The sequence below is a fragment of the Lepidochelys kempii genome, chromosome 9 (genome assembly GCF_965140265.1).
Source record: "Lepidochelys kempii isolate rLepKem1 chromosome 9, rLepKem1.hap2, whole genome shotgun sequence".
In the NCBI taxonomy this organism is placed as follows: Eukaryota; Metazoa; Chordata; order Testudines; family Cheloniidae; genus Lepidochelys; species Lepidochelys kempii.
This window is the reverse complement of record NC_133264.1, coordinates 28,071,012-28,192,907: the sequence shown is the minus strand read 5'-3', so window position 1 is coordinate 28,192,907 and position 121,896 is coordinate 28,071,012. Positions and strand designations below refer to the sequence as shown.

Here is a 121,896-nt window from a genome sequence, read left to right as displayed (position 1 = left end):
TCAGATAATATGCCCAAGCACTATGGTGATAAACACCTTAGAAATACATTAAATACTATATAATTATTCATAGAAGAAACAATAAAGAATAGTTAGATAAATACCATTTATGCTACAGCCAGTTCTGAAATAAAACAGACATTGCTGATGCTTCAATAATTTCATAAGAAATATGAGGTCCAGTCTTGCACCTCAAAAAACATACCACTGAAGTCACTGAGTGTTTTGCCTGAATAAAAGCTTTTTGTTTTAAGGTAACATTTGCTATCAAAATCCTTAACTTACATTACTCTAAACACAAAAAAAAATACTTTTCTACCAACTATTCTGTGTTCTCTTTTTCATCCTGTGTTATCTCCCTAATCTGGGGCAAAATCTGTTTTGGGGTACTTATTCATATGCACAATTGACCATTTAGAAACCTAACTGACCAATTGTCTGTGCAAACATGTTTTCCTGCACAATCATGGCAAATGCTTGTTTCAAATCTCTGTGCATGAAACCAATCATAGCTTTTGTTCTTTTTTGTTTCTGAAAATTTGGCTCTTAAAACCCACATGAAACAGACAGCATTTTTGTTTGCTCAGATAGCTTGCTTGACTCACCTACAAAAGAGTAAAGTGCATCCTCTAACCTATGAAGGTGGAGCAGAGTCTAACAAGATTTAAGCCTATGGTTCTAATGAATATAGGTACACTATTCAAACCATGATGCTTAGATCACTAAGCTCTTCTCTCCACAACCCAGATTTTCAGTGAAAAGTGAGTTATACAGGGTAAGATAAGGATCATCAGACTTCAGGTTGAAGGATGATGGCTGAAATTGCAGAATTTCTCTTGCAACATCAAATTTAGTCAAAGGGCACAACTGGATAACATGGAATTCTATTGAGTCAGAAGCTAGCTGGGAAGTATTATTTAGGTCAATCTTTGTTGCAAAAGAGGTAAACACAAAGGGACAAATTCAGAAGTGATCTAAATTACACATTGAATGGTGGGAGTAATTTACAAGCCACTGGAGCCTTACCAGGAGAAAGAGGAGTCATCCCTAACATAGCAATTAGCAGTAGAATGTAGGGTAAAGTAAATCTCTTTGTCCTATTTTATCTTACATTTGCCTTTCCTGCTGTCATGGGTGTGTAGGTTACAACCGCTCTCTGAATTTGTCTCAAAATATTTATAATGCATAATCACCTCTAAAAGCATACCTTATACCTAACTCATTATCAAGCATTAGTACCTTTCATTCTAAATGTTTGGTAATTTATTCCAGGGGCTTTCAAACTGTGGTCTGGGTCCACAGACAATGACTAATGGGTCCACAAAAGGTTGCTATTACCACAGAACAATGGTTTTCAATCTGTGGTCCACGAACCATTGAGGGTCTGCAACCTAGGTCTAATATTTCCAAAGGGGTCCACACCTCCATTTGAAAATGTGTAGGCATCTGCAAATGAAAAAAGGGGTTCTATTACAAGGGTACCACCTCTTTTGTAAGAAGGCTGATTATATATTACTGGCCTCTTCTACAGCTCTCTCCCTCAGAGGAAATCTTTGTGTGGTAGAAAGAAAAGGAATACGTGTGGCACCTTAGAGACTAACCAATTTATTTGGTTCGTCTCTAAGGTGCCACAAGTCCTCCTTTTCTTTTTGCGAATACAGACTAACAGGGCTGCTACTCTGAAACCTTTCTACTGTTGTGCTTTTAAATGGGGTGGGGGGGGCACTTTCAAGGTTGGGAGGTCAAACCCGTGGCCTCCCAGCCATGCTGCCCATGCCCGCGCTGTGCTCTCCGGGCGCGGGCAAGGACGCCGCTCTCGGAGCGTTGTGCGCCGCGTGCTAGGCATTTCCACTGGCCGCCCACTCACAAGGCTGGAACTGCCCAGCCACGGCCCTGGGAGCCCGGGCCCCGCGCACAGGCGGGCGCGGCCCCCGTCCCAAGCAGAGGAGAGGGCTGGGCAGACACGACGTGGGTGAGGGTCCCGGCCCGCGAGGTGACGTCACTGCCATCAGGCCAACGAACCAAACGGCCGTCAGATCGCACCTGGGTGGACCTGGTGGTCGTTCCACTTCCCCGCGCCTGCGTCCCCCTCCGCCCCCTCCCCACGCCAACCTCCCTCCCTCCGCTATCTCGCTCGTCTCCTCAGCGGCCTCTGCCCGCTCCCGCGGCCCCAGCAGCCGCCCTCCGCCTGCAGCTCCCTCCTCTCCTCGCCCGGCCCCAGCATCACGTGTAGGCGGGCTACGTGCGGCCCAACTGGGGCGGATCGGCCGGTGAGTGACGAGCCGGGCGAGCAATTCCTGGCGCCTGGGCTGGCCTCTCAGCCTATGCGGGGGCCCGGGGCGGGATTTCCGCCGCGCTCTGGCTGCGCGTCTCTCAGCTGACGGGACAAACCCATTTGTCGTGGAGTCGCTGTAGGCTGGTCCCGGCGCTCGGCCCCCAGGTAAGAGCTGCCTTTGCGGCGGGGATGGGGGCGGGCTCCGCTCGGGCCTCCCGGCCAGCTCCGCCTGGGTCGCTGCTGTCACGCTGCCGCCCCCAGGGCTTGTGGGAGGCTAATGGATCAGTCGCCCCGGCGAGCCGAGCTGCACCGGCTTGGGGGGGCCAAGACTGTGAGCTGGTTTTGCGCATTGAGGCCGAACTAAGTCTCCCCCGGAGCAGAGTCGCTAGCAGCCCAAACGCTGGAGCTGTTACCAACTTTCACTGCAGCTGAGTCTGGCATTTCCCTTCCCTCCCCCAGCCTGCAGCGAGCTCAGGGTAAGCAGAAGAGAGAAGAACGAGTGAGAAGAACAAAATGCTGACAAAGCACCACCGATTACAGCTACAGCCCGGGCTGGGGTTTCACTTCTGTATTTCTTGTGTGTGGTTTTTCTCCAGAGCTCTCTGGCCGGGGATGCTGACCATATTTATGAGGTAGTGATTATCTGTGCTCTCCCTGGCGACGTTTGGCAGCTGTGTAAGGGGGAAGCAGGTACTGGCTGGAGAGTGCAGCCTAATGCCGCCACAATTATTAATAAAGAGGTACAAACAAACTGTTTGGGATGTATAGACTCTGTTTACTGTCTAGCGCAATCCATGCTTTGGTTAACAAAATCCTGAGATAGTGAGAATACAGTGCCATCTGCCATTCTTCATAGCTATTCACCAGTAATGCCCCTGGTGCTTTTTAGTTTTCACTCTCTGCGCAGGTACCCGTCCTAGCCCAGCCCCAGAGGTAAGGCCATCCTGGTATGATACAGATTCAGAGCTGGTGTGGTCTGATGAAACTCAATGCACGGAAATGCTGGGGGGAGTATCAACAGAATATTATTAACATTAAGCAGCTAAGGGGGGGGTTGTCCTCTAATTGTGAAACTAACAAACCTCCCCTGCACCACCTGGAACTTTTTAAAGAGAAATTAGAATGTAAATGAAATGAGTGATCCAGATATTAATATTTCTAAGTGTTTTCTTTGCCAATGATGAATAGCAGCAGAGTTTACCAAAATGCAAACTGAATTACAAAACTATAGGCAATGGAACAAATTCAAGCCTCGCATAAGGCTTCTTCAGTTGAATTATATCAGGGATGAATTTGGTCAGATATTAGCCAGTTCACATGACGATTTCACATGATGTGTGTACATGTAAGTATCCTTGCCACTGGAAGATGGATAATCTGAGGTAATAGGGCAAGGACTACCATTTGGATGGGGACTTTTTATTCTGTGGCCCACACTTTTAACAGTTAGTCTCATGGTCCAATCTCTCCTCTCCCCAGACAATTATTCAGCACCATCTCCCCTCCCATTGGTGCCTGTGCAGACTTTCCCTCCTGTCTTCAGCCACATAAGTTCCTGTTGCACCTACAGCAATTGCTTACATGGAAAATTCATATTAGGAAGATATTTAATATTTTGTAATAATCTATAATGTAATTTAGTAGGTTTGAATAAGAAAACCAGATAGCTCTCTGCAAGCCACAGTATGCTGTCTGTGGAGCACCAGTGGCCTATGGACACTGATTTATATGAATATTCCCTGATAACAGGGAACAGCCAATATACAATTATGCCTTCCATAAATGCTGCAGTATTCTATGTTCGGTAAAGGGTGATTGGTCCGAAGTTCCATTCACCATAGGGGCAAGCGGTTTGCCTAACTTCACTTTGTTTTCTATCCCACCACGAAGTTTCTTGGTTATAGGGAGCACTGACAGCAACAGCTGGAGTTAGTCTAACATTTTCCCCCATAAGACCCAATTTTCAGTAGCTTTGTATCTTTCCCAAACTAACTGTTCACATTAAAAAAAAAAAAACTGATACAAGATCTCTGCCTCAGACTGATTTTTTTTTTTTTAAGAAGGTTACAGCAAAAGTGGCTTAGCCATTTCTGAGAACAAGATTGGCAAAACAACCTATTTTTTTCTCTAATGCTAAATTTGTAGCACAATAAAAGAAATGGTTGTATCTCCATGCAGTGGAGCAGGACTTGACATTTGACAGGGGGTTGCTTGGAGGAAGGGAGGTGCTTTTTACTCTTTATCAAAATATATAGTGAAGAATAGCTCTGTGTAGCTCAAAAGCATGTCTTTTTCACCAACAGAAGTTGGTCCAGTTGGAGAGATTCTCAGCCCAAGTTTTTATGTGCATTCTGCATTGAGCATTCTCTAGCTCTAGGGAATTCCTACATGTAAACTGCACTGATCATAGTCTCAGGACCACTCAGCTTCCTGCTTGGCAGGCACAGAGCTAGAGTTTCAGACAGGATATAGACACTGTAGCAACAATGCCCTCACTTCTGACCTCAGGGGAGGCCCGCTGGGAAGGGAGCGCAGGAGGATGCTTTCTGCTGACTGATGGTGTTAATTATGTGTACTTCATAGTCTTCATTAAAGTTTCACACTCCTAAATCAAGGAACAGCCAAGTAGTAATCCTCCCATTCTATAGTTGGGGTAACAGACGTTTCAGATAGTTGCTTCTGGCAGAGTTGAGAACAGAACCCTATCTCTAGTATGAGAGACCTGTATTATTCATTCAGTCACACTTAACGCTTTCTGTGTAAAGAACAATCTACATGCTTATCTGTGCTGTGTCTACAGTCACAGTCCACTCCAGAGCTAGAAATAGAAACCAGATATCCTATTCCCAAAGTTTCGCAGATATCTAGCAAATTATATAAGCCACTTGCAAATTGTGTGTTGTATTCCCCTCTTGCAGTTGGAAAACTGAATTATACTATACTCTTGCTAACAGTTGCTCCTTTTTAAAGTGGTAGAGATCTGTGCTTTGAATCTAGAACCCTGCAGATGATCCCTTTGGGGGTGAATAGGGTTCCAACATGATGGAATCCATTTGCTTCTTTAAAAAAAGCACCCCAAAACACACCACTACCACTTAGGAAATTACATAAAAAGAACCTTTAAGGAATAAAGTTTGAAGTCCAGGAAATGCCAGAATTGGCATTGCTTGTGTAACCTTAATTCAGCCCCTTTGTGTATATATAGTATGATGCAGTCTTTTGTTATGTGATCGTATACTATGTGTTCTGCAACTCCCCAGCCTTATTCAAATGAGTAGGGATCGACAATGAATGAGGCACAGAATTTTGAGAATTAAAGAGATATTCTTTTGTATTTGAGGCACTGTACTGGGACCCATGAGAACTGGGCTCTGATCGTTGCTCTGCCACAGATTTGCTGCATAATTTTAGGTAAGACAATTGTAATATGTATGCACAGTGGGGCTGAATTAAGGTTGTCTGTACAACCTTAATTCTAGTATTTCTTAACTTAGGGTGCTTGACTTTTCAACCTTAATGTTGTTTTATCATTATTTGTATAACTGCAGTAGACGTAATGTTTGCATATTCACAAATTTTCCTCCCTTATGAAGAGCTAGTTTTCTTCAGGTGGATAGTCATAGCCCCTGCATTTTCTGTACTTCAAACTATAGCTGACAAATTGTGATGAGGGAACTAATAAAATTATGGCAAGAGAAACTAAACAGTAACAATTCTATGTATTTATATAAAAAATAAAAATTCATGGATTACAAAAGGGTTTTTTTTTTTTAGAGACAGATTTGAGAGACTTCAATTTCCTCTATTGCTCTGTCAGTCAACAGTATTACAAAGCTTCATGGGTCTAAATTGCTATGCCAGAGTCACAAAATTACTTGCTTCTAAAATGTCAGCTCTTCCTTAACTCCCATTAATAATGAATTAGAAGTACTCTCTCATTTAAGCCAAATATATCCAGAGAGGACTCGCCTTTCAATGTTCACTAAAATGCAGATGGAAACCTCAAAAAAATGTGGGAAAACACCTGCTCCACTGAACATGCAACTTTTGAAGCTTATTCAGGCAAAACTCCCCGTGATTTTGATGCAGGACTGCAGGTTATGTAAAAATATACACATTAGTGCAATTCTACAGCTAGTCAGTTAAAATTAAAATCAAGAAATGCAATGTTAAAGTTTCAAAAGCATCATTAACTCAGTCCCCTCGTACATGCTAGATGGTATATGGATTTACATTTTACAATCTTTTTAGCAGGCCTGATTGTAATTTGAAAAGAGGCTTCCAATAAGGAAGAAGCTAGTATAATGTTTAGAGGATAGAACTGTGAGTCAGGAGTTTTGTACTCTGCTCTGGTACTGACTGTAGTAGTCTTGTCTGTGACTCTTGGTCAAGTCATCAAGGTCGCAATTTTCAATCCTGGGTGCCTAAAATTAGGCGCACAAATCCTTGTGAAGTCACATGAACAAGACTACTTATTCAGAGGAGTTGAGTACCCACATCTCAGTGGAGTGCCTCTTTAACAGAATTTTACAGATTGATAACATGCCTGTGAGATAGTAAAGTATTATGAGGTTTAACTCAGTTTTTACTAAGTGCTTTGAGATCCTCTGAAAATAAGTGCAAATTATTAACAGTAAAATGAGGCACTCAAGTAAAAAAAAAAAATCACTTGTCTGATTTTTTTAACCTATTGTTGTAACACCCAACACTAGTGTAAATGAAAGAGTTTGGGAGGAAATTATGCTATATTATTCCATTTTATATATAACTAGTTTCACTGCTTCCCCTATATAGTCAGTAAGTTTTCCCTCTGCTGTTTGTGCAAGCAATTGTAAAACCAGGGACATTGCTAGAGAGTCAGAGGCAGGTGTGGAACCTGCAACTCACTTTAACTCAAATTGACTAGATATGTTGGTTGTGTCCCATTAGCTACCCCACAGGTAGGTTGTAAGGTTCAGTTCATGGTTCATAAAACACCTCAAGATCCTCTTGTAGAAGGTGTTCTAGAAATACAATGTATCAAACCATAATATTAGCCTAACACACAACTAGAAATGACAGTAAATACATGTTCAGTGTTATCTAGTAATGCTGCAGTTGGGATCTTAACTTTTGGAATTCCTGACGTGTTTATATTCAGGCTTAGAAGAATTTGATTTTTAATTGATAAATGTTAGTAAACATCAATTTCACTGTACTCAAACAGGAAAACATATTTCCATTGGTAATCAAAATTTACAGACAGCAAAGAAGGAAAAATGCTGCTTGAGAACTTAGTGTTTGATTTAAGACTATTTATTTTGTCAGCATCACACGTTGAAATATACAATTTATGGTTTCAACAGTTAAAGCTTTCACTTTTTGAATCCCAATGTTTGTCATTAAATAATTCTCTCCCCTTCCTTCTCTGCCTCCGTAATTTCAGCTGTGAAAATGTAAAATTAAAGTTTTAAAGTGCTTTAAAAAGACACTATGTCAAAATTATAAAAAATTGAATTTTGCCAAGCCTATTTATATTTAATTCTACTTACTTATTGCATTAATGTAGTTTCTTCTTCATTTAATGTCCTTGTATTTTAAAAGGAAAGCATCAAAGATTATCTGTGCTTAATATTGGTATTGATGTAAACTGGGCTTTGAAGTTCATGTCTTAATGAAGTAAATGGGGCGGGTTACCCTTTGGTTAGAGGCAATTTTCTTAAAACTGAAGACAAGTTGCAACAGGGACACATTTAAATTGTGTTGGGTGGGCCTTTATTAAAAGAGAGGTCTAGATCCTGGGCTTCAGCCAAGGACCTTTTACTGTAGCTCAGGGTAGAAGGTGCAAAGATGGCTTTAAATTGTGAGCTGAGCTAGACTGCTGATACAAATTAGATTGGAGTAAGGGCTACTCTAATTTATGGTGGCTATCAGCACCTTCTGGGGCTATTCCAGGAGCCAGAGATCCTCTGGGAATTAGTGACATTCTGGCTACACCTCTTTCTGGTCATGTCCTTAAACTGGCTACTGGGAAAGGGTTGCTATGGGAGCAGCATCCTCCAGCTCCAGCTGGAGGAATGGCAGAATTTGCCCAATGCTGTTATGTGATTATTATCTGCCATCCCAGCCTTGAAGGGATTTTTGTCTGTCATATTCAAGAATGATCTTGTGTTTGATCATATGGTCTTGTCTAATGAAAAACAAGCAAGCACTTGTCTTAAGTATTAACGTATTTTCACACATGTGGTAATTTAGTCTGGAATAAAGTTTCTCCACAAAGGATAATTCTTTACTCTTGTTATAGACTTGACCACGTATAAAACCAATTCACTGCTCAATCTAACCAATCTATTAGCTGCTGAAATTAAAAAAAAAAAAAAGTAAGTCTAGGATCCAACTGAGTGTAAGTAAACCACACTTGGTATCCTTAAAAACAATGAGGAGTGCTTTTGTGGCCCATTCATGATCTCTTTGACTAACTGAGAGCAGGAGCAGGCGGATTAACTGATCTGTAAATCAAACGTTAGCGGTATGGCATAGTTTATTGTCCTTTAAAAGTTTTATGGAGTAGAAGGAGGAACTTTAGAGTGACATCAACGGGAGTAGTCAGGGTAAAAATATTATGTAAATACCCAAAAAGTGTCTTCGGTTAAAGACACTGATAAATTAAAATTAGATGTTATTTTTGTGGAACATACAATGTTAATATGGGGCTATATCACATCACCCTTTCTGAAGCAGAACTCCCTCTGATTTCAGTGGAGAATTCTGTTTAAAAAGATATCCTTAATACAAGGAGTCATGGAGAGCGACTCTAAATTAAATAAGTTTTCTTTCAAGTCCATCATGAATAATCCAGAAGGGAAGGGATTCTAGATTTACATAAACAGAACAGACTGTGAACACTTCCTGTTTTATTTGGGTCCTCTAGAAGACATTCCATAATTACTACTTGTTTTCAACTCCTCTTCCCCTACCACCTCTGTTCTCATTTTTGTATTTTCCTCTTTTCTTCAGTCTTTACTTTCCATTTAGTTTTGTTTTTATTTATCTTGTTATTCAGTGGGATTGACATGCATATATTCTGTGTTTAAATAAATCATAGGTAAGTAAAAGGGTACAGAACCTAATATTTTTTGTATACCGACAGCCCATCCCTTATTCTGGGGGCAGACATGGGGCAGTGCCCCCCACATCTAGTAGGGGGAGGAGAGTCAGGCCAGGCTCCCTGATCATTCCTTGGGTCCAGCCTTTGGCCCATTCCTCATCTCACCCCTTGCAGACAGAGCAGACTTCCATAGCTCAAGTGGTAGGTTCAGTGTTCAAACCATGGTGATTATACATGATTGGGGATTGTTACAGTTGCATATAATGAAATTTATTCATACTTTTTAAAAAAAATTAATGTAGTTTGAGGGTTGTTAAAAGTCAAACATTCAGAAGTTAGGAAATGTTAGATTTATGGTTACCTGTCCACTTTTAATTTGGCCTCCTTATGTGTATGCATTATGGTAGGTTTTTAATTACATGCCATTCCCCCCCCCCCCCCCCAAACACACACAAGATACTCCCTATTAAATGCAGAGGGAAACAGATTTAATGTTTCATGGGCAACATAAATTTAGCATTTCCTGAGTTTACAACCTAAATTCTTTTTATGTATGCACTTATTCAGTATTTGTATAACAGTAGCAACTCGAGGCCCCAACTCAGATTAGGACCACATTGTATTAGGTACTGTACCAGCATTTAGTAAGAAATTATGTTTGCCCTGAAGAGTTTACAGACTAAACAGGTAAGTCAGACAGAGGTTGAGAGAAAGGAAAGTAATACAAAGAGTTACTAGAGAGATGTTTGGCAAATGTCATGTTAGTTCCATTTAAAAAAAGAAAAAAAATTTAACCAGAACTGATCATACATACTATGCAAGTACATAAAATTTTCCATCTCTATTACAGTCATTAAAGACATGTTAAATGAGTTTATGAAAGCCATAAATCTCATAACAGGTTTTAAACAGGTGGGTTAGTTTCTTTTCAAAGCCCCACTGGATTTATTGGAGAGGGGGGGAAAGTGTGACTATCTATGCAAGTAAGGATTATTATTCATGTGAGTGAGGCTTGCAGGCCCCTACCTTGTATTCTGAACATTTCTGAGAAGGAATTCCTAAAAACAATTGACTAGCAAACCAAAAAAGCCCCCCAAAACAATGAATCAGGAATTTTAAAGGACAGTTACTCTTTGAAAAGTGATTCAGCAGAGCAGACTTGCTCCCTCTGGTTATTCAAAGACAAAGTTGTTAATTTTAGTGGTTTAAATCTGGTTTTTAATCTTGTAGAATTAACACAACTATGGAAGAGGGAGCTGAGATCTATTCCTTCTTGCACATCTACAGAATTGTTTAGGAAGGGCCAGATTCACAGCTTGTGTAAATTGGTGTAGCTCCATTAAAGACAATTATCTATGTATGTTTACACCGCTGAGGATCTAGGTCAAGTGTTACAAGTAATAGGTCCAATCAGTTACACTTGTGCAAACCTGAAGACAATAGGGCTGCACAGATATAGCACAGCAATATGAATAATTATGCCCTATTACTTATTATTTATATTATAGTGGAACAAGCCCAGTCATGGAACAAGGCACCATTGTACAAACACATCACAAAGACAGTCCCTGCTCCAAAGAGCTTACAGTGTGTGAGGGTAAAGATTTTCAGGAGTGACTAGATGTTTTGGGTGCACAACTTGACACCTTAAGGAGATCAGATTTTTATAGGACAGCTGCCCAGCACATTCTGAAAATCAAGTTCATGTAAGGCAGTGGTTCTCAAACTAGGGCCGCTGCTTGTTCAGGGAAAGCCCCTGGCGGGCCAGGCTGGTTTGTTTACCTGCAGTGTCCGCAGGTTCGGCCGATCGCGGCTCCCACTGGCCGTGGTTCGCCACTTCAAGCCAATGGGGGCTGTGGGAAGCGGCACGGGCTGAGGGATGTGCAGGCTGCCTTTCCTGGAGCCCCCATTGGCCTTGAACAGCGAACTGCGGCCATTGGGAACCGCAATCGGCTGAACCTGCAGACGTGGCAGGTAAACAAACCAGCCCGGCCCGCCAAGGGCTTTCCCTGAACAAGCGGTGGCCCTAGTTTGAGAACCACTGAATTAGAGAACATGCTCGTTTAAAGTTGAGCAATGCTCCCGTATAACATTGTTTGTCCACTGCTTGCAGAAAGAGCAGCCAGTTGGAGCTAACTGGTGGGGGCTTGGAACCAGGGTTGGCTGGCAGCCCCCCCATCAGCTCCCCTAAGTTCCCTGTGCAGCAGCTGCCCAGCAGGCTATCAATTGCTGGGCAGTCCAGCTTTCCCTCCCTCAACTGCCAGATGCTGCTCCTGCCCTCCACCTTGGAGCCTCATGCTTGCTGTGCAAGTGGGGTGGAGGAAAGAGGCATGCTAATGTAAGGGTGTCCCCCTCTCCCCTGCTCCTGCCCCGCACTCCTTTACCCTTCTCCACAGAGTGGGAGGACACACGACAGGGCTCAGGACGGAGGGAGCTTGCTGGCAGTAGGTACTGTCTCAACTTGCTGATCTACTTAAAAAGGCAGTGTACTTAGAGTGGGGTCAGCGTACTTAAAGGGGCAATGTGCATTTCTCTCTCACGCACGCTGTGTGTGTCTCTCTCTCTCTACCATGCTGTCTTCCCTCCCTCCATTCATGTTGCCTTGTAGAGTGTGAGGCTACATTAACAACGTGTTAACCCTTGAGGGCTCAGCGGAGTGCTAGTTCATCATTTAGTAGTAAGGCATTCCCTGGGAAATATCCCACCCTCTTCCACCCTCTGACTTCACCACCTCAACCAAGCTTCACAATCATCATTGCTGTGTACAGTATTAAATTGTTTGTTTAAAACTTATAGTGTGTGTGTGTGTATTATATATAAAAATAAAACAGTCTTTTGTCTGGTAAAAAAAAAAAAATTTCCCTGGAATCTAACCCCCCCCCATTTACATTAATTCTTATGGGGCAACTGGATTCACTTAACATCATTTCACTTAAAGTAGCATTTTTCAGGAACATAACTACAATGTTAAGCAAGGAGTTACTGTAAAAATATGCATGTCCACTGCTTAATGCCAACAGTTAGTTGCTTGGATAGCTGCATATTGTCTGTGTAAAATATTTTCATTGTTCCTGTCAGCTGAATATCTAACCATTCTAGTGATCTAGACATCAAATGCCATGGAAGCTACGTTCTTTGGGAAAACTGTACCTAATTGTGAAATAATATCAAATAAAGGTTTCTTATCAATTAAGAATAACCATAAAATCTCTTAAAATATTCTTTTGAAAGACAACTTTTTAGCTAATCTAAATAGCTATTGATTAGTTTGCTCTGATCAATAGGAGACTAACCAATAAGGAAAAAATATCTGCTACATAACATGATTTATTTTATTTTGTTTTATTTACAGATATTTAATTTAAAATGCTGTTGTCAATAGGAATGTTAATGTTGTCTGCCACTCAGATCTACACCATCCTGACAGTTCAACTGTTTGCTTTCCTAAACCTTTTGCCTGTGGAGGCAGACATTTTAGCGGTAAGTGTAATAAATGTGTTTACATGCAAATGAATGGGAATTTCTTTCAGATTTTCCTACTTATAAATCATCATGCGATACATTTTGAAACATTATCAGTGCAAAGTTAATAGGACCTATATATTTTACCAATTACGTGAAGCCTATTCAAAAATAAAGGGTAGGCTTTTCAGAGAAAGTTAGGGTTAGAGTTTAGTGCTGGAATCTCTTTGAAATTCAGTGTGAGTAAGGCATTTAACTCCCTTAGGATCTCCTGAAAGTCCCAGCCAAAATATGTAGGACCATCTCATGCCATAGAACTTTAAAAAGAACTCCCCGCTGATTTAATTTAATAGTAAAAATAAGTAGAGAGCAGACAATAATACTTTCTATGGACTTTTAAAAACTCCAGTACTTCTGTTTGCATGTGAGAATTCTGTCCAGAGTAATTTACAATATGCTCATGGGCAGTGAGAAGAAGATTGTCCCCTCAGATCCTCATTTATTTACATTGAATTCTGTAGTCATGAAGATATGGCATAACATATTAGAAAGGGTTGAATACCATTTGGATATAGCAAGTTGTGTTCCACCCAATTGTGATTAATAGAGAAACTAGTGGGAAGTTCTTTTTAAAGATCTGTGGCGTGATATGGTCTTCTATTTTCCGGCTGAAATTTTCAAGGGACCCTAAGGGAGTTAGGTGCTCTACTCACACTGACTGGTGTTAGTATGAACAGTAATGGATACAGACTGAGTTTTTATTGGTATATTAGAAAACAGAATAAGGCCCTGATTCTGCAAACACACACATGTATGCTTAACTTACGTACATGAGCAGGCCCACTGATTGCAACTTCATATAGGTGGGTAGTCCCATTAAACATGTGTTTAAGTACTTGGACAATTGGGACCTGATTTGGGAGTAGAAAAAGCAAGCTGTTATCCCTAAGTGTTGTCAACATATACACACTCACATATATGCACACACCCCATCCCCAGCAGAATTAAATGTTAAGTAGGTATCATCTCAGATGATCTCATGGTTGGGTACTGTATAATGTTAGAAAAGGGGTTCACCACTTATTACTCTATTTATGCATAACAGTTATATGAAGGAGTTACATTTTTTCTGTTTGGGACAGGTGTTCAAGCCACTGAAAAAATTTCATAGCTCTAATCAACTATTGTGTTACCCAAGGAAATTATTATTAAGATAAACTGAGGAGAGAGAGAGAGGCTCAAACAGGATGATGAAGTAATCAAATGAAAATGCATAAAGTTACAAGTTCCACAAGTTTGTGGTAATACAAGGTTGCCAAATATAGAATTGTGTTATTTTGTACTTAGGATGGTTTTACTAGGTCACTTATCACTTTTCAGTATCTCTTTTTAGCTGGATATTTTAGAAAAAAAATGGATAGATATGAACTGCTTTATTATGGAACAGCTAGGTGTGAAACTGGCTTTCCATTAAAAGCCTTATTTCCCCCCCCCATCCCCCCCAATCCTCCTATCGCCCTTTCCCAGAAGGAAGAGAATCTTTCTGCATGCCATTTTTCATGCTAGGATAATTTTTTGTGTGTGGGGGGGGGAAGTTTTGGTAAAATTCAGAAATGAATTTTTTTTAAAGTTAGTGTTTTGAAAAATTACTTGAAATGTACTTTTGAAGTTTTGTGGGTTTTTTGGCAGGGTGACAGAGGGGTGTCATTGTATCACCAAAGGCCTTTTTGTGAAGTGTCTTGTAATATTTTAGGAGGATTAGTGGGGGAATTACAAAGTATTCTATTTAAAACAAAACAAAAAACCCTTGCAATACCTCATGCTAAATTAAGGAGTGATGGGATTAGCAAGGGTCTCATTAAAGCAGCGTTATACAAAGGAACCAGTGGAATGAGAGTTAGGGGCCATCAGTGGGAAAGGAATGCTTCCCCAGCCACACCATGCAGAACTGGAAAATTGAAACTCTGTAGATAGCTTGAGAGATTTTGTAAATTAAGGATTGTTTGTTTTTTTCCCCTCAGGGCTGAAGAATGTTTAAGATCCCCTATGCACGGGGCTGGGGTGGGGAAGTGCTTTGCATAGAGGAGTGTGTGCTTTAAAGTGGCAGGATATAGAGTGGGTGTGTAGGGATGTGTGTTGCAGATGCCACAGGTAAAGTCTGTATGCAACAGCCCGGGCTATTTTTCTAGAAAACATCTTCAAACTTCTTTTAAGAGTTTATAAATATAAGTGGACTTGCTACTGACACCTTGAATAGTTTGGAGGGTGGGTAGGTGATGTGGGGGAAAATGGTGTGGGAATTGTCCATGAGGGGCATAGTGGTGGGGCAGTTGTTTGTAGGGGATGTGGGCTGGGGAGTAGGAGACTGGTTGGCACAGAGCTGTGCTACCTGGTCTTAATACTGGGAGCCTGGGGAGGGCAGGAGAAAAGGATGCTTGGCGTGATGCAATGAACTGTGGAGGGCAGCAGGGATGAGGGTATGTAGAGAAGATCAGGGAGAGACAGAGGTTCTTATTCATATAGCGCTTAACATTTTTATATCTAGACATTTAAGTGCTTAAAGTTTTAAAGTATGGATAAAAGCTTCCCCTCCCCCCTTAAATTTAACTCCATTCTCACTCACCATCAGTCCTACTGATCTCTTGTGTAAAGTACTACTGATGAAGAGTGCTATATAAGAGCAAGGAATTATTAAAGCTGCAGAAGGGGAGCCCTGCTTTGATGGGCCCCAAAAGATCCTTCAGAGTAAACTTAGATATTTGCAAGCAAAAATTTCTATTTAACAAGTTAAGTTCAGAAGTGTGTCTTGACAGTCAGTGGGATTTCTTGTATTAGGTACATTGGTGTTAGTCCTAGAACTACAATTTGAGAGCTCCTCTGTCTCAGACTTTTGCTCTGATGATGTCTCTTCCTTATGCAGTAAATATAACCATATCTTAACATTTGAACTACATTTGGCAATCCAGGGGTGTAGGCAGCATGAATAAAGCTTTTTAAACTATTTAAATTCTTTAGAAACAATAAGGAGTCTGGTGGCACCTTAAAGACTAACATTTATTTGGGTATAAGGTTTCGTGGGTAAAAAAACCCCTTCTTCAGATGCATGGACCAGTGGGTTTTTTACCCACAAAAGCTTATGCCCAAATAAATATATTAGTCTTTAAGGTGCCACCAGACTCCTTGTTTTTTTTTTGTGGATACGGACTATCATGGCTACACCCTGATACTTAAATTCCTCAATTATTTTTAAATTTTAAAATCGTTCTTGCTACAATAAAGAACTTTTACAAGTTTGGGGTTTTCTGCAGAAAACTGAAAATCTGCCAAGATCTGTTTTTGCCCTGTTTATTAGAGACTTGTATGGTACTCACCCACTACCTGTGGCCTAGGGCAATAGAAAAAAAGAGTCACAGGGAATAGAAAAATGTGGCTTATGCAGTTTTAGAGCCATTATGCAATGTTGTGTATGAGCTTCCATAAAAAAAAACATTTTAGAACTTAACTGTTTAAACTGAGTATCTTTACTCACTTCCCTAAAATCTTTGTAGGGTGTTAAGGATTGCCTCCTGGGGACATTTTAAAAAGCTGGTTAATTTCAAAGTGAAGAAAATCCACTCTTCAGAAGCATATTCATGAGGCACAGCAAGATGTACCCTTTGCTCAAAGTGCGCTTTGGCTACAGCCAGTTTTTTGCAAACGTTAGTGCTTGAATTGAAGGAGAGGTTTTCCCAACATTTAGTGGAATTCATGTTACTTTCTTGTTGTTGTTAAATCATTCCAAATAAAGGAAGACTCTCTAGAGAACTTTGAGTTTATTACATGGAATAAAGCTCTTCCATCTGACATACTAAAGCAGATTGGGTTGGGCAATATGTGGATGAAACACCACCAGAAAACCCGGAGGGACTGGAAGCAGCAGTGTTTATGATTCATTAGTATAGTGTTAGGAGGCACTATGTATAGTACATTTTTGCCCTAAAGAATGAGGTTTTTCTTGTGTTTTCAATTTGATACATGTTATAGATCTGATTTTCTTTTATATTTATGTTTAGTATAACTTTGAAAATGTAACTCAGACATTTGATGATCTACCAGCAAGGTTTGGCTACAGACTGCCAACTGAAGGCTTGAAGGTAAGAAGCAGCATCTCTGAATAAACAAAGTATAAGCTAAAAGAAAATTCTTAGAATGTATTTTGTGTGCTATGTAAATATGTTGAAAATAACTTTGTCAACACTAGCTTAAAGATAGATTTATAATTTTCACAGATATACTTTAATATGGGACTAAAAGAGGATGTATGATGATGTACTATCCTCAAGCACACCTCCTTGTGTCCGTGCAGGAACACAGCCCTCAGCTCCCTGTTGGTGCTTGCAATCATTTAATCTGACCCAGATACTGAGAACAAGTCCTTTGGGGGGGGGTTCAATTTATTAACTTCTTTTCTAGAGTACAAAGGATCCTCCTTTTAGCCCCTCAAGTCCAACTCTTCTTCTCACTCTAGGGCTAATGACAACAAGAATCCCAGGAGTCCTCCAGCCCTCCTCCAGGGGCCTGTGTACTTACCTTCCTTGCATCCAGCGGTTCCACAGCTGTCCTCCTGGGCCTGTGTTCATTCAGAGCTTCTAGCCCTGCATTAGGCAGCCCTTATCTCTAGGCACTCCATGTCCTGGGAGCCTTCTTTCTCTGGGAGCACATCCTTCAACTGAGCCCTGGTAGCCTTTTCAGGTCCAGGTGCTCATTACTCAGTAAGCTGTCCACCAGCTAACTAGGCAGTTAATTGCTTACAGGTGGGTTTATTCTCCTTAAAGAAGCCCATCATGCGTAGACTGGGCCATGACTCCCCTTAAAGGGGCCAGCCATCCCATGACAGGATGCATCTGTTAGTCTTGTTTATATAGGAAAAATATGGTATGGTGGTCTACCATATAGCAAAGTCCTACAATTCACACTGATTTTTTTGGATATAGTATGGACCCCATCTTGCAAGTTATTGAACTCAACTACTATCCTGGCCTATAGAAAACGTGGTTGTCAGAAAAAACAGCCTGAGTGGCTACATTGTACTAAGTTACTTTGTTTTTGTGATAAAGCCTTTCATGTTTATTTTAGTGATAAGTAAGTTTCTTGTAGTCAAACATTCATTGCACTGGTCCCTATCTGAGGTACATATTAAAGGATGTCTGCAACAGATGTGCACTGACTAAAGTGTATGAGCTTTACAGACACGACTCTAGCATCCTTGTATTTCTGTACTACACTATGCTATCACTGAATGCTTATTATAACTGAATTTAGCTGGGCAGGAAAAAGGTTGCTGCTACATAGCTCTGCATTAAATTATCTTTATAGGTTATGAAGGCTGAAATTATGGAGCTGAGTTCACAAACAGACTCTGACAACCCACTTCCTTAAAGAGACAGAATATCTTCAGAGAGACAGTTCTTTCTAGATGAGTTCAGGCAGACTCTTCTAAACCTTGATGATGAACTTAGCAGATGGGTTATTGTAGGAGTGCACCTGCAACTAAACCTGAAGAAAAATACATTTGACAGACACTTTACCTTCTACAAAAGTGTAATTTGGGAGCAACCACACCTGATGATGGAAGATTGAATACAGGATGCAGAGGGGTTGGCCATAAGGCTATGAACTAGCATGTCTTCTGAGTGCATGCATTCCATAATCTGAATATATGAAGAGCATATTGCTAAATACATACAGGCTCCATGAAGAGTCTGGCTTTTCATGTCCTCCACCTGGCATATCATAGAATCCTAGAACTGGAAGGGACCTTGAGGGGTCATCTAGTCCAGTCCCCTGCACTCAAGGCAGGACTAAGTATTATCTATACCATTCCTGACGTGTTCGTCCAACCTGCTCTTAAAAATCTCCAGTGATGGAGATTCCACAACCTCCCTAGGCAATTTATTCCAGTGCTTAACCGCTGACTGTTAGGAAGTTTTTCCTAACGTCCAACCTAAACCACCCTTGCTGCAATTTAAGCCAATTGCTTCTTGTCGTATCCTCAGAGGTTAAGAACAACAATTTTTCTCCCTCCTCCTTGTAAAAACCTTTTAGGTACTTGAAAACTGTTATGTCCCCTCTGTCTTCTCTTCTCCAGACTAAACAAACCCATTTTTTTCAATCTTCCCTCATAGACCGTGCTTCCAGACTTTTAATCATTTTTGTTGCTCTTCTCTGGACTTTCTCCAAATTTGTCCACATCTTTCCAGAATTGTGGCACCCAGAACTGGGCACAATACTTCAGATGAGGCCTAATCAGCACAGAGTAGAGCGGAAGAATTACTTCTCGTGTCTTGCTTACAATACTCCTGCTAATACATCCCAGAATGATGTTTGCTTTTTTTGCAACAGCGTTACACTGTTGACTCATATTTAGCTTGTGATCCACTATGAGCCCCAGATCCCTTTCCGCAGTACTCCTTCCTAGGCAATAATTTCCCATTTTGTATGTGTGCAATTGACTGAGGAGAAAGGGGAAGTGATCTCACCAGAAGTATTCAAAGTATGGGTCCTACTAATAAAGTCACTTAGTGTTGCAGATTATAGGGCAGAATGCACTTGGTCCCTGGGCAGGTATGCAACCAGAGTGGAGGCAAGAGGACACAATGAAGAAAGGAGGGGAGGGAAAGAAGAGGGTAAAGGGAACCTCCACATAGTACCTGGATACAATGAAAGTCTTGATGCTCAGAACTGCAGGAGGAAGCATATATGGCAATGTTAATACTCCCTCAGAAGGGACTGGGCCTGCATCACCCATGTGCCCATCTTTATTCTGCTTCTGCTGGGGGAGTGCATACTGTTCCCTGTAATAATGTGGCATAATGGCTGCTCTTCATCTGCATTCTCCAGAGTTCCTGGAGGCATTATGCCAGTATGATGGCCACCACCTTGACTGACACCAGGCGTTGAACTGGGGATCTCTAGAGTCAAAAGTATGAGTCTCTACAGCTTGAGCTAAACAGCCAGGTTGTTACACTGACAGTTGTAATAGCTTTGCCTCCTCTATGGATTGAACACAGAAGGGAATATTACACCAGCTTGAGGCACAGCATGTCTTGGAGCTCCTTCTGAGTAAACACAGAGCTCTCTCCACTGACCCCAACACCAGGTTTCACCTTAAAGGCACAACTGAGACCTGAGATGCTGATAAAAATGTGGATCAAAGATCACACCTCTCATAGTATCAAATAATTTGTATTGTTAAATCTTTATTGCCTTTTTGCGGTGTCTTCACACTGTGGTATTTACATTTTGAAGATTCATCCCAAAATGAACAGTTTTCAGGCCATACCCATACAGATTCTGGATCCTGTAAACACAGACCTTTTCATCATCTTTTGGCTTTAACGTGGTACAACAACTTAACTTAGTGTTGGGTAACTCTGGGTTAATGGTCAAAGCCCAACACCAAAATCCAAACTAGTACTGAGATATGAATACAAATATAAACAAACACCTTTGGTGAAACTCCAGTGATTTTAGAGAAATTGGCCCCTTTACGGACAAGAACATATAAGTCCCTACCTGAGCAAAGGCCAAATCTACAGCCCCTTGAAGTCAATGGGAATCTTTCCATTTACTTCAGTGGCTTTGCATTAGGTAGAGAATTAGCAATGTACTACTTAATTTATAAATTAACTGTCCAAAAGCCATCTCAAAGGCACAGCTTTTTGTCTGTGCCTGAGGTCATGCTAAGCTGTACCTGATTTCTTTTTCTTTCCTTTTTTGGGTGCTATAGTCACAGCTGGTAAAGCGCAGAAGAGAGGCTTAATGGGCAGTCACAATCACTGCAAAAAGCAAATTTTGGTGACCTTTTTTGCAGAAGAATTCTTTGTGTGTGCTGTAATCATGAAATGCGAATACAATTTAATATTTCCTGAGATTCCTGAATCTTTTGAGTCTGAATCCTACTATTGGATTGCAGCATGTCTTCCTGTTAGCTATTTTCCAGTTTCTTTTAACATAAATTAGCATTAATGAAACAAACATATATATAACTCATAGCTGTAGCTTCTTCAACAATGTTATGTTAGGGCCATAAATGTATTCGGTCCTTCACTTAAAAGGGCTCTAGATTTCTTTGTAGTAAGTTTCTTTATGATGATGATAGAAAGGATTTGTTTTTGCCAGTCTGTAAGAGAATAGGATGCAATGAACACCTAGAGAAATTGTGCTGAGGAAAATCTTGCAGGTCTGCATGAATAACCTAATGCAATCAAGTACAGTATGCAGACTGTGCTTCAATATGCAGCAGCTAACATATTGCTAGATTTTTCCTTAGTGACAAATTATACCCCGTAGTTCTAGAGTGCAAACGAAAGCAAGCCCTCTCTATGCTAAACACCCATTGATTTTAATGGGATGTTTGACTGAAGGACTTGCAGATTTGGATCAAGATTTTTAGTATGATGTTCTAATGTATTACTAAAAGAAAAGGAGTACTTGTAAAAGGAGTACTTATAAAAGGAGTACTTAGAGACTAACCAATTTATTTGAGCATAAGCTTTCGTGAGCTACAGCTCACTTCATCGTAGCTCACGAAAGCTTATGCTCAAATAAATTGGTTAGTCTCTAAGGTGCCACAAGTACTCCTTTTCTTTTTGCGAATACAGACTAACACGGCTGTTACTCTGAAACCTAATGTATTACTATACTACTATTATACATAATATCCTTCACAAGTCCAAAGGCACAATATGAAATAATCCTAAAAGCAAGAATAAGCATTAGTACACTGGACTTCTTTAACCTTAACTTAAAATCTGACCCTGAATTATTAACAGGGAGCTGTTGCCACAGCCTAGAAGCACAGTTACAGAAAACTGTAGTTCCTTGTGTTTCAATGTCGGATTTAGAGCACACTGCTTATTCAGACCAATGTGATGCTAGGGATGCTGTGGTGTGAATGATAACTCAGTAAAATATCCAGGACCATGGCCACTAAGAGCTTCTTATAGAAGTTTAAAAACCGATATGATTTTTGAGAAGCTAATGTAACGATATTAATTTAGGACTAATATTCTGAGATAATCCACTGCTCATGCAAATTTGAGCTGCAGCATCTGATAGGAGTTACAACCTGTGAACAGCAGAGAGGAAGCCCTACAAAAAGAGAATTATAGTAATCTGATCTTGTGGTGGGTGGGGAAGGGAAATCACTAATTTCCATACCAAGATGAGGCCCTCAGGCCAAAAAGTTTGCCCACCCCGATCTAGGATAATCAAGCCAGGAGCAATAGCACCACAGGGTATAAGAAATAAATCTTAGGGTCCATTCCTGCTCCCCTGATGTCAGTGACAAACATCCCATGGATTTAAATAGATACAGGATTGGGCCCGGTGTTAGACAAACTTATCGTAGAACTGGAAGGGACCTCGAGAGGTCATCTAGACCTGTCCCCTGCACTCATGGTAGGGCTAAGTATTATCTAGACCAATGCTTCTCAAGCCATCTGATGTGGGGGACTGGCATTTTTTTCTTCCAATGTGCGCGCAGACCGGCAGCTGATGGTTTGTGGACCAGCACCGGTCTGCAGACCACCACTTCAAGTAGCACTGATCTAGACCATCCCTGACAGGTGTTTGTCTATCCTGCTCTTAAAAATCTCCAATGATGGAGATTCCACAACCTCCCTAGGCAATTTATTCCAATGCTTACCCACCCTGACAGGAAGTTTTTCCTGATGTCCAACCTAAACCTCCCTTGCTGCATTTTAAGCCCATTGCTTCTTAACCACTGAGGACAGTACAAGAACAGAAATTTTTCTCCCTCCTCCTTGTAACAACCTTTTATGTACTTGAAAACTATTATGTCCCCTCTGAGTCTTCTCTTTCCCAGACTAAACAAACCCAATTTTTTCAATCTTCCCTCACAGGTCATGTTTTCTAGACCTTTAATCATTTTTGTTGCTCTTCTCTGGACTCTCTCCAGTTGAGGCCTAATCAGCATGAAGTAGAGCAGCAGAATTACTTCTTGTATCTTGCTTACAGTACTCCTGCTAAAACATCCCAGAATGATGTTTGCTTTTTTTGCAACAGCATTACACTGTTGACTCATTTAGTTTGTGGTCCACTATAAGCCCCAGATCCCTTTCCGCAGTACTCTTTCCTAGGCAGTCATTTCCCATTTTGTATGCGTGCAACTGATTGTTCCTTCTTAAGTGGAGTACTTTGCATTTGTCAATTTCATCCTATTTACTTCAGACCATTTCTCCAGATCATTTTGAATTATAATCCTATCCTCCAAAGTACTTGCAATCCCTCCCAGCTTGGTATTGTTTGCAGACTTTATAAGTGTACTCTTTATGCCATTGTCTAAATCACTGATGAAGATATTGAACAGAACCGGACCCAGAACTGATCCCTGAGGGACCCTGCTTGTTATGCCCTTCCAGCATGACTGTGAAACACTGATGATTACTCTCTGGGGAAGGTTTTCCAACCAGTTATGCACCCACCTGACAGTAGCTCAATCTAGGTTGCATTTCCCTAGTTTGTTTATGGGAAGGTCATGTGAGACAGTATCAAAAGATTTACTAAAGTCAAGATATACTATGTCTTCTGCTTCCCCCCCATCCACAAGGCTTGTTACCCTGTCAAAGAAAGCGATCAGGTTGGTTTGACACAATTCGTTCTTGACAAATCCATCCTGACTGTTACTTATCACCTTATTTTCTAGATGTTAGCAAATTGATTGCTTAATTATTTGCTCCATTATCTTTCTGGGTACACGCTTGATTACATTAAGAAAAACCCCAATCTCCTAATTACTGTAGTCCAGAATGTGGCTAGCCTTTACAGAGCTATACAGTGTGGGAAGGTGCTACTAGGCAGTAAAGAACTTCCTCCATCACATGGATCTGCTCTGCCCCATCCCTACACTGCATTGAAACTAAATATCACAGTTCAGCCTATAGTCAATGGGTGAAAAAAAAGCAGTAGGTATGTGTGATATAGATTTTAGTAAGTCATCTGATACAATGCCTATAAAACTCACACTCCAAATTACTTCATGTTCACTTGAATAGGAATGGCTTGAAAACTGGCAGAAGTCTCAGGGCACTAATAAAGGGCAACATGCCACATTTCTGGGAGGTACGTAATGGGGTCCAGCAGGAACTAATGCTTGCTCCCATCTTATTTAATAAGTTAAAATGAAAGAGCAAGGTAATGAAATATATATGAGATACTAAATTGGGAAATGCTGTAAATACTGGAGATGACAGAAATACAAAGGGGTCCAGAGAGGTTACTAACAAGGACAGAAAATGGAAATCAGCTTGGAATAATGCAAGATAATACCTCTGGGGAAAATACATTAAATATCTGTTTCAAATTAAGGAAGCAAGAATCACGACTGCAGGTTTGTGCTATGTATTCAGGGGAACAGAGAGAGTAATCCTTTTCTCTGAGGCTACAGTATGACAATACCTGGAATGTAGGCAAAACATACAGACAGAAGAGAAACAAAATGGATTCCAGAGGAGGTGGGAAAAGGGTGATGGAGGAGGGGTGGATTTATGAATAAAAAGATTAGAGAGTGTCAAATAAGCATGTCTCAAGCATCTAATTTCCAGGTAGACAAACAGGTTATACTTTTAATGTCAGCATCACAATTAAGCAGCCCCTTAACCCAAGCCCTGCAAGCCTGAGTCAGCAGGTATGGGCCAGCTGCAGGTGTCTAACTGCAGTGTAGACATACCTTGTCAAGCTCCTGTACAGGAGTGGGAGGGAAGTCTCTGTAGCATGTACTGCAACAGAAATAGGAGGTGTTGTGTAGTGGACAGGCCAGGGAACCAATGGTTCGAAACAGGGAAGGAATTGTTTTTTCTCTCACCATCCCCCTGGAGCTCAAGGAGGAAATGTGATACAGTCAGACCATTTAAGCAAGGTCTCAGACCATGTGTACACTACTAAACTCACAGCTGTACTGGTACAGCTGTGCCATTGTAAGGTCTCCCATTTAGCCACTCTTTGCTAGCAGGAGAGAGCTCTTCTGCCGGCATAATTAAACCACCTCCCAATGAGCAGCGTTCGCTATGCCCGCAGGAGAGCCTCTCCTGCAGACATAGCTCTGTCCACACCAGCACTTTTGTCGTTGAAACTTGTCAGTGAGAAGGGTGGCTTTTCTCATACCCCTCACCGATAAATGCTTTACCAACGAAAGTGGTAGTATAGACACCTGCCAGTTGCAAAAGCCATGTCTGCGTTGCTTCTCAGGAGCCTTTATGCCGGGGTGTGGAAACAAAACCAAAAACTGACATGGAGGCACAGGGCTTGACTTCTCATTGATTCCCGGGTATCCGTGCAAATTCCAAGGGATCTCTAGAGTGGGTGAGTTATCTTCCTTGTGGGGAAACATCCCTGTCTCAACGGAACAACTGTAGAGAAATATTACAAAAGGAACCTTTTATAAATTCACACACCCCGCCCCATATTTTCTTTTAGGAAGGTGTGACCAGGACTAGTTGTGTTTAAACTAAGATTATGTCTATACATAGCGCTTCAGTGTAGACAATCACTATAGCAACAGGAGGAGTTCTTCCATTGCTGTAGCTAATCTACCTCCCCAAGAGGTGATAGCTAGGTCAATAGAAAAATTCTTCCATCAACCTTCCGCTGTCTACACCAGGGTTAGGCTGGCATAGCTACATCTCTGTGTTGTGGATTTTACATCCCTCTGAGATATAGGTATTCTGATGCAAGTTCAGTATAGACCAGCCCGGAGATACAGAGAAATTAATTTGCCCAAGGATGTACAATGAGCCGGTGGCAGAGATGAAAAAGAAATAAGGATTATTAACTTTTGATCCTTTAACCATTAGACAGACTGCTCCTCTTGATTTATTTAAGCCAGTTGCAGATGAGTGATAGGTGTAAACTCTCCTGATCCTTTATTCCTGAAAGTAGTACTGAAACAGTTTCATTTTTCTGTTAAGATTATTAAAAAATGCTGTTATAGCTGCTGCAGTAGATTCAAAATGGTGGTAATTATTATTTGATGCTTATGATCAGGCTTTGTCAGTTGATTTACCGCTTGTAAATATAATTATCAGCTACTGAAATAGCTGGTTCCGAAAAGAGTATAACAAAAGTAGGAAATTCATCTTTCGCTTACAATGGTCCATTCATATGGAATCCTCTCTGGCTGAGAGCCCTTGTATAACAGCTCCTTCATTAAACATACATACCCTTCAATTTCTATATTTGCATGTACTTAACTTTAGCAGCTATTTTTCTGTAATGTAGCCTGGTATGACTTGCCTAAAGCTTCTCTCTAAAAGGAGATTAAAGACACAGATTTATTACTCTAGTTAAAATAAAGTGAATATTTTATAAGCAATTACCTAACAATAATACTTGCTGTATGAGTCAGTACCTTTCCATCCACTGCAGTAAACTTGGGGGAACCCAACCTTGGCTCCTTGCACAATGATGCAGAATTTGTAGTGGATATTGCTGATAATAGTTCCAGACAGTGCAATGTGTCTGTCACCACAAACTCAGCAAAGCCCCGATTGCTTAAAGGGACACTAATTTTAAAGATCATATATTTTTCAAAACAAAATATCTTATCTCTAATTAGGATTAAATCTAAAGAATTTTAAAAATCAAATTTATTTTTCATTTCATTATTTCATTATTTTTTATTTATTTTATATTTTATTTTATAAAATATATTTTATATTTTATTATTTATTCATTATTTTTCATTTCATTATTATTTCATTTTCATTTCATTATTTACATTTTCCTTGGACAATGAAAAAAATTTTGCTTTGGTTTACAGTCTGTTTTGCTTAGTGGAGCGCCTACATTAAAACAGTGCTGCAATATTTGGGTTGTAGTACTCTAAAATAATGACACGTTAATGAATGTAGACTTAAAATGGAATTTCTGGAGAATTACTTTTGAAATCTGCATTGTATTAAATGAGTTCTTGATAAGTTAAATAAACAATCAGTAACAGTAGTTGTTGATTAGACAATTACTTTGAAGAGTTACTTACTATACTTTTTAATTTTAGCCACAAACAATACAGTCCCTTTCTGGAGAGGGACAGAGTTCTGTGAAAATTGAGAGAAGTCCAAGGAACATGTATGAATGATGCTAATAACCTAATAACCTGTAAAAATACAATTTGACCATTGTAACTTCAATTTTCTGACCCACAACAGCACAGCTTCCTATAATTTTCATGTACATGAGAAAAAGAGTAAATGCTTTTATTCTTTTCCTGTTTCTCCTCTTCCCTTCCTACTCTCTTAGGCCTTGTCTACTCTACAAAGTTATGTTGGCAAAAGTTATGCCGCTTTAATTAAAACCACTCTTGCATGTCCACATTAGTTCCTTGTGTCAGAGTGCATCCACCTAACAGCTCTTGTATGGACACAGAGAGCAGTGCACTGTGGTAGCTATCCCACTGCACAACTGGCCACAGGGTGCTTTGGGAAGGGTTTGCAATGCCTTATGGGGCTGGTACAATGTCACATGATGCAGGTTTCTCAATCCCATGGTTCCAGGAGCATCCTAGATTCATAGATAGTAAGGTCAGAAGGGACCATTATGATCATCTAATCTGACCTCCTGCACAACGCAGGCCACAGAATCTTACCCACCCATTCCTGCAAAAAACCTCTCACCTATGTCTGAGTAACTATTGAAGTCCTCAAATCGTGGCTTAAAGACTTCAAGGAGCAGAGAATCCTCCAGCAAGTGACCAGTGCCCCATGCTACAGAGGAAGGCGAAAAACCTCCAGGGCCTCTTCCAATCTGCCCTAGAGGAAAATTCCTTCCCTACCCCAAATATGGCGATCAGCTAAACCCTGAGCATATGGGCAAGATTCACCAGCCAGATACTACAGAAAATTCTTTCCTGGGTAACTCAGATCCCACCCCATTTACCATGAATATTTAAAGATCAATTAATTACCAATCATGTTATCCCATCATACCATCTCCTCCATAAACTTATGGAGTTTAATCTTAAAGCCAGATAGATCTTTTGCCCCCACTGCTTCCCTTGGAAGGCTATTCCAAAACTTCACTCCTCTGATGGTTAGAAACCTTCTTCTAATTTCAAGTCTAAACTTCCTGGTGGCCAGTTTATATCCATTTGTTCTTGTGTCCACACTGGTACTGAGCTTAAATAATTCCTCTCCCTCTCCGGTATTTATCCCTCTGATATATTTATAGAGAGCAATCATATCTCCCCTCAACCTTCTTTTAGTTAGGCTAAACAAGCCAAGCTCCTTGAGTCTCCATTCCTAAGACAAGTTTTCCATTCCTCGGATCATCCCAGTAGCCCTTCTCTGTACCTGTTCCAGTTTGAATTCATCCTTCTTAAACATGGGAGACCAGAACTGCGTATAGTATTCCAGGTGAGATCTCACCAGTGTCTTGTATAACGGTACTAAAACCTCCTTATCTCTACTGGAAATACCTCTCCTGATGCATCCCAAGACCGCATTAGCTTTTATCACAGCCATATCACATTGGTGGCTCATAGTCATCCTATGATTGACCAATACTTGAAGGTCCGTCTCCTCCTCCGTTACTTCTAATTGATGTGTCCGCAGCTTATAACTAAAATTCTTGTTATTAATCCCTAAATGCATAACCTTACACTTCTCACTATTAAATTTCATCCTATTACTCCAGTTTACAAGGTCATCCAGATCCTCCTGTATGTTATCCTGGTCCTTCTCTAAATTGGCAATACCTCCCAGCTTTGTATCATCCACAAACTTTATTAGCACACTCCCACTTTTTGTGCTGAAGTCAGTAATAAAAAAGATTAAATAGGATTGGTCCCAAAACTGATCCTTGAGGAACTCCACTGGTAACCTCCCTCCAGCCTGACAGTTCATTTTTCAGTAGGACCCATTGTAGTCTCCCCTTTAACCAATTCCTTATCCACTTTTCAATTTTCATATTGATCTCCATCTTTTCCAATTTAACTAATAATTCCCCATGTGGCACAGTATCAAATGCCTTACTGAAATCTAGGTAAATTAGATCCACTGTGTTTCCTTTATCTAAAAAATCTGTTTCTTACTCAAAAAAGGAGATCAGGTTGGTTTGGCACGATCTGCGTTTTGTAAAACCATGTTGTATTTTTTCCCATTTACCATTGACTTCAATGTCCTTAACTACTTTCTCCTTCAAAATTTTTTCCAAGACCTTGCATACTACAGATGTCAAACTAACAGGCCTGTAGTTACCTGGATCACTTTTTTCCCCTTTCTTAAAAATAGGAACTATGTTAGCAATTCTCCAATCATATAGTACAACCCCTGAGTTTACAGATTCATTAAAAATCCTTGCTAATGGGCTTGCAATTTTGGGTGCCGATTCCTTTAATAATCCTACTTGATTGTTTGTCTGTCTGTCTCTGTCTGTGTCGCTTTTCAACTGAAGTGGAGGGGGGCAGGGAGAGGAGAATGGTGTGTCTGGGGCAGGAGAGAGAGCACAGGCTGACCGACCTATCCTGGGGGAAGGGGACCCCCCCAACACACACATCGGCCTCCTGCTCGGCTCTGCTCCGCACAGCAGTCTCTCCCTAAGCAGCCGACTCCGCCTGCCTACCTACCTATGGTTCTGAGATTCCCTCCAAGTTCTCCCACAGCCTCCTTAACTGCCTGGATTGGCATCCTGAGCAACTGTGTAAGCTCTCCGTGCTGACGAATGTCAAAGCAGCACAGCAGTCTCTACCCCCCCCTCAGCCCCCCCCTCGACCTCCCGTACCCCAGCAGTAATCTGCCTGTGGCTGTGTTCCTGGTGCAGGGCAGAACAGGAGCATTCCATGTAAATGATTTGCTCTTTGTTCCCCAAATGGAGCAGGACACTCAGCTGTCAGATAGTTCCTGGAGCTTGGAAAGGGGAGGGATGCATGCCTGCAGGGCAGCAGAGGTCAAAACCGTGAGCAGAGCAGTCACTGCAGGCATTGTGGGATAGTAGTGGAAGCCAGTTATGTTGACAAAACTAACAGCAGTGTCTACACTGAGGCTTTGTCACTTTAACTTTGTTGCAAAAAGCTTTACGCCTCTCATTGAGGTAGTTTTATTTTGTCGGCTAAACAGCAGAGGTTTGCCGCCAAAAGTAGTTTTGTGGTGTGTACACCTCTCCTGTTTTGTTGGCGAAAGGCAGCTTACTTTCCCCCTTAGAAACAGAAGGCCTGCAGCTATGGAAAGTTACAAAATGAAAGTAAAGTAGAACCTTTTAATGTCCTTATATTAACATTCAAGATCTCCACTATGCTAAAAAGGCGTTAGCATGGCTGACTGTCTGGTATTGCTCTACTATTGATTGCCTAGTGTTACCCTTCTTCTGCCTTGTCCAACAGGCAAACAACATTTTATACTGCTTTAATGATCTTGTACATATCATATGGTGAAGCATTATTAATTAAAACCAATTAAAAAAAATTGTCAGACTGGCTTGCCCAGTAAGGTGTAGTCTTGACAATTCATGGATTGAATAACAAAAAAAAAAAAATCCACTCAGTACGTTCAAATTATTCATGTTTCAAACAATTCCAGGCACTTTCATTATGTCTTGCTAAGCTTCAGGCTTAAACTTCCTTGTTACCATTAGGAGACATTCAACCTTTATATTTAGGATATAAGGCTGCAAAAAGACAATTTTTAAAAAATTGATTTTTGACATCTGATATAAAAATTATCTTACAATAGTTTTTTTTTAAATTTTGGACAACATATTCAAGCCTGCATGTCTAAAATTAGGTGCCTAAATCTGTATTAAGGCAGCAAAATAAGCAACCTGCTTCCTCAGAGGTACAAAGTACTTGCAACTCCTAGTGATGTCGAGAAGCAGTAAATACTAAGCACTTCTGAAAATCAATCCTGAAGCATTTCAAATTCAACACCCAACAATAATTCTGGATTATTTAACACATTTGAAAAATGTTGATTATGATTCTGAACCTGACACTTCCCCTATAAGGAAATCAAATTAAGATACAGCTCCAATTAGATAGAGCTCAGATGGCATCAGTGCCACTGACTTTTTCTACCACCCTTTCAAATACCAGAAGTTCAGGAATGCCAAAATATTGTATTGTATAATGAAAAAAAATCTGTTAGGGCCCAGTTGTTTTCTCTGCTTGATAAGTTCAGGGGACCTAAAGTGGATGAAAATGGTGTATGGGTCACACAAATGAGCTGAAGCAGTTCTGAGGTATATTCCCACTTCCACTGATACTTGGGAAGACCCTCTTCAGATACTCCATGGGATCAAATCTCCGTGTTAAGAGTAAAGTGCCAGAGATAGGGTTAAGGTTGCTCTCCAGAACATCTTCCACCTTTGACTGACTTGCAGTGTGAGGTATGCATAGCATTTCTTTCACCATTATCTTATGTTTCTTCCCTGTCAGCATTGTGAAACCTTCTCATGAAGTAATAGTCTCTGGGTAGCAGCCAACATGGAACCATGGCAGCTCAAAGAGGGATTAGGGAGTAGTGCCAGGACATTCAACCACTATAAACATGTCTCTGTCCTTGCCAAGGTCCTAAAAACTTCAGGATTTTTCAGTGGATCTTAGAGCATCTGCAGATTAAGAGGGTCACACCCAATCTATGTCCCATGGTGGTGTGCAAACCCAACCTTATGGTGGGACAATCGAAAAAATGCCCCAGGAGTCAACGTTCATGGAATTTCCTGGTCCTTTTATGATTTTTCCCTCTTGTGGGGATGTTATGGCCCTTATCAGAAGTTAAGTGTGCATGCATCACTGCAAACCTTGTAAAAACCTTGCACGTGTAAATGCAAATCTAGTAAGTACTGTCACAAATATAGAGATGTTCCTCGCCTTCCCTCTTTGGTAGTGCTTGTTGGCTTAGTGTGCCTGTGGTTCTGTTAATTACAGTGAGCGGCCTTAAAAAATTCATCTTGATAATGTTACTGTGCGATGTGCAGTGTTTCCCATACTGAACTATAGATACACTAGAAATACTGAAAATTCTGAAGTGACATTAGTAACTAGTGTAAGCCAACAGGAAAATTAAGGGCAACTAATGTATATATTCAGTTTGACTTTGTGTTTTCTCTGTAACCCCAAGCAGCACTTTGATATTAAAGATCCTATGTAAATAAATAAAATATGATATACAATGTAAAATTCACAGTGATACAAGATTGAGCTCCAGGAATTTGCTTGGCTTTCTTTTGAAAGTATGATTTTTCCCTAGCACTTGTGTTGTGTCACATAGAGCTAGAACTGATAGTATGCTGTCACTTTGTTTCAGGGCTTCCTAATAAATTCAAAACCAGAGAATGCATGTGAACCCATAGCACCTCCACCACTAGAAGACAACTTCTCTCATGCTTTCATTGTGTTAATCAGAAGACTTGACTGCAACTTCGATGTTAAGGTAGGCCTCTTTCATTTTAAAGGTTTGTAAAATTTAAAGCTGCTGGTATTTCTGAATGATGGCCATAGTTAATGTCAAAAAGGGCTCTCCCTGACACATGAAATGAAAGAGTCGCATAATCTAGAGGCAGGCTACAGTAATCATAGATGTTGGTTAATTTGTGGCTTTTCACTTATAATATTAAACTTCATGTTATTTTATGCACCGTTTGTTCAGGAAGTAACATCTATAGCCAGTAAGGATTGACGAATCTAAAGTGAAAGGCTCTCCATTTGTGAGGTTGGAAAGTTAGAGACTAGAATTATTTGTTTTGGTGAATATCTAGCTTTGATATTTATTACTTTGAAAGAGTGAAAATGGGCCCACTATATGGGGCAACAAGGACATGCTAGCCTCTTGGGCCTTCTCGGCCCTACCAAAAATGGTTCATGTAATTTGCCACTGATTTTCATAGGATAAAACAGGGTTCAGGCATTTTTACCACCGTGTGGTTTGTTCAGAGCATGGTTCTGTGATACAGTAGTTGAAACTCCTGAACTCTGTCCACAGTATAGTTTCCACTGTTGCTAGTGCTGGCAATGAATTGTGGTCCTATATTTACTAGTATAGAGGCAGGCTTTCTGTCTTGCAACCTGGCTCTGTACCAGACTGAGACTTCCACAAGAACTTCACAGGTTTAATATAAAATCTTTCCCCCTTCTGTGTATATGTTGTAGTAGGGGCAGAAGGTAGATATAGCCACTTCCTTCTCATCCCTATGCAGCTTCAGGACAAGATTACAAGAACATTATATTGGGGGAACAAGCTACTGCTTTTACTAGTATGTTACAACCTCAAGGGGATGTGATCTGCTAGCTTGGGGAAGGCAGGCCCCAGGTTCCTGGATGCATGTGGCAGTATGCAGTACTAGCTGCTTATGTGTTCTTCTCCTTTTTGGAGCAGCAGCAAGGACACTCAAGAACATATTTTTCCCCCTGGCCACCCTGAGTGATCCTGCCCTGAGCTGAAGAGAAGATTCTAGTGCTGAATGTATCATCAGACCCACCATGCCATTTGCCTTTACATCACTCCTAGGAGTTAGAGCAGAATTTAGTCCTTAATACCTGCATTGTTACATGCTGTAAGAATTGGTGAAAAATTAAGCAACTGGTTAAAGTTTGGTGTAAGACAAAGGGGCATCATGATGTTCTTAAATTGGACCTTAAGAATGGCAAACAAGTTGGAGAAAAATGGTGGGGGCTGGAGCACCCACTGGCAGTCCCCCTACCAGCAGCCCCATCACCCCCCACCACCTGCCCGCCGCAATCAGCTCTTTTGTGGCGTACAAAAGGATAATGGGGAGAGGAGCAAGGATGTGGCGCGCTCGGGGGTGGGGGCTGAACAGGGCGGGAAGAGATGGGGCTAGGGGGGCAGGGGGTCGAGCACCCCCTGGCACAATGGAAAGTCTGCGCCTATGAGTTGGAGGGTGTGATGTTGGGTGATCTGGAGTGAAGCTCCTTAGCTTACACAGATGACATTGTATAAATGGCAAACATGTTTGAATTAATGATACTCTTCGCTACCTCTGTAAATTGGTGTAGTCAGCTTGGACTTAAAACCACTTCATCATCTTGGCATTTATTTTGTCTTGGAAAAGGGACAATAGATAAAGTATTGAAATGCAACAGTGAAGTCTCAGAACAAGTAAAATCTTGTGTACCTAGGAAGCTTGATAAGTGCCAATAGTTCCAGCAACAATGTGGTTAAAAGGAGATGTGCTGATAAAAATAGCACGTTTGGTATCAAAGTGAAAATTTATCAAACCAGTGTACTAACAGTATTACTCTGTGGTGTAGAAGCAGTTGCATTAAATGAAAACAGACATCAGAAGGCCGGAGGCAGTAGAGATGAGAGTTATTCAGAAGATGTCAGGTGTAAAGCGGAATGATTTTAAGACAAAGTTAGAAGGAGAGTAGGATGTGAAGTCAGCATAAGGGATTAACTGCATTCAAAAACATTACAATAGTGGGGACGCTATAGAAGACAAACAGATGATAGGATATTAAAAGAGATTGTGTGAAAACAACCAAGACAGTCAGATCTAGAGGCTGATCACTGACTAGATAATGAGACGTACACCGGAACATGACCTGGCTGGGTATAATGAAGGAAAAAACCATGACCAGGAATGAATGGTGACATCATGCTGCTCTGTGTCTGAAAAGATGCTTTGATGAGAAGACTTTTACATTTTATTGGTGTAATAAAAGTAAAAATGTGCATTAAGACTGTTACTAAATTTAGTTGAGCAAATTGTTTTCTGTGGTTACATGTATGCAGCTTCCATTGCAGTCAGCGGGCCAGATCTTGGGCCCACTGGAGTCCATGTGTATTTTGCCCTTGCGTTCTACATGATAAGAATTTGGTCAAGTGAGTGTTTTTGCATGCATATATAGGGCAGAATTTGTTCTTATAAGTACCACTGTACTTATGTCACTGGTAAAATTGCTACCTAATCTTTAAGTATGTATTTAGCAAAGAGAAGGTATTTATCGCAGGATAGTCAGATACTTTTCAACATTTATATTGAGTTCTTGATTGTGGTTTCATTATCACGTGTTTTCACAAGCAGTAACTAACCTCATTTAAATGGATTTCTGTACTGGTGTTGAGATAAGCTGTGCTAAACCCTAGAGGCAATAAGGGGGGCTCCATAGTTACTAAAAAGTTATCAGAAGATTTGAGGATATGGCAGAAACAACTAGAGATTAATAACAGAACATTTTGCCAGTTATTGTTGAAATCTGTAATTCTACTGCAACTGGGATGTAATGTTGAAACGAGTCAGTGAATTTATGGCCCTTTTTAAAAAAAAATGCTATTCTGTATTTGCAGACAGATGGTAAAAATTGTGTGTTACTTTTTCTCCATTTAATCCATGTCTTCCCCATCCCTCTTATTCTCTTGCCACCAGCAGACACAGCAACTGCTAAGAGTCATCTTGCTAGTTATAACTATAGCCTTTTGTGCAGGCGTTCCCAAACTTTTTCATAGTATGGACCATGTCTTAATAGAGAGATTTTCTCATCGACCTCAAGTCATCCTTCTGTTCACCATTGTGCAGACCACCCACCTCTTCATTTGCTACTGCATGACAATTATCTTTGACACCTAAATAACTTTACTCCAATATTTGCAGTATTCAGGATATTTGCTATAGTAAATATAGGGAAATGCATTGGAATATTGCCTCTGCCTACTTGTTTTCAGCTGCTTCTTCAGGACTCCAAACTCTTCTTTGCAATCCTGAAGATGCAATGAGAGCCAACACAATTTTTTAAATATGTTGCCTATAATTTCTAATCTCACACAAAATGGAGCAAAAATTCTTTTTAAGGAAGAATGTTCATGGATGGCAATGCCCTAAGTAATGGTTTAATTCCTCCACAATGAGCGCACAGAATTGGTTGCAGATCAGCAAACTGAGAAGCCTATACTCAAGCAAGAGTCCATATACTTCAGGAATTGGCAACTACGTTGTGTCATCCTCTCCCCACCTCCCAGTCCTTTGGGGCATTAGGGTGTTGTTAAGCTGCAGGAGACCAGCAGAAGTGGTATGGAGCATTCTATTTGTGTAGGTAAACATAGGCAGAATGATAGGTAGCAGGGTAATCTTTGCTATGCTTAATTTAGAAAGGAGGATGGATGGATGATTTCAAGCCCTAACAGGACCATTGTGAGAGTCTTATCTGGCCCTCTGTATAACACAAACTATAGAACTTGCCCCAAAAGAATTCCTACAGTATATGTCTTTAAGAAAAACATTCAATCTTCATTTAAAAAATTGTCAGTGATTGAGACTCCATCACAACCCTTGGTAAATTGTTCCAATGGTTAGTTACTCTCACTGCTAAAAATTTACACCTTATTTCCAATATGAATTTGTCTAGCTTCAACCTCCACCCATTGGATCATGTTATACCTTTCTCTGCTAGATTGAAGAGAAACCCATTATTAAATATTTGTTCCTGTAGTGGTTTATCAGCGGGGATTCCTCACCCTCCAGGTCCGTAGGAGGCCACTCCGCCTCTGTTCATCGCCTACTGTGGGGAATTAATGGGGCAACAGTAGTCTACAGCTGGGTCTATAGCGCGGGCCTGTGGTCAGGGGCTGAGCAACAAACACAGTCAGGGAGCCCAGGCTCTTAGTCAGGACGGGGCACTGAGAGTCTACAGCTCAGGCCTGTGTTCTGGGTCGAGCAGCAACAGGTTCAGGCATCCTAGCTCCAGTGGATGGCTGACAAACACTGGCTGCTCAGCCTAGAGAGGGGGAGACCACCACCCCAGGATTGGGGTGGCAGGGGGGACATAGGCCCACCCACTCCACTGTGTCTCAGCCCAGGGCCCAAACAGTGAAAGAGGGGTCTGCTACTGGGTGAGCAGGGATCCTGACCACAACACACTGACTGGATTTACGGCAACAACGCAGCTGGACTAGGGACAGCTGTCCCTGGACAACATCCTAACTCCCCTTCAGGTTGTACCTGGGTTTGTAGAGGGTTGTCCAGATTGTCCAGGTAGAAGGTCTGCGGTAGTCCTGATAACTTCTCCAAAGACAGGTCGGCGTATGGCTCCAGCCAGTTCTCAGCTCCACAGCAGTCTCCCAGCCCAGGAGCAAGCAGGAGGCATCTGGCTCCTCCAGCAGCTGCAGCCCAACTGAGCTCCCAGACCCACCTTTTATACTTCCTGTCCTTCCCATGACTTCCGGTGGGAGGGGTAAATCCAGCCTGGCTTCACCCACCAGAGTTCAGTGAGGGACTCCTCACTCTCCAGGTCCATGGGAGGCCACTCCAGCTCACTACAGTTCCCCATAAAGATAGTTATAGACTGTAATCAAGTCACTTCTTAACCTTCTCTTTAAGCTAAATAGATTGTGACGCTCAAGGAGTCCAATAAGGCCTGGTTTCTAACCCTTTAATTATTCTTGTGGCTCTTCTGTGAACCCCTTCCAATTTATCAACATCCTTCTTGAATTGTGGACATTAGAACTGGACACAGTATTCCAGCCACAGTTGCACCAGTGCCAAATACAGAAGTAGGAGCGTCTCCACCTTTCCCACTACCACTCACGCTTATTGCCACAGACTAGTAGTTGGCATACGTGGATGACAAGGCCCAGATTTATTCTGTTAGGACCAAATCCTGTAGCCACAAAAGTCAGTGGCAAAACTCCCAGGGATTACAGTGGGACCAGAATCCGGCCCTTGAATAATAAACAAGGGAGACTGTTTTCTGCCTGGGCAGAAAAAAATCTGGGGTTCAGAGCTAACACAAGGAGAAGAGTTTTGAGTGCTGGTGCAATGCAATCATGATGGAGAGGACTAAAAAAGAAAAAATTGCATTAGGTATTTGTATTTGTAATAGTAAAAACTATTGTCAAAGCATTAAAAGTGCAGCTGAGCTAGTACACAGAGTCAGACAAAGTGCTTAGTACCTGCAGAGAACCCACAAATCCCATCAACTTCGGCTGTGGACTACACTGCTCAAAATTTAGCTTGTTAAGTTTACGAAAGGCAAAATCTGCAAACATTTACTGTTGAAAACTCTAAGTGTCTGCACTTCTTTTAAATAGATATTTGAAAATGAATATACATCAGTGTAACATTAGTGGAAATCAACTAATGTACTCCGTTTTGAAACTGTGTGGTTTACAGTTAAAATGATTGCTTTGTCATCTGCAGATAAGTTTGACTTGTTCATTTTCAGGAGCTCATTAAGGCAAAGATTTTTCTCTTCATTCCTCCTGTTGCCGGCACCCAGTGCCAAGAGGAAAAACAACAGCAGGGTTTGGTTCGCTACCCAGTGTGCTTCTCCCAATAATCTCAACGGGGTGGAGAAGCAGAAAAGTTTATTTGAAGCTTCGAAAAGGTACAGGGAGAATAGAATCTCAAATCCTGTACACAGAGCAGGAAGTTACACAGGCTTTTATACATCCTTTCTTCAGCATACTTATCCAATAGCAAGCTGCCCTAAGTATCCATATAGCCAGCCAATCCAGTTACCAGCTAGTTCCCTTGTTTTTTGTATCATTTGTTAAACTATACATAAAGCTGCTTTATTCAGCATTTTTCTTCCATATCTGTCCTGTTTGGCCTTGTTTAGTTTCAGGCAGTCTGACTCTGCAACATATTGTTGCAGATCCTCAGCATAACTGTTGTGAGTGCCTCCAGGCGGGGGGGCCAAGGACACTTGGGCCTAGTATGCAGAGCTGCTGCGAGCGCCTCCAGGCGGGGGGGGGCAAGGACACTTGGGCCTAGTGCGAGGAGGCTTCATCGATACTCGTGGTCTTCCAACCCCTCGAGTTACCTAGTGGCCATGCCCTAGTGTCCCCAACACTCCAAAACATCTTAATTGTACTGACAGGTTTCAGAGTAGCAGCCATGTCAGCTCCCAGACTGCTGCGCTGGGCATCACAAAATGGGGAAGAGATGGCCAGCCCTCTGTGGAGATAGAGGTGGTTAGGGACTATTTAGAAAAGCTGGACGTGCACAAGTCCATGGGGCCGGACGAGTTGCATCCGAGAGTGCTGAAGGAATTGGTGGCTGTGATTGCAGAGCCATTGGCCATTATCTTTGAAAACTCGTGGCGAACCGGGGAAGTCCCGGATGACTGGAAAAAGGCTAATGTAGTGCCAATCTTTAAAAAAGGGAAGAAGGAGGATCCTGGGAACTACAGGCCAGTCAGCCTCACCTCAGTCCCAGGAAAAATCATGGAGCAGGTCCTCAAAGAATCAATCCTGAAGCACTTGCATGAGAGGAAAGTGATCAGGAACAGTCAGCATGGATTCACCAAGGGAAGGTCATGCCTGACTAATCTAATCGCCTTTTATGATGAGATTACTGGTTCTGTGGATGAAGGGAAAGCAGTGGATGTATTGTTTCATGACTTTAGCAAAGCTTTTGACACGGTCTCCCACAGTATTCTTGTCAAAAAGTTAAGGAAGTATGGGCTGGATGAATGCACTATAAGGTGGGTAGAAAGCTGGCTAGATTGTCGGGCTCAACGGGTAGTGATCAATGGCTCCATGTCTAGTTGGCAGCCGGTATCAAGTGGAGTGCCCCAAGGGTCGGTCCTGGGGCCAGTTTTGTTCAATATCTTCATAAATGATCTGGAGGATGGTGTGGATTGCACTCTCAGCAAATTTGCAGATGATACTAAACTGGGAGGAGTGGTAGATACGCTGGAGGGGAGGGATAGGATACAGAAGGACCTAGACAAATTGGAGGATTGGGCCAAAAGAAATCTGATGAGGTTCAATAAGGATAAGTGCAGGGTCCTGCACTTAGGACGGAAGAACCCAATGCACAGCTACAGACTAGGGACCGAATGGCTAGGCAGCAGTTCTGCGGAAAAGGACCTAGGGGTGACAGTGGACGAGAAGCTGGATATGAGTCAGCAGTGTGCCCTTGTTGCCAAGAAGGCCAATGGCATTTTGGGATGTATAAGTAGGGGCATAGCGAGCAGATCGAGGGACGTGATCGTTCCCCTCTATTCGACATTGGTGAGGCCTCATCTGGAGTACTGTGTCCAGTTTTGGGCCCCACACTACAAGAAGGATGTGGATAAATTGGAGAGAGTCCAGCGAAGGGCAACAAAAATGATTAGGGGTCTGGAACACATGACTTATGAGGAGAGGCTGAGGGAGCTGGGATTGTTTAGCCTGCAGAAGAGAAGAATGAGGGGGGATTTGATAGCTGCTTTCAACTACCTGAAAGGGGGTTCCAAAGAGGATGGCTCTAGACTGTTCTCAATGGTAGCAGATGACAGAACGAGGAGTAATGGTCTCAAGTTGCAGTGGGGGAGGTTTAGATTGGATATTAGGAAAAAATTTTTCACTAAGAGGGTGGTGAAACACTGGAATGCGTTACCTAGGGAGGTGGTAGAATCTCCTCCCTTAGAGGTTTTTAAGGTCAGGCTTGATAAAGCCCTGGCTGGGATGATTTAACTGGGAATTGGTCCTGCTTCGAGCAGGAGGTTGGACTAGATGACCTTCTGGGGTCCCTTCCAACCCTGATATTCTATGATTCTATGTTAGTCTGTATTCGCAAAAAGAAAAGAAGTACTTGTGGCACCTTAGAGACTAACAAATTTATTTGAGCATAAGCTTTTGTGCGATGAAGTGAGCTGTAGCTCACGAAAGCTTATGCTCAAATAAATTTTTTAGTCTCTAAGGTGCCATAAGTACTCCTTTTCTTAATTGTACTGGTATGTGAAGCCCTATTATAGCAAAATCTGTTAGTGATTATTTTAAAATCTTTTGATATAAAACATTTACTGTGGTTCTGTTATTCTGTTGCCTTCCACTATATCCCAGGACCATGAACAACGTTATAGATAACAGTGATTGGTGGCATGTGTTTTCATAGATGCCACACTTTAAACTTTTCCTTTACAGCACCCATTCTGACCTGTAATTATGGATGCAAAAGTGTAATTTGTGATGTGATATACAATATTTAAACACAAGTGTACGTTCTCTATTCAGTGCATCCTGGGCCTGTTTTGGTGTTCACATTTTAGACATGAATCAGAAGGAGACCACCTTTCATTTAGGAAAAATGTTCTTCCATGGCAAAAGAATTTTTTTTCAGAAAGTTGCAGTGCCTTAGTGCGGTACTGAATTGCACTCTTTGCTTTTGTTGGTGAACATTATTAACATTATGATAGATTGTACTCGGTCAATATATTTTCTGCCTTCCACTTTCCTTTTTTTTTAAAAGCCTCTTTCAAAATGGCAAGTCATAGATCAATAGAAATATCAAAGTTTGTCACGGAAGTTTTAAAGGAACACTTATAGGAATGCTTTGAGATGGAATAATTTCATGTAACCTAATCTAGTATGATCTTCAACCAGTAGATAGGTGTCTCTCATGCCTTGTTTCGGAACAGGTGGCATTTTGATTCTGACAGATAATCTTGTCTTAGTAATGAAATCTTTAGACACTACTGCATGTCTTAAGATTTTTGTTGGCAAAAAAATAGTAGCATTCATTTGCAGTTCCACACCCCATGCTCTTACCTACTGCTGCTTTATTTTTGTGTTTTTAAAAGGTTGTCTGGTTTTCTTTCAAGAATCTTATAAACAATATATTGAAGTTGTTCAGAGCTATTCTCCTCAAGAGGTCAATAAAGGTTACAGTCAAAGGTTTTGTTCATTGACCTTTTCAGATTCCTTTTACATTTGGCTGCCCATGGAATGGATTCTTCAGTCTTTGCTATTTTTAACATTCGTTTCTTTTGCTAAGGTGTAGGTGGCCATCTTGTCTGAAGATTGCACTAGTAACCAGAATAAAGTCTGATTTACTAACTTCTGTAACCTGTCCTGTGCAATGACTTAAATTCCATGCTAATTTTTATTTGGTTTGAAACACCAGGGCTAATCTTGTATGGATCTACATTGGTATACATATAGACACAGTCCAGTCTATGGTTGTATCTGTCTCACCACTGGCCATTAATTTTATTGTATGTATTATTTCGGTTATGGTTACTTACATAGGTAGACTTATTTATTTACCCTGCTATCTGGTACAATCTTATTACCTGGGATCCTAAAGTTTCCAGTGTTCAGACTGGCCCTAATCCTCAGCTATTCCACACTGGTGCTTAACAGGAACAGGGAGGCTGCAAAGGTGGTTTTGTTCTTTAAATCATCTCTGTGGTCCTCACTTTCTGGAACTTCAATATCAATTAAAGCAACCTGAGGGCTTCTCTATATTATATATAGGCCCTAGAATGCAGAGAATACTCAAAGTACAGTGTACTCCCACCCCCCTCCTCTCCTTTCCTTTCCCTATCCCTGACATGCTTCCTGTAGTTGGAGTGGTCCTGCTTTAGAGGACCACTCCAACTGTTTCCTCCCTGATTTAAAAACCCTGTTTTGTTTCCAGATTGGTATAGAGGCTTAGCACTGCAGAGAGATGGGGCCCACTGTCTTTAAGATCACATGGATCGGTCCCAGAATCTTTTATATTTTGTTTACATTCTTTCTCTGAGCAGTATCAATGGATTGTCATATTTCCATATCTGGTACCGAAACGCGTATGTTGATCCAACAGACTGCAGCTGCTCCCACTAAACTGCATGATCATCTTTCCAGTATTGAGACTTGGAAGTCTGATGATTTTCTTACTGAATCTGGCAGGACTGAACTGTTATTTATAAGCCCCTTTAAGTTCAGGTAATTATTTAGCTTCCTTGGTTAGTTCCATGGGGTAGTAATAGAGTTTCATTCTCCTTATTTTCAAAGTTGATAATTTTCTATTGTGAACCTCTCTTTTAGACTCACATTAGCTAGAGCATCTGTCAAAGCTTGATCCCTGTTCTTCCAGTGAAGGAATGTTGTTGATATTCAGTGAAGCATTGATCCTCCAAGCAGCAGGGAATACTAATTTCACTGTGATAGCTTCCCTGTCAACCATCTTGTTGTAAGACTGCACAGCCTGCCTGTCTCACTGAGAAAGTGACAAGGCCCCAAACTGAGTGAGAAGGTAACAGATAGGGACAGCACAGGAGAATTTGAACTGAGTGGAGCTAGACACTGAGAAGGTATAGGCTCTTAATGTAATTGTTAATAGGTTGCTAGACTGACAAACTAAAACCTCTATAGTAGTAATAATGTTTTTTCCTGAAAAATTAATAGACCAAAAATTTAAAATGTTAACTGTCTACTCAGAGTTAAAAACCAGTCTTATTATGAAGGTGGAAGACTAGCAGCAGGTTAATTAGGGATTGGAGTTGTACAGAATCGTGTACAGAATGTACAACTAGGTGCTTTGCAGCGATGTGGTGTACGTATGCATCTAGTGCAAGCAGGTCACAGCCCTCAGTGCCCATGTACAGCATCTTGAGTTCAAAGTTACTGAAGACACAGAATTGGACTGAACTGTTTATACACCATCACAGATCCTAGTGAATGCCCTTCTGGGCCACCCACAAGGACTGCTGTGAGGAGAATCCAAGCTTCTGTGCTCTGGATTCCCTGGAGTGTTTCATGCTTCTGGAGCCTGAATGGAGTCCAGCCAGTGCCCCAAGCTTGGGGTCGCTAGATTTGGCAACTCCTCTCCAGAGTATTGGAACCCACTGTCCAGTTGCCTCCTCCCTCCCCACCCCCAGATGGGCACAGTGCTGACCCTTTGGAAGCCCCAGTACTCAGATAAACCACTTTCCTAGAACTCCACCCCAAAGGTGAGAAGCTTTTGATTTAGTTTAACTCACTCAGGAGACACACACACACTTTGTTCAGCCTTTTAAAAAGAACTTTGTGCTATTTATATTTAATTATGTAGAGGACAGGAGAATTTAGATCACAGAAACAATAAAATGGATAAATGCAATGTCCATCACTAGCTAACTCTTCACTGAGGAGTCCTTAGGAGGGCAGGGGTCACCTGTGTTTTGGCAAGCAGACAGGGTCCTCTATCTTCATGCCTACTCTGCCCCTACAGCACATCCCTCATCTTAATCTGGTTCAAAAAACAGCTGTCCCAGTCTCTTCCCCCTCTTCCCGTGAGTCCTTTTGTAGGTTTTTGCTGCTTTTGCTCAGCCCTTTAGGAGAAATGGGAAACTACCAAACTCCCCTCCCTATAGACAACAGGAGGGAAGTCTCTTTATCCAGGTAGAGCAAAACTATTATCCCAGAGTGTTTTACTTTAAGTGCTGATCATTCACCATTGTCTAGGGCCTGGCAGAGCCATGACACATCCCTGCTAACTCATGGTGGATCCACATGCATATACAGCTTTCCATGACATAGTAATTTCCTGATACAATTGTCATAAAATCCTCCAAAATGCAGAAGTGGTAGACACAGAACCCTCAATTCATCATAGGTATAGCCTATAAAGATAGTTTAGAGCAAGCCCACCTACAAATTGACTTCTCAGATCCTCTAGCTGAAAAAGCCAGTCTCATGCTGGAAAGGGCACCTATGTGGAATGGAGAGAGACACCTTCTTAGACAGGACTTTCCTTCTGACAGAGATAGTGAAGACTGATAATTCCTCACACACAGTGGCTCCAGAGGATTGAATTACAGTACAGAGACAGACAAGCTGTAATGAGTGGCGAGTTGATGTTCAGAAATATAGACAATGGGTATGTGGTTACTGTGCAAACTGCATGATGACTTACTTGCTAGGTACAAACATCAGAATGAGACCTAATGGAAGGGGAAGATTATTTCACAGCTGCCTGCTGTAAGGTTCTCACACCTTTCTCTGAAGCACTGGATACTGGCCACTATAGGAGAGTGGATACTGGACTATTTGGATCTTGGATCTGATCCAGTCTGCTAATTCCTATGCTGTTATGATTATGTACACACCAAATTTAAAAAACTAAAACCTACTCCGGGTTACAACATAAAATCACACATCTGAGCAAGATTTTTAATGGCTAAAAATCCCTACTTTTCATGTTCTACTTACTGCAGAAGTCTGAATGAATTTTCTTTAAAGATTTTTTTAATTCATTTCTGGTTCAGAAATTTCATCCTAAAACAGATTCTTTGGGAGAGTTTTTAGCTCACTGACATTAGGAGCCAAGAATTAACATGCCATTCCACCCATAATACTTTGCTCTGCCTAAGCCATATTTAAAAAGCCCTTGTGTCCTTCCAATCTCATCTTATTTCCTTTGTTCAAGCTATCCAATAGGCATGGGCCCTCCCCTGACTTGGTCTGCTATGCTTCCCAACTCTCTTTCAAGTCCTCCCTTAATTACGCTTATTTTAAAAGGCCTATAAAACCTAGCCCTCCCTGACAAAAGTGTACTTTTTTTTAAAAAAAAGTAGAAACTCCAGAACAATTAAGCCCCATCCCCGCAAATAAACAATCAAAAACAACCTACAGATACATGCTAAAATTCACTGTTCATTCATTTTTGCTTTATATTGCATCCCTTCCCCAATCCTTTATCTGTACATTGCAAATTTTTTATGACAGGAATCGTGTTTGATTACTTATCTGCAAAGTGCTTAACACATTGGCGCTACATAATACAATTTTATTAGTAGTATAATCTTTAATCTGAAATTATCTAAATTCAGTTTAAACAATTTATCCCAATTTTAAGGAGTCCAGCGTTGGATTTTTTTTTTGTTTTTTAAAGAGAGTTATTTATAGGTTTGTTTTGATCTACCTTCATAGTTTTAAAGGAGTCTTTTCTTTAAGCATACTCATAATTCAGATTAAATTATATGATATGAATTAAAAACAAAATATACATTCAAAAAATCTGTGACAAATATGGGATTTTTCAGCCCCTGCATCGTGTAGGTCTCATCTTAGAATTTCACAGTTGTGTGCAATAATGGAAGAAAATTGCTGTTACTCATTTCCTTTTCTTAGTAAGTGTGTTGAAGAGGGAAGAGAGAGTTTTAGCAATGGAAGTGACAAGATGTTTTTCTATTTGGAATCCAGTATCATGACCTGTGAATCTCCCAAATGATTTGATGCCTATGGAAGCAAGGACTGAAAAAATGCAATTGCCAGTTTCCTTTAGGATAGATAATTGTTATGACAAATAGTACAGTAAGGTTATCCTCTTGTAATGAAGGAGGCACTGATTTGGTTTTATACCCCCCACTCTATTTGGCCCATATTCTGCCGTCAGTTTCAGTTACACATTGGAAATCCAGAATACCGTTTATTGCAGTGGAATTATTCTGGATTTACCTGGGGGTAACAGGGCAGAATTTGGCCAGGTGTGCTTTAGAAATACACAACTAGCCTTGTGCATTTTGCATGCTAACCAGCAATGACAGGAACAACCAGCAATGTTTGATACAGCACTTGGGCATGTAGAATGTCCACTGGAGTTGTGTGTAGGGCATTCAAACATTACATGGAAACAGCTATTGATGAGGAAATATTACTGATTTTGATGGGCGATCACTCGTTACCGAGTATGATCATCTTCCATGGGAGTTATGGGTCCTCAGGTGGCTAATAAGGCTAATCCTTGAACCACAAGTTCTAGTGCAGTGAGGGCAGATGTTTTCAGACTCTGCAGAAGTCTGTTGACCATGACTGGAAGCCAGTTTCTCCTTCCTTCTGTGCCTCTTATCCTCTTCAGCTTGTCTGCGAGCAAGTTCAAAATGCAGGGGACCATCACGTAGGACTTCACTTCATTTTAAGCAATCCTTGGCAAGTGTCTCCCAAGTGTCAATGTCAATATTACACTTTTTTAGGTTGTCCTTCAGTAAATTCTTAGAACGCTTCCGTTGTGCAACCACGTGACAGTACCCTTCTTTCAGCTGAGAGAACAGGACCTGTTTTGGGAGGCAGTGATCTGGCATTTGGACAACGTGACCAGTCCAGCGGAATTGTTGACGGATGATCATTGCCTCGATACTGGTGGTCTTTGCCTCTTCCAGGACACTAATAATGGTGTGCCTGTCTTCCCATTTTATCTTCAGAATCTTTGTACAATATCATTTCTTAACACACAATTTTGTGCATTTCTATGAATTTGTTGGGCAGCTATAGCCAAAGAATATTGGCAGCTGTTTTGGGAGCATTTTCAGAATGATTTACAGTATTCAGTTCGTAAGTTGTATTTATTCTAGAGATGAATGAATGCTAAAAATGGAATTCAAAATCTTCAGTTATGGCTTGTGTGTTCTTGGGAAGAGAAGCTTGTGCTCTGTTTTCAAGAGTGATGGGGTTAAAGAAATGTCTTACATGCCACCTGCATGACAAAAAGATTTGTTCCATGATCTTGGTAATATAAAAAAAGTTCAAACTTTAAGATTCTGATAATCACATTTTTTAATTTTATGTCTATAACAAGGGAGCACAGACATGATAAATAACTGTACATATTCCTAGCTTTGTATTTTGGCTTTTCCCTTTCTCAGGGGGATGGTATTTTATAAATAAAGCATTATTCTTGAAAAGGATTCTGCGGTTTTCTGAAAATTGAACTTGTCTCCTTCAACTTACCATTGACCTCGTACTGGATCTCGAGCACCCTGAATAACAGAAGATCAATGGGAGTTAGTTGGAAGAACTGAGTACCTTGAAGGCACTCGATACTTTAAAAGGTTCAGGCTTTGAATGTTTTGACATGTTGCTCAAAACTGGAGATGACGCCAGATAAAGAGCAGCCTTCTTAGCCTGTATTACCAAGTAGCTTTTTCTGCCAAGTATGGTATGGAATCCTGGGGCAGATCTACTGTGTCAGAAAGCAGTTGCAATATGCTTCTCTAGAAATTTCCATTGCTTTTGAGACTCAATTTATATTAAAATGTGCAACTGAAGCACTTTAAAATTATTTCACTGATTAGAGTGGGTTCACACTTGGGCAGTTGTAGATCACTTAGATATTTTTAGTGCATTTCCAATTAAAAGTATCAGGAAAGGGAAGTACCAAGTTGAATATTAGGCTATTAAGTTTCAGAATGGATTTTCCTTCTGTGCGTTTTACATTCCTATCGGTTACTGATCTGTGTCAACAGTTAAAACTATTTGTGATTTTATGGGTGAGTCAGATCCTCACTGTAAACTGGCATAGTTCCATTGGCTTCAATGGAGCTGCACCAATTTACACCAGCTGGAGGGTCTGTCCCCTTCTGTTTCTGCCTGTATCTTCTGTACATATGCCATGGCAAAGGCCTCTAGTAGGAATAAATTAGGTTAGCAAAAGAAATTTTGGATTTTCCATCTTTGCCAACACTATTTTAGTATGAGGTAAGTCTGTATACTGTGGATCTGATTTATGAATGTGGAAGCGATCATTCCCCTCTATTTAACACTGGTGAGGCCTCATCTGGAAAACTGTGTCCAGTTTTGGGCCCCACACTACAAGAAGGATGTGGAAAAATTAGAAAGCGTCCAGCGGAGGGCAACAAAAATTATTAGGGGCTGGAACACATGACTTATGAGGAGAGGCTCAGGGAACTGGGATTGTTTAGTCTGCAGAAGAGAAGAATGAAGGGGGATTTGATAGCTGCTTTCAACTACCTGAAAGGGGGTTCCAAAGAGGATGGATCTAGACTGTTCTCAGTGGTAGCAGATGACAGAACAAGGAGTAATGGTCTCAAGTTGCAATGAGGGAGGTTTAGGTTGGCTATTCGGAAAAACTTTTTCGCTAGGAGGGTGGTGAAGCACTGGAATGCATTACCTAGGGAGGTGGTGGAATCTCCTTTCTTTGAGGTTTTTAAGGTCAGGCTTGACAAAGCCCTGGCTAGAATGATTTAGTTGGGGATTGGTCCTGCTTTGAGCAGGGGGTTGGACTAGATGACCTCCTGAGGTCCCTTCCAACCCTGATATTCTATGATTCTAAGCTGCTCTCAAATGTCAAATTTGCATGCCCACTTGATCTTTTTAAAAGAATAAAATTATATTTATTTGCAAACATTTGTTTGCTGTTAACTGTGTCAAAATAGTATATTCTCAAGATCTTTTGAATTAATTCAAACATTCAACTTCCCAACTGTCAGATGTACCTTGGAATCTGCCAAAATTAAGAACAGTCTTATTTATTTATAATTTAAAAAAAAAAACAGCTCAGTGGGTATGAGCATGTCTCCCTCTTGAGGCTGGCCTTAACTATAATGCTCTGCTGCTATGAATAATAGCCTGGATTAATATTCCATGCATCCATATAACTGCATGATTATAACACTGAAAATTATATGCATTTTGCAATCCCCTTACTGCAGGAGGGGTACAGTATCTGCAAATCTGACTTCATCTAGTTGTCTTTGCTTCATACTAAAAGAGAGACTGGTTTTGTATTAGTTGGTGAACTCTAACTTAGTATCCAGCATATGTCTCCTCCTGGCTCACACCTCTTTATCAGCCTGATTGTTTCAATCTTCAAATGAATGCCATATCTAGTCATTGCTGTTAAATATTTATTTTTGTAAAAGGCTAAGAAGTTGAGTGGGGTGGGAAATTGTTTCCTGTTCTGGGAAAATATTTGAGATTTGGGAAAATTTTTCTATCCCAAATCATGACAAAAAGTGAATCTCAATTTTTCATTTAAATGACATACTGAAGAAATAATGTGCATTCTGGTCAGTCAAAATGTTTTGTTTTGATAATTTCAAAATGTTGCATTTTGACTGTTTTTGTTTTAAAATTTTAGCCAATTTAAAGTAAATAATTTTGAAATGGAAGCTAGAATTTTAATTCAAAAATGTCAAAAGTTTTCAGTTGTTGTATGCAGTGTTGTAGCCCTCTTGAACCCAAGATATTAGAGAGACAAAAGTGGGTAAGGTAATATCTTTTATTGGCTGAAGAAGAGGTGTCTGACTAACAGAAGTTGGTCCAGACACGCTTTCAAACTTATCTTTTGAATATGAGCTGAATATAAGAGGCAACACAGCCATGCCGTTGTAAAGTACATAGTGTAGACATAGCCTTAGTCAACATAGGTGGTGTCTGTTATGTTGCTACAGTAGCACAGTTGCAGCATTGTAGCTGTGCTGCTGTGTAGACATAATCTTAGTTAAACGGGCAAAACTCTTGCATGTAAATTAAGCCTACGTTTCTTGACATGGTGATAAAGTTTTAAATTCCCAAGAGGGTGTGTCCAGATTGACTCTTTGCTCTTATTTGTACTTGGAGGTATTTTCCCCCTTTATTTGGCAGAAGAGTCAAATGATTATTCAAGATACAGATAGGCTGGTGTGTAAAGAGTGATTAATATATAGACTAATATAGCCTCCATTTTATTTCTAGTCCATTTTGCTCTTTGTAGTACTATTGTAGCCGTGTTGGTCCCATGATATTAGAGAGAAAGTGGGTGAGGTAATAGCTTTTACTGGACCAACTTCTGTTAATGAAAGACAAGCTTTTATGTTTACAGAATACTGTGTAAGCTCAGAATCTTGTCTCTCACCAACAGAAGTTGCTGCAGTAAAAGCTATTACCTCACCCACCTTGTCTTTTTGCTGGTCAGCCATTTTGCTCTTTCTTTCCCACTGTATGCATACCTCACTGTAGTGAGCCGTCAAGAGGAATCCGCATGAATCAGGTCTTTCTAGGATTGATCATTTGCTCAACATCCTTCTTGAAAAAAGATGCAGGCTGGAAGAATTTTAATCTCCATTGTTATAATGTTTTCCCTTTCTTCTTTTACTTCCCGTTTTCTTCCTTTTGTCCTCCTTTTCTCTTACTTCCCCACTGCTTCTCTCTCCCCTCTCACTTACAACCTGGCCTCTGTCTGCTACACCCACTAATGCACTGTCAGGCCATACTGAGGAGGTGGATGCAATGCTACCTATCATGAAGGTAGAAGTACTGCAGCACTTCCTTTTCCTGACTGTCTGGTGCTTCACCATAGCATACCGGCCCATCATGTATATTCCAGAAGTCAACAGCCCCTGCAGCCTCCCCACACGATCTAATTGTTATATTTCTGATGCATTTTGCTTTTTTATGATTTTGCACTAGCAAATCTGTGAAACATTTCGTAATTGCCAAATGCCTAACATATTAGTACCTCTTTCCCCTTGCCTTAATAAAGGTAGTTTATTTCATACATTATGTTTCCTCTGAGTAAAGAATTCCATCTTAATTTGTTTTGTGCCTAGCAATATCCCTTTTTTTCTTGTATTTAACACTTGTTCAAATAGCCCTTGAACATCCATCTTCTGTCCTCTTAAGAGTTTAATACCGCAGTAAAGTCCCCTCTCTTTCTTGTTTTCCAAAGAATGCCAGTTTACTGTAACAGTACACTCTGATCTTGATGCAGGTTGACATTTCAAGTTTCCTTATGGATTTCTGTCCAGTGTCCAACCATACTGTGTCCTGCCCACACACATGTAATCTCTTTTGTTTTAAGTCCCTAATACCTTCGCTGTCTGTCACTTATAACTAGAGCCTTCCTGTTTGGGGCCTAATTCACTGGAATAATTGAGGGTGGTTTTTGATTACAAGATCAGACTGAAGGGGGAGTGTCACAAAAAAAGTGCATTGTGTATGTGGGGGGAGATCGTTTTGCAGTGTACTGTATTTGTATTACTCACATCTGTGGTTTAAAGCATAATACCTTCTTCCACTGTGACTTGGATACTATGGGCAGTCACCTCTTCCACCAGCACATCACTAGTTCTAGGAGCCATAGTTTGGGCTCAAGTTTGCTGACAGTGAATTTTAGCAGATTCCAGTTGCTTTCCTTCAATATGACAAAAAACTCAATTAACTGATGTTTAATTTTCATGCTACACATTTGTGCATTTCACACTTAGTTTTTTTTTTAATGTGTCCTATCATTGAATAGGTAATGGAATCAAAGGTTATGACAGTTACTGTGACATTCTAGCTTCTCTGTAGTTTAACCTAATATAGATGTACCTGGTCAGATGGATTCAGGAAAGTCATGGAGCATTCTCAGGACCTTCACAGGAAAAGCCTTTGTTGCTAAGCTACCATAAAGCAACTGTGAAAGAGGAGGAGGGAGCGCTAGAGCTGCTATCTGACTATAAGTCTGCTGGGAATTCTGCAGAACTATAACAGCTGTCCAGATGCAGTCTAAAGAACACTAGGAAAGGCTGTTGGAGTACAAGGAGCTCTTGACCTGAAGTTGCTGAAATTCAATTTCAGGGGTGGGAACAAATAGTAGGAATCTGAGTCTAAGGCTGATCTCTATCAGGATGTTGACCAGAGGAATCCTAGGCTAAATATGATCTATTTATGTATTGAAATGTTTGTATATGTATTTGTCCCTCCTGGAGCAATAAACTGCCCTTGTTTGTGAACAATCCATTTTTAAAATTTAATTTTACACAAGCAAGATTTGCACACCTATCACAGCACAAAAATAAAGTACTTATGCAAGTAATGCATTCACAGATAATGTTACATACATGCTAGCAGAAAGATATGGATAAAACTCTCCACAGTTAACAAGTACCTATGTACTTACATGCCCCACCCATCACCATGGTGCCTGAACACCTCACATACATTTAATTTAGCCTCAATATCATTGGGAAGAATGGAAAAATATTACTATCAGCATTTTACAGATGGGGAAAAAACAGGCACAGATAGGGTAAGTGCCTTACCTAAAGTCAGAGGCATGTCTGTGGCAGAGTCGGGAACTGAACCCAGCTCTAAGTCCCCACCCAGGCCTTAAGACACAAAGAAAGAAGTATGTGCTTGTGGTTGTTCTGATTAACTTGGGCTTGTACCCTTTCTAGCAACTTCACAGTCCGGCAGAGTTGAAACCACTGAATTTCACCTGGTTTCACATCAAAATCTCAACTTTCCCATAACTTTGATGCTAAACAATGTCATTTCTCTTTTGACATTTGACCCAGGTTGATGTAAGAGCTTAATGAATTATAGTAAACCTTTCAAATAGAGATAGGACTCCAGCATGTAGAAGGCACACATAACTAGGTTGTTTACGAGTCAAAAGCATAGGACTGTTAACTGTTACAATCTTACACACACACATTTGTCAAAACAAACAGAAGCAGTGAGTTCCTCACAGTCAGTGGAAGTTTGACACAAAGGGATTACAGGATCACTTCTTTGGTCAGTGTTTAATCCATTCTTGCCCCTCTATAATTTCTCCTTAAATATACTTAATCTCTCATGTAGCTTGCTGTTAATGTCCATGGCAGAATGGATTTCGTATACATTTCTTTACCAAGCACAGATAACATGATCAGTAGTTTGGTAACAAACAAACACAGGGCTAGAATCACTAGCAGAGGATCTGTCCTCCATTTCTTGCATCCTAACCAGTCATTACTTCTGCCAGCACACATTACATACTGTCCAGCAACATGCCTTACAAGTACATACTGCAGCAGTTTGTACCATTATGTGACACATGTGAGCTGAATGATATGTCCAGCTGACTTTCTGGCTAGGACATGCCACTGGTCAAAAAATCATTGTGTCTGTAAACGCCTACCAATGCCTATATTTATGAACATTTCACATTCAGTTGTGTATTCCAGTTTGTGAAGTTCTGAAATAATTAAAATGAAGGGTATTTCTCATGTCTTAGTAATTTGTCTTGAATTATAATTGGAATAATTTCTAAATAAAGTATATAATTCAAAAGGAAGAACTACAGGTAGTTGAAAATAAATGTTTCATTGTTTTATGGAACTCAAGTCCTTCAGAGTGTCAATCCCACGTACTGGTCAGATCCTCAACCATGGCCAAGAAGTGCTTGGTGCAGCATGCAGAAGAGGAGAAAACAGTGTTTTTTTGACAAGACCCCAATTCTGGGGCTGTTCTCTGTCAGTCCAGCCTGCAGACACAAATTAGAGAAGCCTCCTGTCTACTGTAATTTGTTCTGACTGACATCAGCCCCAAAGGATTGTTCCAGCAGCTGTTCGCAGGAGAACAGTAGTCATGCCCTTGGTTCCCAGACCTACCCTAAGTGATGACTGGAAGGAGAAGGGATGTGGTGTAGGCGCTACTAAAATGGCAGTGTAGCACATGATGTCTCTACTCAGGGGTGGTGTTTTGTATCCAAGTAAGGCAGCTTCATGGGAGCTTCACAGTACTGGAACAGTGCAAAACTGCCCTAATGCCTCCAAGTGACTTGTAGAATTGTACCTGTATGTAGACAGGGTTAACTAGGCGTCTGTGAATGCTCTTTTTTAAATTCTAGAAGTACAACATTATTAATTTCTTCAGCACTGACCATGTGTTCAGCAGTCTCCAGTGCTTTTCAGGCTGTAGTTGTTTATAACAGGAATGTAGGACTAAAGTTTTAGGTATGATACTGCATCCTCAAGGCTTCCAAAGCACTTTGATTTAAGTCAGTAATGTATAGTATGTATTATACATATGGATTCATTCTTCTGCCACTGAAATGCAGCCACCTTTGGTATGATATGCAACAGTTTAGTAATGCACAATAACTACTCAGGTAGTTAGGAAAGAAAATAAAAAGAATGCCTTCTTCTCCCCCTCACCCCCCGCTCCATTTACATTTTGGACAGTTCCTTCATTAAATTAAATCAAATGGGAACAAATTTGTGTCAAGTTTATTGCAAAATATATTAAATAGTACATACTGAGTCAATGGCAGGATTTTTCATTGAAGTATAAATTCATTTGCTCTTGGCTACAGTTAATATCCTTGAAACTTTTCATAATTTGTATTGACATTGATGTTGTAAAACAGATTTCAACATATTTTAGATTTCATACACAGTAGATAGTTGAGTGCTCAAAAATGTATCTCTAAAAGCTATAGTGGTGAGTTAACCCATGTGCATGCACAATTGTCATATACATTTCCCCTTCATGCACACTGCTGTATTGGTAAGTGGTTGTGAGTTGTAGGCATGCCTGCCCTTTCTTATGATAGGGATTTTTGCATTGGTGTAATTATGCTGGTATAACTCCCCAATTTAGGCTGGGTCTACATTGCCACTTTCAACGCTAAAACTTTAGTCATTCAGGGGTGTGAAAAACGCCCCCCCCCCCCCAGCAACAAACGTTTTAGCGCTGAAAAGCACCAGTATAGACAGCGTTTTATTGCCAGGAGCCACGCTCCAGGCAATAAAGCTACCACCGTTTGTTCGGGGTGGGTTTTTTTTAAAATCACCAGGAGAGCTCTGCCCTGGTGATAAAGCGCGTCTAGACTGCCCACATCACAGCGCTGCCGCGGCTGTAACATGGGCAGTGTAAACATACCTGTAGATGTGATGCATTGGTGCAAAGTGAGCTAGCACTGGTGCAGTTTACCCCACATTGACGTAGCTACCCTGCTGCAAAAGTCCCTAAAATACTAACGGCCTAAATTTAAGGGATTCATAAATATATACACAGGAAAGGGATGGAAGATTGAAATGACCATTTTTGACTCCCTCTGCACTTGTGTGTATTAGTCTCTGTATTTAGCCTCTTATATCCGGGACATCCTCCAGATATATTTTATTACTAATAAGACAAGTGAGGGGGCAAGAAAGGAACAAACATGAATGATGAAGGAACTGAAGGGCTGCAGTGCTTCTGTAATCTGTGTATTTTATAATCTGCTAAAAAAAAATTGGCAGGCTTTCCCCTCTTAGAGGTGTCATAGCAGAGGCAGCCGTATGGTTTCGTATATCAAATTTATTTACAAAATACACGTTTAAACTGGATGTTGGGTATTATGAGTAAGTGAAAATAAACTACAGTTGTCAAACTACATGGTTCTTTTCCTTACTAATTTTCCCAATTCACTCATTTGCAATGGGTCTCCCAGTCAGTGCAAATTAAAGAGGTTCTACTGGGCTTTAAAAAGCCAGCAGTAATCATTGTAACCTAATTTTAAGGTGTACTTGGAGCCAGTAGAATAGCTGAGAAGAAGAGTAACATGATTGTTGAAATCAGAGAAATTTAAATGCATCATTGAATTGAGTGAACTATTACTATGGGATAGGTGGTTTAAAGAGATAAATTCACTAACCTTTGCTAATGTGGCTGTGCTCTTATTTTATATACTCCAAAATAGATACCAACTGTGACGCTGTATAGAATCTGGGGGACAATTGAGGATATTATGAATATAAATATTGTAAAATTGTAATGAGTTATGCCAGATATAACATTTTTGCAGATACCTTACGTGACCTAATTTGCCAGATGTGATAAACTCATTTATGTGTTTGTATCACCTTTGCATTATAGGTCAGAGATATGTATATATGTCTATTTCAAAACTTGTGCTATGCTTCTGAGTGACACCCCCAGACAGTTTGGCATCAGCACTGTCTAGCCTGCTTGATGGCCCATCGAGAGCCATCAGCTACACAATTGACCCACTGAGAGAAGGCAGATACACCTTATGACTCAGCAAGGCATGCAGGGACATGCCTGTGGACAGAACTCTGAGGCTTTCAAGCCATGTGCTGGACAGCGTGTGTTTCAAACTAAGGAAGCATAGGCTGCATGGCAAAAGACTATAAAAGACAACTGGATCTTCTCCATTTTGTCTTCAGTTCTGCTTCTTACCTCTGGAGGAACTTTGCTACAAACTGAAGCTCTGAACAAAGGACTGAATTACCCACCCAAGCTGTGGATGTATTCCAGAGGGACTTTCAAGTCAGCAAACTCACCAATACTGCTAGGAACCTGATATATGCACTTTGAAGTCTTTGTATGTATGGATGTAACTGTTCTACCATCTCTCTTCTTGTTCTTTCCTTTTCCTTTATAATAAACCTTTAGTTTTAGACACTGACGGATTGACTGGCAGTGTGGTATTTTGGGTAAGGTCCAAACTAGGGTTACCATATTTGAACATTCAAAAAAGAGGACACTCCACGGGGGGGGGGGGGGTATTTGCACTAGTATCTACCAACTCGTGTTGTATTAATGTGGTGTTATACTGTTATATATGCTGTGCGCTATATGTCATCTATATTGAGTATATATAAGAAAAAGTGATATGGCCTCAAAAGTGAAGTTTAATTATTTAAAGTTTACTGTACTTCTTTATATGTAGTGAGTCCTTTCCTTTCACCAGTTCTTCCGTTTTCTTTCTCCTCATGTGCCCACACATACTTCTCTGTAGATTGCATTTTTTTCAGCAGTGGTTGATTGCTCTTTAAGAAGGCATGAAAGTCTTTACAAGAAGTTTGTCTAAAGTTGTACTGTACAAGTAGAATTCCTTTCAACAACTCAACATTCAAGTTGTTCCTTTCCTTTGTCCACTGGCTTTGCGTCAGTGAAAACATTCACTCTGCATTTGCATTGTGAGAAGGAATAGCAAAGAAGAACTGTGCAATCTTTAACAGTTCTGAATGACACTCAATGTTTTTGGATTTCTCAAAATATTTGGTCCACTCCTGGTGTGCTAGCAAATTACTGAACTCTTCATCACTGTTGCAACTTTCTGTAAACTTCTTCAGGTTGCTGACCTGATCAAAACACTTCACATCATCAATTTGTACTACCTTATCGATCAGGTACTTGATACAAGGTTCCACATCACTCCAATTCAGTGTCTCACTCAGGGTAATCCACTTGAAACAACAGAAGTCTTCCAGGGGTCTAAGCCATTTCTCCAAATATTCTAAGCATCTTCTGTACATATTATCTACTTCAGCACAGAATTTGTCACACTCTTCATCAATTCCTTCCATGCGCTTTTGTGCCAGTAGTCCCTTAACTTTCAGGGACATAAAGTTGTGAGTCTTGCGTTCAAGAAGGATAGTGTGAACCGAGTTCAAACTTTTCAGCACTTCCGCAACAGAATTGCTTTCCCTTTCGATTTCTTGGATGTAAATTTGGAATACACTCATGAGTGAATGCATGTGCCAGAGGTAAATCTCACTTAATTCATACTCAAAAAAATGTCTTAAGCACTGTGGGTGGTTTGTCCTGTGACGGAAAGAATGACTTCAAGGCTGGAAACATCTGTATCAGCCTTGTAATGCCTGGAGATAATGACAGTCATCTTGTCTTGCTATGAGAAAGCAGCTTTCTGTATTCAACATCAAGAAACTCACAGTACTCCTTCAGCCGCTCAGTTCGGACAGTGTAGATATGAAAGTACTGGTAAATTTTAAAAATAATGTTCCCAATGTCAACGTTCATTGTTTCTGCTGCATGGTGAACATAGTTGTTCAAAATGTGTGCTGGGCAACCCACACCAATTAATGTTCTCTTCTGCAACAACTTCTTTACGTTTGCAAACACAGTCTTTCCATCTTCATCATGCCGGAGTCCTCCAAACATTGTATTGCAGTTGTCACCTGTAAATGCAATACACTTCTCGAACAAACCATTTTTTTAAAGCATTTCTTTTACATAATGAGCAATTGTATCGGCAGTCTCGTTAGGTGTGTTCTGGACCTCAATCAATTTTGAGTGCAAACCCCTCATTTTTCCAGTCGAAATACTGAATAATTACTGGAAGTATTTTCACTGAACCGTGATTGCTTCTGTCTGTAGCAACTCGAGAGTAAACTATGTCAATTTCTTCAAACGTTTTCAGAACAACATCAACAGAATGCAGTGCAAGCACAGAGATAACAATTGCTTCTGTCTTGGTTCTAGCACTTGAAAATTTCCGTGCTACTTCAGGATCAGGGAATGTCTTCAACAAGACAGATGTGCAATCCATTGACTTAAAGCTATTATGATGCTTAACGGTGTGGAATGCAAAAAGCACCTTCTGCTGCAGTCACAGCATCCTCTGATTCGCTGCCTGGTTTTACAAAATAATCTGTCAATTTTGTTGATGAGCTCTCTCCTCGAACTGCTTTTTTGTGCTTGTCTGAGTCCACCTGAGTTTTTAAATCATTAGCACCTTCATTTTTCACAGAGACGTAAGTACCAGGTCTACATACCAAGCACTCAGCTTCCCATTCTTCTCTACCACTTCAAAAACACGGGAATTTTGTCTTTAGTTCTGAATGAATTTACACTTTCATTTTGGCGTTGTGTTTGGGGGTAGTAAAATAAAATATTAAATAAAGAGCTCTTGAGGAAACACTACCGTGCACGATATGAACTCAGAAAAGACACGGAAATAGTGCAACGTCGACAATCGCCACTATGGAAAAATGAGACAACTTAACAATGTTTAAATATGGGGCCTAATTCTGCTGCATGTTCAGGCCACTTTGTGCTAGTGAAGCAGCCAGTTTAGCAGCTGAGGGATTCCTCTTCCTTGGCTGGCAGAGTCCTGGGAGTGGATCTTAAGTCACCCCACTCTGGGCTGCTGTTATAGGGGACATGGCTGGGAATGTACATATAGGGTGACCAGATCACAACAGTAAAATATCGGGACACATTGGGGTGCTCTCGACCCCACTCCCACTCCTCCCACGCTCCACCCCCACGCTGCCTCATGTCCCGCCCCCTCCCCACTCGGCCCCGCCACTGCACCCCTCCTCACCCCCTGGCTCACCGCTGGCTTGCTGCCTCCCTCCTCTGTCCTCCACCCACCATTCACCTCATCCCACCTGCCATTCATCTCCTCACTCCCCTGCCAGAAACCCCCATGCCCACCCCAAGAACCCCCGCCTGCCGCTGGCTCGCCACTTGCCTCCTCACCCCCACCCGCCGCTCACTCGCTCACCTCTTCAACCCCCGCTGTCTGCTGCTGGCCTTTTCAACACTTTTCAACACCTGCCTCTGGCTCGCCGCCCACCGCCTCACTCTCCCCGCCCGCTGCCCACCTCCTCACCGTCCTGCCCGCTGCTGGCTCCCTCGCCGCTCACCTCTTCAACCCTTGCTGCCTGCCACTGGCCTTTTCACGCCCCCCCACACCCTCTGCTGGCTCACCACTCGCCTACTCACCCCTCCTGCCGCAGGTCCTTCTGGGTCCTAGGATCAGGGGCAGCCGAGGGGTGTCTACGTGCTGTGCCCGCCACAAACACGAAGACCGTGGCTCCCATTGGCCGGGAAAAGCGCCAATGGGAGCTGCCGGAGCCACAGAGCAGGGCTTGCATGCACCAGCAACGCGCAGAGAGCCCCCCGCCCCCCACCTCCACCCCAACCTGACCCTAAGAGCCAGAGGGACCTGCCGGGGGGGCGAGGTGGGGAGTCCTGGCAGTGCTTACCTGGGGTGGCTTCCAGGAAGCATCCGGCAGGTCCCTCTGGCTCCTACCTAGGGTTGGGTCAGGTCGGGGAGGGGGTAGGGGACGCAGAGGGCTCTCTGCCCGCTGCCAGTGCCTGCAAACCCCGCCCCCACAGCTCTGATTGGGCAGGAGGGAGCTGGTGCAGCATGCAGAGACCCCCTCTGCCTCTGTGCCCAGGGGCCGCCCACACTGCAGGCTTCTGCCAGCGGGCGGGCGCCTGGAGCTGCCCCAGGAAGCGCCGCCAGCCCCAGGACTTTGGTGCGTGTGGTGAGGTGAACGGTCCCCGATATCAGGACAAAGGGCATCCCGACCAATGTGGCGAAATCCTGGACGTTTTTAGATATTTAAAAATTCCTCCCGGATGGCGATTCAAGAACTAAAAAGCCAGACATGTCCGGGAAAATATGGATATATAGTAATCCTAGTCCAAACCTATACTGACCTAGTTACATGGCTGACCCTTTGGGGTCAGAAGAACATTTTTGTATATGTGAGCAGAGTTTAAAATAACTTCTCACTGTACTGGACTTAGGTGCTGATGGGAGCCAGAGAACTGGAATGCATAAAGGGGGCTGTGATTTCTTTTTTGCTTCTTGATAACAAGTGTGGGGGATCAGAAGCAGAGTTTGTGACTGGTTGAGGAGAATAACTTTAGTGTTACTCCCAAGACTGGTGGGTATCTGCTCTCCCTTTCACTGCCTGCCCTGACCTTGGCATTTCCAGTGGCGGCTGCCCTGGGCATCACAGGTCACACCAATATGTTGCGGGACTTGTTCCCTATCCCTGCTAGGAATTTTCTTCTAAAAACCTAACACAGCTTTTAGTGAGGGTTAATACACCCAGTAATTATGATCAAATGAGAGAATTAAGTAAGAATTATTTAAGTTCTGTTAAGGTAAGTAGCCATGACTTCAGTGGAAAAGTGATCAAATTAAGGAGTAAGGGCCAGATTTGTGTGTGTTAGAGCAGTTAAGATCCATGAAACCACCATTGAGATCTTATTTCAAGTTTGCACAGGTGTAATTGCTGTTAGAATTTAGCCCCTTGTAGGAGAAATTCTGCTGTTTTATGCCCTGTGACGTCAGTGGGATTTTTTACAGTATCAGAACACTCAGTTCCTTTCCAGGAATTTCCTCCTGCTGATGTGGGTTCAGCTTGCCTCCTTCTCAATGAAAAGCATAGCGCTCTCAGAGATGCTATTTATCTGGTCTTCACAGTGAATTCCCAGTCAGAGGGTAAAGTAATGCATATTCCAGACCACTGTTTTGATTTGTGTTACCATCAGAGATACCTACTGATGCCAGCGAAGAACAGGACTGTAATCCAGACAGAGTAGGATTTCAGAACTGGAGGCTCAGATTTGCATGTGAATTTGAAAACTAGAAGTGTTGTCAGAGAGAGTTGAGGCGACGCTAAGCACCCTCAATTCTTATTGATTTAAGAGGGTTGGAGGGTGCTCAGCCCTTTTCAGGAGCAGGCCATAACAACCTTATCTTTCCATGGTAAAAGCAGCTCCTTCCACCAAATACCCAGTACTTATAAGCACTTGCACCAAATAAGAGCACGACTTACTTGGTGAAAGTACTTGGAAGAAATGTAAGCCTTTGTCTTCCCACCATTCTGCAGCAGTGCAGTTTGTCAGCATCTCCATGTATTAAGAAAGCTAAAACGGCACCTAACAGAAGTGTAAAAGCTACTTTGACAGCTCTAACTTTGACGTACAGTGAGCTGGATTCAACAGCCATTGAAGTCAATGGGAGTCTTTCCTCTGACTTGAGTACGCTTTGGATCAAGCCCAGTATGAATATTTTGATGTGGTTCCCCTTCTAGGTCTTCTTTTCTGTGCAACAAGCAAGCACATTGAATAACTGCTTCATGCATATCCCACATCCTTCAGTCCTGAAACCCAATTTTCATTATCTGCTTTTTTTTAAACTTCATTTTAGAGACAAGTTATTAATGTTTCAGGAAATCTCAACAGCTTGTAGGTATAATGAAGCAATAAAATTTGCTAGTAAATTCTTAGTTTTAACTGTCATTTTGCTCAGATTTATTCATTCATTCTGGCATTTGATTGAGCTGATTTTTATTACTTTGACTGGTTTGAGAGTACTTTATTACTTTGACTGGTTTCATTTGAATTAATCCACTACTTTTGTAATATCTTCTGTAGGTTATCAGAAGCCAAGCTTCATCCTCTAGGGTTTGAAACAAGTTACCTCAATGGCATCCATATGAACTCTCCCCAAAATATCAACTGATCTGAACATCAATATATACACTTTGCGCATTGAGAATATGTTACAGAATGAGCTTTCGATGGATATGCAGAATAAAAGACTAAGTCATCAGAAATAGAATATGATTTTAAGTTCCAAACACAGTTTTCCTTGAAACATTTGTCAAGAATATGTTCTAGTCCCGAAGCTATGCTTATTCATATTGCTCAGAAACTCTTAATCACACCTCTTCCAGATAGTATTTCCTGTTTTAGGTGTGGGTTGCTTTGCATGTTTTGTTATTCATTAATCTTCCTTTTCCTAGGGGAGTCCTTTCAAACCATATGTTTGGTGGTAGTGCATTTTGTAAGTGTGCAGCTTTTCACAAAAAGCTCTTATAAAGAGAATTAGATTATATTGGCAACTTGTAATCTTAAAAAGAACAGCTGTTACTTTTTTAAAACTATAATAGAATTTTTTGACATGTGGGTTGGTTTGCAAATACGGGAGAGCTTTCCTTTTTTGTACTCCCCATGTAGGGTAGTCTGTATGTTAATCAAACTCCTGAATGTCTTGAGTTTTATGCTGTCTGCTAAAGATTCTGTAAACACATGTACCTTTGATTTTAAAGGAATGCTGTGTACTTAAAAGTCCTATAATAAGAGACAAATGTCCACATCTACGTTGAAAATAACACCTTCCAGCAGTTTCCAAACTTTATTGGTTCACGTATCACCTTTAAATTGTTGTGAAGTGAATTGATGAAACATCAAGTTCATATATCACCAGTGGATGTACTACAGTTTGGGAACTCCTGCTTAGATTAAAATTGAAAGAACGTCGTAAAGTTTACTTTAGTGTTTGTGGCTTTGTTTAATTCTTGCACTTTTCCTGGCTTCAACAAAGAAAGACTAGGCAATTTCATTTTCACTTTACATTGTACTATTCAATACTGCCTTGTTTTACATTGTGCTATTCAATACTGCCTTGTTTGGACAATAAGTTAGGAATTAAAATTTTACCGGAACAGAACAAAGTAAAAAAACATTGAAAAGGCGGTTCTGATTTTACATCGGATGGCCACTAACTACATTCATCCTTTGAGAGATTTAGGGTAAAATGTTTAAGTATGTTTAATTGACTCAGGAGCTAAGTTCTACTGAAAGTCAGTAGGATTTAGGACCCCAAGTGCCCTCAATACTTTTGAAAATTTTAAAGCTTTTATTCTAAAAAGAGGAATTTGCATTAAAATTGAAGTTTTAACCAACAGTTTGACAGTGTCTACAAAAATTATTCAAAGTGATATGTAATTTTAGCCACGTGGACAGAGATGAAGAATTAAAAATTTAGTGTGATGTGAATTAATTTGCTACCTTTGCTGAAGAAAATATTCTGTGTAGTGGACCTCTTTTTCCAATACGGCATGTTAAAGAAATGTATAAGTCTCACAATAAGAAATTTTTCTCCATGGATGACTAATAACTGATAATTGTATGCAGTGTTGTAGCAATGTTAGTACCAGGATATTAGAGACACAAGGTAGGTGAGGTAATATCTTTATTGGACCAACTTCTGTTGTTGAGGGAGACAAGCTTGAGCTTATACAGAGCTCAAAAGCTTCTCTCAGCAACAGAGGTTGGTCCAATAAAAGGATGCCTTTCCCACCCCATGTAATCATTTTTATCATAGAGACATGTGGATGATCAAGATTGAGAACAAGTGCTACCGTAGACAAAGTAAAGAGTGCAAATAACTTGATGAACACTCCCTCTTTGGCTTTGTCCTTTATGCCATTTTGGTGAGTGATGTTTTTGGCAAGTCTTTTTTAACGTCCTTTCCATCGCTTTATTTTGTTCTTCACTTTGAAGTCACTTTATCCACAAGGCCATTGCACAGCTATACCATGAAGGTCTCAGTTTTCAAGCTTGACCTGGGGACTGTGGTTTTTAGAAGTACTAATGTAAAATTGGAAAGCTTCTAAGACCATTAACACCTTCCACACCATGATTTCAGTCCCTTGGGATGTGAAATCTGACTATTTTTTTTCTAGTTTTGAGGATACTTGACTCTAGACCAAATGTGCTTCCTTCAAAAACACAGAAAACTTTGAACAGCTCTATGCAGTATGTAGCTGCTGCAGCAGCTAATAGTCGGCTGGAAAAGTCCCTGTCTTCAACATTAACTGGGCAGCAGCATATATCTTATAAGCATAAGGATTACCTGACAATGGGATACATAGGCTACATCCTTATGAAGAATGTAGCATCAATATACTTTTATTAAGCCCATATTTAGCTAGGATGATGCATGGAACACACTGGAAACCACGCAATAAACAGTGATAATGCAAGAGATCAAATTCACACCACTGAATTATCAAATCCTACCGAACGAGAAGCCGCTCATCCCTAGTAGATTGCTGCTGTCATGACTGAATGAAGCTATTGCTTCACAATGGCAGCTTAGGGAGCAGTTATCACCACTCTGGCAACCCAAGGGAAAATACTGCTTCCTTGGTGGCCGAAAAGGGGCTGCTTTTCATTGGGCAGGAAAACGGAAAGGGAAGGAAGCAAGCAAGCAATTTTTAAAATTTGGATCCAAGTACTATATGTATTATATTTAGGCTGTCAAGCGATTAAAAAGATTAAGTGCACGGTTAAACAATAGAATACCATTTATTTTAAATATTTTTGGATATTTACTACCTTTTCAAATATATTAATTTCCTTCACAACACAGAATACAAAGCGTACAGTGCTTACTTTATATTTATTTTTGATTGAAAAATGTGTTTTTTACCGTGCGAATATTTGTAATTCACCTCATACAAGTACTATAGTGAAATCTATCATGAAAGTTGAAATTACAAATGTAGAATTATGTAAAAAAAAAAACTGCATTCAAAGATAAAACAATGTAACACTTTAGAGCCTACAAGTCCACTCAGTCTTGCTTCTTTTTCTGCCAATCACTATGACAAACTAGTTTGTTTACATTGACGGGAGATACTGCTGCCTGCGTCTTATTTACAGCGTCACCTGAAAGTGAGAACAGGCATTCACATGGCACTTTTGTAGCTGGTTTTGCAAGATATTTATGTGCCAGATGTGCTAAACATTCATATGCTCCTTCATGCTTCAGCCACCATTCCAGAGGACATGCTTCCATGCTGATGATGCCCGTTAAAAAATGTGTAAATTAAATTTGTGTCTGTACTCCTTGGGGGGAGAATTGTATATCCCTTGCTCTGTTTTATGTGCATTCTCATATATTTCATATTATAGCAGTCTCGGGTGACGACCCAGCACATGTTCATTTTAAGAACACTTTCACAGCAGATTTGACAAAACGCAAAGCAAGTACCAATGTAGAGATTTCTAAAAATAGCTACAGCACTTGACCTAAGGTTTAAGAATCTGAATTGCCGTCCAAAATCTGAGAGAGACAAGGTGTGGAGCATGCTTTTAGAAGTCTTAAAGAACAACACTCCGATGCGGAAACTACAGAACCCAACCCCCCCCAGAAAAGAAAACGAACCTTCTGCTGGTAGCATCTGACTCAGATGATGAAAATGAACATGTGTCAGTCTGCACTGCTTTGGATCGTTATCAAGCAGAACCCATCATCACCATGGAAGTGTGTCTTCTGGAATGGTGGTTGAAGCATGAAGGGACATAGGAATCTTTAACACATCTGGCACATAAATATCTTGCGATGCCAGCTACAACAGTGCCATGTGAATGTCTGTTCTCACTTTCAGGTGACATTGTAAACAAGAAGCAGGCAGCAGTATCTCCCGTCCATGTAAACAAACTAGTTTGTCATAGCGATTGTCAGAAAAAGAAGTAGGACTGAGTGGACTTGTAGGCTCTAAATTTTTAGACTGTTTTGTTTTTGAGTGCAGTTCTGTAACCAAAAAACCTCAAACAAAAACCTACATTTGTAAGTTGCACTTTCACGATAAAGAGATTGCACTTCATTACTTGTATGAGGTGAATTGAAAAAGACTAGTTCTTTTGTTTATCATTTTTACAGTGCATATATTTGTAATCAAAAATATAAAGTGAGCACTGTGCACTTTGTATTCTGTGTTGAAATTGAAATCAATATTGAAAATGTAGAAAAACATCCAAATATATTTAATAAATTTCAATTGGTATTCTATTGTTACAAGTGAAATTAGTATAGTTAGGGCTGTCAGTTACTTGCAGTTGACTCACGTGATTAATGTTTTTGAGTTAATCGTGATTAAAAAAAATTACAAACTTTAAATTGGACTAATTCCATCTCCAGAGTGATGACTGTCCAAAGCACTTTAACTTTGCTCTTGTAGCTTGAACCATAAGCCATAATCAGAAGAACTCTGAGATGGAACTGTAGATCTGTAATTCACAGTTGCCAGTTGTGGATAGATGGATAGATAACAAGAGAAAGGACTAAAGAATTTGGCCCACTATGTTTAAAATCTGACTAGAAATCTTTTAGAGGATCAAACAGTAACCATTAGATCTGCTATGTATGTATGTGCAGGCCTGCTTATAGAATTTTAGAAGTGTTACAGTAGTTGGCAAATATTGACTTTTTTAATGAGAACTGGTATCACACCGTAGTATGTGAGATGTTGCGAGTACAGGGACAGGCTGCACCAACAGGAGTATCTGGAAAGCAATGGTGTGGGACAGTAACTGCTGGTAAATTGATGTACCACTGCATTTACCCATCACATAAATACAAGTGTTCATATTAAATCCTGCTTGACAAATTATAGTGGGCTGGCCAAAAGTTTGTATTATAATTATTTCCCACGTGAGATGCTAGCTCAGTCCAATGTGAAGGTGGAGAGCACCTGATGCTACTCCGTTGGCCCCTATAGCCAGCTTGAAAGTGGTGATGGCACACGTCCCAGAAGGAGCCACATGTCTAGCTCTTCATGACTGGGAGGATGATTTATTATTTGTATTACCATAGCATCCAGGGGCCCCATTCACCTCATTGTGCTAGATGCTGTACAAATGCAGACCAAGATGACTTTCTATCCCAAGAGGCTTACAATCTAATGATAAGACAGGAGACAGATGATATAGATGGAGTATAACAACAATGAGACAGTATTGGTCCTCATGATAGGCAATGGTCTCTGTACACTAGCAACCTAACTTGTCAAGGGCTTTGTTAGCATCACAGCAAAGGAGACTTGAAGAGAGATTTGAATAATGGATAAAAGTTGCGGATATTTATGTGGAACACTGCCCAATAGCAAGGGCAGCATGAGAAAAAGTACTGAGGTGTGTGTTTGAAAATTTAACAAGTGGGCAGTGAAGGACAGCATCATGGGCCAATTGCAGGCGAGCACCGACAGCTCAATAGTAAATAAGAGACAACTGATAGCATGAGGATTGACTATGAAGGGTCTTAAAAGTAACTACAAACAGCTTATGTTTGATTTAATAAAGAATATGGAGCCAGTGGAGGGATTCAAAGGGAGGGGTGACATGATCAATTGACAGGCATGGGGCAGAGATCTTAGCAGCAACATTCTGAATGGATACAAGTAGGGAAAGATTGCATTTGTCAAGTCCAGAGAGAAGGATGTTGCAGTAAACAAGACAAGAATTTTGGCTGCATAGATGGATGTACTTTGTATTCTGCATCTTAGATGTTACACAGAAACAATGAGCAAGATTTAGATATAAACCAGATGTAAGCACCAATTTGAACATGATACTCAGATGCGTACCTGAAGAACAGGCAGGATGGTGCCTGATATCCAGAGCGATTGAGAAAAAAGAGTAGGTGGGAGGGCATGGGCAGGAAGATTAGGAGCTGTGTTTTAGCCATGTTTAGCTTGAGCTGGTGGCTAGATATCCGAGACAGGACAAGATTTTAGTCTGGGCAGGAGACAACAGGCCTGGAGTAGGGAGGTAGATCTGAGGTATCAGCATAAAGATGGCAGTTTAATATGTGCTTGCAGATGATATTACTCAGAGATAAAAGTACAACACTGTCACCTTGAATGGTGGATAAAGTAAAGGGCCTCCAATGAATATCCAACCCAAGTGATCTGACAATCAGAAATATTTTTATAAATATGGGCTCAGATCACTCAATTACAGCTCAGGAGTTCACTGTGCAATTCTACACAGGGGTATAAAAACAGCCTTTGCAGTCTCTGGCTGATCTTTTGGCATAGTTTAGGACAGTTTACAGACCCCAGGGGCCCTTTAGCAGCCACATATCAGTGAAGCATAGGATAGCCAGAGCTACAATGCCATGACTATACCCCTTACATTGGCAGCAATGCAGCTGCTTTGCACTGCACCTTAGGATCTGGTCCATATTCATAATTCTGCACTACTATAATAACACATTAGTGATATTGTGAACTGACAAGTTAAAGAGATCCAAGCATGATCTAAAGGCAAAGATTATGACTTAAATGTCATGTTAAAGATAACTACTGGTTAATCAAAATAAGTTACCCTCTTGATTTTCAGAAATGACAAAGGTTTTTTATCTTAAAGTTGAAGGATTTTAGGACTAATTATGTAAACATGAAACCTGCCTGCACAGAAGTGATTTTTATACATTCTTAGAAAGAGTAAAGTAGCATCCTATTTTAGGAATATCTGCTTGTTTGAAAAAATAATGCCTTATTTCTAAATGAAAGTGGAGTCATTTGCACTCCTAGAATGTTGTAAATTAGTATTTTGTTTTATTGTAGAAGACTGATATATTAATATAACAAGTACTGTATACGACTTACAGGTTTTAAATGCACAGAGAGCTGGATACAAGGCAGCTATAGTTCACAATGTTGATTCTGATGACCTAATTAGCATGGGATCCAACGACAGTAAGTACAGGTATCACTTCTCTCCTTTTGAAAATTATTCCACCCACTATAGCATATGGTATTAACTTCAATTTATTATAATCAGGAATTCCCCCTTGTTTTAGTGTATTTAAGATCTTAGAAGCTGGTGTGTGAACGTATGTGCCTGCTTATATATGGTATTTGCACAATTATGGTGTTTGTGTTCTGTGCAAGCATTGTTCGGTCTATTCTCCTTGTTAAAATTTTGGTTCAGCTTTTCCATGGAAGTCAAGTGGTTAAAATTTATGAGCAAGAGGAGTGTGATTGGCCCAATAAATAGCTGGAATGATGTCAGTTCTCGTTTGTTATTACTGAAGTAGGAATACAGCAAAAATAGTTACTGGTGCTCCATGGGATGAGGATCCAAAACATATTGTAATTTTTGGGTGGGGAGTCTTTTTCCATGCTCACTGTTCTTTGCACAGCTGTCTGTTCATCTAAATAACCCCCAAAGGATTAGACAGGTACGTACATTTATTCCAGTGAAAAACTGAAGGTATTCCCAGAACACAGCATACAAGAGGTATGATTCCAGTGTATTCTGTTTTGATATGATACATTCAATAGGTAGTAAGTTGAGAACATATTTGCAAGGTGGCTGAAATGTCAGCTTCCTCTTGTGATATGTATTTCTGTGTTTAATGAGAAAGTGTTCATGTGATTTACTGTTGAGGGTTTAAAATATTCTTTATCTCTAAAGTAGCACACTGCCACATAATCCCACTGTTGCCAAGGAAAAAGTATTCAATTTCTATTATTGCATATTTTGGATAGATCCAAAATATTGCTTCTGTCTTTAGTGCTGTTAATTTTCTGTGATATTTTGATCCTTTTTCTTCACTTTTCTTCAGCTGATTGAGTACTGAACAGGAGCATAACTGTGAACAAACACTATTTCCAGATAAAGAGACACCTTTCAGTGAGCTGAGAAATTCACTTTCAACAGACAAAACACTAAATTGTGGGAAAGCTGTAAGAAGTGTTCTAAGTGAAATCCCCAAGCATGTGATGCTTGCTTGGTTTCAAGTTTAGCTATAAACTCAAAATGCAAGAGAGGTTTGCAAGAAACCTTTGAAACAATTTCAAGTGACCACAGGCCATTATACGTTTTTTGCATTGCAATCAGAAAAGTATGATTCCATACTGGGAAACCTGAACACTTTGATGTCAACCAAATTTCACTGGAACTTTGGATTCATTCAACTTTGAAACTTAAAGTCACAGGTGCAAATCCACATGAACTGAAACCAAGTAAGCAAACCCAGACAGTTCACACAGCTTTACTTAATACATAAATGAAGCCTGCCTTGTTAGCTGCCCTACATTTTGCACCTCTCTTTTAATATGTACCTTTATATATTTACTTGAGTGGCAGCCTGTAGTTATAGTTATGGCACAGGACTGGGAGTCACCTCTGACACTTCAGGCCTGAAGTGTCAAACTGAGGATCCAAAACTGGAGTCTGCTTTTGAAAATTTAGACCTGAACCTTTCTACACTTCTGTCTCTCCATCTGTCAAGTAGGGACTGGTATGTCCCTTTCTCACAGGGCCAAATTCACTATTGACTTAAGCAGTTGCCATTCCATTGACTTTAGTGAAATTGAACCCGCTTGGTGAGTTGTTCCTCCTATGTGTAAGACACATTGAGATGGACCATAGAGTAGCACAAAATGTATTATATGGATTTATTGAGTTAGTAGAGCACTACAAAGCTATTTCTATTTCAGATGCACCATTGACACCTCAAAGTGTGTAAGAATATTATACAGTTAAAACCTGCCTGTGGAAACCCTTTCCATTTCAAACCTTATAATATAGTATTAACTCAAGACCAATATTTATATATTTTCTGAAATAAGATGAAGCACTGTTGAAATGAACTAGTGTAAGTTAGTAGAGCATCTATAATTTTGTTTCCTCTCTTTCACTTGGTTTTTTAAATACAGAGAGTTCCCCACCTGAGGTCAAGAGAAATGTTGCAAGTTTTTGTGATTGCATTCTGTGATGGGGGGAGGGGAGGGAGGAGGGGGCAGGGGGATGTTGCTTTCCTTCAGTCAGATTTCTTGTGAGACATGAGTAGTGAGGTTGGGCTTGCTCATTCCCTCCTTTCTACTTTTGGACTTTTTCCAGCCTAAAGTCATCTCCACTGCTTTCATTTAGATGAAAATGTGGAAAATATAGGACCAGATCCTCAGCTGGTATAAGTCAGCATAGCTCCTTGAAGTCAATGAAGTTATGCCAATTTATACCAGCTGGGGCCTGGCTATAATTAGTAATGCTTTGGTTAAACTGTAATTTACCAAAGGATTTCTTGTTATCTTAAATATTTTTGAAGAATTATCAGTTGATGTTTGCAGAGACAGCGTCTCTAAGATACCACTACTAGTAGCACAGGATATCGTTTTGTAGATGGACACTTTAGTTAACAGAATGTATTAATAGCATATTGTATACTAAGTCTATCTTTGAAGAGGTCTCCACACACTGATTGTCTCATGAAGTCTTCATGGCTCTTTATAAGACAATCTTAATTATTGGTGTGCCCATAAAGACTGAGTTCTGTATGTCAGTGCTAGTCTTTTGTTCTTTTTATGAACAGTTGAAGTTTTAAAGAAAATTGATATTCCATCTGTCTTTATTGGTGAAACATCAGCTAATTCACTGAAGTATGAATTCACTTATGAAAAGGGGTAAGTAATTATTTACCTTTTTAAATATGTAACCTAATATGCAGTAACATCATTCCTTGGACTGTTATCACCTCTGTTTAACCTTTACTGAAGATCAAGAATTTTTTTCTGGATGAAATCCTAGCCAAACTGAAGTCAATGGAAGGCTTGCCATTGACTTCACTGGGGGCCAGGATTTCACCCTCTATACTTTAAACATTGACTGTAGATGCTTGATCCCTATGAGATTATGTGGTAAGTACTTTTAAATAAATAGATGCTCTGACAGAGTGGCCAGTCTAAGAATCTGAAATTGCGAAAATAAAAAACAAAATCAGACTTTTCAGTAGTTCTTTACTTTAGGGCCACAGTTGTTTTGACTGGCTGCAGCAAAGATGTAGTTACTCTTAAGTTTTTAAGTTCCCTTGAAGAATGCTTACTGAATACTATTTATTGAACCTGTCAGCCTGACTAGTACTTTGGCAGGCTTCTTGAGATTCATAAGATATTTGTGGCCACTTTCACATTCTTAAAGGATATTGCACATTAGAAATTATCTTAGGGGAAGCATCATCTAAATTTCACATTCAGCATGTTTACTCAAAACTAAACTCATGTGTTTGTCAAACTTTAATGTATTTACTATAATTAAAATAATGGTGTAATCACTGATAAAGTTACACATTTATGAATTTATGATAAAAATGCTCACTTATTCATACTGATGGTAGGCTGGCTTCCCTCCCCACATTTTTCATCCCTGTTGGTCTGTCAACTGAAAAACTTAGAAACCTCCAGCTGTACTTTTAGATCATACAAAGGTAAACAGATACCAACCCCAAACATCTTCCAATATTAGCCTAATATAAAATCTTATACAACTGTAATTAAAATTCACCAGTCCAAGCTCAAAATCCCACTCTTCACCATGACGACTGAAAATTTAAAAAGTTACATGCCCATCCAGTAGTATTATTTTCTCTGAACAAGCAACATTTTTCAAGGCTGTCCTAAGAGAAATAGGCCTAAACTGAATTTTAGTCACTCAGTTGGATAGTTGCTACAAAAACACAAGTCTAAACAAAATTCTTCCTCCTGGTTTCACAGCAGCAGCACGTCCTGCTGACATGAGAGACTCAACTTTGTAAGGACCCAACCTCAGGACTCTGCTGGATAGACTGTGGGAGTGCAGGTGACATACGAGTTTGTAGGGTAGAATGCTAACTACCCTAGTCTAGCTAAGCCCTTCTAGCTATTGTAGCTACGTTAGTACTGAAGTCAGAGGAAAGTCTGTTCTACTCTCCAGGATACAGGGAAAGGTGCCACAGAAGTCGGGGCGGTAGTATCAGGCAAATGGAATAGCAACATAAATTAAGGTATTGGCTTTGCCAGTTCTTGGAGGCTGCAACTCACAAAAATGAAGCATCATGAAAGTAAATCTATATGTGAACTGTAGAGACTATGGGAATTACTGTACAGTTGAGTCCTCTTACAGTCTGATTGAATGGCACACATGAGCCATGCTGCTAACTGTTTCACATCAGATATTGTTTTATGGCTCTATGTTATTTCAAGGCATTCATGGGAAGGGAAACAAGTGTTTGCAGTCACTGAATATTGATGGAATATATGAAATCATGCTGGAATATAGGTTCTCTCTTATACTTATGTATCTTTGCAGTTTTACTACAGAAAGATTTTTGAATTAATGCAGCTGTAATAAACACGTGCAAAGCTTGCCTCTAAAATTTGAGCTTAGTTTGGCAAGATTACTAAGGTTTACAAACCTTTCCACAACACTAGGCAAGTTTTCAGTAGCTTGGAAGGCTGCATAGTCCAGTGACTGGTATATGAGAGTGAGTTACAGGGTATCTGTTTTTTTGTTGTATAACTTAGGTGAGTCACTTAAACATGGTATAACTTGGGAAAGCAACTAAAAATTGCACTTGGGGTTCTGTGTTTTTTGTCCCTCCGTTATTTTTATTTCAAATATGCCCTGTCCACATATGAAAAGATTTTTCCTACTTGCCATTTCTGCAAACTCAGCATAGGATATAACTGCCAGGCTGAGTTCTTTCCTGCTTATGACCAGTATCTGAGACTTTGTGAGCCAAATTCTGCAATCCGTTTTAACTGTGCAGTGTCATTGTCTTCAGTAAGGTCAAACGATTGTAAATGCCAGCAAAATATACCCCAGGATAGTAAACAGTTATATTGACGATTGGAAAGGATCCAACAAAGGGGAAACGAAAACACAACCAAAATATGTCTCTCCCCACACCTACCCTCCTTTAAGACATTCACAGGAAAGGAGCAGCCTTCAAGTTCAGAAAGTCCTTACCTCAAGGCCCAGGTTCAGTTCCTCAGAGAAAATTTCCCAGACCTGAAGAAAAGCTCTGTGTAAATTCAACAGCCAATAGAGTCAGTCCAATAAAAGATACTATCTTCACCCACTTTGTCTAGTATCCTGGGTCTGATAACAGTTACAAGACTGCATAGGTCTCCCAGTTATTCATGCAAATTAGCAAGGTTCTACTTCGTTAACTAATGAGGAGACAATGACATTTAAAACTGACTCATTCTAAAACAGGTATACAGAGTCTATTTTCAGCTGAATGTCTTCATGGTGAATTGGAATGCACATTAGGGGTAAAACCCTGGCTCCATTTAAACCAATGGCAAAATTCCAATTGACTTCATTGGGGCCAGGAGTTCAACCTGATAAGTATATTGGTTCTAATGATTGCAATTTTACCTATTTATTTCATTAGTATTACACTGACTGTGTTGACCTTTTAAAAAAAAGTGCCTAATATTTTCATATTATAGATACTCCTTTTATGTGCCCGAAGATGCTAATTTTTCTTTTGATGACTTTACCCTTTTGAATTTCTGTTATAAGCTTCACTGTTTGTTAAAGTTTAATTCATTTTAAAATTGTTTTTCTTTCCCCCACAGTGGCCATATTATGTTAATCCCAGAGTTCAGTCTTCCTTTGGAGTACTACTTAATTCCATTCCTAATTATAGTGGGAATCTGCCTTATACTCATTGTCATATTTATGGTAGGTGTTGCTCTTTAATCTTTTTCCTTCAATAAAACAAAACAAAAAAATTACAGGACTGTGGCCAATTGAAATGTGTATGGCGCTGGATGCTTATTTAAAGAAACAAATAAAGTTTCAGGTAGTATTTAAACAGATTGTACTCACCTTCAAAACTTGTGTCATTCAGTTCATGGTAAGAATTCGAAGCACCCTCTATACCACAGTCCTGCTTTTCTTTATTTGTCAGTCAGCAATCTTCTTTGTTTAAAGGGAATCAAAGCCATAGCAACTGCCCTACAAAAGGAGTTTCTCTTCCATGCTAGCTCTCTTTAAAGTATTGTTCTAGCTCAATGAATGAGAAGAGCTGCAGCAGCCAGCAAGTATACTAAGTTTAGTGTCATCCTAGGACCCAGTTGCACAGGGAATATCGCCACTGAATTCCTCCTGACTGGAGACCAGTGATGTGCTGCAAATGTTTTAACAAGGAGCTTGTACAAAAATATTCCCCCCTTAACCTTGTGATAGAACTTGTCTCCCAACAGTGTATATGTGTTACAGATAGGACATTATATGTTATATAGATATTATATAGATATTTGTCTTATATATACAACTACACCCCCTGCCCCTGAAAAAAAATAATCCCGATTTCTCACTCTTGCTGTTTGGTCATCCTAGAGCAGGGATTGGAAACCTTTGCCATGCGGCCCGTTAGGGAAATCCGCCGGCGGGCCAGGACGGTTTGTTTACCTGCAGCGTCTGCAGGTTCAGCCGATCATAGCTTCCACTGGTTGCAGTTCGCCATTCCAGGCCAATGGGGTCTGTGTGAAGTGGCATGGGCCGGGGTATATGCTGGCCACCACTTCCCGCAGCCCCCATTAGCCTGGAAGGGCAAACCACAGCCAGTGGGAGCAGAGATCGGCCGAGCCTGCAGTCGCTGCAGATAAACAACCATCCTGGCCCACTGGCGGATTTCCCTGACGGGCCGTGTGCCAAAGGTTGCTGATCCCTGCCCTAGAGGGACTGGGGAGACAATTCATTTAAATAAAATACTTTCCTCTCTCTCTCTCTGATGTGCCTATTGTGGTATCTAACCATAACGAACAGCTCCAGGTGCCAAGCATACTAAGTGCCTCATGCTGGGAACATTTTTTATTTTGTTCCTGAAAAGTATCCTGAGTTGATTAATAGTCTAGCAGAGTGTTCAACCTTGGGCTTGGGGTAAAGACCTTGTTAGAACAGCTGGGGTGGGGGAGTGGGGAAGCCTTCCCTGTGAATACTTTTGGAAAATACCTGACGTCTGGTGCAATCTGGTACATTGCAAAAACAAAAGACTTGCTCTTCAGAAACATTCATGAGCCCCAGGGGTAAGCCATCTGTGGCAGGGATGATTTAGTAGAATACAGAGAGGGAGGGTGAACTCCATCAGAAGCAGGGAAACCGTCTCAAGCTTCCTGTCAGTTTGGCTGAAAATTTTTAACAAGGGGCTGCTGAGAGCGCCTAAAGGTATGTCTACACTGCAGCTGGGAGCTCCTGAGCAGACAGACTTGCACTTGTGGGGCTTGAGCTGGCATGCTAAAAACATCCGTGTGGACATTGCAGCTCAGACTACTCTCAAGCCCCTGCAACCCACCCTCCACCCCCATCTTGAGACCTGAGCTGCAGTCCAAGCCCTAACGTCCACCCTGCTATGTTTAGTGCACTAGCGCGAGCCCCCCACTAACACAAGTCTGTCTACCCAGGCTGGGAGGATCATTCCCCTCTGCAGTGTAAACATACCCCGAGAGTCTCCTCAAGTAGATCACTGCTCCTCCCAAAGAACTGAGCTGGAAGCTACCTATGATTTGAATTTGAACTTTTCAGTCCAGTTCTTAGCAGGAATTTTCACCCTGGTCTGCAATACAGAGTTAGGTAAACACAAGGCATGTTACATCAACCTAACTATGTAAGTGTCTACACTAAAATTTCACTCCTGACGATGTAACTTGCCCACTACACAACTTAACTCCACTTCCATGAGAGGGGTATAGTCAAGGTAGTTAGTTTTACGCAGTGTGATGTAGACACTGCGTTGCTTACATAGATTGTTGCTCCCTTTCAGAAGCTGTGCTACAATGCCCCACATTAACGGTTCAATCAGCTCAAGTGCTCCTGGTGAGGATATGCACTGCCAATGCAAGGAAGAAATTACTGCAGTGGCTTTACACCAGTGTCAGCTAGGTTAACAATTTTGTAGTGTAGACATGCCCTTCAACTGGGTGAGTAACTTAGAGACTCGCTCCCCAACTGTTCTCTGATCAGAGTCTCTGGTCATTCATAATTCTCCTTTTCCATAAGAAGCAGCTTCCACATCAGATGCACTATGGTGCATTTTTACAACTCTTTCAGTGATGACTCATGTTACATTGATGATTATTTTAGTTATTTTGAATTATAAATTCAAATTAAATTATAATTTTAAAAGTGCCTGTCCTTGGTTGTAGGCACCTTTGGCACCATTAAAACATCAGTGACATAAAAGATTAAAACTTTTCCTCTTCCCAAATCCAGAGAAGAAGAAAATAACCAACCAGAGATTACCTCAAGCCCAAACAATACCTTGCCTTACCCACAAACACCAGCCCTCATTTTGTCGTTCTTTCCCCAATAGCATGGGTAAGTAGATAATGCAGTGTGACCTGAAGGTCAGCAGATTCAGATACTTCAAGCCAAGGGGTTAATAAATTCCATGGATGATGGCCCTCATGGAGAATGCTCCATGAACAGCCTTTTCTCTTAAATTTGTCAGTGCTGCAGCTTCAACTCCAGCACCTCTGTTCATCTGCTCAGTGTGAAGCTGAAGTTCAAAAAAGCAACCAAGATGTTAGGGTGCATAAAGAATGAGATGGAGAACAATACAGAAACTATTGTAATACTATTATGTAAATCAGTGGTACTAGATTTACATTTCATCTACAATACTGTGTGCAATACTGGTCACCCTATCTCAGATTAGAGGGCATGGAAAAATCCTCATATGAAGAAAGATTGTAAGGTAAATAATGCTAATCTTTTCAAAGGAGATGAATAAGTGGATATGAGAAAAATACATAAAATAATGAATGGTCTCTAGAGAAAATAGATTATGAGCTTGATTTCAGTAGAATGAGAATTTCACCCCAGGTTTCCATCATGGATGCCTCATCAGTAGAGATTCGTTCTTCTTTAAAGGTGCTTCTTCATGCCTTTTTGTAGACTTTTGCCACCAATTCAGCTGCTCATACTCCATCTTGGTGTTAGAACAGCTCTAAAGCTTCCTTGTGAACTTCTGGGAAGTCTTCTTCAGGGCAAGAAATTAACTTCTTTATAGACTGATTTATGTAGATCAGCAAGGGACAAGACTGATATAACAAAAACCAGACTGAACTCATCAAAAGGCCACATCTCCTTAGAATTGCAGCTATTACCCTGACAGTAGAAAAGACAGGTTTCTGCATTACAAATAACATTAACTGTGTTACAGGAAATATATGTGGAATTTTCTTGGGATGGCAGCAGAATATCCAAGCAAAGGCCATACATACAAGTTGAACAATTTGTCCTTTTTAGGTCTGCCCTTTAAGTGTAGGCCCTATTGATGTCGATGTAGAAAAGGTCAATGCTCTGAATTAGCACAGTTTTATAACAATTGAATGGGATAGCAGCACTGTGATGGTGCCTAACTGACACTTGCTGAAATGAAAGCCCTATCCTGCATGATTTTGGGAGCAAACAACTGTCTGTGCAAGCCTTAAGGGCTAGACAGGATTACTTTTGGGGAGCGAGGGACAGCTGAGGTACGGTGACTACATCCTCTGAGTCCCTTGCTCAGAATAGCCGAACTGCTCTGCAACACAATCTTCTTGGGCTACAGCTTCTGTTCTGGATTGTTGTGGGGGGGATGAGACGTTCCACTTTTTCCACCAATGCCAGTTAGAAAACTCTCTGTTCTGGAGCTAGTTTTTAAAATCTTTTTGGCCTTCCGTATAAGGCATCTAGTTCTCTGGATAAGGCAGATCTGAGATCCTGCTTAAGTCACTTAGCTTCCCTTCCTGAGCTTCTCCCTCTGTAGTACAGGGCTCTTACTAGATACTTAGAATGCTATGTAAGTGCTGCATGTTCCTAACATCATATGAGAGTGGTAGAGAGAAGGCAGTTTCCCAAGTAATAGTGCAACTTCCCGGATTAAAAGCAAGCAAGATAGAGACAATTGGAGTAAAGTGAAGGCCAAGAAGGTCATAGATATATTCTGTGGGTTGGACCTTTCTGATAGTAGACAACACATGTAGACTTGCGCACAGAAATAGTTGGTTCAATGCCATGCGACTCTCCCAGGTAACTTTAAGATACATTTTGTAGAGTCAGAGGGGAGAAGCAGGGGAGAAGGGTAGGTCTGTAAACTCCTCCTTGGTGTTAAAAGTCATCTAAATTTAACCTTCCAAATGTGAACCAAGTATAAACTACTTTCTTTGTCTGCAGATAGCGTGAAACAATGCCTCTGAGAGGTCTGGATTCCTCTGCTTCCATTACTCTCATGATGTTAACTTTAATTTTTCATATGGAACTATAAAGAGAGGGATATAAATATTTCCAGGTGAACTGTGGGACGCTGACAGATGTCTGCTAGGTCAGATTGTGTGCTGAAGAATTGCAAGCCCTGATTTTGTTTAGTGGTACTTAAATTGTTTCTTTTTGTTTTTTTTTTTTTTATTCTTTACAAAAGGACATTTAAGACAAGAGGGTACCTATACAGACAGTGCAAAGGGCAAGATTCACCATATATACACTGAACATACAGCCATAAAAAGGCAATTCTGTTTGACTTTAATTAAATTTAAAGCACACTTCCACTCTGCAACTATTTTTTATCCATTGTGTGGTTGCTTAAGACAGATTTCTCTGTATAACATTTTGAATGAAGGGCAGGAATATCAGAACTATTCTGAGCCTCATAAATCAACAGTGTAACATATAACTGCCGCCTGTTGGATATAAGTTTACAAGCAGAATTTTAAAATGTAAAATGATTGATTTTGTGTTTACACCACTTCATTTTGCTAAAAGTCTTTTAGATTGACTGTGAATGGTAAAAATGTAACAGTTACCAGTACTTCAGCTTTATTCCACTTATAGAAGAAAATGAAACAAAACAAACAACTGTTTCTAAGGGCTAGTCTGCTCTGACAACGCTAAAGCACTGCCACGGCAGCGCTTTAACGTGGCTTGTGTGGTCACGGCAGAACCCACCTCCACAAGGGGCGTAGTTACCAGCGCTGGTGCACTATCTATACCGGTGCTTTACGGTGCTGAAACTCGCTGCGCTCAGAGGGATGTTTTTTCACACACACACACCCCCGAGCGAGAAAGTTGCAGCTCTGTAAATTGCCCATGTAGACAAGCCGTAAGGTGAAAGGTAATCCTCTCATGATATAAGTTTATTACATCAGTTCAGGCCATCTACAGTTGAATTGACCAGGACATTTCTCCTTAGAATTGCACTTCTTTCATTTCCCTCAATTCTATCTTCCTAGAGCAAGAGAAAACAACAAACCAACAGCAGCTGAGCTGACCCAAAAGGGCACTGCCACAGTACATTGCTCCCCGGGGACCAGTTGTCTAAAGCAACGTAATCTAGAGATACCAGGATAGATACTATAATGATAGAGCCATCACAGATTATTTAAATACATTAATCTCCAGGACATCTCCTACTCTCTGAATTGCAAATAAAATACCGCCTTGGATTTTTACACCTCAGTGCAGTGCGTGGCTATAAACTTGTCCAACACTGCTAACAAGTTGAGGGCAGAAATACATCTGATCTGCGTCCTGTTCCTTTTTTCTTTGTCGTCATGAATGAGAGGTTACTCAGATATCCAATCAGACATTCGCTTCAGCCACTGGACTGAACCCTAAACAGAATCCAGACATGGTCTCCCAAAAGATTTGTTGGATTTGGTCCTCCAGCACTTCTTCCCATGAAGCTCAAGTTTTAAATAGGAAATAAATAAGAGGCTGTCTAGCATCTAAATCCCAGATGATTAACTGCAGTTGTGATGCTTATAAGAAGCACATGGGGTCTTTTTCAGGGGAAAAGGCAATACATTGCATTTATTGGAAATACAACAATTAGCATATGCATGCAATCACACACACACATACACGCTGTCGGACCAGTCGATGTTATAGCTACCAGTCCAGAGTCCAGATCAATCTAGTGGCCAGCTAGGTTGATCGTGAGCAGGGAGGAGTCGGGTTCTGTCGGTCACAACACAATGCTCCGGGGAAGTCTTGGCAGGACAAACCCAAAGTTTCATAGCAAGGCACCCTGTTTATGTAGTGATTTTCCTTCATTGGGACCAATGAGTTTTGCACCATCATGCTGTAATCAATTGTTGTTTAACGAGTGCTTGTTTTTCTAAATTGATTTTTTATTTTGTTTTTTTATTAAGTTTTTTAGGGAGTTACCCCATGCTGGTTTTAATTACAGCTATTTTGTTCCCATTGATAGGTGCCTGTTTTATTTTTAAAGTTGTTAATTTGCCCTTTTCTGACATTTCTATAGGAGCATGTTGTAATCTCCTGGTGCCCTTGCATTTGTCCTTGATTCCTTCCTAAAACATCTGGTCCGGTAATGGCCTCACACTTATTTTTTAACACACACATTCCTCGTTCACACACAAAACAAAATTAATTTACACAAAACATTTAAACAAAAACATCAAATTGCAATGCAAAAAAACCAACCAATCATTGCATTTTTTTACTTATTTTAAAATGCTAAACCTTCAACAAAATGGTAACCCTCAAGGTCTGTCACTGCCTTAAAATGAGCTTCAAACACAAATTCTGGCTAATGCATCTTTACTAATGGCCCATTAGGCCATTCCTTTCTGCTATTCAAAAAAAAGGGCTAGCAAAATATAATCAAATCATACACTTACACATTTAATACATGCTACATTATTCTTTATTTTTTATTTTAAATTATATAAAATACAAACATAAAATCCTACTACTACACAGTTCACACCTGGAAAAAAAATGCCTGGAAGTTCAGTCTCCAAAACAGGGAAATCTAAATGTGCTATAAATGCAAAGCAAAAAAATAGCAAGTTGGTTTTCCTCAGGGAAGAATTACATTGATATCAACATTTCAGCTAAACTGTCATGAGATAGCATGTTTATAACATGCTGTGTATTTCGTCTGTATCACTCATACCTACATTTATACTTACATTATATTAAACAAAAGAGATAAGAGGTAGTTTTACAAGAATAGCAGGGGTCAGAAAGTGAAAACGACTCCTTAAGTGATTATCAGACAGCAAGGAAAATTAACATTGTGTATAATACAAATATTCAACAGTGTTTATTGTACCATAAGGTAGCTAGCTGTAGAGTCTCTTCTGCTTTGGCTGTATAACTGTTACAGTTATCAAAATGGTGAGCTCTGCCATTTTCCAAGTTGGATTGTTCAGTTTGTCTTTTAGCACCATTGTAGTTAAGGCTGTCTCGTCATTTTCTTTCTAAATTTGGCCATGAAAATAATCTCATCATATAAAGCCAGGACATAGTAACAGACTAAAAATATCTGTGGGACTGTAAGAAAAAAAGAAGGATGATTTATTCTGTGTGATCAAAGGGAGCAAGATAGGAGACAGCCTGAAGTTAGCAAAGGGGAAACTGAAGCTAGGTGCTACGAATAAATTCCTGCTAAGCAGGAAATAATCTGCTTGCGGAGTTACACTGGTACAGAACCACTGTAAATGAAAACAGAATCAAGCCAAATGAGCCATATACTGCCGTGACTACACCATCTTCTACCCCATTGACTTGAGCCAGGGTGTTGCTTCAGTGGGGTTGTACGGGATGCAGCAAGGAGTTTTCCATTATTTCCTATTAAATTATTTTCTGTATAAATGTAATATACATTCAACTTTTAGTATCATGGTCACCTAGAGATCTTACTGGTGTAAAATTATCCTGCTTCACTGCTGTTTGTACGTATACGTCTTTGCCCTTGAGTCCAGCTGGGACAAAGATGGCTGTATGTTACCCCACTCCTGGGGACAGTTCATCTTTGGCTAACTTAGAATCGTTGCTCACAAAACAAAACTGGCTATTTCATTGTTCTTTTGCTGTCTTTTGTGTTTCCATCTTCTTATTTATGTCTGCTTCTTTCCAGATCACAAAATTTGTGCAAGACAGACATAGAGCAAGAAGGAATCGACTTCGAAAAGATCAGCTTAAGAAGCTTCCTCTACATAAATTTAAGAAAGGCAAGTGGATCTTGATTGTCTAAATAATCCAACTCCATTGGTCTTAAATAAATACTAATATCCAAATGGAATTTTTTTATAGCTTTGAAAACCAATTGTGAGACTACTTAAACTGGACGGTATCATTTGAAATGAAAGCACATTGTAACAAAACAGACATCTTGGGCCTGCTCCTGCTCCCACTGAATTAGAGGGAGTTTTGACATTTGCTTCCATGGGAGCGGGAGCAGGCCCCACGTGTACTGTTGTGCTTTAGGAGTTTATTATGGTATTTTATACACCTCATATGCCTGCGGGAATTCTGCACGACTGTGCACATGCAGAATTCATGTCCTTCGCAGATTTCTTTGCTTCCCTGCCGAAAATGACAGGGAAGCAAAGGGAAGCCACAAGAGTGGTCACACGCCCCTCCCCAGCAGCACGGGTGCATTGTGTCGGGTGCCTGGAGCAGCTGCCAGAGAGATAAATCTCTGCTGGGGGGGTGGGCGGGCGGCAGCTGGGGATGCCCTAGGCCTGTGGCTTCTACCATGCGCCAAGCTCAGCTGCTAGGTACCAGCTGGGCTGGGGAAGACAGAACTTCCTCTTCCCCTGCAAGGAATGGATGGAGCCGGGCCAGACCCACCCCCAGATGCAGGAAGCTCCACACCCCCTCCTCCGCTTCTTGCCCCATCACACCTCAGCCACAGTGGGAGGAATCACTGTATGGGGAACTGCTCCTCCCATTTGCCCAACCCCTGTACATCCAGACCCTGCCATACTTAGAGCCCCCACCAAGCCTCAGCCCCTTGCACCCAGAACCCCCTGTTGAGCCTCACCCCTGCATCCAGACCCCCTCCCACCAAGCCCATCTCCCTGCATCCAGACCATCTCCCGCAGTGCTCCACACTTGAACCCCCACCTTCCTACACCTAAACCACCCTGATGAGCCCCCCACCCAGATCCCCGTCCCACTGAGTCCCAACCAGCTGCACCCAGAGCTCTACTCCACCAAGCCCCATTCCCTCAGCATCCTGACCACCCCGTTGAGTCTCCCACACCTGGATCTCCCCCATACTAATCCCCTTCACACTTGGATCTTACCAGCTGAGCCTGCTTGTCCCACACCTGGATTGGGGGCCAGGATTGGGTGTGCTTGTGAGACTTTGTCCCCCTCGCTTGCTATCTTGGTGCACATGGAGAGGAGAGGCAGGACCCTGGAGGGTTTCTGGGGCAGGCCCGGCTCTTGCGCTGTGTCAGTCTGTGTCCCAGGAGCAGGGCTGCAGGGTGATCTCCCACCTCCTTGCAGCCCATAGCCTGTGCTTCCCACTGCCATGCTGGAACCTCCACATTTATTTATTAACAGATAAAATATGCAGAATTTTTCAGCATTTTAAAATATTGTGCTCAGAATTTTTATTTTTTTGGCACAGAATTCCCTCAGGAGTAACCTTAAAAGCCAATGCTAAACCTAAGGTTATTTCTTATGTCCTAAATTTTAACTGTCAGCTCCTTCACGCCCCTATGGCTCCCTTTCTGTTTTTTCTCACTGCATTAACAGCGACTACAAGACTGTGTGATGTTTTATTTAGTCGTGTCTGGAAACAGAAGTATTTGGGGCATGTAAGTTGCCCACTGTTTTAGAGGCTCTGCATCAGCTGAACTGTGTTGCAGGTATAATCTACCCACTTTTCTGTAGTGCGTCCTGCTTTCCCTCCATTCACCCAATGCTCCCAGGAAGCCAGGGGATGTGATCAGTTAAAAATTTAATTCCAAAATATTTACTTTGTATAGAGTTAATCACTAAAAGTTAGTCAAAATTACTAAACACACACTGAGAAATTAAAAGGGCAATAATTTCTTTTATTCAGTGCAATAGAACAAGCCTTTGACAAGGTCCCTCACCGAAGGCTCTTAAGCAAAGTAGGCAGCCAGGGATAAGAGGAAGGTCCTCTCATGGACCAGTTACTGGTTAAACAATAGGAAGCAAAGGGTAGGAATATAGAGCCAGTTTTCACAATGGAGAGAGGTGAATAGCTGGGTCCCTCATAGATCTGTACTGGGACCTGTGCTGTTCAAAGTTTTCATAAGTGATCTGAAAGGGGGATTAACAGTGAGGTGCCAACAATACAAAATTACTCATAGTAGTTAAGACCAAAGCTGACTGCGAAGAGTTACAAAGGGATCTCACGAAACTGGGTGACAAAATGGCAGATGAAATTCAGCATTGATAACTACAAAGTAATGCACACTGGAAAAACATAATCCCAATACATACAAACAAAATTATGGGGTCTTAATTAGCTGTTACCACTCAAGAAAGAGATTGTGGAGTCATTATGGATAGCTCTCTGAAAACATCTGCTCCATGTGTGGCAGCACTCAAAAAAAGCTAACAATGTTAGGAACCAGTAGGAAAGGGATAAATAATATATTACCACTATATAAACCCATAGTACATCCACCCCTTGAATACTGTGTACAGTTTGGGTAGCCCCATCTCAAAAAAGAGGTATTAGAATTGGAAAAAAATGACAGAAATGTGCATCTAAAATGATTGGGGTATGGAACAGCTTCTATATGAGGAAAGATTAAAAATACTTGGACTGTTCAGATTGCATAAGAGACTAAGGGGAGATATGATAGAGGTCTATAAAATCATTAATAGTATGGTGAAAGTGAAAAAGGAAGTATTAAATTTACCCCTCTAAATAACACACAAACAAGGGTTACCAATTAATAGGCAGCCAATTTAAAAACAAACATAAGGAAGTATTTCACAGTGCATAGTCATTCCTAAGGGATGTTGTGAGGGACAAAAACATAATTGGGTTCAAAAAAGAATTAGATAAGTTCATGGAGGATAGATCTAGCAATGTCTATTAGCCAAGACGGTCAGGGATGCAACCCTGTGCTCTGAGTGTCCCTAAGCCTCTGACTGCCAGAAGCTGGGATTGGATGATGGGATGGATCAGCAGTGTGCCCTTGTTGCCAAGAAGGCCAATGGCATTTTGGGATGTATAAGTAGGGGCATAGCGAGCAGATCGAGGGACATGATCGTTCCCCTCTATTCGACATTGGTGAGGCCTCATCTGGAGTACTGTGTCCAGTTTTGGGCCCCACACTACAAGAAGGATGTGGATAAATTGGAGAGAGTCCAGCGAAGGGCAACAAAAATGATTAGGGGTCTGGAACACATGACTTATGAGGAGAGGCTGAGGGAGCTGGGATTGTTTAGCCTGCAGAAGAGAAGAATGAGGGGGGATTTGATAGCTGCTTTCAACTACCTGAAAGGGGGTTCCAAAGAGGATGGCTCTAGACTGTTCTCAATGGTAGCAGATGACAGAACGAGGAGTAATGGTCTCAAGTTGCAGTGGGGGAGGTTTAGATTGGATATTAGGAAAAAAATTTTCACTAAGAGGGTGGTGAAACACTGGAATGCGTTACCTAGGGAGGTGGTAGAATCTCCTCCCTTAGAGGTTTTTAAGGTCAGGCTTGACAAAGCCCTGGCTGGGATGATTTAACTGGGAATAGGTCCTGCTTTGAGCAGGGGGTTGGACTAGATGACCTTCAGGGGTCCCTTCCAACCCTGATATTCTATGATTCTATGATCACTCGATAAATTGCCCTGTTCTGTTCACTCCTTCCGAAGCATCTGGCACCAGCCTCTGATAGCAAACAGTATACTGGGCTAGATGGACCATTGGTCTGGTGCAGTATGGCTGTTCTTATTTTCTTAACAGCCATTTCAAAAAGTCCTGCATGTTTTGGTCTGCTTCCGCAGAAGAGGAGTACCTACTGCACACTTCACTTTTGGTCTTTCACATACGCTACAATTTTGCCACGTAATAGTTCATTTGTACAAGCTAGTAGTAGGTACAAAAAGAAATTGAAGAAAATCTCATAAAAATTAATGGCTACTGCAAAGTTCATGTTAATGTGCAATGTATTTCAGTGTGCAAAAGTATCGCTTTAGGGATTGGTTTAGATTCAAGGACAGAGCCATATGCAGTTCTCCACTGCCTCTGATAACGTTCCTGCATTATTAATAACATCGAGGGTACTACCCGCAAAGCAGATGTTAGTTTAAGAGTTTGTACAGTGTCATGTGCAAAGTTGGTCTTATAAAAAATAATAAGCTTTTCACTTTACAGGGTTGACTGAACCTTGCTATAATATTCTATTTCTCTGGGGATAGAATTGGCTACAAAGGAGTGATCTAGAGCCAAAAGGCTAATATTAAGTTTGCTCCCTGTTAAGGATTCCTAATTAAAACCAGAAATATTAAGCATGTTGCGGTTTCTTGGGTTTTTTTGCATTTTCCATTGAAAACATAATTTGGTGTTCCTTCAAGCAAGTCAGTTCATGGGGTTTACTGTTAATTATTTATTGTCTGTGTTTAGCGAGAGGGGAGGAGTAATGTCTCAGTATCATCCCAATTGTACACATAGCTCCTATCGCCAGAGTATCTATTTGTAACAGCCTACTCACTCTTGTCGTGGTTTGCCTGGTTCTCCCTCCCCTTTCCTCTTGTTCAATTGTTTTAATTTGGACTGCAAGCTTTTTAAGAAAGGGACTCTCTTCCTTGAAAGCTCTCTTGGGAGGGCACGCTAGCATCATGACAAGTCTAATTGGGGGAGCTCTGAGAATGATCTATACACAAACTCATTGATTTTACTTGTTCAGCTGGATGGCAACTGCTTCAGGTGACACCAGGATGAGACATTCAACCTGTCTCTAAAAAAGGGTCACCTTTTCTTTGCACTTACAAATGATAATCTGCTTTACATGTATAAATGCAGTTTTTCTGTGCAGATTTGAAGTTTGTAAAGTGTACAGATTTGGAGTGTTCCAATTTGGATGTTGAATTATGCTGCTTTGAAGCTTTTCTGAATAAAGACTTTTCAGGGAAGAAAGGGAAAAGTCAAAACATAGTAGGAAACCTTGAATTGTTTAGAGGGAGAAGATAAGGGAAATAAGGACAAAAATATCCAAGACAACTGGGGTTTCAGAGCAGTATAGAAAGAGTAAAACACACACAAGTGAAAGCAAAATTCTTTTTAAAAAACAACTTTCCTCTGTGTTTAATATAGATTCACCACACTTTGTTACGATCAATACATAGTTTAAACTATTTAATATTTTGAAAATACACCATTTGTAAAAACCAAGTGTTTCTTTCAGTGTATGTATCTGTGTGAATATTGCACACATCTGCAGCACACGCCATGTCATTCCCAGCCAGAAAACATCCTGTGACTGTCTAGTCAGCTCACTCTTGTATTTAGGGGAGATATTGTTAGTGACCTCTAAGTAAGGTAATGAAGTGCAGGACCTTGACATTCTCTGATTAGCTTTTATCATATCTATAGCAAATGTACTCAGACAGCAAGCTATGAGGAGACTAAACCCTTTGCTCTATAAAACTATGAATCAAGCATCAGTGGATCATTTAAAACGCAAAATGCCACTTGTGGCAAACTTATGGACTCTTTATATAGCTCCCTTCCTTCCATACCAATCGGCATTATTAGATAAAATCGGAGATCAAACCTGCAACTGAGCCATCAGAGCAACTTTATTTTAGGTCTGATACTGTATACAAAAAATGTGATCATTCAGTAATGATAGTACCAATACCTGAAGCAACTGGGAACCAACCCTGTGCTCCACCAAGGATACTCTCCACACCCTGCATGATGTGACTTAGAATGACTAATTATCAGTGTTAATCAGTCATTGTATTGTAGAATGCAAAACTTTTATGTTTGAATATTTAGAATACAGTAAGTCTGAAGTGGGCCATACTGAGCTATCTTATTAAAATGAATAGCAGAGGGCTAGAATGTACTGTCAGCTTTCTGCTGTTAGCTGATAACATTTTTCAGGTTTTAAAGTAGACCTAGAGGTCAGTAACCTTCCATTGCTGCTCAGGCCTCAGGCTCTGCCCTCTCCCTCTCATGTAATGCCATAGAAGTTAATGGAGTTAGACCAAAGAAGAATTTAGTCTGTTTATTTTTCTTTTTCCCCCTACTGATCTAAAATTTACCAGCTCATATTAGAGTTGAATGTAAAACCTTTTGGCTAGCTCTGTCTATAACAAAGATGTATCTGGAAAAAAATATTTTTTAAAAAAATCTTAGAACGATAGGTATTAATTAAGGACCTGGGTTCTCTCATCCCATAAATCCTCAGCTAATTTTAGTTTGCAGGACAGTTTTTGGGTGTTTTTTTCTTTAAACTGATCCATTGTTGTGTTGTTTTTTTTTAATTTAAAAAGTATAGTCTTTGTAAGAATAGCTGTGAAACAAATCCACATATCTGTTTCTCACATTGTGGAGAAAGTTCTTATTTGCAGATAGATATTTCATTTCCTGCATGAGAAACAGAAGCCTTTATAAAGGGGAAAATGCATCCCAGATGCAACTACACTATTGATCTAATGGAGCTTCACCAGCGTTTAATTTGTGACTTAATCCTGTCACACCATACTCATTTTTCTCTGTAGCCATGTAGACTGAGAATTTTCTAAGCAAGTGGGTCTCAGTGTAGTCCTGGGCATCCCATGCTGAGTCTCCATTATCAAAATGTTCAGAACTACCAGTTCTTGACATTAAAGGTCCCATCAGAGTTGATTAAAAGCAATTCCCCTTTACTCTATCCCCCAACAAACAGAAGTTAGTGAATTAAGTACTCATCCTGTAATAGCAATGATCACAAACAGCAGCACCAGAGACTCCAACACAGATATATATATATATATTTTTTTAATAGTAGCTAATCCTCCCAAGACCTTTCATATGACTAATGGCCCTACTGACATTGCTGAAAGTCATCCTCACCAACCCTGTAACTTTTCTAAATTTAATTCATGTTGATGTGATACATCATGAGAAGTCAGTGGAGTTACATCAAGGATTAATCTGGCCCACATTCCTTTTGAGTTCCTGCTTGACCAAACTTAGAGGTCCACATTTTGTCCTCTGATTAAGTCATTTGGACCTAAGTGATTAGGGCTATAGAGACTGAAATTAATACTCCAGATTTTTCCTCAATTATACGAGTGCGGTATTGTTGGGTAAAATTTTGTTTAGTCATACCGATGCAGTCTTTGTTGATCCAAATTCTACTTTCAGTTACACGGATATAAAGATGGATCTCAAGAGGGTTGTTCAGCTTTACATGAATGTTATTCTTCAGCGTAACTAGCCCACAGACCCTTACCATTTAATTCTTATTAATATCAAAATTTCAGTTTGGCATTATTGTTGTATAGCTCCTTGATGTATGCATACCTTGTAGTCCTTGTCTTCCTTCTGTCTAATCCCAACTACTGACTTGGCGATAAATGAGATGTGTGCTCAAGGGTGGATGGAGGCTCTAGTCTCAGCCCTGAGTATTGGGTAGTGCATATCTGTGTTAACTCAGGAGCTCCAGGAAGAAATTGTGTCTCAGAAAAAGCACAGTACTTCTCCAGGCTCTCCTCTTGCACCAGGGAGAAGAGAGTGTAGCATATTCCCTGTCCTGCTGGCTGATATATGGATCATAGGTCTGGCCTCTCCCCATTTGCTTGTGGGGTGTGGTATTGAGCATGCAGCCCCTACTTTCCCTCCTGCGCTCAGAGCCACAATGCAGGAAGGTCCTAGGCTGCTGCACAAAGGGCTGGGATCTTACTTCTCCTTATGGCCCCATGCAACCTCATAGGACCAGGGCACAATTTAGCCTTGACTATGCAATGCAGACATTTTGAATTCTTTTCTACTGACTCTGAGCAAAGAGGCAATACTTGGGCTATTGAAAGGAAGTTTTAAAGCTGATTTTCCATGTTGTTTGTTATTCCTGGGGGCTTGTGAACAGCAGCCTTCATTTTTGTGGTTGTAGATCGCGTTGTTTAATTACAACGCAATGGGCTTTAGGGTATTTCAACTCTAAACCATTTGTACTTAACACTGTCTCTGAAATTATTGCTTAAATATACAAACAATGGGAAAAAGTTATAAATATTTGATCAAGTTGCCTTTGTTGAAGTGAAAGAGTGGTTACGGGGTAGTTCACATCAATAATGTATTAAACAAAGTGGAACTGTTAATTCTGATATTACATGTGGGTAAAATTACCAGCAATTCAAGACCAGATCAATAGCTAGATGAGCCTCTGTTACACTGAGATGATGACGTTGTTTACTCAAAATTGGATGGGTTTAGTGAACACTAAAAGCTAGTTAAATCCTGACATTGAGCATTTGTAAAACTCAGTCTTCTAATATCTCCTCCCTTCTCTGTCCTTCCTCATTAGGTCCCTTTGTCATCCCTAGTCCTGATTTCCTCTCTGTCTCCCCCATAAACAACCCTACCCATAGTCTAATCCCCCTATCCTCAGACTCTTTATACTCTCAAACCCTCCCCTCAAAAAGTCTTAAATCTGCACACAACTGAATGGGACCATCTATCCTTAGCTGTCTGATCAGTGGTTACGCTGAGCTTCAGCCCCAGTCTCCAATCTGTGGTCTAACAGACTCCATTCTCACCCCTAACCACCACAGTCAGACTTACTTCCATTCTCATCATCCAGTCAATACACTCTTCCCTTACTCTTTAGCTTCTCCCACTCCATGCACACACTAATTCTCCAGGTCCACATACTGTATCATTCCTTTACCCATCACTCCCATCTCCACATACGAGAGGGCAGAGAAGGCAATAAGTGATAATTTTGAGAGCAATAAGACAGTTTGAGACTAGGTTGGTGGGAAATAGTAATTCTTAGTAGAGGTAGGTGAAGCATATAATGTATGGTGTGTGCAAGAAAATGCAATGCTGTCTCCCCTTAGTTTGGGTTTCTTTTAGCGGATATGCTTCAAAGCAACATTCCAATAATCTAGCTGAGTTGTTGATACTAAAATTTCAGGAAGGTCTCTGGTAAATCAGTGACTTGCTATGAATTTTTTTTTTGGGAGGGAGGGTCCTCATGATTCTTAGTAAGCAGTAATAATTTCTTAGAGACCAGACAAGACAAAGAAATAGATCCCCCTTAAAATTGGGGGGGAAAAATAGGTCATCGTAAGACTTCAGCCTTATTATTCTACAAAGCTCCTTTAAATAAAAAGTGATCGCTGTGAACATATTGATGTCTAGACAGCTTGGACCAAATTCATCCTTGATGTTACACCTAGGACAAATTTAGCTCAATATTTGTTATACATCAACTTGGCATTACAGGAATCAAATTAGGTTGATTGATGCTTCCTGTTGAAGATAAAATTTTCCAAGGCACTAATGCAAAATCCATTAGCACCCATAACCACATTTTGTGCCCTGTTAATGGTAAAGGGTCAGCCTTTTAGGTCTTGCCTCACTTGTTTGGATGGGACACTGAAGAACACTGCAGAAGATTGTAATTTTGGTGTTAGGAATGCTTGTTTTCCTCTTAGCTTTAACACTCTAGTTGCCCAAAAGCTTTGTGTAAATCTCTGCACTTAGATGATTATAGGTAGTTTAATGCTGTAAAACAGGACAGTAATCATAACATTCCCTAACTGAATTCTCTCTAAATCTGTGCCAGCAGGTTCTTGAGCATGCTGGATGACATAGGGGCTGACTGCTCTCATACTTACACCAGTGTTATTAGGAGTAATTCTGCTCAGTGAATATCCTGACATCAGTGTAAAACTGGGATGAAAGGAAAATCAGGCCCAACGTCTTTTAGTAACATGAGGTGCACTTCTGTGATATAACATAGGATAGCAAGCAAAGGATTACATGACAAAATAGGTCTCTGTGGAGGTAGGGTACTCTACCATCTGTAAAAAGAACTGTTAATATAAAACAGAAGATACCACACAGATTTGCTATCTTGAGATGGGGCCTGATCCAAAGTCTACTGAAGTCAATAGGAATCTTCCAATTTGACTTCAGTCAAGCCATGATCCAAAGCCCACTGTATAAATATTCATGACAGATAAACACACAGAATGGGATACATATTTTGTCAGTGTCCAAAGAGTTACAACAGTTACTTAGTAAGTAGGGTTAGCAACTGGAATGGAAGACACCTTGTATGGGGTGGCTTTTGGGCACTTTCCTATTAACATGCCTATTCTCTGACTGACCCCACATAACAGAGGTATGTAGAACTAAAGCATAAGTAAGGATTCGCTAACTAAATTAAGGATTCTCAATACAATGTTTGTGTCCTGATTTCTCAAGTTATAAAAATGTTATTCAAATAAGAATGGGCAAAATCTTGGGCACACAATCAGTGGGATTTCATATTTTTTGCTGTTTAATTTGTACCAAAAATTAGCTATCAAATACAGGACAAATTCAACTATCTACTGTGCTGTTTGACCCTAAGGAAATTTGAACAGTATGAAGAATAGAAAATATGTGAATTGGGCTATATTGTAACAAAGAAAAGCTAGCAAGGAGATGCAGTTTACACTAGCATGGAATTTAAGGCAAAACCAAATAGATTTCAAATCTTGCACAGCAAATGAACAATGGTGTATTCAAATGATCACACAGAAAACAAAATATTTTAACATTGGAAAATAAAGATGTAACTTGTCCTTGATGGGATCAAAGCACATGAATTATGTGGGGAGAAAAGAAAAGAATTAAGCCAAAATTTTCAAGTTTGGGTGCCTAATGTTAGGGCCTAAATCAGGGTTCTCAAACTGGGGGGTCAGAACCCCTCAGGGGTCACAAGGTTCTTACATGGGGGGTCACAAGCTGTCAGCCTTCACCCCAAACCCCACTTTGCCGCCAGCATTTATAATGGTGTTAAATATATAAAAAGTGTTTTTAATTTATAAGGAGGGGTCACACTCAGAGGCTTTCTATGTCAAAGGGGTCACCAGTACAAAAGTTTGAGACCCACTGGCTTAAATCCATACTTAGACATCAGTGCCAAGATGTTCAGAGCTGTGGCTTGCTTAGCACGTTTGAAAGTTGGACTTTTATTTAAGTATCTAGATATGGATTTAAGAACTAACTAGTGCTTAGATTTGAAAATTTGGACTGAATCTTTACATTTAAAAAATGTGATATGTACTACACTGTAAGAGTATGGGTATTAGGCTAAGGTTGAGATCCTCAAAAGTAATTACGTGCCTAGCCTAATGAAAATCAGGCACCTAAATACCTTTGAGGCTCTAGGCCTAAGTAACTATTTTCAGGTCAGTGTAGATGATGGGAGTGGACACCATATGTTCACATGTTGAAATCTAAGAACAAATCAAAACATCCTGTACATTTCAGTTTTGCAAAAAATACTCAAGTCCATTGTGCCTCATGAGTTATAATCTTCCAAAAGGAAGGGCTGCAAAAGAGAAAGTGATTAGTGACATGTCATTTACATTATTACATAGTAATAATTATAGGCCTGCTATTTACTAGGAATTTATAAATTGATTTATTCCTTCAAATGGGATTATCACTGATCTAATTTCAGTTCTTTATTAGCCCATCTGCCTGGCTGCACAGTACTGTGCAGGTCTCATGGTGGGGGGGACGACACAAAGTCTGCCAGAATCATGGCGATTTTATTTCTGCATCTTGCATTCTTAATAAGTACCAGAAATATTGAAGTTCTATAGATAGATGAATGAGTTAACTGTTTAACGTGTATTTATGTATCTCCATAGGTTAAAAGATTATTGCACGTTTACAAGAGGTTTTGCACATCACATTTAAGTAAAATATTTTATTCATAATTTCTAAAATCCCTTGTAGTCTTTTGCTGTTTTTAGTGGGTAGAGGAAGAGAATGTCTGCAAAACATCTGGAAAATTAAACTGTATGAGTTGGCAAGGTGCTGTATGGTCTGGGAGGTGGAATTTGGCCATCTGAGAAGAACCCAACAGGACATGTTCCTACTAATTCATAGATCTTCCGAGATCCACAGGGGATCACACAAACCCCAAGGCACCTTTGAAAGACTGGTACATCCTGAGTATCTTCTCTTATTGCTCCCCTGCCTGTACCTGGATGGATCCCCTTCGCAGTGGGGTTTGAAAGAAAAGTGAAAGAGTCCATGTAAATAATGCAGTTTGTCCAATAAAATCCAGACAGGTTTGTTTTGGGGATAGTGATGTGAAGAGGAGCTCTCCTAGTATCATGCTCCACCTCCAAACACAGAAAAGCTCCAGAAGCACAGAGCTCATGAGATTGGAGGGAGGGGCAAGAAGGCATATTGAGCTAGTCTTTCCTCCCTAGGACAGATTTCAGGCCAAAGGAACAGATTTCCTTCTTCTTTAATCCCCTCCATGGGAAAAAAGAATGGAGGAGCACGATATGACTTGTGTTATGTGTGCCATCGTCTAGCTCAGATTTTAGACAGTTTCAAAGCTGCCTAAGGGTGTCCAATTTGGCAGCTGGGATTATGGGCTTGGATTCTATCAGGATGGGAAATCAGAGTTGTTTTGCTAAGGAAATGGTAGAATTGAAGAAGTAGGAGAGACCAACCTTGCAGTGGAGGAGCTCACCTTGGCTGCAGGACTTCCACCATAGAGACTCAGTTGTTCAAGAGTGGGAGCTGAGGAAGTGGATGTTAGAGATGAGCCAAGGCTGGGGTGGGGTGAGGTGTGGTGTGACCTTAAAGGGCATTTGAGAAACGTTTGTTGTTTCAATCAGATATTGCTTGTCCGCTAAATTTTGCGGTTCTTGTACAATCCTCACTGATAAAGCTTAATGTTTTTCCAGTCTAAAGGTGGGTATGATGGTTGAGCACTGGGCAGCTTTCTGAATGAGTACTGTATATTAAGGACTCCATTCACTTTCCAACGAACCACACCAGGCAAATCCGTATTTTCAAGAACAATGTGCAGCCATATTTCAGGATTCTCAAGGAGCATCTTTTTGAGAAGAGGAAACGATCCAGTATTTTAATGCATTGTCTTGCCTATCTGTCACTGTCAGTTAAAATCCCAGATATCTGTGTTGAACTTTGCAACTATTCTGTAATTAGAAGGGATCACTAAATACATTGTAACTGAGTAATAGGATCAAGAAATTAGATGACAGTTTCTAATCAGAGAAGTGAAGTTCTGAAACAGCCTTTCAAGGAGAGGAGTGAGGCAAAACACCTAAACTGGTTTCAAGACTGAGCTCAATACATTTATGGAGGGGATGGAATGACAAGATTGCCTACAGTGGCATACATGTGATTGCTAGTAGTAAATATCTCCAGCAGCCAGAGATTGGACACTAGAGGGGGAAGGCTTTGAGTAACTACAGTGAATTCTTTCCCAGGTGTCTGGCTGGTACATCTCGCCATGCTCAAGGTCTAACTGATCACCATATTTGGGGTTGGGGAGGAATTCCTCCCCCGAGGAATGAAATGCATTCTTCAAGAGCAGCATACTCCAGAATTTTCTTGTAACACCACTGAAGTTTCTAGGACTTACCACTTGGAAGGCGGATGAGGCAGCAAAGAATTTTACTATAGCATTGGTGTTCGGTTAGCCTGAACACTGGGCCATGAACAAAGAAATCCTGAATTTTAATCCCCGCTCTGTCACTGACTCACTATGTAGCCGGTGCGGGGGAAGAAGAGCACAAAAACACACCAGTCTCCTGTGCCTCCTTTCCCCTCCCACGCCCATTTCCCCATCTGTAAAGTGGGAATGATAATACTTATCTACTGCATAGTGCTGTTGTGGGGATTAAAAAGTTAATGTTGGGGCAGAGCTTTTAAAATATGAAGCACCTTATAAATATCACACAGTACTAGCAGCAGCGTGTACTAAGATTGCCATACCTGCTGCCAAAATGTGTAATTAATAGGTTATACAATAGATTTCTCCTTGAATTAATAGTGGTGACACAAACACACTGCAGACATTCGCAGCACACACTCTTTCTGATGGTCTATTATGTAACATTTCACTCATCTTAACTTCCATCTCCTCACCCTTTTCCATCCCAACGCAATGGCTATTACTCTGCTGATATTTAACAAACCAGTTTTTCCAATTTGCTTTGTTGTGCAAAGTGTTTAGGCTGGTGTTGGTTTGTTTTATTTGGTAGTGTCTGTCGTAATGCAGAAGTCAAGCAATAGATTGATTTTTTTCCCCCACCAACTGTGAAATATAACAGAAGAACCTACTGCACTAGGGTAAACGTTAGAAGGCTATTGAATGATTTACAGCATAAATCTTAACCCCACACATAGCAAAATTCAGTTTATCCACCAGCCACCAATGTCTCCCCATCTTAATACAACATATACTTGGGCTTCTCATCTTACATGCAATGCTGAATTCAGAAAGACTCATTGCTTTTATACTTTTTGCCGTTTTCCCTGTAGCTGGAAAATACATATAGCAGATACCAAACACACAACATCAATGTAATCTACTTTTCATCTTAGTCAGTATAAAATTTGAGATGAGTAAAGTATAATCCATATTTTGATAAAGTGGTATGGCTGGTACTGCATTCCTTGGCATCACTATGAGCATGCGGGTTGCAGAATCAGGTCTTGAGACACAGGAGTACACAGAAGTAGGGTTTTTTCTCCCCAGAATACTGAAGTATTGCTTAAATATTGGTGAGAGTCCTGTAAAGGACCTCACTAGAGTACAGCACGTTTCTTAACTATTATCACTTATTACTAATATACTTACAGCTTTCGTTGTGTGAATGATGCTTTTAAAGTATTGAAGTGCTGTAGATATGTGTTTTCAGAAATACAGACAAGTGAACTGGGAGCATGGTTAAGTCAGGAGGCTAAGAGTCAAGAGTGTGGTGTTTTCTCAGTTCTGCCACTTATTCACCAGTGATCTTGTTCAAGTCCTAGCCCATCTTTATCTCACTTTCTCCCTCTGTAGAAGGAGTATTATGTTGTCTCATCCAGATGTTGTGAGTTTTTACAAAGCACTTTAAGCTCCTTTCATAGATGCTGTTGAAGTGTAATGTATTATCTATTTTCCTGAATTTATTTTATATTGAAAGCACTACCGTGGAGAATGCTCCTTACTATGTGTTTGTAAAGAACACTGTACATTTCTCCTCCCACATTTATTATTTTAATAACCTGAACAAGTATCTCTCTGGTTTCAGAGTAGCAGCCGTGGTAGTCTATCTGAAAAAAGAAAAGGAGGACTTGTAGCACCTTAGAGACTAACAAATTTATTTGAGCATAAGCTTTCGTGAGCTACAGCTCACTTCATCGGATGCATGTAGCTCACGAAAGCTTATGCTCAAATAAATTTGTTAGTCTCTAAGGTGCTACAAGTCCTCCTTTTCTTTTTTCTGAAATGATTGTTTTCTTACTGCAAGGTGAGAGATTTCAATATTGGAAAAAATGAGAAATGTGTAAAAGCTTCTTGATAAAAGTCAGGTGAAACAGTAGACTGATTAATTAAACTAGACCTATTGTTAATGAGGTGGCTCAGTTCTTAGTTCATATTAGTTAACATCCTAAAAAGAGTATGCAGTAATCCTAAATCATCAGGGCAGAAAAGAGGAATAATTAGACTATCCTTATTTGGTAATGTGAAGTATAAGCTAAGCCCTAAGTTGGAAGCTGAAACCAAGTTCATTTCTGTGTAAATATGTGGATGGCATCAAATTGCTACCCTACTTTCCCAAGCTTCTTACTTTTATGAATCAGCTGGAAGGTATTTAAATAGGAGTTATGCTCTGTGTGTTACAAGACTGCACAGAGTAATTGGGAAAAGGTGTTATAGAAAAATAACTAAGCAGATAAAAAAAGTTGGAAATATACTAAGTGCTTCATTTTCTTTTTTAGAAAGACTAACAAAAGGTGCGTTATTGCCAACAATGTGCATTGAGCAAAACAAAAACTGTAACAATCTGCAATTTAAAAAACCCAAATCTTAAAAAGCCACCTGACCAGTATATTTAATACAGCTAAAAGATATAACAATCAAATCAGTTTATTACATTTCTAGTCTGGGTCATCTAAACAGAAAAGGAGGACATGGTTAACCAAGATGCCTGTGAGCCTTTGTTCTCCCTTTGCCTCTCACTACCTCCCCTTCCCTCCTTCCCTCCCCCCCCAAAAAATTTAAAAAAAAGTTCCTTAGAAGGCTTAGAATACTTACAATTTGAAATGACAGTTTTAATGCTTCTGTCTCACTGAGTATTTGACAGATTTCTAATGCTTTCCCCGCAAAGCTCAGCTACTGTCATGTTCTCACAGCTCAGTTTTCCCACCAACTTACCCCGTTTCATAAATGGGCAAAACATACACGGAGCATAGATCTTATCCATATTTTCACTGTGAAAATTGGATCCAAATCTCTTCTGAATCTAGTGTTCTTTTTTCTGTAGCCTGGCATTGTGTTCAGGGGCACCCTGGCAAGCAATTTCTTATGCACAATTCTCAGAACCCTCTCTGTAATGCCCTATCATTTAGTTATGGTCTCCAAGACATTTTTACATTATACTTGCTTTGATTTCAAACACAAAGGGCCCATATTACGTGTATGTGCTGGTTGCTTTGTACCACTCCATAACTAGGTAGTTAAGATGAGTTTATGGATACTCATCATTACTAGAGTGATGCAAAGCTGGCACAGCTTACTTCAGATCAGTGATTCTCAACCAGGGGAACACAGAGGTACACAGAGGTCTCCCAGGGGGTACATCAACTCATCTAGATATTTGCCTAGTTTTACAACAGGCTACATAAAAAGCACTAGCAAAGTCAGTACAAACTAAAATTTCATACCATGACTTGTTTATACTGCTCTACATACAGTACACCGGAAATGTAAATACAATATTTATACTCCAATTGATTTATTTTATCATTATATGGTAAAAATGACAGGGTCAGCAATTTTTCAGTAATAGTGTGCTGTGACACGTGTCTTTTTAGGTCTGATTTTATAAGAAAGTAGTTTAAGTGAGGTGTAACTTGGGGGTACACATGAAAAAGAGATAGGACTCCTGAAAGGGACAGAGTCTGGAAAAAGAAAAGGAGTACTTGTGGCACCTTAGAGACTAACCAATTTATTTGAGCATAAGCTTTCGTGAGGTACAGCTCACTTCATCGGATGCATACTGTGGAAAGTTTAGAAGATATTATATACACACAAAGCATGAAAAAATACCTCCTCCCACCCCACTCTCCTGCTGGTAATAGCTTATCTAAAGTGATCACTCTCCTTCCAACGTGTATGATAATCAAGTTGGGCCATAACCTGGATTTGTGCTGGAAATGGCCCAACTTGATCATCATACACGTTGGAAGGAGAGTGATCACTTTAGATAAGCTATTACCAGCAGGAGAGTGGGGTGGGAGGAGGTATTGTTTCATGCTTTGTGTGTATATAATATCTTCTAAACTTTCCACAGTATGCATCCGATGAAGTGAGCTGTAGCTCACGAAAGCTTATGCTCAAATAAATTGGTTAGTCTCTAAGGTGCCACAAGTACTCCTTTTCTTTTTGCGAATACAGACTAACACGGCTGTTACTCTGAAAAGAGTCTGGAAAGGTTGAGAGCCAGTGCTTTAGATGGTGTCTATCCCCTACAGCTTCCCGTTACATGTCAGACTTCCCCGTGCCTTTTTCACCTAGACTAAATTTTTCTCTTGATACAACTTCCTTTAAAAGCTTGACTAGATTCTCTAGATTGTCTCTCACAGCCATGTAATAGAGAAGGCCTAAACTGAAAAGCTTTGCTGAGTTGTGGGGTTGTGAGTTTGCTGAGTTGTGTCTCCAGCTACTGTTTATTATCAGTTTCACTTACATTTTTTACCACCACAGGTGCAGCTTAATTCCCATACACATTCTCATTTTGTGTGAAAGTGAGTTATTGCTTAGAAGTCTGTTGGGATATGACTGGTCCATCTGGAGAACTTTTTTGAGAAGCAGCTTCTCAGCTTTTACTCAGCTTGATAGTATCTCTGTTGTTGCAATGGAAGGATCAGGAAGAGGGCAAGGAAACAACCCTTTCACAGAAAGCAGAGTAGTTTATGAACAGTTGTGGGAAAGGCAAAAATATTCAGATAGTCTTAAATATAGACCAGAGAGAGGGTATAAGGAATGGCAATAAGGAATAATGTGTTTGTGAAACACCTCAACAAGAATGCTCAAAAAGATAGAGAAAAAGAAAAGATAGAAATTTTTTTGGTGGGAGGATTACCCTATGGTTAAGGGAAGGGACTAAAAGTCAGAGGTTTAAGGTGTCAAAAGCTAGTAATACCACTATAGACACAACATTCTCTGTACATTGACACAAGATATTTCTGATAGGGCTGTCAATCACGCTTAACTCAAAAAAAATCAATCACAATTAATCAGTTTTAATCACACTGCTAAGGAGTAGAATACCAATTGAAATTTAGTATTTTTGGATTTTTTTCTACATTTTCAAATATATTCATTTCAATTACAACACAGAATACAGTGTAACTCACTCATTTTTACAGTGCAAATATCTGTAATAAAAGAAAAGTATTTTTCAATTAATCTCTTTATCGTGAAAGGGCAACTTACAAATATAGTTTTGTCACATAACTGCACTCAAAAACAAAACAATGTACAACTTTAGAGCCTACAAGTCCACTTAGTCCTACTTGTTCAGCAATCGTTAAGACAAAAAAGTTTATATTTATGGGAGATAATGCTGCCCACTTATTTACAGCATCTCCAGAAAGTGAGAACAGGAGTTTGCATGGCACTTTTGTAGTTGGCATTGCAAGATATTTACATGCCAGGTGCGCTAAACATTCATATGGCCATTCATGTTTCAGCCACCATTCCAGAGGACATTCTTCCATGCCGATGCTGCTCGTTAAAAAAATAATGCGTTAATTAAATTTGTGACTGAACGCCTGGGGGGAGAATTGTATGCCTCCTCCTCTGTTTTACCCACGTTCTGCCATATATTTCATGTTATAGCAGTCTCGGATGATGACCCAGCACATGTTGTTCATTTTAAGAACACTTTCACTGCAGATGTGACAAAACGCAAAGAAGGTACCAATGTGAGATTTCTAAAGATTGCTACAGCATTTGGCCCAAGGTTTAAGAATCTTAAGTGCCTTCCAAAATCTGAGGGGTATGAGGTGTGGCGCATGCTTTCAGATGTCTTAAAAGAGCAACAGTCCAGCTCGGAAACTACAGAACCCGAACCACCAAAAAAGAAAAATCCACCTTCTGCTGGTGGCATCAACTCAACTGACAAAAGTGAACATGCATCGGTTCACACTGCTTTGGATTGTTCTCGAGTAGAACCAGTCGTCAGCATGGACACATGTCCTCTGGAATGGTGGTTGAAGCATGAAGGGACATAGGAATCTTTAGCGCATCTGGCACATAAATAACTTGTGATGCCGGCTACAAAAGAGCCATGCGAATGCCTGTTCTCACTTTCTGGTGACCCTGTAAGCAAGAAGTTTCTGGGTAAGTTTAGAAGGGATACACAGCAGGTATATAGAAAAACAAACATCAGAATATGTGAATCTAAATATTCATTGAGGCAAGAGCACACTTGTGTTAAAGGTCTGCAGCTTTAGCACTACAGCTGGTCTGCATCATCCTCGCATCTGAGAGCATGACCACGGCCTACGTTGGGCCCAGGTCTGCTGGCATACATGCAAGACACCCTATGATTCTCTAGACCAAAGCAGAGACCCTCCTGCAGCAAGTCAAATTCTTAACAAAAACATGTGGTAAAAGGAATATGACAGTTGAAAATTGTTTATATACTGGGCAGCATACCGATAATATAAACCTCCCAAACAAGATTTACATTATGTAGTAGTGTGCTTTTGCGTTCTCTTACAACTAGGTAAGAGATAGCTCCTTGTTGATTATTCTGATTTCCTCCAGTCCTCCTGCCTCAAAAAAATAAATTCTAGTTTGTCTGTCAAATTAAAATGGGGCATATGAATATTCTTCTGCTTGTTCTTCATCTACTGTCTTTTTAATTAACATACTCCACTGACAGTTGATACATCTATATTATAATGTAGACTTATATTTTAAATACTTTTAAATAAGATTATAGAAAAGGGATTTCACACAAACTTGTGGAAATATGGCCACCTTATCATCAACCTGCACTTGAAGGGAGAGCAGATGAACATACAGTTCAAATAAGAAGTATAATGAAAGGGACAATACAACTTCAAAAAAAATTGCTGTGGATGAGAAAAGATCAGAGTTGACCTATGGACATTAAAGAAAATATCCATAAGAACTTATCTGTATGTGTTTGAAGGTTATACAGCGTGTTATACAGCTTTTAATGTAGTATTGATTCACAATTTTCTGCTGCAGGAGATGAGTATGATATATGTGCCATTTGTCTGGATGAATATGAGGATGGAGACAAGCTCAGAATCCTTCCATGCTCTCATGGTAAGCAGCTGTATATTGGTTTGTAATATTTTAATTATAAGAGTTATTTAAAGAAAATATTTGTGTCCAAAACAGCAATGAATTTACTGATTTATAAAGGTAGCCTCTCTAATATGGCCCAGAGTCTACATACAGAGTCTACAATGGGATTAAAAACAGACAATTTTGGCTTCTAAACAGTAACAAGAGAAGGATAATCATAATGAGAACACAGCTAATCATTCAACCAATGAGTCCACCTTCCTTCAGTCAAATGCCCAGGAGAAAATATGGGCCTGACATTGGTGCCCTGAAGATCAAATTGTGTGTCGGTTCAGTGGAAAAGTGCATTCCAGAGTATGTTGCCACCAGTCCTTAGATTTAAATGTCTGGGAACTGTTAGCTCAGCTGATCTCTACTGCCACAGCAACCTGGAGAGTGTGTCTGATGAGTAGCCTGGATATAAACCAATTTGCACCTGGAAGCCAGTTCTCTGCTTGGAGAGCTGCAATATGTAAGGTGTAATAGGTTCCCTGTGACCAGTTCTGCCTAACTGAGCCAGCCATGTTGTGCAATCCAATCGAAAGGATTGCAAAGTCTAACCAGACACAGGTAAAAAATAGGTATTTTTGGCTATCCACACCAACTAGAAATCCAGGAGCAATCAGGGGCCCAAAACCTCCCCCAAATTGTTAACATCTTGGACAAAGGTTGAACAAACCCGCTAACAAAAAAGAGTCAGGAACCATCCCTACTATATACTCTTATGATCCTTCCTTCAGTCCACTAGTCACATCTTGTCTGGACTGAGCCAGAGTCAGCCTGCTCTCAATGTCACACCCTCACCAGGCACTGCAAGAGTACCATCAGGTCAGATGAAAATGAGATCTCTGATGACAGTGCAAGCTCAAACCATCTCACTGTCTCACATAGTGGCCTCACATACACACTGAACAGAATGGGTGACTAAATAGGGTTTTGTAGAATTCCATACAAAAGAAACTTGAGGGCAGACAGACAGACAAATGACTGGGACTTCTCAGAAAGAAAGAACAGAAACATGGCATCTACCCTAGATGAGGGCCACAAAGTTAACCAAATCTTACTGTCAAATGTTACTGACAGATGTAGAAATCATCATGAACACTTGTCCTAGGAAAACATGTTAATTACTATATGTTAAACATGACTTTATACATAGTATAGAAAGGGATACACCATGTTTAAAAATATTAGTTGGTCATGGTTAACCGTAGAGTTCCTAACCAGCTAACACCTGTCCTGGTCCACACTTTGTGCTAGGTTGTGTTGAAGATCATGTTAATTAAGACATTTTCAAACGTGAATCATTATCTCAGTTTAGATAAGGCCATTGAGATCAGTACAGTTGCTGTACCAAATCTAGCCCGAATACCAGACTAAGATCAAGGAGATTTGAGGACTCCAGTAGACTCCAGTGAAAATAGCCTTGCCACAACCTTCTCAGGAAAAAAAGATTTCCAGTATCAGAAACTTCTTGAGTAAAGGTCAAATGATTATTCACTTGAGGGAAGTGGATACTCTCCCTGCCCATAGGGTCCAACAATGGTTATTATTATTTGTATTATACTAGTGTTCAGAGGCTCCTGTTAGGATCAGGACCCCACTGTGCTAGGTGTTGTCCAAAGGTAGACATGACCCATATCCCAACTGGTTTATAGTAACCAACGTTCTCTGAAGAGGGTCTGAAGAGTTTCACTCACCGCAAGTGGCACCGCCTTGGGGCTCATCTGGGGATTGGCTCTTGAGCAGTCAGGTGTCCTCTCCTTTGCTTTCTCGCCCTGTGGTCTCTATCTGGACTCAGTTGCTCCCCACAGCTAGATGAGTGGTTCTGAAACTTTTGTACTGGTGACCCCTTTCACATAGCAAGCCTCTGAGTGCACACCCCCCCCATAAATTAAAAACCCACTTTTATATATAACGCACCATTCTAAATGCTGGAGGCAAAGCGGAGTTTGGGATGGAGGCTGACAGTTCGTGACCCCCTGAGCTTTGAGAACTCCTGAGCTAGATCATTATATTCTCCCCTTCCAGGATATCAAAGTCCCACTGGACAAACTGCCTCAGGCAATCTTTTGATCCACTACCCAGTTTGTACTGCTTTTCCAATGGCTGGTAAGGGAACCTGGACTACCCACTATTCTAGGTTCCAGCCCACATACACTCTGGCCAGCAACCACAGTCTGCTTAAGCTCTGACCCTCTTGCTGTTTCTCTGGGCTCTTTTCTGCCTGCCTGCCTTCCTTCCTTATCTCCTAGCCCACCTCTGCATCACCACTGGAGCTTCCTCTGTTCCCTGTGGCTACTTCACTCCTTCTGGAGTTCTTGCCAGAGTCTATAATCCAAGGCAGGATCCCATGGCCTACTCTCCCCCTAGATCACTTCCACCTTGTACCTAGCCACAGCCACCTTCCCTTCTCTCTAGGGAGGGACTGCAGAGCTCCTCCCAACAGCCCCTTCCTGCCTTTATAAAAGCTCAGCCTGCCCCAGCCAGCTGGCTTTCATCATCAGTTAATCTTTATTAGTCCCTGCCTCTCCTCCAGGTGCAGCCTATAAAGTTAAGTGGCCCGTTTTTCCCAGTCAGGCATTGTGTGGGGTTGACACCCAATCACAAGGTCTTTTAAAATCAGCATTATTTAACACAAAACTGTAACACAAAATTATAACTTAACAAGAGTAACCTCAGACTGTCATTTTTACTTAGCAACTGACATACCTGTTTTGTTTCCTGACAGCATATCATTGCAAGTGTGTGGACCCATGGCTGACTAAAACCAAGAAAACATGCCCTGTGTGTAAGCAGAAAGTGGTCCCTTCTCAAGGGGATTCAGACTCTGAAACAGACAGCAGTCAAGAAGAGAATGAAGTCTCTGAAAACACCCCTTTGCTTCGACCATTAGCTTCAGTTAGCACTCAGTCATTTGGGGCTTTATCAGAGTCTCATTCCCATCAAAACGTGACTGAATCTTCAGAATATGAGGAAGACGACAATGAGGATATTGATAGTAGTGATGCAGAGGATGGAGTGAATGAAGAGAGTGTAGTGGTTCAACTACAGCCCAATGATGAAAGGGATCATAGGGTGGCAAATACAGTTTGAGCTTCAAGACTGCTAGTGATCAATCTCATAAGAACAAAACTGTTCATAAAGCTATACTTTACATACACTTATATAGGGAATACATTCTATTTGGTGGCCTCTTTGGTTACTTCAATAGATGCAGCTCTTCATGTAGTGTTCTATGGTTTGATCATATTACAGACAGATTTTTTTGGTTCAGTTATTCATTCACATATTTATCTTTTCAAAATGAACAGTTTAACTGGACTTCACAATACTAATGAATAATGCCAGGAGTCTCCATCAGTAGGGATATCACAGTAAACCAGAGACTCTACTTTAAATGTCAGTATCTTGTTGAAATGGGATATAGCCAAGAAAGTAGATTTTTTTCCCCGATTACAGCTTGTAGGCAACATTGGCTTATACTGATAGCAATATTTATTAAACATATGGTAAGCGCTACCCCTCCAACCTAATCAAAAATGTATATGGTTCCTGTGTCTCTGGGGTTTTCCCAAAACTGCCACCACTACTGAAAGAAAGAGGTAGAACTGTTCAGTATTCTTTTAGCAAGCAGATCAAAAAGCAGGGAAACTGATGCTTTAATCTTGACAGCAGTGATTCTGCTACTTTTCCAAGTAATCCTGTTGAGCTTGCAAGAGCAGTTTAAGGTTGTGAAGGAAATTTCAGAATCAGTTAGGTTTAAAATAGCTCACACAAAAAGATTCATAATGAACATCTTATTAATCGGCCCCATTTGCTGATAGCAGCTAAACTAATTTCCTATAACAATAATGCAGGGGCTGGGAGTGACCAAAACAGCAAGGCAAGCAAAGCTGTATATAGAAATACTGAATTGTAGTAACTGTTCTATTGATCCTCACATCATATACCTCTAAATAAGGAGCATTTTATGCTGCATTAGTCTGCTAACCTATGTACATAGATAAATTGTTTTTTCAAGTATTTGATTTTAAAATGAGTGGTTATAAATATTTAACAGAACTCTGTACTTACCAGTGTATCATGAAAACCTAAATTATATATAATGTCATTATAACTGTGTATAATCAAAATGCAAAGATTTTTTATATGGCCTTGTATAAGGGGGATTTGAAAGAATGTTAATAAACATGTTTTCCACTTTAAGTACTAGCAGGAATTTATTAAACTGTCACATTGCATACATGCTGCCTTTTATTTATAATATAATTAAGGCCAAAGAATGATGGTAAGGTTATGTACTTAAAAAGAACCAGGAAACGCAAATGTTAGGGTTCCCATAACATTAACTCACCTACATTGCACCAAAGGTATAGCACAGGATACAAAAAACAGTATAGTGATCAACATTATGTGCACTGTAAGTGTGATAATGTTTCATAGAGAACTTTAACTTTTGTATCACTCCCTTGTTTAAATTTGTGATCTTAAAGCTGCACCAACGTAGATTTTTGGCGTGTAATTTTCAGGAAAAATAAAAGATGGAGAAAAGAAAGCCTATGCCATTAATCACTCCTACTCCCCAGGCTGGCCCCTTAAAGCCAGCAGAGTCTATATTTGTGAATTGGTAACCAAATACCCAAAGCCTGGATTGAAGAGATTCCTGGTGAGGCCCCACTGCTTTCACAGCTTTGATGCACAGTGCAGTCACTCCTCCCTTGCCTACCACCTGGAAAAGGAAGTCATTTCTGCTGGAGAGGTGTATTAGCAGTTAGGGAAGGTTACTGCACACTACTGGAGGAAGTCAGACTTAACAGGTTGTGGGGGCTTGGGAGGAGTTGTAGATGAACAATGGTGTCTCTCAGTCCCTCACACCCCTAGGCATCCCTGGTGAGGTCAAGCAGAATGTAAGGCTTATCCTGTATATCATCACCATGCACTCACCCAGATGCAATTTTTAAGTGTAAATGTTATTTTCACTTTCAAAGTAAGCCGTGCAGTTATTCTTCAGTAAAGTCCAGGCACACGCCTCGTTTGAAGACAGAGGTTCAGGAAAAATATAATTTAAAATCAACTGTCTTTTTTCCATGCAAAAAATTTAAAAGAGCTTAACAAACTCTTGCCTCAAACAGCTGGCGTGTAGTAGGCTGCCTGATTGGCTACCCCACCTGATTGGTTGGAAGAGTCACCACACTGGTTCCTTAGCTCAGCAGCAGTTCAGTTGGCTGCTCAAAGCAATTAACTACAGTTGCATAGTAGCTGGTTGTTCCCAGCCCTGTTCCTGCCTTGCCTTGCCTTGCCTTGCCTTGCGCCAAGTCCTGAATTTTGGCTCTGACCCTTGACTCTGGCAGCCAACTCCTGTTGTAACCACTGGCCATGACCTACCAGAGTCCTAGTCACCCACCAGTTAGACCAGGCTTATAGAACCTCCAAATGTGAGCAAAGGGATATTTTTTGGATGGAAGGTAGTGAAATTTTGTCTTAAACTCATGTAAGGACCAATGTTAACTCCAGTGTAGATATACCCATTCACTGATAGATCCTCCTCCCTTCAGAAGTAAGAGCAATCCAAGCCTACAGCAAAGGAAAAGTATAGAGTTGTCTTCAAAGTTTTGAAATGTGATATACATGAAGCAAAACAATTCTACCACTCTGTTTATACTACCATGTACAGCTGGCTCCCATCTTTGATGAGCATTTGTTTAAATTATGCCTATCAAATCCAAAGCCAGCTCCAGTTGCCCTCAAAAAATAGAAGTTAATGGTTTAAGATATAGCTATATTTTGACTACTTGTTTAAAAAAGCATGTCAGCCTTCATGAAGTCATAAGTCATTCTTGAAGTTAATGTGGTAAAGTAAATGTAAAGTTCATACATTCGAAAGCATTTGCAGCTGTTTCAGCACAAGATAGTGTAGGCACATTCTGCAACTATCTGAAGATTAATAGAACTATTTGTGTAGCGCAAGTATAAACAGCTCTTTACAAAAGCCTAGCAAGGGGTCTGTTTCGGTTACGGTGACCAGATGTCCCGATTTTATAGGGCCAGTCCCGATATTTGGGAATTTTTCTTATATAGGCATCTATTACCTCTCACCCCCTGTCCTGATTTTTCACACTTTCTATCTGGTCACCCTAGTTTTGGTGGCTCCTGGAATGGGAGAAAGCAAAAGGACAGGAGGGGATAGGTCCTATGAGATTTCCAGTCCTCCCAGAACTTATAGGGTAAGCTTGAGGTCTCATAGGATTTGGCATGTAATTTGTACCCATAAGATCTTGCAGGAACAAGTGCAAGATTTGGAGCCATAGGCTCAGAGCCACTTCCTTCCTGTTTGCTGGTTTCCAGCAGTCAATCCACCCTTCATCTGGGGTAGCCTCTGTGGGGTCTGGCACTTCCTCCTTCTACTCACTGCAGATGGGCCAGCAGTTGTGCGAGGTGGCAGGACCAATCCCTGATGGCTTTACCTTAAAGTGATTAACTTTTGAGGCTACCCATGTGGAGCTGTTCAGGGGGTATGTCCTGGGCCATGGTAAGGGCTGCCTGCTCTCCCCTCTGGGCCCTGTGGGGGTTAGGAGCCCTGGTGGGGTATTCTGGCTACCTCGGGCTGTGGGCCATGCCCATGAGGGGCTGTTTGCTGCCTTGCAGGACTTGAATTGGTGGCGGCAGCAGCTGTTGGATGTATGCTTCACTCCAGCGGGACGCTGCCCCAGGAGCGAGTCCCATGTGCCCTCCTGGCTGCAGGGTGGAATTCACCTGGTGATTCTGCCTTTTTGTTCTAATCTAGTTGGTTCTTACCCTGGGCCCATTACTGCTCCAGTGGGGCAGTGGTGGATGGATTGATTATCCTGGTCTGGGACTAACATGCCCTGGCTTGTTCCTTGCTCCTGGTACAGAGCCCCTTTCTGTCTGAGCATTCCCCATACTTAAGGTCTCCCCTTAATCGCTCGTGCGGCCCTAGCCATACTTGCAGCCTAAATCTAACTTACATAGAAACTGGCACTGTTGGAAACCTCCAGTCACTGGCAATAGCTGGTATTTCCAGGGTTGGTCCTGCTGGTGACTTGGTCCCTCTGAGCTGTGGCCAGCAAGACTGATACAATCAGACGCTTAGTGAGGACTCTCCATTTCCACTAGAAATATAGACTTGAGATCCTTTCCTACAGCAGTTTAATGGGTTAAAGGTCTGCTTTAAACTGATGCACTTTAGTTAGAGGTTTACACACTTATGTAGTTACAACATTAGGGCAAACATCCTTAAGATAGTTAGGCCCTTAGACTGCAGAGCATAGTGTGTTCATAACTGTCCGCTGAGTTCTCGTGAACTTGGGTGTTCGTTCCCATAACTCCTACAACACTTACAGCATGAAGGTTATAAAAGCTGCTCCCCTGCCCTGTCCCCACCCTCCCACAAACAAACAACAATAACAAAAAAGTGAGCCTGTTTCCTCTTTATCTCTGCTCCTCCTGCAAGAGTCTTTGTCCATGAGAATGCATCCTTTTAAATTCTAATTTATAAGCTGCAGGAAGACAATCCTCTGCCATTGGAAGGCAAATGACTACTCCCACCACACCTTGCTGAGCTCTCACCCCTCCTAATGGAAGCCAAGACAATGGTGTAGGAGTAGATCATCTGGTGAAAGATCTAGAAAAGCCCTGTGACCCATGCATTGAGCAAACACTGGATGAGATGTGGGAAGGGTTATGTGAGGCTGTGCAGAACTGATCTGGTTGTTAGCTTAATTCAGTGTGTGAAATGTCTCAGCAGAAACATTCCCTTACTTTCCCCTCCAGTGTACCCTTGCTTACAGAGCTAAAGCAACTCTGCTTGTAAAGTAAGGCGCCACCTCTTTGCTAGAATCTCTGCCATGTTAGGGATATGGATAAACAGGGTAGCCCCAATGTTCTGTCCCTCTGTGCTCATGAGACTGTGCCATGTCCCCAACGCAGGATTCAGCCTTCAGCTTTGCATGGCGGCAGTCTGGTCTGTTAAATGGGAGAATCCAATGGCAGCTCTGCTGACCCCCCTGGCCTAACTGGAGCTCTAAGAAAAGGCTGTAGTGTAGGTGGGAGCTTAAGCCTCTTTGCCAGCCAATGCCTGGATTTAAACATTTTATTAAAGCCAATGTTAAAAAAGATTATATAATACATAGATTGAGGAAAGATTGTCTGTACATCTGGGCATAGTGCTGAGATTATCCGCAAATACAAAGTTTGTTTTTAAAGTCATAAGATACATATAGTGCATAATCAGCAATAACCCAAATTTAGGTGAATGAATTTCAGAATACAGTTTAGATATTTAGCCTCCGTGCATTCGGGTACATTACTCATGAAAAAAGCTAAACAGAGAGTTGGTGGCGGAAAGCAAAATATATCAATGAGTGAAAATTGTCCCTAAGTAATTGAGAATTTAGGATAGGTTGTCCATTTAGAGAAAAAACAGTCCATCAGGAAAGTATTTGAGTTACTTTTCTGACTGCGCTTATTACACTGCCTTACAGTATGTCCATCTCTGTGCTTGCATACCAGTCCTGCTCAAGCACATCAATCAGTGACAGTGCAGGATTCTTCCAATCAGATGGGTGTTTCATGGAACCACAGACTGACTACAGTGTGAATGCACCACTCATGTGCTGGAAGACCTGAACATTAATTCCCAGATTCCTGAATGGGGGAAATGGCTCAACACTGGAATTTCTTCCACGTCTCTCTCCCTGTGTGCCCTCAAGTGGGCATGGGGAGTGCAGCTCAGGTGCTGAGCTGAGCAGAGCCCCTCTTACCCCAAATGGCCCATGCTTGTGCAAGGTGCATTGTGCTCTGAACAGAGGCTTGTATGTCTTTGTCCTCCCTGACAGGAAATGGAATGCACTTAAATCATTCTAGCAAGAGTGGAGTTAAGGGAAGGACACCAGGGCTTATTGTGTCTCATGTCTCATCCACTGCCCTGTAGAAGAGAGATATTTCCCTTCCTAGCATGGAGCACAGCAGCCCTTTACAGGAAGGGGAAGGAGTGACTTCACCTGCATGGAATCCTTAATGTGACGAAGGCCCTCTCTTCTGTCTAGTGATAATTAACACTAACCAAACAGAAATCTGCACACAATATTCATTTCACAGTCAAGAATGTGCCTGGGCTTAACAGCAGCATAGCTAATGCTCTCTGGATTGCAAGTCAACAGATTCAGAGCTCTAGCACTGGAGGCCAAGGAAGTGCCAGAACAGATGTCAACAGTCCTATGGAATCTTGGTTGCTAGAAGCTGTATCAGCAGCCAAGGGAGCACTTACACTGCACACTTTTTTAGCTTACACAATGGTGTATAAGGAGTTTATGGGGGGAGTGAGGGGGTCTACCTATACCAGACCCCCAAATTTGGTGGTTTGTGGTCTTACTAAAGCTAACTGGCTATCCAGGGTGGCCTTTCACTGTAAGTCTGGGGGTCATCTGAACTCCCTGTTGGGGATTCATTGTTTGCAGGAAGGGGGAGGGTTGGGCCTGACTGCTGGGATGCAGAGCAGTATCAGAAAGCCAGTGACCTTGCAGGTTCTGAGGCACTTAATTGAGGTTCTTCCTCAGGCCTACCCTTCAGGGGATGAGGCTGTACTCTTCAAGGCAAGTCGCTGTGTTAGTTTTCTTCAGGGGTCATCTGGGCCAGTGAGTTGTTTCCTTCAAGCAAAGGAGACTCTTTGGGGTGGGCTTTCATACTACAGGACATGTAGTGGGATGGTGACTTTCTAGGGCTCAGGTCCACAGCTCAAAAACCGATCGAATTGGGGTTGGTGAGGCTGTTACAGATGGTGAGCCATAAGGACCACAGGTTTTAACCAAGTCTGCTTCCTTCCCCAGGTCTATCATACAGAATGTATCATAGCATGCCTACAGCTGGCATGTGGGCACAGCATTGTGCACTAGGTTTACAGGAGAGTATGTAATTCAAAAATGGTGTTGCACCTGAGCCTCAGGCTGGAAGCGATTTTGTTTTGGCACAGCAGATGGGGCATGCACTGGGGCCAGCTCATACCTCTCTTGCATGGGCTGGCACCCCATGAGGACATGCCTGACATCACTGTTACGCACTGAGGGCAGAATGACCTGGGAAGGCTAAGCAGGATCTTGGACTGCTGGTGGGCACGTTTCCTGCATGGAGATAGCACGGTACTAGCTCACAGGGTTTAACAAACTGCAGTCCACCCACAAAAACAGTGGACAGAGCCCCAAGGAAGACTAACTGGAAAGAATTCATATGGCTGGAGTCCCACGGTATCTCAGTTATCAGCCCAGAACTTTATTGAGAGGAAGGAGTGTACTTCCCTGAAACAGGATTGGCTGAACTTCTAGGTTGCCTGTGGGGGTGGAGGCAGTCAAGTTGATGCTGGCATCTCTTTGTGGCAGGTGCCCAGAGTAGGAAGTCGCTGACTTGGGCTCCAGATCCAAAATGGTAACACAGTGGGCAGCCTGAGGACACCTCCTTACAAAATGGGAGGGAGGGAATCATGTTTAACTCCCTGTGAGCAAATATGAACCAGGGGCTGATATGAACCCAATGTGCTTGACAGCATTGCTGACTGAGGGGTCACGGTCCCCTCTTGCCTCAACTCCTGAAAGGGGGAGGTATGCCAGTGGAGGTGCCCAGAGACTGTCCTAGTATGATGATTGGCTTCCCCTGCACTGGGAGCAGTAAGAAATGGCAAAGGATCAATGGGATGCCAGTGACTGTACTGGGCTGACCCAGACAGAACCTTGGATGTAATTTGGCTAATGAAGTTGTGGCCTGCTTAAAACCCATACCATGTGTCCTTGCCTTCTTCCATGCAGTGAGCACTCCAGTAGACATTTTTTAAAAACTTGGGCTCTTAAATAAAAAAAAAAAAGACAAGAGAGATCAGGCAAAGGATATGGAGTGATTATTGGTGAACAAAGGGCAGGGAAGGTTTATGAAAGAAATGCGCGTGGAGGAGGACAGAAAGAGAATTTAGACAAGTACAATTGAAGGAACAAAAGGGAGCGTGAAGAGGAGGAAAGTGGAGATGTAAGTAAGGGCTTGAACAGGAAGTCAAACTTTCATCTGATGCAATCAAAGACTAGAAGCCAGTAAAAGGATCCAGGCAGAAGACCCAGTGATTTAGACAGCAACAGTGTTTTCGTTGGACAAGTCAATAATCAAGGTGAGATGATACCAAGTTATGGAGGAAGATTTTTAATAGGGAGAAAAGGGCAGGGAAAGGACACGGAGCGCACAAGGGTGGGAGATCAAAAGGGGTACCATCTAATAAAACTGTAATAATGCGGGACTTCAACTACCCTTAAATAAGCTGGGGGAATGTCAAAAGTGGGACAATGTTTTTAAATGCAATTTCTTGATTCCGTAATCAATTGCTCCTTAGGGCAAGTTAGTCAAAAATAGCCTCCCCTTTCCTCTCCTCTGCTATAGGATTTAGACCTAAATAATACACAAGTTACTGCAAAAAATAAGTGTAGATGATACAGTAAGTAATTGACAATATAATAAAATGCAGCATCCTTAGGAGAGGAAAGTTACAAAAAAAACAAACCCCCAAACCCTAGTACGGTGACATTGAGTTTTAGAAAGGGGGATTTCGAAGCTTGTAAAAATAGCACTGAAGTCAAAAGCAAAGAGACATTCAAATCCTTTTGGCTTAGATACTATTTAAGGTAACATTTCTCAAAGTGTGAAGCATGCACCCTTAGGAGGCATGAAGGACTAGCCAAAGGGTGGAGTAAAGGGAAGCAAACATTTATAAAGTGAAGCAAGTGAAATCAGACTGAGTTTGTAGAGAACTTGAAACAATGGCTCTAGAATTATCCCATTCATTTCACTGGGTGCCAATTCAGATGCCACTTATACTTTAATGTTAACATTAACTATTTCACTGTTCAACGCATCCCAGAAGGGGCATAGCATTATTTGAGGAGTAGTGCACACATGTAAGTTAAGATATGCAGGCCTTTAACAATACATTAGTAGGATTACAGGGAGGGGAGGAACGACACAACTGGTTCAATTTTCCAGAAAAGAGAGCGGGTTCAGATTTCAAAAGTTTGGGAAACAGATTTAAGGAAACAATGGAGAGTCTCAGATGGCGTGCATACCTCTGAACAAGGCAAGTAGTAACCCAGTATGGCTAAACAGAAAACTCAAGAGAGATCCCTCAGAAAATTGAAATCAATGCCTAGCAAAGACATTAAGAGTGTAAATTAAGCAGGCAACATGCAAGGAGGAAGTTAGGAAGGCTACACCAGAATCTATAAAGTAAATAGCTAAAGATATGAAAACAAATAAATTTCTTAACAATGGAAGGAAGGCTGTAGGAGTCCCTGGTTCTGGTGGACAGCAAGGGATTAAGTGTGCACGTAAGGAGCATAAGTCACATTTAGCTTCTCTGTAGCATCCTTCTGTTCATTAAATTTCATTACAGAGGATATTGAAAAGATACCTACCCTTTTTGGTAATAAATGAGCTGGCTGAACTACTACTATGAAATTTCCCATTAAAATCAGTAACTACAGTAGAGATGTGCATGCTACAAAATTACATGTACTTTTTTTTATTGAAGGTAAGGTAAGACTGGGAGCTATAAGTTAGTAAGATTTATTTCTGTACTTGGCATAATGGTTGGAACAGTAATAAATAGAACTATTAAAACACCTAGATTATTATGATAGGATAGGGAGTAAGTAGCAGGCTTTTATAAGGGGAAGTTGTTCCTTTTTAAATGTTCTTTGAACAGGTCAATAAACTGGATAAAGACTGGTCATTTAGAATTTCAGACAGCCTTTCACAAAATGTCTCATGTGGTTATTAATTAAAGTACTCATGGGGGGATGAGGCAAAGAACTAACATGGATAAGAAACTGGCTGAGACAGAAAAGAGAAAGAATTAGTCAATTTTTATCATGAAAGTTTAAGCAAGGGGAAGTTATAAGGTTCTGTATAGGACCAGTGATATTTAAGCTATTTATTAATGATCCAGAAAAAAGGAGCAAACAAAGTAGCAGCAAGGTTTGCAGACGATAGTTTAGGTTAGTCAAGACCAACCTACTCTGGAGGAATCCTAAGAAAGTGAAGGATGGAAGACACTATTACCCCATGAAATTCACTGGAGACAAATGCAAAGTAATGCACAATGAAAGGAATTATTTGCGCTAAATATACTCCTTACTAGGTTCTACACTAACATACTAGAAAAAAATTCTAGGCATGTGAACAACACAAATACCTCTGCTAAAATTTCAGAATGGGTCAAAAAAGGAAACAATGGATAATAAGGAATAGGATGAAGAATACTAAAAATAGGTTACGATATAAATGAATGGTATTCCCTCACCTGAAACACTATATTACATTTTGGTGACCCTGTCTCAAAAAACAGCAGAAATTGGAGTTTACAGACGAGCAATGAAACTGAGCATGAAATAGCTTACTTATGCAGAGTGATTGCCACTGAAGTGCAATAAGAGGGAATGCGGTAAAAGGTATACAAAAATGAATGTTATAGAGAAAGTAGTAGATTGAGCACTTTCATATAGTGTTCTTGTATTATGAGGGTGAATGAGACTGCAAATTTTAACAGAACAAAATATTATTCATACAATGCAAGAGTTATTCTGTGGAACCCTTTGCTACAAGATACCACTGAAGTCAAGAGCTTAGGAGATTTTTAAAACAAACAACAACGATTAAACATGTATATGGAAACATCCAGAGTTACAACAGGGAAAACAAAAACAAAACAAAAAAAATATTCTGGTGGAGACAATCCCTCAAGCTTTGAGGCATAAACCAGTCTTAGTGATTTTCCCTGCAACTAGGTTATTCCTTACCTGTCTATTGCAAGGTTTCTTCTGAAAGATCTGATAGTAGCTACTGTCAGATATGTTGCTTCAATAGATAGATCACAGGACTGATCTAACAGATTGTTTCTTATTTTGGTGTTAAAGGCATATTCAAGACTCAAATCCTTAAAAAGTGGGGGAGAGGGTGTCTTTGTAGCATAGTGGAGTTGTCAGATACAAGAGGAAGTGGAGCTGAATTAGGAGGAAAGGAGACCAATGTTAGCGAGGTAAGAAAAAAAGTTAGGCAACAGTTAGAGATGCAAAATTTTTGTCAGGTGGAGTAAGATACAGGTCTCAATGGAGACAATGGGCTGAAAGTAAGGAGTAATCAAAAGGTAGACATGAGACAAAGTGAAAAAAGAAGTGCCCCCTTTGACTAAGGATAGTCCTGGGGAAGTTACTACTTAACCTGGTGAGAGTACCCGTGGTGTGTCAGCAGCAGGCTCTATGGGTATGGCTACACTGGCACTGTACAGCCCTGCAACTTTCTCGCTTAGGGGTGTGAAAAAACACCCCCCCGAGCACAGCAAGTTACAGGCCTGTAAAGCACCCGTGTAAACAGTGCCCCAGAATGGCTCCCAGCGCTCTAAGCTAATCCCTCCTGGAGGTGGGGTACTGGGAGAGCACTCTCCCAGCGCTGGTGCACGACCACACTCGCACTTCAAAGCGTTGCTGCGGGAGCGCTCCCGTACAGAACAGAAGGGAGGGGGAAGATTGTTTAAGACAAGTAGTGGGACAAGACGGATGACATTTTTCCAAGCAGAGTTTAAGAGGAGTTATCTGGAATCTTAGGGCTTGTCTACACTGGCAATTTACAGCACTGCAACTTTCTCGCTCAAGGGTGTGAAAAAACACCCCCCTGCGTGCAGCAAGTTTCAGCGCTGTAAAGCACCAGTGCTGGGAGTCTTGCTCTCAGGACTGGTAGCTACACATCTCATGGAGATGGGTTTTGGGTTTTTTTTGTTTTAAAAAGAGTGCTGGGAGAGCTCTCTCCCAGCGCTCTGCCAAGACCACATAAGCCATGTTAAAGTGCTGCCGTTTTTAGACTAGCCTTAACTTTGCCAGTTTAGACTAGCCCTGAGTTAAGATTAGGGTCTCATGGACTGCCTTTGTTTCCTTCCTTGGGTAGGTGTAGCCTAGTGAAGGAGAAGTTAAGTTTCAGGTGAACTTGCAGAGACAATTCCTGTATCTTCAAAGTGCACCATGTTTAGAAGTAGCCATCATGCCCGTTACCAATGTAGCTGGTGTCCTGAGGACTGGCTGGCAGAATCTGTGCATGGTCATCAGTCAAGACCATCTGAAAGACTTGCAGAGTTTGAAGCTGGTTAACTAGCTGGATGCTAAACCGTTTGACATGTTTTCTCCAAGAGCAGTGTGGATTTGTACAAAGAGGGTTAGTTCTTATACTAATGGAAACACTAGTACAGCACTGGTCACATCCAGCCTGTTTTAAAGGAGGGTAGGTTACAAAAAGTGTTCATTGCATTCACATACCATTGAGGAGGCTTGGGTAGAGCATGTTTAAACAGCAACCCTAACAGTAAAGAGAAACTGCCATGGGATTTGCTGGATTCGAGAAGTCAATAACACTAGTTTCCCTTAGTAAAAGTATCCCCTTCTGCAGTACAAGACTTAAAAGAAGCAAACATGAAGACTATTAGAGCTCCTGCTATGACTTAAGCTCGATAAGCGGTTAAGTCCGTTTAGTGTTCTAAACAGTCATTTTTACAGCAAAAGGACTAGTACATCAGTACAGTAATGCTGTTCCACAAATTTATAATCCCTGCAGAGCTGAATTACATTTTGAGGCACACACAAATATGAAGTTAGTGTAGTAAGCTACACGATGAAGTATATTGCTTCAGAAAAGTCTGGTGCATAAAAAAGTTACAAGAGTCTGATTTTATTTGGTTGGAATAAATTTATTTCGTCTGTAAACAAGGTGTTTAATAGTTATGGCATTTTTTGAAATGCATATTAAATCAGATGAGTTAGACTGTATCCCAGATGTAAAAGTGCAGGGAAAGAAATGGACAAATCAGCAACAAGAATTTGTTTAAATCTGTACATTATCCACAAGGCCCAAATAATAGAAGCAAATACTAGAATGTCCCTAAAGTAGTGCCATTCAAAAGAAATCCTTATAGTCAGTTAAAATCCATCTCACAATAGCAACAGTTCATTTTTTTTTAAACAATAGTATGGCACAGAATACATATTAAAAAATTCATCACAAGACAGCCAAGTCAGTTATTCCAACCAATACCATCTCCCATTTATTCTTTTGTATACAGAGTTCTGCAGTTCTCTTTAAATGGACATACAAGTTAGTACCGTGCTTGAATGGACCGTCTGGTTACACATTTTAGATGACTAGTGCACGAGGCAGTTTACTCCAGAATTTCTGCAGCAAGAGCGTGGCAGGCAAAATGACTATTTCAAATTTGAAATGGTATCATTTTAACAATTTTAAGCTTATGAACTACCACCCCTCACACAAACATTGGTATTAGAGCAGCATGTTTCTTCACATTATCAGTTAAATCTGACAGAAAGATTGGAGTATAGGCTACCAGTATATAGCTGAAGGTGGCAGTTTTCCACAATGACCCTGTAGTTTCATATAAAACCCCAAGCTGCAAATTAAAAATTGGTCCTATGAAAAACTGAAATCGGACACACTCCAGATGGTTATGTTGGGATATCTAATGTCCATAATGGCAGCTTTTTATAATTCAACTACAGAACTGGAGCTGGCAAAAAAAAAAAAAAAAAAAAGTGCCTGAACTATTGCAATGATGGAATGTCCCTAGGTATTCATTCAAGGACAGCGGTTGTAAGATCGTGAAGAAAACGCATCTACACTTTTTGATAGTTTTGCAGTTGCACCCATTAAGCAGCGTGTACTTCAGACACTATGAAGAGTTTTGTAAGTTTACAGTTAAGTGCAACAACAAAACTAATGAAACACAATAGCTTTTGAGTGCAAATTGGTTAAACAAACCAGGCACTGTATAAAAATAGGTGGAAGCAAACAAAACGTGGATGAAAGAGTGGACAGGGAGAGAAGTAAAGATATGCATGCACTCCCCCCCCCCAACCATGCTCTACAAAAGGAAGACTAAATGAGCTGTGTAATTGCTCAAAGTGCTGAAGAGACATTGATCAAATTAGATTGTACAATCGGCACCTTGTGTTTAGTGTTTAAATTGTTTTAGTTGTCAATATTGTATTAATTGCTAAGACAAAGCAAAGCCTAGACTTGGCATTCTCCCCCTCCTAAAACATTTTTCAAGGTATCATGCATATCATTTTTATGCTGCAAAAATGGTGCCAGATATGGGACTTGGTTACATACAGTGGTTAACATACAAATGAACACGAGGGTAACTGGAATCATGATATTAGAAAAAAACAGATAAATAAAAAAAAACAAAAAACATAAAACAACTACCATCTACAGTCTGGTAGCACTGTGAACATAACTGGTTGGTGATGAAGACAGTTGCTAGATGGATGGGGAGAGGCTGCTTAGATGTCAGACCTCCTCAGGTATAAAGCCAGTTCATATGCTTTCTTGTTCAGTGTCCCTCCATGGACACCTTCCTTTCCCATAACTATAACCAATGCTGGAGTACACAATGAAACAAAACAGAAATGAACAGAATTAAAGAAAAAAACACCTTTCCCCACCAACAAAGGGATACAAAGGAGACACAGGTTCATACCCCATCATCCTGCATTGCTAATAAAGTTTCCATAATGTAAGGTTTAAAGCTCACTGCCAGGAAAGTTTAATAGCAATTTCCCCCTAATACTTAACAGTCTGCCTAGCAACTAGAACCCAGAGTCTCTCAAGTATTTTGCCATTGAGTATGCCTTCTTGTTCAATCCGCCTCCATGGACCCCTTCTTTGCCCATTACAAAGACCAAGACTGAAAGAGAAAAGAAAAAAAAAAGAGGTTTTAAAGGAGTGTGTTAGACAAGGAAATAATGCAAGTTTTAATCGGATATTGCAATAAGTACACCAATTCAAGTTTTAATATTTGGATATTAAGTTGGCTTTACAAGAGCTTTCTAAAGTATAGATGTAGACAGGGTTGGGGGAGAGAATCCTCTGACTTCAGAGATGGAAAAGTTGTGTGCTAGCCATAAGACTTTGCAAAAAACCTGAACATATTATGTAACTGCCATTTAAAAGATAAAATGTATCATGGTGCATGTTATCATCTGACCTCTCTGACCAGGAAACCCTGGGTACATCTTATAAGGTAGACAATGTGAAGATGTTAAAAAGGAGAAAGATAGCAATGTCAGTAGACATAGCAGATTCTAGTATTTTTAGACCAGAGATTAAGTTCAAAGTGGTAACGTGTACATTGCAACTTTACCAGGTGTGTTTTGTTTGGAAGTTTATTGGTAAACTTTAAGTGACTTTTAAGTAGAAGTCTGTGTTTATGACACTACTGTAAAGTAAAGCAACAACGCAGTTCTGGGGGAAATGTTGAGTCCCTCCTTCCGTTATAATGCAATTAGCTTTTTGTATGGAGTAAAGTAATTCTGAGCTGATTTTAAATCTAGTTTCCCCTTCCCCCTCCACAGTAAATTGACTACAAAAATAACAATGTTGCTTTACTAGAAAGAGTTTCCTACAGAACTATAGTCAACAGAACATTACATGCCATGAGGCTTTATATGCTAACTGCCACCAGATGTCACTAGAACAGAGTACATGTAAACTTGGAAGGATTAAATTTTTTTTAAGTAAATGTTGGTAAATATCTATTTCACCATCCACAAAAGCCAG

General features: G+C 40.7%; 2 protein-coding genes across 5 annotated transcripts in view; one reads left to right on the top strand and one right to left on the bottom strand.

Moving 5' to 3' along the window:
* The first annotated feature begins 2,262 nt into the window (after nt 1-2,262).
* On the top strand, nt 2,263-107,455 carry RNF13 (ring finger protein 13). 4 transcript variants are annotated; one of them, XM_073359709.1, is made up of 11 exons: nt 2,263-2,440; nt 5,616-5,686; nt 12,715-12,842; nt 16,877-16,957; nt 32,120-32,245; nt 68,772-68,859; nt 71,481-71,571; nt 74,509-74,614; nt 82,803-82,896; nt 103,132-103,212; nt 105,965-107,454. In XM_073359709.1, exons 3-11 carry the CDS (start codon nt 12,729-12,731, stop codon nt 106,327-106,329), a joined length of 1,146 nt encoding a protein of 381 aa, XP_073215810.1. In that variant the 5' UTR covers nt 2,263-2,440; nt 5,616-5,686; nt 12,715-12,728; the 3' UTR covers nt 106,330-107,454. The 4 variants fall into 4 exon arrangements, with proteins under 4 accessions (XP_073215810.1, XP_073215809.1, XP_073215808.1 ...); XM_073359708.1 differs by lacking the exon at nt 5,616-5,686 and having other exon boundaries at nt 2,264-2,440; nt 105,965-107,453; XM_073359707.1 differs by lacking the exons at nt 2,263-2,440; nt 5,616-5,686 and adding an exon at nt 2,447-3,015.
* An 11,535-nt stretch (nt 107,456-118,990) lies between these two features.
* Nucleotides 118,991-121,896, bottom strand: part of PFN2 (profilin 2) — a 7,583-nt gene continuing 4,677 nt past the window's right edge. The window contains exon 3 of the mRNA XM_073359706.1: nt 118,991-121,024. Coding sequence (XP_073215807.1) covers nt 120,927-121,024 — 98 coding nt within the window. The 3' untranslated portion in view covers nt 118,991-120,926. The remainder of the gene's footprint in view (nt 121,025-121,896) is intronic.

Coding starts and splice junctions, on each gene's coding strand:
- RNF13 (XM_073359709.1), top strand. CDS start 12,729: ATGCTGTTGTCAATAGGAATGTTAATGTTGTCTGCCACTCAGATCTAC. Junction 71,572..74,508: donor GAATTCACTTATGAAAAGGG/GTAAGTAATTAT, acceptor TTTCCCCCACAG/TGGCCATATTATGTTAATCC. Junction 103,213..105,964: donor AATCCTTCCATGCTCTCATG/GTAAGCAGCTGT, acceptor GTTTCCTGACAG/CATATCATTGCAAGTGTGTG.